Source organism: Ostrinia nubilalis, chromosome 10 (genome assembly GCF_963855985.1).
Source record: "Ostrinia nubilalis chromosome 10, ilOstNubi1.1, whole genome shotgun sequence".
In the NCBI taxonomy this organism is placed as follows: Eukaryota; Metazoa; Arthropoda; class Insecta; order Lepidoptera; family Crambidae; genus Ostrinia; species Ostrinia nubilalis.
Window position 1 is genome coordinate 15,587,901 of NC_087097.1, and position 144,179 is coordinate 15,732,079.

Here is a 144,179-nt window from a genome sequence, read left to right on the forward strand (position 1 = left end):
GAAATATATAGGGTGAATTTGCAATCAGTGTCCAAATTCTTAGAAGCGACTCAAAATCAGTAACTCAATCGATTTACGTAAAAACATTATTTTTTCATATTTAAGGCCGATAAGGTAAAAGTGCTTTCTTGCAATAAAATGAGTTTTGAGTTTTATGATGTTCGCATATTTGTTCAATCGCCTTTTAGGACAATGAAAAATCATTAATACTCGTCTTTCAGAAAAATTATTCAGGAGAGTATAGACTAGAGCATTTCTATGACATGTAACGTTCTTATGAATGGTATAATACGACGTCTGCTTCGTGAAAGGGTGAAAACTAGAACATCATAGATCGGCTCGTTGTTTTGTTACTAGTAAATGCTCTTTATTTTCTTCTTCAAGAAAATAAATGAATTTGTATACCCACCAGCCGCGGGGGCAGCTAGTGGGTTATGTGGGGTTCTCCCTGCCAGAAGGGCAGGGCCTACCCACTTAAAAACCTGACGTTGAGTCGGGAATGCGGGACATCACTATCGGCATTTTGCCTCAAGCTTTCGTCCACGTTACAAGTAAACGCTCTAGTTCAGGGTTTCCCAATTTTTTTTTTGCCAAGGAACCCTAATTGATTATACTTTTCCTAGCGGAACCCCCGTACTGATTCGCCCGCACGCCCTGCCCCTCCCTTGTGCGTAAACAAGTCGGTGCGAGCGTACAACGTCGGTCACGAAACGTGGGATAATATTTTTTACGGAACCCTTGCGGCCTTTCCACTATTCGGGAACTGCTGCTCTAGTTAATACTCACCTTTAGATTACATTCTTGGAACAAAGGTGAAGGTCCAATACAGCTATCATCACGCACATGCGAGTCAGTGCGAACCGGTTTCAATTAGGGACCCTGCTCATCGCACCCATTGCATCTTGGAGCGAGCGAGCGCGCGCCGGAACCGAGTGGATCGTGTCTTTTACGATGACAGGATAATGTAGATCGATAGCACGTACGATCGTTAAAATGTTAATTTGTATTGACTAGCTGTGCCCGCGACTTCGTACGCGTATAAACCCGTTTTCGCGACATTTTTCATTTTTGCTCTGCACCTATTACTCGTAGCGTGATGGTATACGAGTATAGCCTAGCCTTCCTCAATAAATGGGTTATCTAACACTGAAATAATTTTTCGAATCGGACCGGTTCCTGAGATTAGCGCATTTCAGTAAACAAACCAACAGAGAAACAAACTCTTCAGCTTTATAATATTAGTATAGATACACAATATTTCTACACAAATGATTACGATTGACCATTCTAGTTAGTTTTAGTTTGGTTTTAATTTTTTGATGTTGTTTTGTGTCGTTGAATAAAATCCTTGTTCTGAGGCGCTAGGACAAGTCTGTCCTGGGTTGTCGAAAGATTTGTCTAGGGTGCTCTAATTCCTTGGCCACCGTGGACCGCCAGGGGGCTAGTGGGTGAACCATTCTTATTATTTGGCAGTGCTAAGGCCTGTTTTATGACATAGTCTTCGTGTCTGCAATTCATAAATAACATAACAAAATTATGACATTTAATAATTTTGTATTGTAAATTACACACACACACGGAAACGCAAGCACACACATACACACACACGGAAACGCAAGCACACACACACACACCAAACGCAACCTAAAATATATGGTGATTTTGTTACTTTTTGGTTATGATAAAAAAAAAATGTTAATGTTAATTTGTTAAGGGAGAGCGACTCCTTCTGGCACAGGTGCCATTGCACTTACAAGAAAGAGTCCACCTCAAATCCTATTTATTGTTGTTGTTAACGAAATAAACATTTTTCATTTTCATTTTCAATTACAATAAGGCTGAGTTGCACCACCTAACTTTGACCGTAACTTTGACGAAACCGGCGTTTACCCGTGGTCCCCCCAACATGTCCACCTGGTGGGTCCACGGGTAATTTTTTTACCCGTTGTCCCACCGTTCTGAACAGTGTTTGCCAGTGGGTCTACGGGTAATTTATTTTAACTATGGTCCCACCGCACTAAGTGGCAAACATTGCATGTCACCTATGTCTGGCATGGAATATCAAACGCCGAGAAGGATATGAGTGACTTTAACCAGGCCTGTTCATCTCCGCGAGTTTACATCGAAAACAAAACACGCACGATGGCCCACCTACAGGATACTATTCGACAAGGCCTCACATACGAGCGAACATTGACTCACGCACGCGTATTCTTGTGTAGTTATGATGGAAGAAAATAAAGAAAATGGTAGTACACCATTTTCAAATACTGTGTATTTAACTGCCTAAATAATAATAAAAACACAGAATGTACTTTTTTAAGTTGCCTCAAGACACTGAGAGGTAAATGAGTAGTTAATATTATTCATGATAATTCATGCTAAATCATGTATTTCCTCCACCATTTTCCGCAGTTTGGCACCTCACGTCACATCATTTTACCGAAGTCAGCCCTATAGCTTCGGCGCAGTGCCGATCACTGACGTTTGTCAACAAAATGGTGCTTGACTCTTGAGACAGGCTAAATTACACCATATTGTTAATGACATTGAGCATACATTTTTATAAATACCTTCGCGAAGTAAAACTTCTGTACGTAGTACTTATTATTATTCTGTGCTTTAACCCACATGTGTGATGTGAAGATAGTATAAAGATATTATAGTGCCGTACCTACCTATAATTATTTTCTATATTAATTATAGATTTTTTTATAATATTATAGATACCTAGGCTAGGTGACAAGCAATGTTTGCCACTTAGTGCGGTGGGACCATGGTTAAAATAAATTACCCGTAGACCCACTGGCAAACACTGTTCAGAACGGTGGGACAACGGGTAAAAAAAATTACCCGTGGACCCACCAGGGGGACATGTTGGGGGGACCACGGGTAAACGCCGGACGAGCTTTTGTATGGAGTTCGAGAGATTTTTGACGTTTGTCAAAGTTAAAGTAAGGTGCAACCCAGCCTAAGTATAGTGTTATCTTTGTTGAAAAACCAAATAAATAAAAATAGATTTTTGCGGTAATCGGGTAAAAGTCACACCCTGAAACACTCTGAAGCTCTGTGAAAGGCCTTCCAACTATGGGCCCGTATTCTTTGTTTTCGGTCCAGGCCCAACTTGTTAGTTTCAGTTTGTGAGGGCCCGGAGGGCTGCAATCCTGAATAATAGAGAGGGTCGCGAGTTAGTATTGACGTTTTACGCCGCGGTTTGTAACGGGCTATTATTTACCCAAATAGTTCCCACCAAGGAGCTGACAGATGTGGGGTTGCCAGGATTATAGTTGTTTAGTTTAACAGGCCAAAATCTATTTTGATTTTTCTTTAACAACTTCATTGTTTAATTTTTTATTCCCCGGTCGATGAAGCACCTGATGTCATGCCGTGAGTGCCCAAGCAACTGCACTCAGGAGGATTTGATGAGTGCTACTGACAACGCCACTCTTGTGGCGGAGTTTTGGGCTGACACTGTGTAGGTTTGTTGTCGACACGAAAAGAAGAAGAATTTTTTATTTGGAAAGGTACACCAACAGTACATGTACGAGTATACTTACATTATTTAAAAATACAGTTCTATTATTATCTTTATACGTTCTGATTTTTTATATTTTTGACTGGATTAACTCAACTGGACTCAGAAGTGACAATAGCCGAACAGTGAAGGTGTCGGATTGCCCAACTTGTGATCCGAGGAACGCGGGTTCGAATCCCGCTGCCACTGGATTATTGTGGTGAACCCACCGATAATACAAGCATATTTAGCTTACCATGAAGAAGTAACGGGTAACCTTAATTATAACGAGGGTAATGTGTAACAAGTCTTAAATTAATTAAAAAATATATATAAAAGAAGATTTACAATCTGCAGACAATACGTTCGTATGGAAGAGGCCTTATAGTTAATAGTTAGAAACTTACAAAATGTTCTATTAATTAAGAATTTCTTGAAACGTCAACTGAGCAATAGATTTTCATTGCCATGGCAACCTTGACCTTCGTTCACATTTTCAATGTTAAAAAACATTCTGATCATAAAGTTATAACGATGCGTCTGTCGAGATTCGATGCCTCTGTGGGTCACGCAAAATTCATCTAAGTAAGTACGTAGCATAAACTTTACACGAAACTATGTCGTCTAAATAATAAGAAAACTCTATTATTAATAATTGATTAATCTCTACTAAATAGGCTCTAAACTTTGAACTCATAGAAAAGATACGAATTATAACTTCCTGGTGACTAGCGCTAGTGAACATCTTATCAAAATATATCTTTTAAAATTCGAACGTGCCTAGAAAATAAATTGACTGGATTATATGCACTTACTTTCAAATACATAGTTGTCTCCTTCTAATTAACGTGGTCTCTATCGCTGTCTCGCTCTAGTTTTCCAGTTCACGCGTGCGCAAAGAGGTTTTTCCCGAAAGATGTGAGCCGGTCGAAGCTGCATAAGCTGCGAAATATTAGTGGATTCTCTGTGGTTTCAAAAGTGACTTGTATCTAAATAATTAAAGTTAAAATAATACTAAGATCTTAATTGTTTTGTTTTGTTTTGGTTCCATTAATAATGTGCTTTTTTTAACATCTAATTATTTCTCATATTTAATCACAGCGTAAAGTAGAATTATCGTATTTAGTTACCGTAACTCACACAAACTAGCATTAAAACGGTTTGCAATTTTAGTTGGTATATTATGAAAATTTTAAATTGTGTAAGAATAAAACAGCGATAAAAAAACCTATTCTAATTTATAACAATAGTTACGCAAGAGGGGAATGTCAGTCTACGCAGCTTCGAGTGTCGGACGGGCCAGAGTCAGCCTCCGGAACCCGAGGGATCTCCCGGGCCGCGGGACGACGTTCCTTCACATATAAAATCTCGGATCTGTATCGAAAATTCACTAAATACTGACAAAAAAGCCGGAAAATAATTATAGCCAACAATGCCCGTGTCGATAAAAATATTTGCCGCGCATTTTTCGAGCTGTCAATTTTAAATTTGGATTTATAACCTCGTTAAGTGAGAATGGCCAGTGCATGAATGAAGTCGTTTTCCAGCCAGTGTGGTTTTGATTCAGCCTCCTTGATCAGATTATAAATATTTGGTGACGTTTCGTGTTAAATCGGACATTGAGTGATCTGTGGCTGTGGACCTGGGAAATTATGCGAGCTGACGTGAGTTGAATGATCAATTATTTTAACTTTGTGTTAATTTTAAGTTGTTTGTTGCACGATTGGAGCTGTATTAAATTTTTTAAGGTGTTACGTATTAAATAAAATTTTATTTATTTGTCTCTACGCACAAGTTACAAAAAATAAACTCTACAAAAACTCTTACCAACTGATTGATGCTCGTTAATGAAACTTTTTTATCTAAACAAAATTAGGCAAATCTGCTAAAGGAAACAATATTGATGATTTTGTGCGAAATTGGTCAAAAACATTCTAAAAGTTACTTTTTAAATTCTAATGAAATAGAAATGATATACTTGGGTATAATAACATTATATTGTTATTATTGGGTATGAATTAAAAAAATATTGTAGAAAAATGTATTTTTTTCTTAAAATGAAACAATCAAAAATCATATAAACAGACAGATTTCACTTGAAATCTATGCTAACTAGACAGTTGGTATTAACCATTTAAAATGTAGATTAGTACTAACGAGTACGAGTGTAATCAGGTACAGAAAATAAATTAAAAAAGTTGTCATTGCCAGTATACGAACCTACCTAAACGACCGGGATATGGCAGGGTTATTGCGTGGGGCAATCGGGTTTATCGCCAATAAACATTTGGGAAGACACTGCTTTATACGATTTCAGTGATCATCGAAACCAGCAAGTCGAATTATATCAAATTAACCACCCTATATTGGTAGAACAGACCTCCCATAGAGAAGGTGGTAGCCATTTACTATAAAGTATTTCTTTTAATTTGACAGCGACTTGGTTTTGAGAGCCAGGATTTGGAAACAAGTTTGACAAAATTACGGGGTTAAAAAATTTAGTTATTTTTAACTATTTTTTAGACAACGTGACATTCGATATTGATTCGATATCTTATTGATTGTGATTACATAAATGCTGAAGTGTGGTAGAATAGATATATGCGATTTTATCTATTCAAAATCCTTTAGAGATAGTAATAATGTAGGTAAGTATGCGAAGAATACGAGCCCTCCTGGTTGGATGGTGACAGATTCAATATCGAAAACGCGTCACAGAGCGAAGTTATTTCGAACTGTAAACTGTCTACTAATGCTCGTTTTTACCATCAATCCCTAATTTTTAAGTAGCCCATATGAAAACAAAATGCCTGTTATGTGTTACCATAAGGGTCACTTAAAAATTAGGGATTGATGGTGAAAACGGGTATAAGTAGTCACTTTGTTTAGGAAGCCCGAAAAGTAAAGCCGACCAGACACGAGTACTTAATATCAATATTACTGTCATTCTTTACTTCTTAGTAGTAGTACTTTCTCGTACAATAAAGAGTAGGCGCACACCGTTGATTTTTAGTTGGCCGATAGTTGTGCCCGATTTTAATTTGTATGAAGAATCGGCCAAATCGAATCGGCGTAGTGTGCGCACTCCCATACATACCCATACTGATCAACTGCCCGACAGGCCCGACTAAACTATCGGCCGACGAAAAATCAACGGTGTGCGCCTACTCTAAAGGGTAGCGAAACGATTACGAAATGAATGTAGCCGTATTAGTTTGTCAAGAGTCTGGAATGTTTATTGGGATCTAAGAGTTGCCTACCTGGAAAATGGGTTTTCGTAAAATTCCCTGTTAAGTATAACTAAACTTGGTAAAAACACTAAACTGAGTTCACTAAAAAGATTTCAAATTTTTTTTTTGTTAACAAGTTTATGCCCAATCAAGTTAGTATCATCATCATCATCTTAAATCTTAATTTCCTCATCTTCTTCATTTTGGCCAGGTCTGGGGTAACGGTCCACAGAGTAACCTCCCCTCTGAACCCTGCTAAAGTCACGTTTATCTATGAAAATAAAACCCAAAACAACTCAGCTACTTCCATATCATCCCACACGGCATACATTCAAGAAAACATTTCATTTGAAATATTAACAAAGTTCTGAAAAGCGGTGGCTAAAAATAGGCTGGCTCATCACGTGGCACAAAGCGGGACGACTGCCATTTATCCCCGTCCCCGGGGTCGGGGTTAGTGGGTAACGGGGCTTATTGTGCCCGCTCTAGCTGATAAATATGCACTTCGAGATGGACAATCTTGTAAAATAAACATCATCCCTTTGTTTCCAAGTTTGTCAAGATTAATAAGGCGATTATGACTTGTATGTCCTCCTTTGTTCTTCTGATTAATTTCGTTGCGAACTTTCTCCGGGAACAAACTTGACCTTCACTGGTTAGGTTTTTATTGGCGGTCAAACTGTAGATCCTGGCTGTTAAAAGACGATGGAGTGGACTGTATATTATAGATAGGCCTGCCGGTGATGATATTATGCAAGAAGCAAGGAAACACTCCAAAATAGGCCCAAAACAGTATATTGCTCAAGACATTTTTACTAGAACACCAGAGAGTAGAAAAAGCAACTTCAAAATCTAAAACAATATTTAAAAAAGGTAAAAAAACCATAAACAATTATCAAAAGAGGATTGCTGGCCAAACTGCCAGCAACACTGGCTTCACAGGAGTTGCAGCGGTGGGAACGAGAGGCGTAGTTCGAGTCGCTTAATAGGTTTTGGTCAGTCACTGAAATTATCGCCCATCCGACGACCCCAAAAAAACTTTGTATCCTAAAAATCTAATGGATTTACCACACTAATTTTCAACCCTCAAGGTTTTTTGCGACAGAAAGTAAGTTATGTCATTCTACTTGATCCTACGATTTTCTAACGTAGTTTTGCTGTAACAACTGATACCTATTTCTCATATTATACGAACCATCATAAAAATGGCGTCATTTCGATCTCAAAAATAAGAAATTTCCAACAACTTGACAAGGCAGAACGGAAACTAATTCGGACAGACAGACAAAATATAATTGCGGCCAACCCTTTGACACAAACAGGTCTGCTGGCCGGTAGGAGCTCTGTCGAGCCGTTAACGTTAAACGGAGCTGAAGTAAGTGCTGCCACTGATTCTCAATCTTTGGGGTTGCAGCCTACTTCGTATTGTAAAGGGAGGACCCCTGTTTTACTCGTACTTTCAATAACGCGAGGATTTACACCCGTATTCACAAACGACGCTTGCTTAAGTGAAGCAGCAAATCGAACGCACAGCGTTGAATAGAGCTCTGTGATTGGTTCGTGTGTGACCCTGTGCGTCCACGCGCTGTGAGACCTCATAGTAATGTTTGTGAATACGGGCGTTAGAAACCGCTATACATATTTAAGTCAGCGCTTATGTGTAGGGGGTTCGTTAGATAATTTTCCACCACATAGGAATATCCCAATGTTGTTTCTATAGCAAAACTTAATTTATCATTCCATAAAAAACTCATTAAAACTCTCATTAAAACTCATTTATTTCTGTAAATAGGCTTAAAAAAAGCACTTTTACACGTCCCAGTATTAACCCTACCACTGCTTCAGGACAATAAATGGGCCAGTGCTGAGAAGAAGCAGCGCAAGAAACTCAGTCACTATTGTCAGCCTCTTTTTCAAAGGTTCATAAATTCTATTTGCCACATTGCCCTAGCTACTTTATGAGATGCCTTAGTGAAATCTATTTCATACTATCGGAACACTTGAAACCTTTATTTAATAGCCTCACTTGAAAAGATCTAGATTTGATATAATATTTTTGATATAAAGACTAACTACTTGTCTCATGCCCGTTTTCACCATCAATCCCTAATTTTTAAGTGACTCTTTGACGTGATATCTTTGGGGTCTCTAACATTGGGGTCCCCTCCACCCTTTGGGAAGCTGTGGTGTACACCGCTTATTGTGTTTAGGGAAGACGCCGTCCCACACGCGGGGACATCAAAGGAGTCACCGAGGGACACTCATTGGTCCTTCAGGGGCCCTTTGATTTCCAATTGTTGGCTGATGTCATAACGTTTTGGGAGAAATTGACTTAAATTGACAAATTGATTTAAGGGGGTAGCTTTTTTAGCCCCAAATTTTTTTCTCCCAGAAATCTTATTTTTCCTCAGAAGGTTTTCAAGTAAACGCGTATATTTTTGGGTTAATAATTTATTAAATTAATTGGGGCAAATTACCGGTCATTAATTCGAAATTATTTTCCTTGACTATGTATTATTTAGTAATAAGCCTATTGGAAAATTCGAAATAGGCACAAAACAGTATAAGACAAAAGAAAAAAACTTTTCTTTTACCACATTTCAACAATGGACCTGAAACTAAATTGAGCTTGATCCACACAGTGAAAGAAAAACTAGTGAATGAGGTTGAAGCACAAAGCTTTCGGCCGTATACGAGACGGAACTTTTAAGCATCCCTCCATTTTTCCCGCCTCCCACTTTTCCCTACTTTTCTTTCGGTTTGCAACTCCGGACATCTAAAGTCAACACACAAGTGAAACTTATTCTTTGTGTTTGATCTTTACTTATTAATTTTCTATAGTCAAGAAGGAGATGAAAAGGTGTTATGTGATTTAACAAGGTTTTTTTAATCCTCATTTAATACTCAAATTCATTGAACTCTATAGAGTGGCTGGCTTTTAGTTCTAAGTCTAAAAACTTGTTATGTCTTGTATGTCGGCCGTTTGGTGTAGTGGTTCAGAACGGACTACTATGCCGAGAGGTCCCGGGTTCGATTCCCGGCCGGGCAGAAATTGAAATGATGAATTTTAATTTCTGTGACGGGTCTGGGTGTTACTATGTATAATATGTATGTATTTAAAAAAAAAAGTATATAAGTAGTATATCCGTTAATCTAGCACCCATAACACAAGCATATTAATTGCTTACTTTGGGGCTAGATGGCGCTGTGTGAGATTGTCCAAAGATATTTATTTATATTTGTTATCAAATTAATAAAAGTACATGTATCAGATGGAAATTAGGGATGTTATGGATATGTTGTTTCGGTTATGGATACGGTTACGGATATTTTTTTATTTCGGATATCCGAAACTTTCAGTTACGGTTACGGATATTCATAACATTCCTGATGGAAATAGCTTGTGGACCATGACAAATATTTGCTTTTATTTATAGAATAGGTACCTACGAGTATTCGGCAATATCTAAAAAGTAGAAGAGTAATGAAATATTATTTAAAAATGACCAAATCAGTGGCAGAAAATATAAAAATGTGCTCTACATAGCATTACAGAAAAGTAATACAACATTAATAAATAAATACAATAAATTAAATTTGCCAGTAACGCTAATTATTATCTTTGCAGGCGTTGTAAATGTTGAAACACGATTAACTTGAGTTAACCTAATGAAACGGATGTAGGTCACTTGTTGAAATATTGCGGCTGAAACAGCTTTCAAAAAGCTCTTCATTTACTGCCGAGCATTCACGGCGGGAAGGGATGTGACACTCTTTTAAAACCATCATGTACACAAAAAGCATGGATTAAAACCACTGTGCTTGTAAACAATGTGAAATACTAGGGTTGTTCAAAAAGTAATGAGAATGGGATATTTCTAGCCATCACTAAAATCTGAAAAAAATAATGGGTAGGTAGCTTGATTCTTTACTAGAAACTAGTAAAAAACTCATTTAAGTTCACCATTGCGTTTAAGAATTACATTAATAGCTCTTTTTCCGATTTAAAAAGTAGTTCGGGGACTTGATATTTGAGGAAATTGTCGAGGCGGTGTCCTTTTTGTTCAGGTGAATTTCTTAAACGCAACGGTGAACTTAAAATGGCTGCTAGAAGTAATGAAGTGATCAAATGACATGATATGGTAGAGACAACACTTGCATTTCCTTACATTATCTCCAACAATAAATTAATCTTCATACAAGCTATTTAGTAGGTACATTTGATTATTTATTTAAATCAAAGTAACAAATAAAATTTGGAATATATCGCTGTAAAGCCATTAAATGAATACGATTAATTAAAAACTATTAATCCATTAAATTTATTTCCATCCCTGAATTGTACGCATTCGCCGGCGCCACTCATCCGCGGCAATTATCGCCAGGGCTGCCACTCGCCGGACATTATTATAATTACATTAAATATACCCTAATGACTGTCATTCTGTGACACCGTTTCGGAATGTTAATCTGTGGACATTTGGCTATTCTTGTTTCTCCTGTTGTATTATGATGATGATGATACACATCACCATCAGAGCATAATAACAATTGTAATCTCCCTGTGTTGTCTGAAAAAAATGTTTGCTAGGGTTAACATTGTGCCGTTAACTTGTTCTTCCTCATTACAAAAAGTTAAACTCGCGTTGATCACTAGTTTAAAAATTGACATTTATTAAGAAAAAGTTATATGTATAAACCGCCGTTTATCAAGCGTTTAACTTTTTTGTAATAATAATAATGGGGTTAATTTAGATTTTTGGTCTAATCTATTGCCGTATATGATATAGAAATGTAACGTCTATTTATGTCATCAAAATTCTTCTAATTCAAAGTTAAAAAAAATCTTTTCCCGAAAAATTTTATTCACTCGCCGCCTAAACCCAAAACCTTGTCTCAAAATATGTTTAAATGACCGCCAAAATGGACAAAGTAAGCTGAATATGCAAATGACGGTTCTCAAAGGACTCGCGGTCTCCCGGCCATTGTCAGCTATCCCACGGGACGCTCGCAACAAGGAAGCGTGTGAAATATTGCTAGTTGAACGGGAATATGTCTATGGAAAATGTTTTATGGCTTTCGCCTGAAACGAATTTTAGGAAAAAACCTTACGTAACGACATTAACGAAAGTTACGATAAAATAGATAAAGATTCACAGAGAATGGAGCCACAATATAACTCGAACATACTCGTATGTAGAAAATACAAAATAAACTAAAAATACTACACTTATTTACTCATACTTATGACAGTAACACTTGGCCCCACTGGGATTCAAAATTTTGACCACTTAGCAAAGCAGTCCGGTACACGTCAGATTAGACACATACCTGCCATTCATATATGCGAAAAACATTCCCGAAACATTGGACGAAAATACAAAGCTATTTCCAAGAGTCAGAAAAATTCAAATGCCATCAAAAATACACTTTGACATTTGCATCTTTGTCGAACACATTTCGATCTAAAATTCTCGAAAATATTGCTACTGAAAAATTCGCGCGCATTTTCGGCGTTCGACAGCCCTGGACGTGCAGTCGATTTAGCGCGTTAAAATATTTCATATTATGCTTTTGCGATATGTGTTTTTTAAAGCTATAGGATCCGCTTTAGACTAGAATTTGTTTCAAAAACGAATTTTCGGATAGTGAACGAATTTGCATGCTGTATTTAAATTAGGCTTGGCCCGCGGCTCCATTTGTGTTGATTCGGTTTATGATATCCCCCACTGCCCACCCCCTTTTCGCTCTGGGGGTATTTATTTGAATTTCGTTGTTGATCTATTTTTCCTGCAGTGGCTTTGATGTTATCAAATCGGAATATATTTAGGTATCATTCATTGAACTAGCAAATGGTCGAAACACTACTTAAAAAATGCTTTTACATAATTCAAACAAGACCAGTCTTATGCATAACAAACAAACTGTTTGTAATGGGTACATTTTGCAGGAAAACGCGTTTCTGAACGAACCAAAAAATTCACTCGCATGAATTTTGGTCTAGGTATCACAGAAAGACATTGTCCCGGGCGCCCTTTTAAAAACCGAAATAAAATATTATCCTTTATTTTTCTCTATCATTCGTTCGTTTCAGCCAAATGACGTCCACTGGACAAAGACAGACCCGGTCCTGCTCTGCCCGCATCCAGGGTTTTCTCTGTACCAAATTTTATCTACATCGACTCAGTGGTTTAAAGTTTTAGTGGCATGAAAAGGTAACAAACAAAGCTACTTTCTCATTTATAATATTAGCATGAATTTCTCTCTACATCCACTAAATCCTTTCGGCTCCAATTCTCTTTAAAATAGTCATTAAACGAATGTGGGCCAACGGGCGGCTACAGAGTACACATTACTGCCTACATAAAGCACACTCGGCGTCGTAAATAACTAACAGGGCGGTTACACCCGCCCAGTCTTTCACAATACCCGTGTCTGGAATACTCACCGAAGACTCCAAGAGACTGGTTGAAACTATCATGAAATTATGAGATTACGAATTGTTAAAATTGACTCATAAAATATTTTGATACTTCCTGGATTGTCTGGAAAAGATCGCTTCCTGAAGATACTGTCTGCTTAAACGATGGCCGTTCCAATCTTTGTATTTTAAATTATGTTTTTTTACTGATTCGGGATTCTAAGCTGTATCGAAAAAGTAGAAAAGTTAATAACACCTAAGTAATAAAAATACTGAGAATCAGTTGATTGATTTTTTTAAAGAAGAAAATGTAATTATTTTCATTTAAATACCTATATGTATATTTTGTGTTTAGTTTGAAGTGCTGCTGACTGTAAATTCGTTACTTTTGTATTTAGTACTCAATTAGTACTACTTTTCAGTCTCGGTCTCTCGCCAAGTCTCGGCGAGTGTATACATACAGGGTCCCTAACGCCCGGATTTGGCACCGCTCATCGAGCGCGCTGGCTGCCGAAACGTGGGGCTATATGGCCGTAGACAATGAGCTACGGGGGCCATGAACTACATATAATTCGTTACTTTTTTATTTAGTACTCAATTAGTACTACTTTATAGTCTCGGTCTCTCGCCAAGTCTGCATGTGTAGGGTCCCTAACGCCTGGCTTTGGCACCGCTAATCGAGCGCGGGCGCTGCCGAAACGTGGGGTTATATTATTATGGTCATAGACAATGAGTTACGGGGGCCATGAACTACATTTAATTCGTTACTTTTTTATTTGGTACTCAATTTCTACTAATTTTCAGTCTCGGTCTCTCGCCAAGTCAACATGTGTACAGGGTCCCTAACGCCCGGCTTTGACACCGCTAATCGAGCGCGGGGCGCTGCCGAAACGTGGGGTTATATTATTATGGCCGTAGACAATGAGTTACGGGAGCCATGAACTACATATAATTCGTTACTTTTTTATTTAGTACTCAATTAGTACTAATTTTCAGTCTCGGTCTCTTGCCAAGACTGCATGTGTAGGGTCCCTAACGCCTGGCTTTGGCACCGCTAATCGAGCGCGGGGCGCTGCCGAATCGTGGGGTTATATTTTTATGGCCGTAGACAATGAGTTACGGGGGCCATGAACTTGAAATACGCCATCCTGAAACATAATCGGTTCATATTTCACTTCTTTTAATGTGGACATGTTGCGTTCCACAAAAAGGCCCCTTTTCAGCAATGTTACATTATACATATTATAATAATTGCCTGTGGATCAAAAAAATTTTCATTAATTTACTACTAAAGTACTAAATGCATTTTTATTTCCTATAATTTGCTCTTTAAATGCGTCAGGTATAAATGCTGACATAATTATTACTAAATAGTTGTCGATTATCTAGAACTGATTGCTAATATACGCGATCACGAATCGCGAGCTAACTCAGCTAATGAGACCTATCGTTTTTATACTTAAAAGTTGGCACCCCTGGCGATTGACAGGACCTTACTCTACAGTGGCGCCATCTTGATGAGTGCAAATGCGATAGTCCTCCTACCACTTTCGCGCTCACCAGTTGGTGCCACTGTCTTCGCTACTAGCAAGTGACAGGACCTTACTCTACAGTGGCGCTAACTGGTGAGCGGTAAAACGATAGCCCTCATTGCAGGCAGATAGTGACATAGATTAGTTAGACAATCCCGATGGGCCTACTAATTCATTCAATTTTGATTGGCAATTGCGAAACCGAGATACGTGAGCACTGCTAACTGTATGTCAATTTAGTATAGGTAACCTAATATAACAAGTTTCATGAGGAAAGAAACCTCATGCCCATTGATATAAAATTGCAACATCATTAGCTGCCAACAGCTTCAAAGTTGTATTTACTATGGTTGTGATTACTATTCATATGCAGCGAGGTCCATGATGGTTGTAGTTGACAATATAACACTCATATTATAGTGATTCATCATCGCCGTCATTTTAGGATAGCACTGCTGAACATCAATGATTCCCATACTGACCGGTTTGTAGCGGCCTGTATCCAGCGCCTTCCTGCTACCTTTATTAGGTCACTTTAATACATAATAGTGATTCATGATACAACGTATTCGTTGGTCCACGTTTATCGAGTAAGGGACATTCCTATCAACTAATATGTTTGTCACTAGATGTATAATGAACTTATTCAGAAGAAATAACTCATTAATAAACGTCGCGTTAAGACCCGTGTCTTACTATTTTAGTTGAAAATAGGAGGATTGGAAAATCAAGACAGATTTTAAGAATTGGCATGAAATCTAAAATGTTCGCAGCAAAACAAGCTCGTAAAAACTTAGCTAGCACGACTTAACAACTTAAACCCGGATTTAAGTTGGCCGCCTTAAAGATTGCCTTTTTGCCAAACTTCAGAACTTGTAAACTATCTTGCTGACAAAGATCTTGAGATGGCGTTATCTGTTTTATTTAAAAGGATAGTGAAATATACGAGTAGGCCTGTTTGTTTAAATTTCTTACCAGTAAATTATAAACAGTTCTGCAATAAGAACATTTTTACATCAACAAGATTGCTGTCAAAGAAAATAGGGCTCAAATGGGCTCCAGCAGAGCTGACTGAGCAGCGTCATAGAACAGGCTGGAACCCACTATGGCGGACCGGGGGTCCAGCAGCACCAGGATCACGAGGAGAAAATCTCTACGGGACTATTCCCACCTCTCGTTCCCACCACTGTAACTCCTGTGTAGCCAGGATCTACAGCTTGACCTTGTGAAAACCTCTGTAGCGGTAAGCAAAACTCTTTGCGCGCCATATGAAGAGGAGAAGACCACGGACTGCTTGAAGGACGTGCTGTCCCGCAGGCAACCATGTCATCAAACTCTCTTTTTGCCTCTAACAGCTTCTCCGGAGCTAGACGACGTGGGCGACTCGAAACCGGAGGGCCTTCAGTTGTGAAAATGTGGTGAACTGTAGAGTGTTTTTTTTTTTTAATTTATATTACGATATTTACGTACCCTTTAACCTCTATGAAAACAATATTGGTTAGAGACCCCTCAAAGCCGGAGAGGCTCGCTGAAGAGCGAGACTTTAGCCTGAAACAGAGCTGCAGACGAATGTCCAAGTTAGGACAATCACTCGCGGCTCCATTTCATTGGGCTCTGGTGGACACCGTCGGGTTTTAGTGGGTAGGCCCCGCCTTTAGTGAGCGTGGAGGCGGAGAGATTCCCACATAACATAACCAACTGGCCGTCCTTTCCCGACCTTAAAAAAATGAAGGCCGCAAACCGCAGCCAGTGTGTCAAATCCTTAAGAACAATGTCATAAATGTATGACGTCAAAGAAAATCATAAATGAATTACAGATAATATTGGCACCAGCGATCTCCAATGAAACGTATTTCCACCGGTACGATTCAATATTCATAAGGCGGGAGGAAAACCGGATCAGTGCGGATCAAACGGCCTGTCAGAAGTGGACGCGTAATAATCTAATAGAAAATATTGGATTATTTGCTCGTTATTAATTACTTCAGATTCCAAGGAAGTGACCTTAATAAAACTGAGGATTTATAGCTACTTAATTACATAAAGATCTCTCTCGCCTTTGGAATTTGGATTTTGGTTGCGTTGAGTTTTAGTCTGCCAGCGCAGTCTAAAGTGCAGTAAGTATAAATAATTTTTTTTAAACAAAAAAAATGAGTAAACATACAGAAACCTGTATAAACATAAAGGTGGTTAAGGCTCTATAAGTTAGATTTCTAATAATTCTAATATTTTTTGAGTTAAAAAAACTGATATATGTAAATAAATATTCGTTCGACTCTTCTTACTATACGTATAGTACAACCTAATATCTAAAGATCTATATTCCTGTCTTAATTTACCTTTAAAAAAGTTTTTTCTTTTTTTACCTTAAAATATTGTTAGAAAATTAGTTCGAATGATATCCAAAGTTAACTCTCGAAAATCCATTGGGGAACGCCATTATATTTTGTATTTGCGAAGCGTATTTTGTTTTCCTCTTCAGGGCTGGGCTAATCTCCCCCGGCAGAACCGGGGAATCCTTTTTGCGCCCCGGCTTACCCTGCCCAGGGTTGGCAGTTCCGGGCGGGAAAAAGTACATTGATTTGGGGAAATATTTTTTACCAGTAATATTCTAAGTGCATGAAGTGTTTTTTGGGACTTATATCATCAGAAGAATACGTAGAGTTTTTGACATAAAGGTTGTTCGAGGTTGCATATTTTGGTGATACAACATAATGGGCAAGAGTATTTGTCAGTAGCCATACGCATTAAGAATAAGAACTCCAATTAATAGTGATTGTGTTTCTTGCGCTGCTTCTTCTCAGCACTGGGCCATTTATTGTCCTGAAACAGTGGTAGGGTTAATACTGGGACGTGTAAAAGTGCCTTTTAAAAGCGTACTTACAAAAATAGGTAGGCTGGTAGGGCCCAAAAGATAAGGAGACATGTAAAGTGCCCCATAAGGGCTACCTTTTTCTTTTTTTATTATTTTCTATTGACGTTCATAAGTGCCACTTGTGGTCTAAACTGAATAAATATTTTTGATTTTGATTTTGATTTTGATTTTAATAAAATTAGTTTTATGAGTTTTTATTAGTATGATCAGACTTTTAAAGTAAATGTCCTAAAAAACCTAGGTACATGCCTATATAAGTCAACTTTTGATTTAATTTCAAACGTTATGATATCATTAATTAGAAAAGAACCCGATGGTTTATTTAAAAACTAGCGGCCGCCCGCGACTTCGTACGCGTGGATCCCGTTTTACCCCCTTCATCTATCTTACGCGGTTTAGATTTTTTCATACAAATGTTTTTTTCCGCTAACTCCCGTTCCCGTGGGAATTTTGCAATATCCTGTTGTAACTAAGCTTCAAGTTTACTAAGGTACCTGCATGCCAAATTTCAAGCGTCTAACTTAAGCGGTTTAGATTTTTCATACAAATGTTTTTTCCCGCTAACTCCCGTTCCCGTGGGAATTTTGCAATATCATGTTGTAACTAAGCTTTAAGTTTACTAAGGTACCTGCATGCCGAATTTCAAGCGTCTAACTTAAGCGGTTCAGATTTTTCATACAAAACGATTTTCCCGCTAATTCCCATTCCCGTGGGAATTCCTAAGTATCCTATAACCTGCCCAGGAGTATGAAGAATAATTGTGCCAAGTTTCGTTAAAATCCGTCGAGTAGTTTTTGTTTCTATAAGGAACATACAGACAGACAGACAGACAGACAGACAGACAAACAAAAATTTTACTGATTGCATTTTTGGCATCAGTATCGATCACTAATCACCCCCTGATAGTTATTTTGAAAATATATTTAATATACAGAATTGACCTCTCTACAGATTTATTATAAGTATAGAAATGCTCTATGATTCTTTGAGAAAACATCTGAATTCAATAATATTCGAATTTCACCACCAAAAATTCCATTCACCGTCGACACGTAAAATATCCTAAGTGGCTAAAAGAATATCCGTCGGTAACCCTACCTATCAATAAGTTCGGCTTCAAGGTAAACGGGATAAAAAGAGATCTGATACTTACGCTTGTTTACCGCCCAGCCCCCGCCTTTGAGGGCTTGCGACTCCAACTACAAAGTAAATAATTATTACTGAGGCATGCTCGGTAAATAAACGAAATCATACAATAATAAAAGCTTTCACAATAGTTATGAAAGAAATGAAGGATATGATATGGGTTAATGGTGTACGAACTCGTAAAGGTTGAATCGCACTTCCTTACTTTAACCGTCACTATAACCCTAATCGGTGTTTTTATATGGAGTTTGATAGACTTTTGACATTGGTTAAAGTCAAAGTTCGATGGTGTAACAATACACTTTTAGTTGCCGCTTGTACGTAAAGTAGCCTGCAAAATTGGGTGCTGCTGTAGTAAAGAAAATCAGTAGGCTACCGAAATAAAAAAAATATTGAGTTCTCTACCTCTTTTTATATTCTTTGTCTATTTCATAAAAATAACCTTATTCTATTATGCCCTGATGCATTCCAAGCCATGCCTTGTTTAATTAATCAGTCAGCTACAATGCACCCTGTCCCATGTGTTTGTTGTTTTTTTTTGGCAAATAAACTTTTTCCATTCTTTTCTATTTCTAGTCAACTTGTGGCCTCGGAGCAGTAACCTGCAGCTCTGGGGAAATCGCCGTCAAATGAGCCACTGTTTGGAATTTGTAATTCGCCAGCCACTGTGAACTGTGAACTGAGTCACTGAGTCCAATAATTTTCCAAAGTCTTCTCAGGAGAGGATTCTCGTTAGAATGATTTAATTTATTTATATACTAGCTTTTGTACACACGGCCACACTGGTAACTATCCATTTACGTTTTTGCTCTCGCTCTAAACAAATGGTGATTCTTTGCGATAGAACGAGATGACATGACCGGCAATGGGTAGTTAACACTGTTGCCGATAGTACTTGTTGTTGTTGTCTCTAGTTTAGTTTGTGATAGAAAGAATTTATAAGCACGCGTTCCCCGTTTAAAACCGGGATAAAAATTGTTTATCGTTTTTTCCTTGACATGTTATAATTATGCTAACAAACCCTCCTCGTGAATTACTCTATCTATTGGAGAAAACTAATAACCGCACGAAAACCCGTCCAGTAATTTTTTTTTCGTGGACAGACTGACAAATAGACGCGTCCGAGGACTTTATTTTATAATATTGAGTAGTCATTTAACACATAGCAAAGTATCGATGTTTACGTCTTTTGGTAAAACTAAATAATTTATGCAAAGGCTCCTTGAGAAAATGGATTCCAAATTAGTTTTGCCAGCAAAAGCGGGGAAGCAAGATATTTCAGTAAGTAAAGAGGAAAATTGTGGAACAATAGGTATCTATAACCCTCTAAAAATATACTCAGACAGGCAAAAACAGATCCTAAGGCAAAAATACATAATGTATATCAAAATTATATAAAAAAATAAGCTAGTGATCAGGGATGTTATGGATATGAAGTTTCGGTTTCGGTTACGGTTACGGATGTGAAATCATTTCTGACTATCCGAAAGTTTTTCGGATAATTTCGGTTACTATTAGAATTTTAAAAAGGTAAAATTCAAATCGATGGCTCCTACGTATAAGGGCGAAACTGCCGCTTACGCCTTTTTCCAATTATTTAAGCAATGATTTCCCTTTGCTCTAATCTATAACATCAGCAAGAAAAAAAAAAATTTTCCCATTAGATACAAAATAAAATTTTAGGCAAATAGGCGTATGTGCAAAACTACGCCACGTATAAAGCCCAATCATTCGATTCTCCCATCTATTCGAGTAGTTGCTTACATAAATATATATTTTTTATAATACAAATCTTAAATAAAGCCATGAAAATATTTAGCAAATTGTTTTATTCATAAATTATGACACATTATATAGTTATTTAATTTTTAGCGTTAAGAGTCGCATCTCAAACTTATTTGAAAATTATTAATAACTTGAAAAAATCGAACTGCCTAAGGCATCGTGGGTTCAATTCCCGCCTTAGGCAGTTCGATTTTTTCAAGTTATTTGTAATTTTTAAAAATATGTCACATTATGTTAAAAGACCTAACTAAATCTCGAGCACAGTATATGGGCGTATTTGCGTTAAAACGTAAAAATGATACATTAAACAACTTTTTCTAACTGATTTATTATTGAAATAGCACATGATAACAATTTAAGTAATTACATGCATAAATAAAGAGAGTAATCGCTTAAAATATTTTATTTACGTTGTCATTTAAGTCTCTTTACGTTGAACAATATACATGAAATTATAGAAATATGACGACGTAAAAGGGCAATGCGTAAAATCTCAAAATATATAAGAAAAATATAAAAATTGATAACAGCAGTAGCAAAAGCATTACATGTTAAGGCTAAATGTGAAATTTCATTAAATTCGTTTCAGTAGGTCAGAAGATATGACCCAAAAATATGGGTCTGGCCACTTAAATGGCTCTCCTGTAAAATCTATTTTTTTCACTTACGCCAGTATACGTAGGAGCCATCGAAATAGCAAGATTCTGCGCGACCCACATAGCCACTTTATGTACTATGACGACACCTATGATAAAGGTAAAACAGGTGAGGATATTAGATGGTGCCAGAGAATGCCAGACAAGTAACAAATATTTAAAAAATATTAAGATTTAGACTCTGCCTTTATCCGAAACTTTTGAATCGGTTTCGGTAACGGATATTTTTTTTATTTCGGATATCCGATAGTTTCGGTTATGGTTACGGATATCCATAACATCCCTGCAAGTGATCAATCATTTTGGTATTAGATATCTTAGGGATTAGGATACAAAGATTCATCAAGATAATATCTTTATTCAGACTGAAATACTTATGTTTTGCCAGCCTAATGACTTGTAAATTACTTTTTCCCCCGAATAATCTTCCCTTTCATTCGTTGCCGAGTAATTTATGGCTCTACCTTTATTGTAACTTATGTAACAGTTAATCATCTCTAAGACAAAAGAATAGGAGATATAATACATATGTACCTACCTATAGTTAGGTATTTGGGACTGGGCATATTGTTTCATAGTAAATAGAACACTCCCGACCTTGTAGGTGCTATTAATTTGTGTATATTCTCTTCGATATAATTATAGTCAACAATATAATCAGACAAGTTTTTGTTGCAAATTAGGACCAAAAACTACGTCAAAAGAAACGAGTACAGGTCAGTTTGTTATGTGATGGATGAGGCCTCCGTCCGACCGATTCCAACCATGGATTGGCAACCACTTCAACTCGGTTCATTTTGGCGCGCTCTGATGATTCCTGATGATGGTTAATGCAGCTGATTCTGTGAACCACTACGTAATAATGAGAGAACGTGAGCATGGCACGGTTTTGGTAGATCACCTTAGTGGGCTTTGCGACACAACTACCCAGTTCGGTATCGACTAATGGAGTCGTAGATATTTATTTTATTAATCAAAAAAGCAAAAATATTTGTCTAATAAATTAGTTAGAAGTCTTTGGAAATAACTATTTTAGTTTTTACCAAACCTCTCTTACATCATGTTTGTTACTTATACTTATACATACATATACTCGTCTGCAATTAGGTACATAGTTTCCCAGCCCACGGTTCCCAGGGGCGCCTCGGGCAGCTTGATAGTGTTATAACGGTGAATACGTACGCTTTGTATCCCCCTAAGGGATTCTAATAGTAGTACAATCGACATCACATGAGAATATACATTTTTGGTTGGAAAATCGTACATACATCGCAATGGCAATCGTAATGGGTACAATCAAACCAAATTAGTATTTTACGTTGCTGGTTCGTTCGTTCATTTCAGTCAAACGGCGTCCACTACTGAAAAATCCTCCCACAACAATCGTCGGTCCACCGAGTCTGTCTGAGGAAGGCGTGCCCACACACACACACTTCCAATCTGTGGTTGCCATTCTAAGCATTGTTCCAAAAATTAACTAAATATTGGTCTTCTTCTTGTCGTGTCGACAACAAACCTACATAGGGTCAGCCCAAAACTCCGCTACAAGACGCTACAAGACTGGCGTTTGCATTGTCAGTAGCCTTCATTAAATCTTCCTGTGTTCAATTGTTTGGGCACTCAGGGCACGACATCAAGTGCTTCGTCGACTGGGGAACAAAATCACACTTGCAGTGTTCAAGTTTGGGCCATCCAAGAAACCTTAAAGAAAGTTGGAAAGTTTTTGAAAAGCATCCCGCAATGTATGTACCAGTACAAAGACTGCAATAAATTTCTCCAGCGCTGCGTAATGTAATTCACGTCGATTCCAATGGAAACTCTTTTATCTCAATACCAATAGACATTCCCAGATAAAACATCTGCCATATCTAGAGGGAGACAACTATACAGGCAATATGGTACATTAAAATAGAAGGCTTATATTTTTACAAGCGTTTTAAAAAATCAAATACAGCCATATAACGGCGTCTCAGAAGCTTTTCTTCAAAATATTTTGATCATTAGCACAAACTAGACCTTTTTTATGCAGAAATTTGCAGTATTTGACCGCAATCGCACTGTTGTTAAGTGACATGCAGTCTAGGATGTTACATACATTGGTCTTTAAGTGCCTATTCACTCTCGCCTTCAAGAGGCCCAGATTATACAGGGTGTCCCAAAAAGTAGTGTCAAACCGAAGCACAGAGGTAGAGCATAACTAGGGCTATCCAAATCACCCCCATGTATGTTCCGAGATTTTTGATAGTTTTCGAGTTATGTTTTAAATTAAGCTTAGGCACTTTTTTTGTCATTGTGGCGCGAATAGTCAAGTTATATGCCTGTTTTTTTATTATTATTAGATGAATACTAGGCCTAGTTGATTCAGAAGTATTTAAATCCGTAACACGAATGTAAACTAAAATCATCTATGTTGTAAAAAAAATCATAACTCGAAAGCTATCAAAACTCGCGGTGATTTGGGCTTCGGCTTGACACTACTTTTTGGGACACCCTGTATAGTATTCAGGAAAGACTTTTTACTGCGGCTTACGAGGTTTATTGTATCACGTTAATGCCAAATCGTAGTTACGTAAATACAAGTCTGCGAGTGCTAAATTGAAGCGTTTAGTATGTTCGTTCGTTCGTTAGTTCGTTTCAGCCGAAAGACGTCCACTGCTGGACAATGGTCTCCCCCAAGGATTTCCACAAAGACCGGTCCTGCGCTGCTCGCATCCAGGCACCTTCCGTTAGTATGTATACAATCCGTATTTACTATAGTGAGCAGACAGGAGCGATCTCCTGCAACAATCAAATAGATAACTGGGCACTTGTATCAAGTGGCTATCACTCAACTCTTGGGAAAATTCCAGAAGTCTAAGTGCTTTAGTCTAGTCTAGAATCTAGATGATAAGACGTAGATAGGATTTCTAGACAGACTGTAACCAAGACACAAGGTTTTTTACTTGTTCATTTGATTGATTTATTACCTTGCATAACATTAAAGCTGAGTTGCACGGCACCACCGAACTTTAACCATAATTATAACGATAACCGGTGCTTTTTGTATGGAGTTTGACAGATTTTTGACGTTTGTCAAAGTTAAATAAGCTGATGCAACCCAGCCTAAGAAATGCAATAGGCGCAATTTTATTCATCACTCAAGTTTTTTTGACTCCAGATCCAGAGTAGTATTATTATGTTTATTTTTATTGAGATCATTGAAGTTTTCGCAAGATAATTTACTCTCCTTGCGGAGGTAGCCATAATAATCTGATTGTCTCCGCTAAGCAGAAAAAAAACTAAAATATTGCAGCAGAATATTTTGAAAATAGAACTATACAAGCAAAAATGGCATATTAAATTAAATACCTTTGGTACAGAGCGTATGTTTTATTCAGAGGGGATAACTACATAACCGGTTTTCGCGCGCTCGGGGCGATGACCGGGCAAAAAGTGCTCGAATTTATCTAACATTTTGGTATAATACAGGGTTCAACTTTAACAATGGAAATAGTCGAACAATTCTAGTAAAATTCAGTTCAAAATCTATAAGCAATTGAAGGGGTGAGTGGACAAAGGTGTTATCTGACAAAACTGAAGAATCGACTTTTTTGCATGAACAAAGGTTTTAAGTGATGATAAAATCGACTAATGAGCTCAAAACACGCAATTTTGTTACGTGCCAACCTTAACAAATGTGTTATCTGACAAGCATTCATACATTTCAGGATTCAAATGTGGTAAGAGCAGATTTACATTTTCAAACACTCATAACTCATTTTGTTAGTAAGACCTTTGTCCACTCACCCCTTCAATTATTAAGTTAGATGACAAAATTGTGGTAGTATTATCACAGAATAATAATAAGTACTACGTATTATACTCAAACACACTGTAGAACTTAGTGTTAGCACTTAAGTGAATTATTGCAGTTCACAGCACATTAGTTGCTTGATATGCTGTCATCTGTAACATTGAATTAGCATATTGACTTAGTTAAGATCGGAGCTTGACAGTGGCGGATTTACCAGCAGGCTGAGTAGGCTGAAGCCTAGGGCGGCAAATTTTGAAGGGCGGCAGATTTAGTTCATAAAGTTTTTATTTCGATTTATAAATAAAAAGGCCTATACGTATTACTTAGCGCAGAAATTAATTTCGGTTTAGTATAAATTGAGCACATAAAAAAAAACCATTAGCATTGTATTGGATTTCCATTAGAAAAGCGATCACGCGAACAAAGTGATTCAATCCTTGCTTTTATTTGATAAATGCTACTTGTTTATTTTGCCCCTCAGCCGAACGCAAAACAAACGTTCTGCACTTACGTGTTTTGTTCCGGAGCCCCCGGGGCCCTCGCCGATGTAGAGCTAACCGCCGGAATATGGAATAACCACTAAGCCTTGGGGAAACTATGTAGTTTTTACACGTAGAATTTATAGAATATATGATTGTTAAACTTTAATCCTTTGAATACGTGGGAGAAATGAAAAATGTACATGTATTCGTTGAAAGAAAGAAAGAGAGATACATTTATTACAATGGACAACACATAAATACAGGCAATTACATAGACATGAAAGTGGCACATAATAAAGGAAGAAAAAATAAAAACAAGAGTAAACTGAGCAGTGCCACCCATTCACCAACAAGATGCCCACTGCAACGGGACCCCACTCAGCATATGCCGTGGCTAGGGATTGCAATCCGGTCCGGCGGATCCGGTAATCCGGCGGATCCGGTGTGTTTTTGGACCTACCGGATCCGGTGAGTCGGCGCCGGATCCGGTGGCGGATCCGGTAAAGCAAAAAATACGCGAACGTGAACTGGGAAAGTCGAGCGCGCGCGCATTTGCCAGATCGCTAGACGTGTCGCAACACTAGGTCCTACATTGCATTTTCCTTTGCAAAAAATTGATGCTTCTAGTTTTATTGTTTCTTAGGAGTCAGATTGTTTCTTAAAAAGAACTGAAGTTGAATTTATAAGTACAAATTTAATAGACTGTTTTGTTGATTTAAGTCTGTGTAGATTTTATTAATAAGAGTTTAATAGTATTATTACTTAAGTACTTTCAGATACTTTACATTTTACTTTACATACAGCAATAAGTGAGAGTCAGACTGATTACTAACTTTATTATTTAGAATTTTCATAATTTTATTAGTACTTGAATGGTACTTAACAAAAATTACAATTAATACCGAAAAATAGAAATAAAAGTGACATAAATACGTATTTTATTTTTATTTTTATGTACTATTATCAAAACTAAAAATCACTAAATACTAGACCAAGTAACTTTCCAATCCGGCCGGATCCGGACGGATCCGGCCGGATTAGCGTCAATCCGGTGAAATCCGGCCGGATTGAAAATGATACCGGATTGCAATCCCTAGCCGTGGCCCACGGTGACGAAGGCCACGGCGCTGGTTTTCAGTGTGCCCCATGCCGAGTGAGGATCACGGACCATTGGTAAAATAAATAAAATAGTAAGCTTCATAAAATTGTCTAGATAAACATACATAAATAGTAATATTAGTGCACACATGAATAGGTACAAAAAGGCGGGAAATCGGTAAGGATGATAAGACTACGTCTATTTAGAATACTAATAAAATGATAAAACTGTTTGTATAGGTTGGTGATTCGCCTGAATAATATATAGTTATCAAATACGATTCCAATAATGCAAGGATCTTATATTTTATTCCATAATGTTGCAATTTTTAATTATAGTTCATGGTCCACCATAATCAAATGCAGAAGTTAAGTCAAGGAATAAGCCGGCCACCTTTCTCCTCTCGTTCAGGCTTTTGATAACATCTTCTGTCAAAGTTTCAATAGCATCATTGGTTCCAACGTTAGTTTGATATCCAAATTGTTATTTGAATAATAGAACTCTTAGACTAGGCGCAGACCACCGATTTTTAGCTGGCCGATAGTTGTGCCCGATTTTAAATTGTATTAAGAATCGGCCAAATCAAATCGGTGTAATGTGCGCACTTCCATACATGCCCATACTGATCAACTACCGTTAGTGTGCGCCTAGGCTTACACTAATAACAATACTTATCTAAACTGAAACAACTGAAGAAATATGTAGTTTTAAATGCAACCTTTAATAATTACACAGTTGCACGTTTGCTACCTGTAAATCTGGAGAGTTCAAGGACTCTACATATTCGTACTACCTATTAGCTTACTGTAAGTAGCGGTAAGTAGAACTGACGGGGATGACCTATGAATTTTTTTGGGAGTGCACATCACAATCAGTGGCAAACCAACTATTTTTTCTATTTTATTGTTTTGTACAAAAGCCTTTTGTACCTTTGGCGTAAAGTTTTTGCCAGATAACAGCATCAAATCAGAAATCATATTCGTACATGACACGACACACTCAAAGCGACTACATCGTGCATATCAGACCTTTCCTTTCGTCTAATTGATTAATCTGCAATGCTGACCTTGTCCTGACTCGCCGTTCTATATTTAGTACACAATGGCGGCAATTGGCGCATCCTTCAAAACACGAGGAGAGGATAGATTTCCCTGGAGTGCAAATTGGTGGGGGAACACTTTAGAGGCACCGTAACACTGATGATCAAAGTTCAATTTGTTCTTTAGAGAGAACATTGTTTATTTATTAAAGTTAAAGGCATAGGGAAGCGTAGAGTGGGGTACGATGGATGGGCTGTTGATTTTCTACCGTTTGTGAACAAATTTAAGCTGAAATAATTCAAGTTGATAATATAATCGACGTTAGAGTACCTATAACTAGAGGCACTCGTTTATACATTTATGAATACCGGACATAGTTTAGAATATAATTATGCGCTATTTTGATCTTATTCTAGCTACTACACCTAACATTTGTGAAGTTTTATTTCATCAAGATGCATTTAAACTGCTTTCTTTGTCTTTGGCATTTTTACGATTTTGGTTTTATTAAAAACGTGCTCGCAGTTTGTTGAATAAAAATATTAAATAAAACTACAACGAGCTTATTTTTTTATAGTCAGGTACCTACAAACAATAACAAAATACCTACCTGTTCAGAAAATTTTACGTCGCTTGAAAACCATTGAAATTAAAAACTTCGGATAAAGCTCACATTTCCCGGTTATTGTCGGATCTCACCGACAAAATTAACTTTACGCGATGTTCTCCGTAAAGTCCGCTGTTAAAGTGGAAACTGAAAATGTTTTTCGATTCTCTTTACGAGTAGTTGGTCTTCAGATTTTGTGCTGTCTTCGATATTCTTTTCAAAATGTGAGTGGATGAGCGCTTTATTTTAGAGCTAGATCCTTAAAATATCGAACAATCTTTTGGTTTCAAGTATTTTCTCAAGTCGCAGAGGGGAATATTGTCTTTGCCTAAAATGTAATCTTTTAGAAACAGCTGCTTTTCCTTTTTTATCGTGTAAGGTTTTAACATCGGAGGCGATGTCAAACTTTATTAGACTGAGGCGTCTACGTGGCCCAATTGGTGCTGACGGCTGACGTGCCCTCTGGTAAATCTTTTATCAATATTATTTTTGCCAATGTCGAGTATAAAGCTCATAGCAGACTTATCAACTCGGAAAGGGATCAGCACCGTATCGCCTTTCGCAAGCTGTCAATCGCAACGCAAGGCGTTTACGTTACAGTTCGGATAAGTGCGCGTTGCAGTATGGAGTTTCATACAAAGAAGACTGACCGCCTCGAGATGATACGGTTAAGATCCCTTTTCAGGTTGATAAATGTGCGATGTCCTTAAATGGTCCATGACTGTAATAGCACGTAAGTGTCTAGTTGTATTGATTTTTTGTAGATTTCATGAAGACAATTTAAGTCCTCAATTAGGTATAACAATTTCGAGATTCTGAAGTCCAAGCGACAGTCATTTGACGGTCGACTCACGTTTTGTCTTATACTATAGGGCTGGGTTACACCATCTTACTTTAACTAAAACAAACGTCAAAAGTCTGTCAAACTCCGTACAAAAAACACCGGTTATGGTTCTAGTTACGATTAAAGTGGTGCAACTCAGCATCAACCTCAAAATATTAAACAAACATCACACTGTCACACATATAGACCATGCCTACCTTTCAGAGTCGTTTGTCAAAAAGCGATATTAAGGCTTGATAGCCCGTTGGCATCACTCCGCGCATCTCCAACGTGGAGATGTGTCTAATCTTCCATCTCTGTCCCGCATTCGAGCGATATAAGCGATCGGACGTTAAGAATCGCTTACGGGTCGTTAGGGCGTATCAATATCTGACATCGCGGCGAACGGGTTAAGATGTGTTCTTTGAGAAGTGATTGCGTAGCGTATAAGGGTTAAAATGTTATTGAAAATGTTAATTGTGCACGTTTTGCTGACTTTGAGGGTACTTTGCCTTCTTGAGAGGACTGATGAATGTGTAATTTGAATATTTTGTACAGTGAAATGATTTCGGTGGTAGAAAATGTAATAAAAAATATCTTCAATTATATTGCCGAATTGCTAAAGATCTTTTCGTTAATATCTTGATGATACGATGTGTGAAAGTATCATACAAATGAAAGTAAGATTGTTTCTGAAAAAAAAAAAAAAGGTTGGGGCTATTAGTTCTACAAGATGTCGACACGTACACGTACACATACACGTACTAACATGTTTATAGCATATTAGTCTATCTATTTTTGTAGCAAAATCGTAACTATTGCAAGTAAAAAAAAACTCAACCCTCCTTCTGGCCAAGTTGGGTAATAGGATGCGTCAGCTGGATACACCATCGTCAGTATCATCTCATGATCTCAGCCATAGTACGTCCATAGGCCTACTGAACATATAGGCCTCCCCCAATGCTTTCCATGTTGCTCGGTTGGCATCTTCCGTATAAACCCATTTAAATGAAGTTTAAGACAGGTTACACACTCTTCTGCACTCAGTGCCAATTTGTTTTAAGCGATAAAACCCACACATCTTTATTGCCTGGTTTCCAGATTCCTGGTGAAATATGCCGCCATTATATGCACCCGGCCTTACAACCTCTTCGGGGAGCCCATAAATACTGAGCTGCGACAAATCATGTTGTCTTTGTGTAGAGTGATAAAACGTAGAATACATCCTCTACCATTTTAGGAAAATGCCTGAATTCTGGCAACACTTTTAAATATTTAAGGCCTTATTTTTTACCCTGGTTGTTTGGCCGTTGTATAGATTGAGTGATAAAGCGCCGTATACAGCGGCTCTACCATTTCAGCAACATGCCAGAATTCTGGCAACACTTTTAGATATTTAAAGCTTCTTTTTTTATTTCTGTTGGTAATATACTCAGTAGGCGACAAAAGTATGTTGATTGAACCATTACTCTACCTGAGTGATAAAGCGTCGAATACATCCTTTACCACTTCAGATAAGAATTCTTTTAAATATTTTAGTTTTTTATGAGTTTTTTTATCGTGGTTGGTAATATACTTAGCAGGCGACAAATCATGTTGAATCATTGTTAAGAATTCAACGGCTCTACCATTTCAGCAACAAGCCAGAATTCTGGCAACACTTAATATTTAAATCCTTTTCTTTTTTCCCTGGTTGGTTGTCTGGTTTGCAATCTACTGTCAGATGCGGCTGTTGGCATCCCACTGAACAAATGTTAGTACCTATGTATTTGTGTTTGTGTTTAGAGTAAACTTTGTTTTGCTACTGTGCAGTTAGTTGTTCTTTTCTCATAAGAGATGACTTAATTTTTAGTTCTTTCGTAATTAATTGTTTGAAACAACAAAGAAATTAGCCTTTTGTAACTGTTAATAAATATGTATCATTATAACGCATTTATTTAATGAATACTTTGTCACTATTGTCAAATATGAAATCCCTGTGAACAAAGGGACAAAGTGTTTAGATAAAACTTAACCTTTATAAATGAAGTAGGTGTTGTTAAGAACAAATTAAAAAAGCTTTTATTAACAACTTAGAGCGTGCAAAAAAGATGAATATGTCCCAGTAATTATTTCCTGCCTAAAAAGTACTTACTTCCTAACCCCTTTGCCCCTTTTCGCTTAAACTAAATTAAATGCTTCAGTTATCTAAATGGGAATCCCCAAGTAGTTGAAGGTTAAACTGGTAAATGTGAGATTAGCCTTCAGTAGATGGCGGCCATTTGCAAAACAAAGTAACGACGCTGTAAAAGCTCCTTAGGTGAAATTTATTCGAGTTATTCAGGATAGATGATCTACTTACATCATAATTTCATACCGTTCATGGATGATTTATATGAGCATTATTATAATAACCCTTTTATTCAGGGTTATCTTTGAAGATCCTTCCATTTACTTAAAGGCACTCGTCTACTCGTACTTGTATGATGCCTGCACCTTCATCTTGTTCATTTTGGTCTGTTACAGAAATACTTTATCGTTTTTTGCGATAAAACAAACTTTATTTGTCCCCTTTTTTAACATATTAGCCAAAGAAATAATGAGTGGCCTAATTTATCCTTAATTCCAGTTGTTTTTGCGATACTGGTGAAAGGCTTATGTCTTTCTATCTAATAGGTTTCCTCAGTCTTTGCCAAAATCATCATAATTTGTTCAACACTTTAGGCGTGCAAATATTAGAAGCAAAAATTAAAAAAATAACAAAGTTGAGTTTATTAATTACATACGAGTGAAATTAAATGTTTTCTTCCAATCTAACTTTTCAATTTAATTGTAACTGGTGCTATCATCTCTATTGTTGGGTATCTTGACTTTATTTCAAAAGCGCGATTAAAACTTGATTAATTAAAAGCTACCTTTGTTCTCAGGGCGGGCGGCGGAGCTCAATGGAATGTCGCGACCCACTCACAATGAACTGAACCTAACATGAAGGCTTAGACAAAGGAACAATGACTAACGTGAAGTTGAAGCTGATGTTCTTTCTGCTGAACTCACTCCTGGCCGCAGACATAGTGCAGGCGCGGCCATACCCTGATGGAAACAACACAGACATCATCATAAAATTCTCCAACAACAATAACACTTTTAACATCCCTGTAGATCCAGATTCAGATACGTTAGTAGTAGCAACAGATGACGAGAACGCAGAAGCTGAGCACGCAGCTAATAAGGAAGCAGCTGATAACATGGAAACCCTTGTCAACGGGGAGCAAGATAGAGACGAAACCATGTCAGAAATGAAATACAAAGCAGCCGTAGAAAAAGATTCCGCAGCAGTAGAGAAGCGTCGAAACATATCAAACCCGAGTCTGCACGAGATGATAAATTCCGAGACTAATCGCGAAGATTCAATTACCGATCTGATGTTCAGGCCAGAGTCGGAGTTTGTTGAGGATCTGCCTCGTTTCGAGTTCTTAATCGCTGCGAAGATTAACGAGAGTGACGTGAACCGGACCGCTCATGTGAAGGATGAGAGGAACAGCAGTGATGTGTTGAGGAAGGTGGACTATGTCGAGCTGGTGGAGGTGGGCAGGCCGATGGGAGGGGAGAACAAGAGCGCGTATTTGGCCAACATCACTGGACACGAGGTGGACAACGACCTGGCTCCTGATACAAGTGAGTATGAACATGGTACTAATCAACCTTAGCTTATTTCGAGTACATGTGTCATAGATGATAATGAATATTTTAGTTTCGTTGAACAGATAGTCGTGCAAAATAGGTGGAAAAAGTTCTACATACCTGATTGATTGTTTCGTAAAGCTTGATATTATTAGGCATATCAATTATGGCGTCAAGGTCCTTGAGAGCTATTATACGGTCCACCAAATGTCACAGTTGAACTACAGGACTGTCCCAGCCAGCAAGCGCGAAGTGAACTAGTCAAAACTGTATGAATAACTTGCTTGGAAAAATGAGAAGCGCCGCTCTGTTCAGTCTAAGATACTTAGAATAAAGCATATAATTATGTGGCTTACCGTCCTACGCTATCAATTGATTAAGGTGGTTGTATCTCCCTTATAACACATACAACAAAACATCCTTCCCCAACACGAATTGTCTCCAATGCCCACCGCAAACATTTGCGACAAACTCGATTAATTCCGCATTACCCGCTATATGTCGTGGGTCTGTACCCAAATCACAACGACACGACTAGGGATGTCCGAATCTATGATGTCGACACCGAAGAAATACTGTATAACACGTAAATAGTAGTCATAGAGTAAAACATAACCACGTAGTTAAAACTCTTTACTATTTATAAATTCTTACTCATGCCCACAAAATCCTATAAAAATGATACGTTAATCAGACTGTATACGATTACTGATTTGTTATACATATATTATAGTGCTTTAGTCGTAGTTCATGTGCATAATGTATTCGTTAAAAACCCATCATACTTAAGTCTTTGACTCAGAAAATTCTAATATGTGATCTTTGATTCTTTTTCGACCTGAAATATGTGAATAAAACATAAATATCCTTTGGCGCAGTCGGGTAAAAAGATGCTTACTTGACATGATTCCATTATTTTTTTCGATATTTTACTAAAATATCAATATAAAAATACTACATCCCTACATAAGCCCTCCTTAACACGTCATACTTTGTTCTCAAAAAGGTTTTTGAGAACAAAGTATGACGAGTATGATTAGCGGGTCCTACTCTGGAATTTATGCGCTAGGGTCGCCATTCGTATTCAACCTCCACGAGTTCCATGGTAGGGGTCCAAATCAAAAGATGATAGCGGCTTGTCCGGATCAGTGTGCTTACCATGAGTTTATGTTAGGTTAAGTAGGATAGCTAGCAAGCTATCTTAATTTAACTTTAACAAACGTCAGAAATCTGTCAAACTGCATACAACAACACCGGTTATTGTTATAGTTACGATTAAAGTAAAATGGTGCAACTCAGTTACTTTGGATGAACTTTGGTTTAGAACGACATTTCCATACTAAACAATTTAAGCCAGAGTTCAACTAGGGTGTAACTTTGATACCTTTTTACCCTTGTATGACAGATTGTACAGCGCCTCTAGCGGCTACTCTCAAGAACTAAAATCTTCATACATTTATTTGACACACTCGCTAGCGAGCACACCTAACGTAAACTCATGGTAAGCACACTGCTTAGTAAGGTGGTTTGAGATTACCTTTCTGAGAGACGGGACATTCGTGCCGGGACTTGAGTTGTCGGTGACGCCTTTTTAGGGTTCAATTTATTTGGAGAAACTTTATTGTAAACTAGGCAAAATGCTGCTTGGAAATGAAAACTTGTTTTCTTCATTTTCAATACATACGAGTATGATATACTCAGGTAATATTTACACTTACAAAATAATCTTAGGTCAATAATAATTTTTTTATGCTAAATAGTAATTTCCTTATGGAACAAGGAGGTAGTACTTAAGATTTTGTATTTCTTAAAAGGTATGATTTCTTATTTATTACTAGCTTTCCGGCTGCGGCTTAGCCCGCGTGGAATTTTGTCTGTCACAGAAAAACTTTCTCGCGCACGTCCTTGTTTCAAATACCGGGATAAAAACTATCCTTTCCCGGGACTCAAACTATCTCTATGCCAAATTTCATCAAAATCGGTTCATTGGTCTAGGCGTGAAAGCAAGACAGACAGACAGACAGAGTTACTTTCGCATTTTTAATATTAGTATAAGTATAACTATACGTATATTGAAGAACATTATGTGAACACTGCCTACATGGTACGGCCTAGAGGCAGGCTGTTACACTAACAATAATTACAACTTTTTCTATGGTCCTAGAGATTACTGTAACTATTTTATTTCAAGTTAATTAAGGTTGAATTCACTGAGGCGGTTCACTATCCCAGTTGGGTGTTACATATCTTTTAAAAATACTTTTTGTCAATCAATTATTTTGTTTACTAGAACATCGATATTTTATAACCTTTCGTTCATAAAATGCGCCAAACCAATTGTTCTAATTGGCCGGCTTATGTGATCAAGATCGCCATTAAATATTTATCAAACGCTGTTTGTTGGCCTAACTCATTCAGGATAATTATGTTTGCTTTGCCCGCGCCTCACTCCTACTGAGAATTATAATTTTGGCTGATAAAGGAATTTATTTTGACCTCGCATACGTTAATGAGGAGAGCCTTTCCTTTCATTCATATTGAATTTCATTTGGGAGGGCCATATCCAATTTACACTGTAAACGAGATAAAGTGAATAAAATAGGTCTGTCTGAGAGTCTGTAGTCATAGGCTGGGATGCACCATCTTACTTTAACTTTGACAAACGTCAAAAATCTGTCAAAATCCATACAAAAACACCGGTTATCGTTAAATTTACAGTCAAAGTTAGGTGGTGCAACTCAGCCATAGAGTTCTAAATTCGAGTCTCAAAGGACGCAATTAGTGTAACACCACTTGTATTACATATTTACTAACTAACCCGGCGGGTTTTGTACCGCTATGTTCATCAAAAATAACGTAGGATTCTGATGGTGAATATTTTCGGGTTGTTTTATCAATGCTAGTTGTGGCAACCCTACAACTACCCTCGGGGCTTTTCTAGAATAAAAAGATCGGTTTCTGCAAAAGGAATTTTATAGTAAGCGAGTTTCATGCAGCCGTCTGTTCGTCTTAAAATTCAGTATCTTCTAGCGAATATTGTTTTGAAAATATCTTATAAATTCCAGCTCGCATTTTTAAACAAGTGAAATAGGAGTATGGAGCTTGTTTTTGAAAGTTATACAAGAAGCGAGTTTAGAATAAAGTAAAATACAAAACAGCACTAGAAGATTATGGCAAATTAATTACAATATCTAAGCTAAGACACCAGACAATACCTACTTCTATTGTATTTCTTGTTAAATATATTATACTAAACAAAAATATTTTTTAAGATAGTAACTTACCACTAGCCGGTACCGGATAATATCTGAAACAAAATTTCATAATGTGATATTTTTTTAAACAAACAATATTCTTGTATTTGAGATTGTATGGGTTCCATTTCATAAACCGCTACAAAAGAGGTATATTTGTTATTGTAAAAGCTCGAACTACGGTTAATCTTAAGATTTAAGTGTAAGTCTTAGGATTCACCGACATGAGCTGGTAAATGTAAGTATTTCTGAAAATACGACGATTTTTACGAGCTTTTACCATTCGAATTCAGTATATGCTAGGTTTTACCTCTGTCAGCTGGTAGATGTTGGTTTTAGGAATAAAACAATGAGTGAGTAATTCTTAATGGGAAATTATAAAACGATCGACTAAAAAATAACTTAGCGACTGATGATGACATACTGTTTTAATAACTTGAGCGGTATGAATTTGAAGCGAAAAATTAACTTAACTAACGACGTATATTTAATAATCAAATGCAGAACGAGCTGTGGGTTATGTTTAATGCATTTTAGATATTAAAATTCTGTCCGTGCGACTACATTACTAAGTGAGCGACTAGAAATACAAAGAGGGCAACTTCAATATTTCTTTTTCTTTCTTCTTTGATAGCCACAATAGCCCAGCGGTGAAGTGGTCGGACTGGCCGTCTCGAGATTCTAGGAACGCGGGTTCGAATCCCACCGCCGCTCGACTATTGTGGTGAGCCCACTCGTAACACAAGCTTATTTAGCTTAACACGAGAGGCTAACGGGACTATTAGTAATTTGTGCAATACAAATTGCTAATAATCTTAAAAAAAAAAAAAAAAAAAAAAAAATATTAAGATAGATTCGATTTTTTCCAATTGAAGTAATTTATGATGATGATGATGAGGATGAGATGCCCTGAGCACGTTATGACATGTTTTGTTTTTCAACATTTACCGTGCCATTACTATAAATCCTAAGATTTACCAACGAAATGGTGGTAAGAGTTCGAATCGCAAACCTTTTGGGACATTTACCATTAGGAATTGATAGATCTTAGGTTTTACTGGAATATCTTAGGATTTACTGCAATTCGAGCTTTTACAGTAACATATTTATTACAGCTTTAAAAATCATTAACTAATACAAAAAGTCAAGCTGCTAGTTTTAGTAAACTCGAAATGTCAAAGTTTACCAACTTAGCAATCGTAAGTGAGCTGCCGTCTCGCCTACAAAGGGGGTAAATTAGGTTACAACCTTTGAGTTATAAGGGTTAAACCTATTTATTACTTCAAACCCGTTATCTAACGCTTAAGGTTCGGCCAAACCAACGCGTGCAGCCGGCGAGCACGATGGCTATAGCAATCAGCTTTAAATGCATTGATCGCCATCGCCATCGCGCACGCAGGCTGATAGTAGTTTTTGAATAATATTGTAATAAAATAGCCTTAAACTTTTTTTTTTATTCAAAATACATTGAAATAAAGCAGCTTTGCTTTTAAGGTGTGATAATGTCAATTGACATCAATAACGTGGCGCCCAACGTGGTACAAGATAAAAAAATTCTAACAGCAATGTGAATTGGAAGTATCAAACACGTGTTTAGAATTTCCAACGAAAAATGTGTATTCACACAATATGCATAGATAATAGAAAATTTCGTAATTGGCGCCCAACATGGTGCGAATTGTGGGGGATTAGGACAGCCTATTCAAATTATTCATTCGTCAAAAATGGTTGTTTCAGGCTGTTAAATATATACGAATACTTGGCAAAGCTATTGTTTAGATACTGGATATTATGTTAGGGTCCCATCACCCGATTAAGTCCGCTCGAACGCCCCACTACAAGGGCTTTCTTCCTCCGTTGATTGAGGGTATCTGTTATGGAAATTGATTAAGTTTAAACGCTCGAAGGACCTTGAGACCGTATAATATAAGTTCAGGATACAATAATTAACTAAGTAGATAATTGTTTTTGTTCACGATCTTTTGAATGATCGGGAAATTATGTATAGATAGCGTAACAACAAGTCATAACCATATTTGCCAAACCAAGATGTAACATGTGCGATTGGTAACAAAAGTACATAAAGTTTGTACATTGGACAGTACAAGACTACCTAGATACATGTATGACTATTAAATATCTTAGCTAGATAAATGCCACAGTGTTTAGCTTGATATAACATCATCATCATCATCAGCACATTTAGTGTCGACTACAGAAGTTCAACCCTTTTTATTACCAGACTTATACCATATTAAGATGATTAGTACCAGTCAATAGAGAATTTGGTACACCAAATTCCCATGCGCTGGCCAGATGAGTTGGAATTGGGGTTGGATATTCTCTAGATCAGGGGTCTGCAAACTTTGAAGCCCTAAGGCCATAACATTTTTTTCGGTATGTTGCAAGGGCCATAACAATTTTAATTTTTCTGTCCACCTATGCAAACATAGGCTTCGTCTTAAGCTGTAGCAGGCCGGATTGATGGTAGTGGCGGGCCGGATATGGCCCGCAGGCCGTAGTTTGGAGACCCCTGCTTTAGATTGTGGGTGGTTTCCTTATGATGTCCATGATTATGTATTAACTAGCTTTCCGCCCGCGGCTTCGCCCGCGTGGAATTTTGTCTGTCACAGAAAAACTTTATCGCGCGCGTCCCTGTTTCAAAAACCGGGATAAAAACTATCCTATGTTCTTTCCCGGGACTCAAACTATCTCTATGCCAAATTTCATCAAAATCGGTTGCGAGGTTTAAGCGGGAAAGCGTAACAGACAGACAGACAGACAGAGTTACTTTCGCATTTATAATATTAGTTGGGATTACTACAGGTCATATTTATTGTACATTGTAAGGCGTCATATGCTGGTGTGTGTTGGCATGTAACCTGGCGCAGTCTTGTCCGTGTTCTCAGGGTTCACGGACGTGCAGACTCTGTTCCTGGCCTGCTTCGGGACGCTGCTGCCGCTGCTGGCGGTGCTCTTCGCTACGCTTCTCATCAGGTCAGTTCAAATGACATAATAACATCAAACGGTCTTGATACTAGGCGAACTAAAATGATTTTTTATACATTCCTGGGGGATATAAAAACTTACATGATAATAATAGTAATTCTGTACGTATTATCGGCCATAGTTCCAGCTACCCATTTCCGATCATGTGAGTGAGAAAAAAAACAATGTACAATGTCATAGGAAGAACTAATTTTATGTTCGAAAATGCAGCTATGATTTAAAATCAATGTACAGGTTCAAAGCCAGGAAATACTGCCATTTCCCGTTCGTATTTTTATTCCATAAAATAACAGTCGCGCAATCCCATTTCAAATCGCTTAATCCAACCCGCGTGTTTCGTTAAACAGAAATAACAAAGATAAATAGCGCTCCGTTTCATTTTTCGTCCAATCTCATACAAATGTTGTCACAACCCGTCCAGTATTCAAACGTCCTGAGATTTGTCACAGAATCAATTTGAAAGCGCCTTACAAAATGTCTTTAGCAATACGCGGATCTGTGAAATATGTCGAACTTTACTGTAAGGCGTTATGGGATCTGCAATCTAATTTTCACTTTATCTGAATGGATATAGGGTTCATAAGGTGTTGAGGTGAGATGTGGTGTTAATCCAAGATTCTTTAACGTTCTCACACGAGCGAGGTGACTCTGGCGGATATTGGATTTGTTATGTAAGAAATCGACTTCATTTTGTGCTCCATGAATTGAATTCCTGAATTCCAATACCAATGAACAGCATTTTATTCAAAGTGTGTTCTGCCGACGAATTACGTAGTGATTAAATTGTTGTCATAACCATGCTAAGAATATGAAAGATGAGGATGAGAATTACCTTTAACGAAAATACATTATTTATGGGATTATGTTGTAACAGACGAAGGCAGACTGACACTCATGTGCTTAGCGCTAACGATTGTACGAGTATTTATGGAATACAAAACAAATCTACCTATCTACGAGTAAAGGTCACTGACTCACTCACTCATCATGAAATCTCAGAAACTACAAGTGCTAGGAGTCTCAAATTTTGCATGGTGGTTCCTTTTCCTCACTAAGACGGGATTTTGAAAAATTCAACCCCTAAAGGAATAAAAAGGTGACACGCAAGTCGCGGGCGACCGCTAGTGAATTTATTTAATGAATAAAATTTGAATTCATCAAGTTTCTGCCAGTCTGACCTTCACTTGTACTCGTATCTAAAGTTCAACAAACATTATGCAGTAGCGAAAGTTTCTCAGGCTACTCCTCCATCAGTTAGCTAGATGACGTCAGAAGATGTTGACAGGCTGCCATCAGCACCGGTGTCCGACACACGCGGCGGAAACGAGCGAGTAATTTGGTAGTAGCTAACGACGTAAAGATATTTCGGTAACTTAATATCGCTCACAAATTATCCAAGTGGATACTTACTTCTTTTGGCGATATGGTTTTTTTATCGTAGATTACTGTTATTGAAGAAACTTTAAATATTGACATTTACACTTTGTCACCCATAGTGCAAGCATTGCTTACTTTGAGATTAAATGGTGGGGATTCTCAGATGGTTCAAACTTGGAGTGCAAGTGTATGAAGCACATGATGTAGTGCCCTGCGTGCCCAAACCACTGCACGCAAGAAGATTTGATGAATGCTACTGACAACGCCACTCTTGTAGCAGAGTTTTGGGCTTCTTCTATGTTGAAATGTCTTCATCCGTAAGGATACTCCGAAGCCGTTAAACCTGTTAGAAAAAGAAAGAGTTTGGGCTGACACTGTGTAGGTTTGTTGTTGATACAACAAGAAGAATGGCGGAGTGCAAAAGTATTTTAAACAATTTCCATTTTAGACCACGTTAGTAGATTTCTAATTGCGCATTATATCATGGGCCTTAGAGCTCCAAATTGCTGTCTTAGCTCTAAACTGCAAGTGCCTATACTCCTGAGTGTGCTCGAACCTTGTTTGACTGCAAACTACTAGCGGCGGCGGCTTCTTTGACGGTGTTTGATATTGGGCGGCGCTGTTTGGGCGGGCGGCCGTGTGTGTATCGTCGGCGTTTGAGAACTGTGTCGTGCGATATAAGATAGGGAGGTATGGTGGTTATAGCTGAGTGAATATTAGGGTTTTAGGATAGCTAGGAGCGTATGACTTTTCAATACATTAGTAGAAAATTCTTCACTTCAGGGACAAGTTAGTAGCTAGTAGAATTAATTGATTTAGTGGATTATATCTGAGTAGTGGTAATTGTTCAATAGAAGAACAGTAACTATTACAACTTACAATTACAAACACTCATTATAAAAGATGGAACAATTCAAAAACAGTGGAGCTAAATGTGTCGTGCCCAAATTAAAAACCTCTCAGCATAGGCGGTGACTGCGACCTTTAGCCTGCATTTCCACTAAAGCTGAGTCATTGTGAATTGTACAAAGAAAATACCAAGATTAGTAAGTTTTTCCACGACAACAATTAGGCTTAAAGCGGACAATAGCATAATTGGGATTACTTACCCAGTGACTTTTCAATTTTTATGACTCATCAGAATCTCTGGATACAGAGAATCCATCTAAGTATCTCCGTAAACCTATCTAAGTAAAATAAGTTTCAGTAGTTCTTTATTACAACTTATTTAGAAAATTAGTATTGCCTTGCTAACTTAGGTGGAAACGCAACCTTATTCACTACAAATAGGTGACCCTTGCCCTATTTTAGCATAATACTGTATCGGAATAGGTCAGAATAGGTCGGATGTAAGGCACCGTATGGTGCGCCGTAATAATTCTGCACAATGGGGCCTATAAACATGTGCTAATAACAATGCCACCCGGTTTGGGTTTTCCTGATAGGAGTTACGGAAATATTTAATTGAAAATACTTTTTGATTTTTACGGAAGACGTAGCGTGGGCAGGCCTCCCACTAGGTGGACCGCCGATCTGATGAGGGTCGCGGGAGGTGCCTGGATGCGAGCGGCGCAGGACCGGTCTTTGTGGAAATCCTTGGGGGAGGCCTTTGTCTAGCAGTGGACATCTTTCGGCTCAAACGAACGAACGAATTTTTTGATAGAGCTAGAGTTGATATAATATGGCGTGGCGAATAGCTTCTAATATGGTGGGATGAGTTTATGGTTTGGAAACTATAAAGGTGAAATGAAAATCATTAACTTGGCTTACCATATTGGGGACACAATTGGTTATTGGCTCTTGAAGTCAGTGAAACCAAAAAAAACGTAAAAATACAGAAACGATGCAGTCACAGGGGCAACAGGATTTCGAAATCCAACGGGGGGCACAACAGGATTGCACCAAGTTACGAATGCAAAACTTAACTTAGCCATATCACAGGCCCAGAGTCTGAAAGACGTTGGTTGAGAACAAGAAGACATCTCCATGGCAGTAAAGTTCACTATCACACTAGAATACTAGACTATACAATTTGTTGCAAAATAAAAACTATTTCAATTACATAAAAAATACAGTGTTTTGATGTGCCATTGCTTGTATAAACAACTGGAACTGAAAGGATAACACCCACTCAAATGTCTGACGCACGAGGGGAAGAAGGAATATTATCTTTTGTGAATGGACTATAGCTGAAAATCTTAATATTGTAGTAGTGCTTACGAGCATGTCAAGATAAAAATGCTGAGCCTCTTGGCGCAGAGGCTCAGTAATTGTTTTTAGTCTTGTTGTGTTGTTTTTAAATTGTTTTCGTTTAATGTGGGTATTGTGTCAATAAAGTCTTATTCTATTTTGTTCTATTCTATAGTCTGTTTGCAACGTTGAATGAAAATACAGCGCTCTACACTGTAAAACAACATAATATGCTGTGTAACCAAACAAAATGTAAGGTTTATTTGCAAGCAGTTCCGAAGCACCTGGCAACACAGCTATATTTGCTTAGGATTGGTTATTTTGGCACTTGCTTTCAAGCGCTGTTTACTTCACTCTTGCCTGAGAATAGGTAAAGAAGTCCCAATTTATTGAGGACCATTAGGTACAAGCGCTAGGACATCAGACTATAGTTACATTTTGTAGTACAATAATATCTATGCCAACAACATAATTTATGCTTACCCCCGGTTTCTGAATTGATATTCTTGAGCTCAGGGACTCAGGGTGCTCATCTTCTACTTAAGTATGAACTTTTAAGCTCTAGAATAGACTTATTTAGAAAACGAGTACGCTCAAATTTCAATTCAGAATCATCATCATCATCTTCATTTCAGCCATAGGACGTCCACTGCTGAACATAGGCCTCCCCCAATGATTTCCACAATAACCATTCAATTATAAATGATTCAGAATAACCGGGGTTTATATTTGACTTGATGTATCTTCTTATTATAGACGATATTTTGTAAGAGCTCCTGGATTTAATGAATTTAACGGGCAGTTTTTTCCGCTAGTTGCCGTCGATTTTACAGCAGGCTTCTGGTTATCTCTATAATTTTCGCGTTAGGCCCGGTCGAGCGAGTTGGCATGGCTACTACAATACAGTACGACTTAAAACTACTATTTTTCTAGATTGGGATGGCACAGAGCCCAGTTGAACAGATTCTTTCAGATTCTAGATATTTTACAGAATGGTGACCACAAATTAAGTTTTATGTTAGGTAGGTGTCAGTGTTCATAAATAAATCAATCTTTATCAGGCATACCTAGTATACAGGGTGGAATTTTGTAATGCCACCTGGAAGGAAAGTACTCTTATTACTGTAGATAGAAAATTTTACTGAAAGAAAACATTCCTTTATTTTTGAAAAGAAAGAGAACTGCATTCAAAAAATTTCGAAAATTCACTACCATAACATACAATTTTCTGTACATAACTAAAATAATTTAAGATTTTATGGATTTCCTTTCATTTGATTTATCAAGTTTGTTTGAGAGATTTCATTCTTATACTTGACTCTAACGATCGATGCAATAAAAATACAGGGTGTAGTTTTTAACAGATTTTAGTTGATTGGATTCCCGGGTATGGCAAGCTAATTTTTGGAAATCTTTGAATGCAGTTCTATTTCTTTTCAAATATAAAGGAAAGGTTTCTTTGAAAAAAAATTTCTATCTACAATATTAAGAGTACTTTCCCTCCAGGTGGCATTACAAAATTCCACCCTGTATATTTCATTTAGAACTTGAAAAGGGACTGTAATAAAGCATTATCATTTTTCTGTCTTAATTTGAACATTTAATCTTGTCACGATACAAGAATATGTATATTAAATAAACCACCTAATTAGTTGTTCATTAAGTAAATTAAATGAAACAATAAAGATATTAAGATTATGATTATATCATTTTATAATTCAAGAATACTAAAGAACATTTCTCTCCCATTCAAATCTCATGAAACCTACAGAGCTTAAGCTAAGCTTTGTATAATTGAGTTCGTAACTTCATGCACTCCATTTTCCGAGTAAAAAATGGCGAAGGCAAATTAAGTAGTTTACAATACACTCGGCGGAAAGTTGCGCGAAATAGAATCACTTATTCCAAACAGGGTTGGATTCTGGGGGCTTTCGACCGTATTCACAAATATTACTATGAGGTCTCACAGTGCGCGTGGACGCACAGGGTGACACACGAACCAATCACAGATTTGCTGCTTCACTTAAGCAAGCATCGTTTGTGAATACGGGCGTTAGTGTGAGTTTACATCAAAAGTATTCGATTTCGAGTGCGTAAAAAATGACATTAAATGTATGACGGATTGTATACCGTCCCTAGTGGATACTTTCAAGGACTAAAATCTTCATAGACTTTATTGACACTAGTCTCACACTAAGCCCCCTGTTTTTGTCTGTCACAGAACAGTTAATTTAGGGATAAAAACTATCCTATGTCCTTTCTCGGGACCTCAAACTATCTCTATACGAAATTTCATCAAAATCGGTTTAGTGGTTTAGGCGTGAAAGCGTGACAGACAGAGTACTTTCGTATTTATAATATTAGTAGGGATAACACTGATTTCATAAGGATATCATAATGTTCAGGCTTAATATTTAATGCACAGATGATGGCACATCAAGCTGAACATTGATGCCGTTGTAATACTTAGGTGAGATTCTGAGTGCTGACGTCTGTACCTAAGTAATATAAAGTAACAGCCAATAATATGTTGATAATCTATGCAAAATATGATGATTTGCAGTTGAGTACATAAACTAGAATGTACACCAAAACTCATAAAACTATGTATAGTATCACACTATTGCAATAGTGCTAGTGACCATAACTACTATGAGTATTGGTTTAATTACGTCATAATTTCGTTTGTAGTCGCAAGAATAATCCGAGTCCGCCCCTGTCTGCCGGACTGGCCAACTGGCCGGGAGCCAACGACTTTATTCAATCCAGTCGTTCACGTTTAAAGTTCGCCTCTGTATTGCTGCGAAACAAGCCCGATAATTGACCCTAATTAATTAGACATTAGGTCTAATTTGCATTACAACTGGATTTGAATTTCAAATACAAATGCAGGTGTTTGAATTAAGCTAATTTTGAAGCTAAGCATGAGTAGGTATTTAGTAGGGTTTTGACATCACCAGCCAATTTATGTAGTTTTATGAGCTTTTAAAACGCGACTATCTCATAGAATAGGTAAGTATAGCTAAAGGAGTCTAACTATGACTTATTTTTAATTGATTTCATATCTACCGGTTTTCCGGCCGGCCGTCAGTTGCGAACGTACAATGTGTCCTGCCCATTGCCACTTGAGCTTGCTAATCCATCGGGCTATGGCAGCGACTTTAGTTCGTTTAAGGATATCCTCATAATTATTATAAGTTCTAAATAATACTATTATAGAAGGCAATAGGCTTAGGTAGTATAATAGATCCACAATAAGTACCTAAGTAAGAATTGTCAAGTGCGGTTTTATCTTAAACTACGAACACATGTTGTTTTGAAAATATTCAAATTCGATTGAAGTCTGAACTAAAATACGTATAATGACACCACTTGCGCTCGCTGACACCTGACGGTACATTATGCAAGCATTTAAATATTTAACTTGTAATGCTCCACACAGTATGGAAATGAGAGGGATGACAATAATTAATGGTACGCGGTATTCACAACATGTTCCGTAGGCGGGGCTAGAGGTGATGCTGAAGACTTGAGGATAGAACGGCTCTTAAGACAAATAACTATTTGTTAACTATTGAATAGAAAGCATCTGCAGCTGTACAATGTACATGTCACAGTTAGAAACTAACTTAAAAAGAAAATATTATTGTTATCTTATTGTTGTCTTAAGTAACATTTCCTTCAAGCCTAAAGTTAAAGTTTTCGGAGATAGGACTTGGGAGAGAATGATAGGCTATCTTTTGACGCGAAACTAAATCTTGATTTTTTTTTAATTAGAGTTTGCGATTGATCTAAATCTATCTTAAATTATGGTGATCTTTAAATGAAGAAAGCTTGTTCAGGAAAATCACATTAACTTGAATCTTAGCTTAGAAAATGTAGAGCGGGAAAACAGATAAGCAGTCTGCATAACGAACAAAGTTTAGGTAGTAGGGTAAAAGTTGAAATGTCCTATTTCTTTTTACAGATAGAATTGACTTTTAAAAGGTTTTATCTTAAGTCTTCCTCAACCAATGACTGTATCATTTAATATAGTGATGGTTTGTCCCCCAGGTGCCTATGCCGCCGGTACTGCCCCTCGTTCTGCAAGAAGCCGCCCAGCTCCTCGGTCTCCGACAGCAGCGAGAAGCAGGATGCCAACCAGGTCAGTGTAACTTCATTATATTAAAGAAAAACAACGGTTAACCCCTCCAGCTGAGCTAAATGTACGCGTGTAGAGTGGGTTCACCACGTTTGCGCTTGATCGAACTAGTGTTGACAGCCTAATGCTGTTAGATTAGTGTCGCCAATACTTCTTCTTCGTAAAAAGATATAATAGGCTATGCCTCTTTTTGGTAACCGTCTGGTGTGTTGTGTAGGTACACTATTATCCGCTTTGCAATGGAGGGAAGTCGAACCTTAACTTCAAACTCCTCCTATTTTCTTCTGATTAATTTCGGTGCGGATCTAATGACAGTTTAACTTTCCCCAGGACAAACTTAACCTTCAATGGTTAGGTTTTTATTGGCGGTCAAGCTGTAGATCCTGGCTATACAGGAGTTGAAGCGGTGGGAACGAGAGGTGGGAATAGTTCCATTACTATCATCGCAGGTTCAATCCCGTACAATACAAATATATTTGTACAGGAACTGTTAATATTATCTGTTTGTGGGGGTTTACCACATACCTATTGTAAAATATATGTCTATGAAAACGCAGATGAGAAATATTGTGTTAGCAGACCAACAGGTTTTCAATTTTCGTATTGTAAAATCGATCCAGCCGTTTTCAAGCGACGCGCTCAGCATCAATTAATATTTATACTATAGATAAGTATTCCTTACAAGTCAAGTTTTTATGGCAAATTGGAGTTTAATGCCAAAATTGCATAAGGTAATTATAACATAATTGGTATTAGCAACACAAAAGCAATATTTCGGTTTTAACAATTGCAATATAAAATAAATGTCAGTGGTGATGCACGTCGATTTAATTACAATCAATTCATTACAGCATCAAATTTAAATGATAAATGAAGCTCGTAACACCATTTATTTTAAATTTATCAGCACGTTTCTGGTTATTGCAACTTTGAAATGCACTCGAAATCAAAAGTTTCATGGGTTTGGTGCTTCATCTAAGTAGTCTAATGGTTAGAGTTAGGTTGAATTTCGATGTCCAACAGGGACGCACATAGCTTAAAATATTGGTTTATTGGTGGTTTAATGATTGGTTAGGAAATTACAAGCTGTTGTTAAATTAACCAACAAAATAAATATGATTTTGTTTAGGAAAGCCTCTTAAGGCAGTTTATGCTATATCAGATGCCAATAGTGTCTCATAAAGTCTGATATCAGGGCTGTGTTGTGACCATATGTTACAACTCACACGATACAAGAAGATACGTCCTGTCATTTAATCAAAAAGGAAGCGAGTAAAGTTTTTTTAAAATCAATTTACATACATTTTCGGTATCAAAAAAAAGCCGCATCTGCTCAATATTTCGTATAATTTTCTCATAAAGATCTTAGGGACTATAAGCTGAAAAGGCACAACTTACTTAGATATTCATATAACCAAAACATTTTTGGTTGCTCAAACTCAATTATTAAGTTAGGAAGTAAGCATTAAAAAGATAACTCGAAATATCAAATGGACTAAAATGAAATTCGAAAAAGCTTTTCAAAAGGCCTGTCATAGTATTTCCATAAAGTTCATGCCCCTGTTTAACTTACAATTTCATCCCAAAAGTCATCTACTTATTTTGCCACGATTCATCTTCTTATTTTTAATTAGCTTTGTAGCTATTTTGCGAAACTCTTAACTGTGTTTAGGAACTTTTCTTGCAAAATCTTGGGAAGAGCTTTTACAGTTATTATGTCAGCGTTCATACTTATATGAAGCCTTATAATATCTGCATAAAAAGCCTTTGTGAGGAAGTATTTTGTCCTGGGAGAGGGTTGCGGCGATCTAAATAATAAGGACCTTTATATACTTACGTTATCTAGGTCTATATACTATGACAACTATGGCCGAAATAAAATGTTATGAATACAGAAATGTTGGGAGAGATGAGAAAGTGTATATTTATGTATAAATTCAACTAGGTAGGCAGAGTTAGTTATCAAGTGGTATTAAGTAGATAGGTACTCGTAGATGTAGAGTCTTGGAATCAAAGAAATATAATTAATATACATACCTACATAGGATAAATTAACGAATTTGTTTTTAGTGCTAGCTTTCAGATAAGATAATTGTATTTTATTTTCACAAATAATGTGTCCGTTTATGATATAAACAGGTAACTATAATTCCCGTTCATTTTATTCGCACGAAACAAACATATTATCTTCATAAGAGATTTTACTAGATCATTTCTTTTGATCTCATCTCACACGAAATAATATTTATCAAAGGGAGCGTAATACATTTCTTGGAATACAAATAAATGTAATAAACAACGGGTTACTCATGAGCCCGAGGGTAGAGACATAGTAAAATATGAATAGTAGCACACCTTTGTTAACACCGTAATATGTATTCATACTCGTACATAAACGGAAGTTAATGTCACAACCTTTTAAGTGTGGTTAAATCATGTTTTAAAGAGTATTTTCCTAAAAAAAGTAAAGTTAAGCCTCCCGTGCCTTATGCCGCCTGGCTGTGTTAGGCAATCCGATATATGGATGATGATGATGGGCACTCAAGGCTGCTTAGTGCGCGGGTTCCCATACATCGTCAAATGTTCGACTGGCTGACGCAGCCAGGCTGCTTAGTGCGCGGGGTCACTTAGGCCCAGAACAGACGGTGAAACGCAACTGCAACGAAACTGCAACTTTCTGATGATTCTGATGAATGAACTGAAAGTTTCAAACTGGTTGCGTCATGTGTGGTCTCTCAACGGACGCTATGGCAGAAACTTAGATGCAACTCAAAAGTAACTAGCAGTTGCAGTTTCGTTGCTGTTGCGTTTCACCATCTGTTCGGGGCCTTAGTTTAAAATAACTCGAATTGTTCAGCGATAAATTTTAAGTGTCAGAGAAAGATAGAGGAATAAAATATCTTTGTCAAGCTGGCTCCTGATGTTAAGTTGAAAACAGTCCTGATGTTTTTCTGTAGCGAAAATGCTGCTCATGTAAAATGTTTGCCTTTTAGTTGCCAAGCTTGCTCCTAATAGCAAGGTTATGACTCTACATTGGCTTTGTAACAGCCCTAATGGTTCGCCGTAGCAAAGATAAAGTACTCAGTTCGTACTACTCCTTGTTTTACTGTTGTAGCGTCGAAAGCAATCGATACAACGATCATGGGGCCCAGGGGACGAAAGCTCGAAACTCTTTATAGACAGCTTTACGGCGCTGTCTGCGAAAGCTGACTATCTATATAAAGTTCTAAGCAAATATAGCAGCTAGTAGAGACGTGCCCGCGCGTTTGAAAATAGTTTCAAATTCAAATGCTTTATTGCTATTCCAAACGTTAAATAGGATGTAATTACTGATAGTTTCAATAATTATTCCCATTTTTTTCAACACATTTCATTGATGCTCCCCGCCTATTGGTCGTAGCGTGATGTGTTGTGTAGTGAAGTGTAGTGTAGTGTATGTAGCTTTTAGTCTTCCTCGATAAATGGATTATCCAACACAACATTTATAATTATTTCGTACCAGCAGGCTTACTCAAATGTTTTCTATTCTACTTGTCATTCTAGCTATTCAAAAGCCGATTATAAGTAAGCTGTGTTTAATAAAGTGTACTATATTGTCTATGAAGCAAGATATGGTGGCCAGTAGTTCCTGAGATGAGCGCGTTCAAACAAGCAAACTCTTCAGCTTTATAATATTAGTATAGAAGTATAGATAGGTAATGTTGACCCTCTGCTAGGCATATGAGAGGATGGCTGTATATTGCGCCCGTTTCGGACCCAGAAAGTTAACTGCCGCCCGGGGTGTAATGTTCGTAACGTCTGCTATTGTTGTTATATACTTGTGAACCATTGTGCTACGCACTACGAATTAGTCGCGGGTTCGAATTCTGAAAGGAGCAAAGGTTTGTGTGATAAGTATGTGCACTTGAGTATTAGATGCTGTATAAACTTATACACGATCACTCTATCTCTTAGTGTAGTTTAATTAATGCACATACGAGAGAGTTTTAGTATTACCTATCCGCGTGTCGCGTTAAAACCTGTATGAATTAATTATAATTTACCCTAGTTTTAAGTTAAATTTTACAAGGGTAGGGTTTTTAAAGTGTCTGCGAATACTTTTACATTAAATAAAAGGCCCTATTAACCAACATTTTCCTTGCGATGTAACTTTAATAGTGTATGAGATGATTATTTCGAGACGATGAGAGTTTTTCATTTGTCATAAAGAAAATTTGAAACGAGCTAACTCCGCGATACAAGACATGTTGCTCTAGCCATTCAGCAGGCGTTCGCGTTTTTGTAATCATTTGTTTTCTCAAAGTAAAATAGTTGTACACACGTCCAACAATTTTCATTAGGAGTTGCGGAGCTGAAACAGTGGAGCGAAGAGTTACGAGCGTAGTGCCCCCCGGGGGCCATCGCTGTTCCATCGATTGTAGTTTGTTGTTGAAATTCGAAAGAATTCGATTTAGATTACTGTTTTGTCGGGCTGCTGTATAAATAAAAACATGTACCTAAGCTGTATTTTGACAATAATTATCTTAGATGTCGTCTGCGATTAGATTTACTTACATTTGATGTGATCATCTAAAACTACTATTTAAGTCTAGAAAGAAATCTTGTTTCTAAAATGTTTTCTTCGTCTTCTTTTTGACATCTTGATAGGTCATGAACTTTTGCATTAATTTAGTTACTAAGGTCAAACTAATTTTCAAGCAAAGCTAAGCGAATTAATTAGGAGTAGTTACGCCATTTTGAAATAACTAGTGAAAAGATGAGCAATATTTTGCAATGAAGCTCTCGCTACATTATCCAATTAAACCACGTACATCGGAGTTCGTAAATGCTTAGTCTAGCTTAATACAACTGAGGCTAAATCTACAACAATATTCCCGCCAGAAGTTAAGTGTGCAAATTGCTTGTTATCTCGGAAGCTACATACGTGCCTTACGAATTCGGGGGTAATGAATAGGCGTTTGCCTCCATCGAGTTGATTATAAGGCTGATATTATAATTAATAGTAAAGACACGCGCGCGAAATATGAGTACAACCGCCAACGCCTGTGAGATTGTGTCATGCAATATGTTTCATGTCGTGAACTTTGCTCGAGGTTTAATTTTCAGAAGTTTTCCAATGTTTGATTAGGTTTCGGTTTCTCCAATGTATTAAAACAGAGCTATACTTATAATACTGATAAGTTATGTCGATATTCTTCGAAGGTCTATGTTCCAGGTGAGTAAGAAATATGCCAGTCAAATTATTAAGTTACAAGACTCATGCTTGTTGTTAAGAGTAGTTATATGTAGTTACTCTATAATTTAAGACCTCTGTGTGAAGAACATGAAGCATTTTAGATATGACTGAACTTTATTCCTCAACTTCAATGCATAATATTCATATTTTTCGATACACATGTTGTGTTAATGCAACCGGGCGAGCTGTCTAGTTAAAAATGTATCCCCCAAAGTCTGGTGCGACGTGCAAGGCACTAAATAAAGGGGGAGAAAATAATACGAAAGTTAATTCCGTGCAGACACGTCCTTCATCATCATCATCATCATTTCAGCCATAGGACGTCCACTGCTGAACATAGGCCTACCCTAATGCGCAATGCTTTCCACGTTGATCGATTGGTACTTTTTACTTATTTTCTAAGTAAATATGACCCCGATACGTGTACATACGAGTAGATAATTAACAATATTAGCGATCTTTTCCTATGTATTTGAAACTACATTTTACTTATGAACTGTAAAACTGTTTTTCATCCTGGCTTTCAAAACGATTACGTGTCAAATATGTAAACTGCTACAACCAGTCAAATTGGATTGGTTTGTTGCAATGGGAATGAGATTTACTTAATCCTTCAAGCTCCGCGAATCTAGACTCAATAGATATCAATTGTTATGACATTAATTAATGCCGTCTGGGACTCAATCGGTTAAAAAAGATGTTGGATTAGTTGATAATTAGGCCATGTGAAACCGCCCATCTTTTTTGCGTGCCGCGGCGTGTTCGCCTCAATTCCCAGGCCGTATGTTTCCATCTGCTTACTTATTCAAATATGACACCTAAGACGCGCATTTGCATGTCTACGGACGGGCTTGTGCGTATGATTTAATGCCACGAATTCATGCTTCGTGAGATCCAAGCATCAAAAATGTAGGGACGTGTCTTTGAACTCTGCTGGAAGGTGTTATGGTCCTTTTTTGAAGTTTATTCGAGAATCATTAGCATTGTATGAAGGTATAATATATTAACAAATTACTTATAGACGTTGTATTTAGGTAGAGAAGGTAGGATTAGAAACAGCATTTCTGTTTACGTCTTTAAGGTTTAAGTTTGTGGTTACATCTTTTTTCTCTAATATGGTGTAAGATGGTGAATATGGTGATAGGTTGGAAACTTTTCTATGTTCTGAAAAGGAAGATTTTCAAAGCAACATTTGGATTCGATAAAGTCGCATACTTCTACTGCTGGGATTTGTATGACTCTACAATGTTATTACTTCTATATATTATTTACTCAATTCGGAAACGTAGCGAACCGATAAATACATATGCTCTGTATTATATTACTGCTAATTGTCTTCAGGTATTGTACTGAAACAACTATGCGTTACATAGTGTGGCTGTAAGATCTAAACTTCAACTTGTGCTGGTTGGAACTTACAGTTTAACTGTAATTTAATCGTCAAAAGGACCGTTAACGTTCAAAATTAAAACATTGTTATCAACATCGTGCTGAATCATGTTTTTCTTCAATTCAAAATCATTTAATTCGATCTAATTACAGGTCGACTTAAAATTCAGAGAATTAAGCTGCTCGGCTTGCTCAGAGTAAGTCCTTAACCAATTTCGGCAAACGAAACCACAAGGCAGAACTAGGTTACTGCAAGCAAAAAGTTCAATACCGACGGAGTGCGGTCGCGCTGCATTTTTGGTGCAAGCCTCTAGGGCGGGGCTGTCTCTTTCTAACGTATAAGTGCGAGCGAGACGGCCGGATGCGCTTGACCTATGCGCCTGCGCCGATTTTGGCAGTTTGGCGGTTACTCTGCTAATATGTATTGCTATACTAAGTATAGTTTATATGTTCGGCTTATGTAGTCCCTCCCTCGTTCTAAGGATCGTGACCTCATTGATTGCACACATAATGAGCTCACGGCGTCAGTTAAGGTTAATGCTCACGAAATCTCAGGCTTAGGTATTTTATAGAAAGGTCGTTAAGACGTAATAATTGTAGTATTTGTTTTTTATTTGTGTAATTTTTTGGTTATGAGTACCTAACGCCCGAATTCACAAACAATGCTTGCTAAGTGACGTAGCAAAACGAACGCACAGCGTTGAATAGAGCTGTGTGATTGGTTCATGTGTCTCCCTGTGCATCCACGCGCATTGTGAGACCTCATAGTATTTTTTGTGAATACAGGCGTAAGTTATTTAAACATATATGTATTTCTATACCTACTTTTGCCAAGGGTTAGAGAGTAAGTAAGAGTCCCTAAAACTTTACTCCCATTTTCTTTCGTTTCCAAACGTAAATTCAGAGTGAATATTCGTCATCTATAGATTTAAGTGTTGTGGCTATAAGTCCGAGAATTTTATTATTAAATAAAGCATCAATTAGCCAAGAATTGAATACCAAAAGTACTAATGCAATTCAGTCTTTTTCTAACCACCCTAACTTCAGATTCCATAATAAATTCACTTAGCTTCAGTCAAAATCTTTTTCAGCGAGTTTTCAATACCTTATCATTTATGTAATCTGTTCATTAAATGAGCCATTGTGTAATATTAGCCGTGGCTAACTAAATCAGTGTCCATCTTGGATGCTTAATTAATTTCATCAGGGTAATTAACGCTCCTACTCCGAAAAAATGTAATCTTGACTTTTATTTTATGGAGTTACTGTCATGTTTAAAATCGAGCTTACATTGTATACTACAGGTTTTTAACTTTAGCGTTTCATTACAATTACAATAGAGGCACTTATGTAATACGAGTATACAAAATTACTCCATAAGACTGTCGCGATGAGACCTTTTCAATAAAACTCATTGTTAATTACTGTTCTGTATTTTGTTTCTTAACAACAAGTGAGATGAAAATGTCCCAATTATTTGCTGTCATAAATATAGATACTGGCGAACTGATATCGCCGATTGCGTTTGCGAACTCATACAAAGAAATTTAAAAAGAAAATAATAGGTCATATTTACAAAATGCACACTATTTCTAAATGGTACCATCTAAATTATAACTTTTTATATAAATGACGTTTCGTAATATGACGTCATCAAACAACCTCTAGAAAGGTTCTACTGAATCGCGCAAAAGATGGAGACGGACAGTCTACTACGGCGATCAAATGAGCCTCAGTAATTTGGAATCGACTGAATATTATCAAGAATCAAGATGCTTGATCAATGCTCTTTAAAATTATTTATTAATAAAGTTGCTTCTTATGAATGCTTTATTCAAATTCCAATGTAGTTGTAGGCCCTTTCAGCCCCCCACCACTTTGGTACATATCGGCTGATGCTGAGATGAAGTAGCGGAAGAAACTTAATATTTCAAAGTTAAAAAAGCGAACTTTCTTTAATCTATCCCAAATTCACCTAGCGCCCCAAATATACTCGTAGCTTGCTCTACCATCACTTTGGGACAACATGTCGGCTGGTGCTGACTGAGAAGAAATGTCCGAAGAAACTCAGTACTTCAACGCTAAGTTCAAAAGCGAACTTTCTCTAAATCTCTCAAATTCACCCAGCATTTGTGTAGCACCCGACCAAATAGCGACTTGAAATTACATTCGGAAACTGGTCCGAGCCGCTCCCAACCGGCTTCGCCCAAATCTATAATACCTACATACTCTTCCTATCCTCTAGTACTCACGAATAATCGCCTGCACACAGGCGCACTCACGCGCACAAGTGAGGACACAATTATGCGGTAATGCACATACGGTGTGTTAGGGAGAGAAAAATGAAACAAATGCCAAAATTGCAGCAGCTGTTGTGTTAGTCTTAGAATGAGACCAAGGTTAAGATTATCATGAGTTACTTCAGCAGAGTCCTAATAGCATAGATTTTTAATAGATTAGGAAGACTTTATGTATGGAAATAGGTTTCCTTCCACCATGTTTCTCAGTCAATACGTTATTGTCAAAAAAACCAAAAGAAATATACGGTGATGTGATGTGTAAGTTGCCTATCCGAAATCGATCAAATAATTTTCTTTTCATCGTGACTTCATATTCATACCCACTGGTTCTTCTACCATAATTATGGAAGTTATTAATTGTACGTTCCAAGTGTTATTATTTAAATCAATGATAGCGCCCTGTTATTTCAGCACATGTTAAACTCTCAAACCGTCGCACTCTCACCGATCGTGCTGCGTGCAGTCCACAAATTATTGCCAAAATTTCCCTTTGCCCTTATCGCGCATGTGTGCGATGCGCAAGAGTGGTTCCACACACCACCATGCCTTGCCCATGTGTGCGGCACACAGGGATGCGAAGCCGGTTCCACTGCAGCACACTTAGGGTGCTTATATCGTCAATAGTTATAGTTATATGACCAAAATGTTCGACTACCACCACATTTTGTGGCCCGCAAAGTTCAACCGCAAGCAACATTTGGTATTTGGTAAGTGTACTTTTGATGTTTTAGTTTAGGGTTTTGTAAAGCCGTTGGTAGAGTTGTGGAGATAGTATGTCGAGGATTTAAGTGTGGGTGGAAAATTTAGGAAAATTGCATGTTTGGGAATAACCGCGTTGCTTTAAGAATTCTCATTGTAAAATCACATAATTTAACCACTACTCGAACATGGAATAGGGGATGATCTTTGCAAGTGAAGGTATTTAAGCATAGCGTCCTGAAAAAGGGCCTACATTTTTATACAAAGTTTGAATTTGAACTTAGAAATGAGATTTTATTAGGTCTATATTTTTGGAATTTTATTCCAGAACTTAAATTTTTAGTTCTTTTCACCCAGAATTTTTACTTATTTGATATTGATGTCAATAAAGTTGTTCTTTCTTTATTTATGAAGCTTATTTCAGCAGAAAAGTCCTTTCCAACAGTAACCTATTCAAGGCAGACTTTTGTGCGACAACAAAGGATGTTTATTCTAACGCCTACACAGTAAGGGCAGGTGAGAAAAAGTGTATTTCTCATATTCCTGAATGCTGGCACTTTCGCAGGAAACGAAGGATTACTTACGCGCTCGGCGAAACTACGGTTGAGCGATGAAACATTCTTTTGCTTAAATAAATATCTCTCATGTTCAAACCATGGTACAACGAGCTATATTTTGTGGCATTATGTGGCCGCCACTAACCGGTCGTGGAATTATTGTGGGAGGCCTATGTTCAGCAGTGGACGTCCGATGGCTGAAATGATGATGATGATTAATGTAGTTGTTAGTAATATGTTATTGTGAAATAAAATGGTATATCGCTTGATGTGCTTGCGGCTGTACCTCACATGTGACACCTTTCTAACGCCCGTATTTCACAAACATTACTATGAGGTCCAACAGTGCGCGTGGACGCACAGGGTGACGCACGAACCAATCACAGATCTCTGTTCAACGCTGTGCGTTAGATTTGCTGCTTCACTTAAGCAAGCATCGTTTGTGAATACGGCCGAAAGCCTTTTTAGTTCATTTCATACGCAGTGGGGGTTACTGAAATTTTACTGACGAAATGACGTTTTTAAATATTACAAAGAATTTCGTGGACGCCTTATTAAATTGAAGGTATTCCTAATGTCGACTTCTATATAAATCTATTAAATAAATCATGTTGATAATCATCGAACAATTAAATACTCAAAGTGAGTTCGTCGAAAAAACATCACCCTCTTTCGCTATTCAGCAAGTCGCAAAATGACATTGTTCCGGGTTAATTATCGCTTTGTTAATTAATTTAATTTGCAATCATTATGTCATTCTCACGGATTGCGCCTTCTGCAGCGGGCACAATGAAATATACTCGATCAGCAAGATAATGATGGTAATGGGAAATAAATTATTTGGCTTTTTATTAAAGAATGCGCCCATAAATCAGAGATTTTTAAGCTGTACTATTGCAATAAAATAGATGAATGAATTGTTTAGTTTTAGAACAATACATTTACGAGTATTTTTGTCCTTTTAAAATGATAATAAACATGTATTTCTTCTGATCTTTAGTATGGTATTTTACTGATCGTTTGACGATATACACAGGTCTGTATGAGACACATAGAAAAAGACTCATAGTAGAGGACACATTAAGAGCTAGGAATATGCAAGTATAATCTTGTAATAATATGAATCTTGATAAATTGTCCAAAGAAAAGTATCAGTTAAGCTGGCACAATCTTGTTAAACCAAAATCAGCTTGTCCTAAGTTTTAATTAAGAGAATATCAGTTTACAGCGTTTCATCGGTGTTAAGAATAACGATAACAATGTAACCAACTAACGGAAAAGTTTTAAGATGGAATTCTACGGCCACAAAGAGGTGTTTGGTTGCTTCTTTAATGATATTCCGTTTAGCAAAAGTTTCTTGAGTTTCGAAAACTACAATCCATACTTTGAATAAGTATTATCAAAATATACAAACTAATATCGTAAATACGAAAGAAACTTTGTTACGATTTCAAGCTTGAATGGCTACACAAATATTTAAGAATATAAAAGCTAGTTTAAGAATATAAATGTTCTCATGTTGACGATGAGACACCTCGTTAATTGTTTAGATGATAAATAAAATGTTTGCGATAAAGGCATCCTGTAACCAACTGAAATCTGTTAGCAAATTACTGAGTCTTTGTAGGAATGTAGGATCTATGCTACTTAATATTATAAATGCGAAAGTAACTCTGTCTGTCTGTCTTGCTTTCACGACTAAACCACTGAACCGATTTTGATGATGAAAGGACATTGTCAGAAACCGCCTTAGATTCCTGGGCACAGCAGTAAAGTATCAAAATTAATCTCTTACTTTTTGAATACTTAAATATTAATTAGATTGTAACGGACACATGAGGATTAAAAAATGAAATAATAAAAGTATTTTATATGTATTCCATAATACTATGACGACATCCGGACATTTTAGGGCGTGGCCTGCTCCATATCCTATGAAGTTCCATAATTTGTGTCGATAAAATCTATGTAAAATCGGCACAAGGCAATGCCGTACTTCATTGTTAGGAATCCATGTAATAGTGATGTTGACTGCGGTCATCATAGACAATAAGATACCGATCTTGTAAATAAAATAAATCGTCCAAATTGCTACAGTATGACTAGATTTTAATTAAAAGTTAAAAATATATTGCACGATACTACAAGAAGCTATCTAAAATAAAAAGAATTGTGATCATAACACTGATATAGACAATGACAACAATATGGGATCATCTTTAATATATCTGTTACAGTTTCAAAATTCGATGAAAAATCCAATGCCGCTTAAAGTGAGAGAAATGTCTAAAGTTCTAATAGAATTGAAAGTTTTATTCGCTCAAAATGCTTATAACAATAATTGGTAATACATTTCAAATATTAAGTACCTTTATAATGTATCGATAGAACCAAAATGATATCCTCTCAGCTTGGAAAGGGAAAACCCAGGATTGGGGGAGCGCTCCAGGCAATTTTTAGAACATTTCATAGGTGGTAGTAAATAATATTTATTTTATTATTAAAATTGTATATTTTGATATTGATAAAATTGAATATATCTTTCGATTCAAATACCGAATATTTTTCAATCGATAATAATTATCGAGAATTGTTAATAATATTCAATTAAAAGTTGTTCAATCCCTAGTCATGCATAGACTAAGACGGTAACCATGGAGATAGTTAGTTTGGTAAGTCACGTGTTAAATGTCAAGAGTGGAAAGTAAACATAGGATTCATGTTATTTATTTACGTGCAAAATGTAAGTAAGTAAATCATAAAAGTGGAACGCCGAGCTATTTCCAAAACCCGTCCAATATTATAATACAATTTGGCTGCGACAACTACAATACAGAACATCTCCCAAATCGATGTGCATAAAATAATATAATACAATACTAGTAAGTAAGAGGTTATGATAACAATATTGCTATCAATAAGTTTATAGAATTGGTCCGCCAGGAATAATTGTTCTTACATAAAGATTTGTGTCATTTAGAACCTAGAAAGTATTATTTCGGCACTGTTGATCTAACGGCGAACAATGTATGGAGAACGAACATTGTCCTTTGGCATAGAGATAGTTTGAATCCCGGGAAAGGACATACAAAGTTTTTATCCCGGGGTTTGAAACAGGGACACGCGCGATAAAGCTTTTCCGTGACAGACAAAATTCCACGCGGGCGTAGCCGCGGGCGGAAAGCTAGTTTACAATAAGTTCTAAAGTAAAATGAAACATTAATTCAAAAAAGATATTTTTTATTGTTCTTTGAACAGATAAAGAACAGGCTGCAAACAGACATTTCCATGTTTTTCTACACGAAAAATCGTTTCGACAGATCGCTAAAGCATGCCATTCGATTGGTCCTGTCAACATGCATGCTAATCGTTAACGCCAAAGCCAACACGACTGCTGCTTAATATATTCGAATTATCTATGCTGAACACTTCGGGAATATTGCAAAAGTCGTTGCGTCAAACAATATCTGACCACGTCATGACTATTCATGCGTATTACCGACAACACACCATTATGCAGTGTCAATTTATTCAATACATTTTCAATTTCTGCATTTCGGCAGGGTTTATAATCGTTTATCATAATATAGCTGGCTTTGCCTTGTTCGGAATAAATGAGATTAAGAATCACCATTCGCCAAAAATGTGGTGACAAAATCGTTTAATAAACGTTTTTATACGGGTTTAAGAGGATAGTGTTTATTGTATATTTAAATAAACGAATTGTTTCAACATCTGTTCTTAAAGTGACAAATAATTCCAGCCCTCGTTTCTACCACTGTGACACTTTATTTGTCAATGAAACGTACCAGTTTCTGTGAGTGAGTGTAGTTGAGAAGCCATGATGGATGGGTCACAGTCTTAGATATTTTACTACAGAGGGAAAGCCTTGGCCAGCATCCCACGTGGCCAGAAGGGATGATTAACCCGAATTCTTATGAAATTACCCTAGAACTCTATTAACCACTATTAGCACATTTTACTTTAAGGCCTTTTGTACACGGTAAGCTGTTTAACCGTACGGCGCCGTGGCATTTGCCACCATTTATGTCTACAAGCTCACACATTGATCCATACTACACTGGCAACCTACATACGGCGAATTAACCGTAGATTTTTACGACGAAAAACGATTGTGTACAAGAGGCCTAAGCCATTATATATCTTCCAGCCCGTACTTATAGAGAAGATTAATTAAAAATCATGTCAATTAAATTAAAATAATATTTTTCATGCGATGAATATCATTAAAGTTTTATAATTAAATGTCAATTTAATAACTATCAATGAATACGTTTACACTACACACTATAAGACAAATTACCCCCTAAGCTATTGAGTCAGTGCTGCGGTGACCTTAACTTAATGCCTTTAAATAGTTAGGTAACACGTTAAGTACTTAAATACACGGTGCAGAGTGAATCGCTTATAACACCGGTCAACAAAAAAAAATATTTTTTTTGCGCATGGATTTTACTTATTAGATTCTGATTATATAAGCAAATTTATATAAAAAAGTGCGATTACAAATCGAAAATATTTGCTTTTTAAAGAGTTATAGCGATTTGAATTTTCCATCTTCATAGTAGAATGTCTCTAAAGATGCACGTCACATTCTCATTGGGATATATTTATAGATAATTATGGGGGCTTATTCGCAAGAACAAGGGGCATGCTTTCATCAAAATATAGTGGGATTTGAGAGACGAAGTTACCAAGGCCAGTAAACTGAAAGCATGATAGGGTTAGATTTTTATGAGAAAAATCTTCTATGGAACATGACAGCAAATTAGAATTTTCATTTTTAATCAATATTTGGACTCTATTTAAAATTTTCTCTTGTGAGAATGAATCTTAAATGGATTTTTGGTATGTTTTAATAATTAGAAAGAATGAAAGAAAGAAAGAAAAAAATATATTTGGCAACAAATGAAATCATCTCTATGTTCATGTTTCATACATTCATTGATATGTTTTTTTCTATTTTTTACACAAAAGCAAATTCAGAACATTTTTTTGTTGTTATTCTTATTTCTAGGTATTAAAGCAATAAAAATAAGCTATGCATAACCCGTGCGCAAAAATGCTGTAGACAGTTGTAATACGACGAGGTTTTGGCTAGAGAAAGTCCTTGAGCTTTTACGCCCGTATTCACAAACGATGCTTGCTTAAGTGAAGCAGCAAATCGAACGCACAGCGTTGAATAGAACTCTGTGATTGGTTCGTGTGTCTACGCGCACTGTGAGACCTCTTAGTAATGTTTGTGAATACGGGCATTAGAAACCGAGGGTTTCATGGTGCATGGAATAAACATTTAAGCTTGCAAAATCAGGTTGATAAGTATAGAAATTCTGGACAAAATTAAGTTCAGGAATTTCTGGACAAAAAATTTGCATGTTAATGTATTTTAGCAGAATAGAGCACTTTGTATTTACAATACTATCTGTATCAACCTATTCTTTGCAAATAAATGTCTTTGTCTAGAATTTTGTATCAAACTGGCGACAAATCAGCCATTTTTCCTTATGTAGGTAGGACTCGTTTATTCATAATAGACGTTATGTTATAAAAAAAAAAAGAACCGACATAAATATTCGTGCTCATTCGCTCATTCACAAACACATAATATACAGGGTGGTAGGTATCAGTGGGCTGAGTGTGAGTTTACATCAAATGTATACGGGAAACTTTGAAAAACTAAAATTTTCATATTTTAGTTTTTCAAAGTTTCCCGCTAGGGGCGCTGTACAATCCGTCATACATTTAATGTAATTTTTTGACGCGCTCACTAGTGAGTGCGTTTGAAAAAAACTCACACTAGGCCCTCTGTATATTTTCACGCATGTACCTACTTGTCATCTTTATATTAGGTTATTCCTCGTGTGAATTAGGTTTATCCTAATTATTCGTACTTAAAATATTTATTCTGTGAATGTTCTCAAAGGCTGGACCTTATAATTTATCCAACACTTAGTACGCCTGTGTAAACTTTAGGACTTTACTTAGGTCTTGTTATTTCTATTATTGTAATCACATTGTAAGGAAATAATTTTTTATTCGACTCCAAAATTAATGGTCTGTTCTTATTTGAAGATTTAAGTAGTAAAGTATTATTTTTAGAATTAGTTTTGCCTATTAAGTATACAGCTTTTCCATTATAATCACCATAAACAAAACCAGATCATAATAATTTATCCATCATTTAAATCGTCTTAAAGTTTCAAGTAAACAAACGCTGCTTCCTTAAGTGAAGCAGCAAATTGAACGCACAGCGTTAAATAGGTCTGTGATTGGTTCGTGTGTCACCCTGTGCGTCCACGCGCACTGTGAGACCTCACAGTAATGTTTGTGGATACGGGCGAAAAACTATAATAATATGATAAAACTTTAATAAAACAAATAAGAAAACCATATTTATTCATCGTTTGAATCTTATGCTATACAATATATCGTACTTCGTTTTATGAGTAAATAATGAAATAACGTGACAACAAGTTAGTTCTAAAGTTTGTTACTGCCTTGTATTAGGATGTTTCGTCGATGACTACGATCGCAGTTCACTGCATCGTAACCAATCGTAACAAAGACGGACCTCGTTCTGCATAGCTTTCCAAACCTGAAGTACCGTTAGTACTGCAAACGACCGGTACAAAAGATGCTGTGGTTTCTCACACTGCTGTAAACACCAACAAATTTACCACTCACTCTTAAGATAAAGACTTAGGGTTGATTTTGCAAGAGAATTGAGTTGTGCAACTGTAAACGATGTGGTAAATTTTATTCGGGTTGCAAAATGTATGGTGTGAAACAATGGCAATGATCTTTTTGTGATTGACTCATAAAGTCTGTAGAGACAATGTTTGGAATTATTTGTAGCCTTAAAGGCCTGGGTTTATTAAAATAAAACACTGGATACTTAACTTGCTCATTTTAAATACAATTAAAAGCGCGCGCTTAGCATAAAAGCGCGCGGAGACTTCCACGCGCGTGTCTCTAATTTGACGTTTCTAGGGTGACATTGACATTGCTTACGTCAATGTCACGCTGACAGCAGCTCATTGACTGTAACGATACCGATATTTTAACGTTTAGATTTTTCACAATTAACAGGGGAATGTGTTATTGAGGAAAATACTTAACTGTCTGACAAAGGTACTTAACCAAAGGAGCTTAGTTACAAGTATGCCTTGTGTATGCTTCAAGGCTGGTTGTGGTTAGAGAATTGAAAATTTGACTCTCTCTCAGAGGTTTTAGTGTCGACTCTACGTGGAAACACTTACCTAGTGTAAAATGGTTTGTTTCGCAGTTAGGTTAGGATATCGCAGGCTTGAATAAAATTATTTGTATGACAAATACTTGTAGTATTTGAGCTATTCTACAAACGGGAAATATTATTCAAACTGTTTTCATGCGTACGAAGTTTCTGGCACAGCTTATACCTACAAATATGGCAATAGAAACCTGAAGTTTAACTAATTCAATCATAGACACAGTTACTGTTGCTCCCACCTGTCCAGCGCTGAATATTCACGGCTGACAAGTCAATCGAGTGTTTTATGATGAGCAGCCGCGCATCTGTCGCAATTAGCAGGTGTGAACACGCCTTAATACGGTCTCGACGTGTCGCGGCCGCGAATGAATTTTAATGATTTACTTACTTTTATAGTTAATGTCCAATTGGTTGACATTAACGAAATACAACAAAAAATTGTAATTAAATTCTCGCGTGGAGGGTTTCTTTGGAGAACTAGCTTTCTCCATTGAAGTTTGGCTTTTACAAAATATAGATACTTCTTCAAGAACCGTTATGACCAGAGGTATTGTAAAGCGTCAGATTTCCAATGTATAAAAAGGGTATTTGTCACCTCAATATCATTTTGAAGACCTATCCATAGATACCCCACAATTGGCATGGGTTTGAAGAAAAAAAAATTTTGAGTTTCAGTTCTAAGTATGGGGGACCCCAAAACGTATTGAATTTTTTCTATTTTTAGTTTAGGAAAAAATTGGCTGTGACATACGGACGGAGGGACGGACAGTCAGACATGACGAATCCATAAGGGGTCCGGTATTTATCATTTGGTTACGGAACCCTAAAAACATGTATAGTTTGTGCTGTCTGTACAAAAGCTAGCGTATCGCCCAACCATTTGTGCTAACAAACTAAACCAAATAGCAGACGGATTTCCTCCCATCCGCCAACTGAAACTTCAGTTCACTAATTAGCCCTGAGTGAGCGTACTAACGAACTCTAGTTGCTGTGCTAACCGCCGTTACTTCGAAGTATCCTTGAGAAATGAAAGAGTAAAAGTTTAGTTTAACTCTAAAAGTATTACTTACACAAACAAGGATTAGAAAGTCTAGGCTGGGTTGCACCATATTACTTTAACTTTAACAAACGTCAAAAATCTGTCAAACTCCACATAAAAAACACCGACTATCGTTAAAGTTACGGACAAAATTAGGTGGTGCAACTCAGCCTAAGTTAATTTTTCATTGTATGAAGTTGGAAGAGGCTGTTATTTATTAAATTGCGATTGATGCCAAAATTTTGTCGTGAACGAAATAATGATGTTTTTTGTCTACCCATATTTATTTATTTATTAAGGTAACAGATTGCAAATCATGGCTTAAAAATAAAGTACATTGAACACAGATAACAATTAATTTGCACTCCGATTGTAGCTGAACACAACATTCGTCATTTAAATGTTTGTATTGAAATAGACTTCGAAACTACTGGACCGATTTGAAAAATCCTTCACTATTAAAATCCTATTTTTTTCTAATGAACATAGGCGGTTCGAAGTCCGCCAGGTCAGCTAGTCTGTAAAATCGTTTGCACAGTATTGAAATGTAATAAAAGACTAGCATTTTTTTATTATTAATATTAAACGATAAAAAGTAAGGAGAATGGAGGCGGCCAAAGACGTAAATTTCAATATTAGGGGCTTTCTAAGCCTGAAATACTTTGCGTAATAAGTTCTTTGAGAGCTTTTGTTTCGATAATGCCGGCAATATTGGCGACAGTCAATTTTGACGAAATCATAAATGAAAATATTTGAAAGCAGGCGCCAATTTGCTGATGATTTTGAGTAAAATTGTAACTGGTCAGTTCAGTCTGCACATATTTGATGTACTCCAATTTGGTTATTCTTAGCGTTAGATATTTCCCGGCAATTAGTGGTGACTGAGTTTGTTCCGGCGTTTCTTCTCAGCACTTGCCATATGTTTGTCTCGAAGCGCTGGTAGGGCCCAAAAGATAAGGAGACATGTAAAGTGCCCCATAAGGGCTAACTTTTCTTTTTTATTATTTTCTATAATAATTTTGACGTTCATAAATGCCACTTGTGGTCTAAACTGAATAAATACTTTTGATTTTGATTTTTGATTTTGAGACCGCGATTGTGGTAGGTATAGTTTGTGATGTAAAAAAAATATCGGTAGATAGTTTTTAAAAAGAAAATCCCTAACTGGCAAATACAAGCATCTTTACTAAATACTAGTACTTAGTCGTTTATTTATTTATTTTATTGTTAGGAAAACAAACAGCATTCTATAACACACATAGAGTTACCAATTAAACTTCACAGGAAATGAACTTTATAGGAAAACAGGATAAATAAAGCCTTGAGCACTAAACTAAGTATCGATTCAAAACGTCCGGTAGAGGTTCTTCTCTTCACAAGTAAAGAAAAGTCTACCCCAGTTGTAATAAAGAAGCAAAATATTGGTCTTGCTACATACTTACATCATGCCAATGTTGCTCACCCAAAAAGTTGTAAGTCATATAAGCACCCTTATTCTACCCCTATATGACAATGCATTTGTTGGACCATTTTGTCGCTGGAAGTTGCATTATATCTACATTTATAACTTGGACAGTTCTTGAAACTTTTCCCAATCATTTCAGAAGTTTGTAAAGTATTTTCTATATGTATTTCAAGTATCAAATCTGGTTTCTTCGACATCCGAGTGGAAATTTCTTTCGCAAGAAAAATATCCTGTAATGGAATATATTCGCATAAAATCGTCAGCCATGTTTTTCGCTTCACTGATTTTTTCCATCTAATATAGGGAATGTTCTGTCGAAAAATGTCAACAGCAGAAATTGCGTAACTCGACTGCAGTTAGAAGAGTAATGTGTTGCGAAACATCTTTCTTTTTTTTTCTCCTGGCGTTCCTGACGTGAGTGCATGTGACCTGACCCTTCCTACCAATGGCTTTCGTGATCCTGAATGCTAGGGAGAAGTCAGTTTTACATGAATTTAAAAAGGCAAAGAGTCCTCATCTATTAAAATATTATGGACTGTGCTAGATTTGTGCACCAGGCAGTCTGCCATCAGAGAAAGATGGCAGGAGATCGTGCGGAGAGCTGTATTTGCCTCTACAACCGATATGTGAACAACGCGTAACGCCTCAACGTGACCACGACTATTCTGCCAAGAGTGAAACGAATAAAAAGAGAGAGATTTGTGCAGGGTACTCGTATATTTTATGAAAAATCAAAGCCTGGATCCTTGCGTTTAAATGTTTCTAAGGCTGACTGTACCGTTTCAAATAGGTACTTTATGTATTGACTACTTATATACGACTGTTATTTACTTCTCTACTGTCCCGGAAAATTAATACAAACGATTGGATTTAATATTGAGCTCCAGGAAATTAATATTTTTCGTGTTTTTCATTAAAATACTTGACTATAAAGATGTTCAATCCATAATATCGATAGACATCGTAGCGAAATCGAATATCGCTTTTCCTACATATTTGTTAGACTTTACGAAAACGATTGTTGGGTACTTATGTATGCTATATTTGGGACGTGTTTATGTGCCCTGGAAAATGCCTATGTACTGAATAAACTATTTATCTTTATCTTTACGTACTCGTATTTTATAAAGTAAGTATTAGTATAAAAAGAGCTAACAGTGAATAGTCCAAGGAAAATTTTGAGAACCCAAAGGACTTCACTATCTAGGCTACCAATCTTATAGTTCGATTGATTCTAGACAGCCATGTTTTAACCAAAATAAGTACTATTTCAAAAGATTCAGCCAAATGTTCGTCACAACCAGAATCAAACACAAAAACCCCAGGACTAAACACCAAATCTACTACCAAGGTAAAATAGCAGTACCTACCTGTATTGTTTCCACCCGTTATAAATGTTGTTTATTTGCGCCCTACAACTAGGTCAGTCGTGGACTCGTGGTCACAATAGGGCCCTCGTATATGTTTCATGCCGCATGCGCTCGACACCCTTAGCCGGGTAGGGTTGTCACAGTCAAGTTATGGGGGTCGGCACTTGATAAACACTGAGGTTTATCTTATGAAGAAGACGCGTTTTAACAAAAAAAAAAACTGATGTGCCGTTGAATGTAACTCTCAAACTATTTATAATACTAGAATGTAAGGGAGTTATTTCTGTTCAGCTTCATTCTGCAAGCTTGGAGCCCTAATCGGAGAGGAGTTGAACCTCGTGAGGGGAAGGCGCGATCTCTGACATTAGAATAGCAAGGATACGTAGACATTTTCGTAAAAAAACTATGTAAAATAGAGGATTAAAGGAACTTATAAAAAAACATTTTTAGTCTAATAGACATTATTACGATTTACTATGTCAATAAATCTATGATAGAAAAAATCTCTAGCAAATTCATGTAAACGCTTAAGATTTCTTCTATGATCAGAAGAACTATGTAACCTTCACTACTGAAATAATAGAAAACTGATATCACCTCAGCAGTAGCCATTATTTGATTTCGTTTATTATTTCGGTCGGACGCGGTGAGGAAGAAGGTGGGCGGGAGTTTGCATCGTGCGGTCCACACAGCTTATGACCGCAGTCTGTGGAGGAACACTATCTGTGGTCGCGATCCTCATCAGTGAGGGACCGAGGAAGAAGAAGAATTATTTCATTGGACAGCTTGTGCCAGCCCTGTGTAGAGCCAATAAATACTACCTCGGTTGCTGAATACACTCGCGCGCACTAATGAGAGAAAGGCATTCTTGGAACGCCGCGCCTCACTCGACCGATTTTAGGGCCGAATATTTGAAGATGGGAACTGTTAGGTAATACGGTTGATACGTTTATTTGAGAAATAGTGTAAAGGTGCTCTTTGTAAGACAATTTAATGAAAATTAATTTACTTTTATTGGAATTAAAGATGCGGGAAGTTGTTGGATGCAAATAGCCTAAAGTTATGGCAGTTTGAGAGAGTACTATGTGCAGCAAGACTTTTTCTTCTGCGAACTTCTAATTGATTATTATTATTTTTAAGCTGCCTACAGCTTTGTTTCCAATTATTTTTGAATAAAAAAATCTCCTTTTTACGGCTTTAAAAGCTTTTCCAGTGAAAATCTCAAGTATGATACTATATAAATCATATTTTTATCAGCAATGTTTGTTAATTCTACCCCAAATGCAGTGTTACATAAATTACTATGTGTCTAGCTAGTTAGCTATAGGACAGTACATCATTTAGTACAGAAATAACTCGTATTGAAACTGCATAAGATGTGCTATCGTCGTATCGTGTATAGTTTGACGTGTTGTCTCACGCTTTTCACTGGAGTGAAGTCGAACCTTTGAACTTCTATGTTCTTCTGATTAATTTCGTTGCGGGTCCAATGACTGTTTAACTTTCACCCGGGACTACCTGACCTTCACTGGTTGGGTTTTTATTGTGCAGCTGTAGATCCTGGCTACACAGAGTTGCAGCGGTGGGAACGAGAGGTGGGAATAGTCTCGTGCTGTCGTCACAATGCATTTGTTGTGTTCATTACGAGTGGGTTTTCTAATTAAGCGTGCGCAACTGGACGTTATTTGCGGGCGTACGCTCTGATGTACTCGTTCGATTTCCAGGGGGTTGTAGGTTTGAAAAGAAGGATTGTAGGTTTGACAACAAGTATTTTATTTATTTAAACTTTATAGCCAAAATAAATTTGCACATAAGGCGAACTTAATGCACTAAAGCATTCTCGACCAGTTTACCTTTGTTTGTGGTTAGATCTTTTGTAAAATTCAACTTAGTAGTTAGTAAATCGCAATAAAATACTGCTTGTTACTTGAGATCCCGAGTTAAGCAAATCATTGTCAGGTCATTTAGTTTCCACTGCAGGACACTCTCTAATTTACCAGAGGCAAATGAAGGATTTGGCTTTCACTCCCCACGATGACCAGACGTTCTTGGAGAGGCCTGATGTTCTCATATTTGTCTCTTAATCGCTTCAATTAAGAATTCCAGAAGAAATCTTATTGCAATCTGCCGGAACCACACGCCATCGTAACCAATACGATTACGTCACCTTTTTACAGAACACCAAATGACCACCATAAGCAGTCTGCACTTTTTACAAAATTCTTAGCGACCGCCATAATCAGTTACATTCTCGACGGAAAATTACCAAAAACGAATGGCAATGAGAGGTTTCCGGCGACTGGGACCGCAATTAAAAACTAGGACCGCGGTCCCAATCGCCGGATCCGTAAAAATTAAATAATTTTCTTCCGGCGACTGGGACCACTCATAAATTTTCCTACTGTACCAATTTTGGCTTAAATAATATATTTTTTTAAGTTATCTATGAGTGGTCCTAGTCTTTGGAAGAAACATATTATTTTTTTATGGATCCTGCGACTGGGACCGCGGTCCCAGTTAATTGCGGTCCCAGTAGCCGGAACCTCGGCAATGAAACCATCCACGTTAACACGCCTGCGTCGGCGAGTTGCGCGTGCGCTCAATGAGCGCCGGTGATCTATGGCCGCCGATTAGTTCGCGTAAAGACGGTCTCTTGGCGTATAAGTACAGTCAGGCGCGAGAGAATCCGTTATGGCGCATCCACACATGCCGGGCGGCACGGCCGGCGGCCGTGGCCAGGTCGTGCATCTTTTACTGGCAAGGTAGACTGAAAGCCGGCGGCAAACCCGGCGGCATAAGCCGGCGGCAAACCCGGCGGCATAAGCCGGCGGCATGTGGGGATGCACCATTATGGTACCGTTTTAGCCTTCGACGCAAAAGAGGGGTGATATAAGTTTGATGTGTTTGTCTGATTTTAATGCGTTTTTGTTACATAGATTTATTGGCACTATTTTTACATCGATCTGTGAAATGTAGGAACCTGTAAAAAACAATGAGGGCAATAGTTTTTATACTTAACAGTTGGCACCACTGACGATTGACATGACCCTTCTCTATATGTAGTAGCGCCATCCTAGTGAGTGAAAATGCGATAGTCCTCATACCGCTTCAGCGGTCACCGTTGGCGCCACTAGCAAGTGACAGTGACCTTACTCTACAGTGGCGCCAACTGATAAGCGCTAATGATAGCTTATTGCGTTGGATGAAAATAACGTCTAGGACGGAACAATGAAAGTAGACTTTAGTCGATACTACGCTTCCACGCAATCTATGCACATGTCGTGGCAGCTTTTAATTAAGGCTACACTATAAACACGTATTGTTTTCAATGTTTTTTTCCAGTTAATTGTGTATGTCTTGTTAGCTGTCCTTAAATAAATAAATAAGTAGTTTTCGTAAATAACTACCGATCTTACTCTATCGAGGGAACCGATCAAAGAGGCACATTTTTCCACGGCTGACTGTAGATAACTTATACCCAGCTTCGTGCCCCTCTTGATACAAATGATGATGGCATTAAGGCTCATTTGTGGGCCCTTTGGCGGACTCAGACAAACTGGAGAAAGTTGTGTACGAAATCGTAGGTTAATAATGATCGAGTCAGCAAAGAAAGAAAAAAGTACACGCAAACATTATAAACACATTGTGAAACAAGCATTATGTACAAAAAGCTACCTATTCAAAGTCAAAATTTCTTGATTTGTATAGATAGACTAATAAATATTACTTACAAATCGTCAAATATTTTGCTCTTAAGGAGCCTCTACAATTCTACATGTCTCATAATCTTTTTAGCCTATTAATTAATACGCGATATAATATTTCCTCCGTGGTTGAGGATTCCGGGTGAAGCTCGCTTGAACCTTCGGCCTGATCGTCACTTACCATCAGGTGAGATACAGGCCAAGAGCTTCCACGTTGCATATAAAAAAAAAACTTTTTGTCATTAATGCATTTCATCATACACTTACACCCATATTCACAAACATTAATATGAGGTCTCACAGAGCGCGTGGACCGCAGATCACAGAAACTAGCGTGGACGCACAGGGTGACACACGAACCATCACAGAGCTCTATTCAACACTGTGCGTTCGATTTGCTACTTCACTTAAGCAAGCATCTTTTGTGAATCAATACGGGTGTAATCTACCTAGTTTTATTGTTCCACTAGCGGCCGCCCGTGACTTTGTACGCGTGGACCCCGTTTTACCCCATTAGGAGTTGAATTTTGAAAAATCTCGTCTTAGTGAGCACTTACGTTCTAAAAGGAACCCCTATGCACAATTTGAGACTCCTAGCACATGTAGTTTCTGAGATTTCATGATAAGTGAGTCAGTCAGTCAGTCAGTGACCTTTCGCTTTAGATTTGCTTCAAACTTTTCATCAATAGTAGGTATGTACCTACCACATCAAAAGTGTTGCTGATATAATTTAACAAGGAAAATTTATAAAAATATTTTAACGAAGTTTGCAGTGCTTGCGCAATTTTTCGAGCAAGAGAGATTTATTTCTAAGAGTTTTGCGGTTCCCGTTCATTACCGCATTGTGTAACATTTCTTAGCAGCTTTCCTTGATCGTAACGGTCCTTTTACACTAACCAACTAACGGGAAATATGTTTGTATGTAACTTATAATGTAGTGACTGAGTTTCTTGCGCCGCTTCTTCTCAGGACTGGCCCATTTATTGTCCCGGAGCAGTGGTAGGGTTAATACTGGGACGTGTAAAAGTGCTTTTTAAAAGCCTATTTGAAAAAATAAATGAGTTTTATGAGCTTTTATTGGCTTTTGATCGCGCCGTGATCGCGCCGGCGATGGCGATCTGCAGGCGTTGGTGTGATTGAAGCAATAATAACATAATTATGTTACTTCTTTAGCATGTACAGCTATCAAGTTTGTACATTTACTATATTAATTAATAGCTTATAATAATAAGGTTGACGAAGAAATTAATGAATATACTCGTAGAGACTGAAGTTAATTTTACCGTTGATTATTCGAGCCGTTCGCGTCTACGCCGTAGCTAGTTCAAGCTAGAGCGTCGTAGCTACGCCCACGACTACGATTCGAGTGTCTACGAACTCTAGTAGCAACTACGCTACGATAGTTGATAGCTACAAAGCATCGCTGTGTTAAATGAACGTAAATTTTCAGCAAGAAATCGCAATTTTATGTGAACGTAGATCATTTTAGGCACTAAGGGTGGGTTGCACCATCTTACTTTAACTTTGACAAACGTCAAAAATCTGTGAAAATCCATACAAAAAGCAACGGTTATCGTCATAGTTACGGTCAAAGTTAGGTAAACACTGCCTAACTTTAACCGTAACTTTGACTTATGCAATAGCTAAAGTAAGAAGATGCAACCTAGCCTCATTCTTTACGAGAGAGTTCATTAAAATAAATAAATGACTGTTAAATATAACATCATAAGTCCATGAAATACAATAACCATACGGCACGTTTGTCTTTTGTACTTTTTATGTGCAATAAAGTTGAAAATTAACGTCTAAATTTCCACAGTTTATATGTAAAATCAGTTCTAATGAGCCGCATTAGTCACTCGGCCTACTTATCGATGAGTGAACGCATTCAGTATAGCTCTCTCCCCACAAGGCTGTCCCACATTAGCCGCTAGCTCGCGTGTGATCGCTTCCGAGAATGCGCGCGCGCAACTGACGTTTGGCACCAACGATGTTAAATATTCTAGATAGTTCGCTCGTTCGTTTCAACCGAAAGACGTCCACTGCTGGACAAAGGCCTCCCCCAAGGATTTCCACAATGAACGGTCCTGCGCTACCCGCATCCAGGCTCTTACCGCGACCTTCACCAGATCGTCGGTCCATCTAGTGGGAGGCCTGCCCACGCTACGTCTTCCAGCCCGCCACTCGACAACTTTCCTGCCCCAACGGCCATCGTTTCTACGAGCTATGTGCCCCGCCCACTGCCACTTGATTTTAGCAATTCTGCGAGCTAGGTCGGTTACTTCTAACTTCGGCTGTTCTAGGATATTTAATATCTTTGTTTGGCACATTTGTGCACATTGCGCCGATGCACAAGAGATTGCGAGATTCCACCTCGCAAGGTCGGTCAGGAAGCTGTTGATAACAAAGTTAATCTTATTTTGTCTTTACGTGAATGCAGAAAGATTACCCGAGTATGTTTCATCGTGACTCGTACACGTAACCCTGGTAGCGTGAGTAGTTTGATAATATTTTCTTTCACTTTCTTAATAAGATTAATACATAACTATATTTCCAAACCATTGTGTTTACTTATTTTGTATAGGAGTGTAGGTACAAATTATTGACAGTATCTTAAACAAGCTAGAAAACCTTCATTTAATTTCAAAATTATCTTAAAAAATTTCAAAGACCGGTCGACAAATTGGTTATTTTGTGGTAGGATACTGTTGTTGTGTACAAAAAATTATAAGTACTCGTATAGCTGTCACAAATGCCTGTAATTAACAGCATCCATTGTTTTATTAGTTTTGGATACCTTCGCGACTTTATCATATGATTTCAACCATCTTTTTCAACAAGCGCTCAGAATTAACACCATGTCATTCAATCATGGTTCTGTTCCACGTAAATTGAGTCAATGACCAATCATATAAAAATGATCATTGTTTCTTACTTAAACCAACTTTTTCTCGCTCAGGGGCGTTCATTCTTGTTCCTGATATAGCAATACATCATTCATGATCCGAAATAAAGAGCTTACGTGTACACGTACAGGGATCACCCAGATGATAATATTTATATTTCACACAAAGAAACTTCGCGGAATGAGTTTACTGTTATCGGGAGGTAGGTAGATTGCTGTATTTTTGTAACAATGGGTGGGTGACACCATTTAACAATACCTTCAAGGAAATGTCTAAAAGAATTGGTACTTCATTCTAACCCGGAAAATCGTGCCCCTTTTCAATTATGTAAAATTAGAGTATTGCAAGTAAGTGACATCATAGGCTTTTAAATATTTAAAAATAGTAATATCACAGATTATAATATGTATTTTTTTAACCATAACGAGGAAGCTCTTGGCCTGTATCTCACCTGATGGTAAGTGATGATCAGGCCGAAGGTGGAAGCGAACTGCACCCGGAATCCTCAACCACGGAGGAACTAACTATCACACGAGGCTATCTTACCTCTAACTGCCGAAACACAATAATGCTGATAACATTGTTGTAATGGCGATAGACTTAGGTAAGATGGTGGTAGCTAGCCAAGCGGACTTAGAACAAGCCCTACCACCAACCAGACCGAACAGAAAAATCTGCCCCCACTGGGAATCGAACCCGGGACCTTACCACTAGACCACAGAGGCGTATGGTGGTATTCTGTTATTAAGACAATAACTTTTTTTATTATGGCAAGGTACTTACTAGCCTGATATAATACGCACTATTCTAGCTGTCATTAATCTATTGCAATCAAAACTTAAACAAAAAGATGAAAATATAAATTTTTGAAGAAATTATGTGTCCACAAGACAGTGGTGGCGACTATATTTGTAGCAACGCTTGTCAGTGCTCGTCTTCTCGTAGAGCTAAAAGATTATGGAAGACCTCTCGTGTCATTGGCATCAAACTGACCCCGACTCAACAAAATTGCATCTAACTGCATCCATCACGTCTCTGCATACCCTCAAAAGTAGTTTTACTGTCGTCTAAACGGGTTTCTTTGGTTTACGAGGGCCGACAGTTTACGACGGACACCATAGATAGCATCGCTCATAAAAAACACATTTAGCTGTTGAGCATGAAGTTTGTATGTCGGATGAGACCCTAAACCTAATTTTGGAAAAATATTGAATTTCTCGAAGGATCGCTTAACTTTGATATAAAAAATTATATTTGGAAAGTTTATGTGTTATGGTGCACTTAGTTCAACTTCTTAGACAGGATGACGTTACTCACATTCCATAAATTTTGTTTTTATTTGAGTTAATAAAGACATACAAAGGTACCAACCTTCAGGGCATAGCGAGGTGATTACGACCTCTAGTCGAATTCTGATGTGGACGCTATAATTTAGACAATTACAATTAGTTATATTGCCTTTCCCTATCCAGTTTTGAAATATTATACATTCTTGTAGAACTGCCCTAACAGTCCAGTATCTAAGGTAAAAACATCTAATTGTATGTGCCTTGCTTTGGGAGAATATTAAAGTGTTGAAATGCCATTGTCGAAAGCTCTGTACTACCATAATATTAAAAATAATACGGGGACTAAATCGCACAAAATCGCCAATCAAGTAAAGAAAATTCACTCAAAATTAATTTCAAAGAGGCGTTAAAGATTCTTATTATTAAAAACTCTGATCACAAATAAATAAGGTTCGTTTTCGCAAATTAAATTAAGCCGCTACTTTTATTACTGGCAGCACAGTGAGTTAATCGTAATTCTGTAAAGACACAAACGAGCTGACTGCGTCTCAAAAGGGAATAATTACTAAAGGAAGTGATTACGCGTCTTATGGCCGTTAACGCGGGTTATTCCGAAAAACGTTAGTCGAAGTTTCGAATGCTTCCATCCCTCTCACGCGAAGCGAGATGCCAGCATAAGCGACGGTGACAGATAGACTTAAAACTACGTCGACAGCGTTTTGGAGTAGACCCGCCGGTCCGCGTGTAGAATTGGCGGGAATCGATGCGCGGGAGTGCTTTCGCCGAGCGCCGTGTTAAGGCGCTTACTTAGGCTAAAATATAAGATTTTCCTAGCATACGTTTGTTTTTCAGAATCAAGATTAACCTTTGATAACATACATTTTTATGTTTCATCAGACATAGAGCAGTTTTGTAAGGTTTTTTGAACTCCCAAAAAGTTTTTTTTCAAATCAATTACTTAATCAAAAATTTTAATAACATAAATAGATTAAAAACAGATTTTTTGTCTCTTACGAGTATTTTCACAATATTACAAAATGCTATGCTCTCTTGTAAGAGCTGGATCTTTGTAGTGGCAGCACTTGAGCGCCGAATACTGATATGCGCCTTAACTTCATGCCTTACTGGCCGGGCGGGGCACGACGATCTATACGATAATCTTACGGAATGTACGGACAGCATAAATGATAAGCAAAATACATCCTACTAATATTATAAATGCGAAAGTTTGTGTGGATGTCTGGATGTTTGTTACTCTTTCACGCAAAAACTACTGAACGGATTTTGATGAAACTTTACAGTATTATCCTACTAGTCCTCCTACTAATATTATAAATGCGAAAGTTTGTGTGGATGTCTGGATGTTTGTTACTCTTTCACGCAAAAACCTACTGAACGGATTTTGATGAAACTTTACAGTATTATTGTTTATAATCCAGAATAACATATAGGCTATAATTTATGACGATCTGTGACAAACTAAATTTCACGCGGGTGAAGCCGCGGGCAAAAGCTAGTTGTTTATAACCCAGAATAACATATAGGCTATAAATTGTGACGATCTGTGACAAACGAAATTTCACGCGGGTGAAGCCACGGGCAAAAGCTAGTATAAAAATAAATAGTGCATTTAGTAATCTTAAAGTATTTCTAGTGCTAGAAGTTCAGGAAGATTTTAATTTCATTTAAAACTAGACAAGTGCGAGTTGGATACTAATTACAACGACAGATTACTAATAAGTTACTTGTTACAACTTTATACATCCAATGGTACTTGATAGACACAAGGAAAACTGAATGATTTATCATCATCATCATCTCAGCCATAGGACGTCCACTGCTGAACATAGGCCTCCCCCAATGCTTTCCATGTTACCCGGTTGGTAGCGGCCTGCGTCCAGCGCTTTCCTGCTACCTTTATGATGTCGGTCCACCTTGTGGGTGGACGTCCCAGTGAATGATACTTTTAGGGTAACTTTTCCTTCACATATAATTTTGTGTTAAAATTGCTTAGTTCTCTCCTTCTCGTCCCTACAATGAAAATTTAACAATGCTGTATCAGTCACTTCTTTTATATTGGCTGTATCATTCACCCTGCATAAACATACACAAAAAAATCTACCGTTAGTGTAAACAAAAAAAATGGATCGAACAGTACCTCTATATTTATTCGCCATAAGCGCCATGTTGGTCAGATAAGCGTTCCCGCAAAAATGAGGGTACACGGACATAACAAATGTTGCCGCGGCTGCGTCACGGGACACCACGCTTGATTGATGTCTGATACTTTGGTGGGAATTAATTGGCGGGGGCGGGAAATCCGGGAAAAGGGAGTAATTATTACATCCCTATGTAGGGACATATCACTTGGAGGGGATAACGATGATCGGGAAAGTTTTATTTCGTATTTTGGTCACAATCTCATCCAAATGGTCTGAAAAGGATGCAGAAGGAGAACGACTATTTATTTGTCTCTTAATCTTTTGTCAGATTGGATTAATATACTCGTAGTTTCCTTCTGTTCATAATTATTAATAGTTCGTTCGTAATATTACTGTTTCATTTATACTCGTATGTGATGAAGATGACAAAGAAGTTATAAAATCAAACCACTAATCAGCGCAAGACAGAATATGATACAAACTTGATAGCTATACATGCTAAAGAAGTAACTTTATTATGTTCTTATTGCTTCAATCACACCAACGCGTGCAGATCGCCATCGCCGGCGCGATCAAAAGCCAATAAAAACTCATAAAACTCATTTATTTATGCAAGTAGGCTTTCAAAAAGCACTATAAACCCTACAACTGCTTCAGGACCATAAATGGGCCAGTGCTGAGAAGAAGCAGCGCAAGAAACTCTGTCAACTCAACGACAGTTCACGCGACCTGTCATTGGCCTTTGATCGCGCCGCCATTATCGTATAGATCGTCATTAATTTGATAAACTTACTACTATCATTTTGTCTAGTTCTTGTTGTTTACTAGATTTTACCCACGTTTTCTCTCTCATCTCCAGAATAGCAAGATGAATGATAAAAAATATTCAAATAGTAAGTTCCCAAAGGAACTACAACCGTACTAATTCTCCCTAAACCACATTTCCCGCTACATTCCACGGGTAACACTCTCCCACATCAAACGCACTCGGATTTACACCTGGTTATATTTGGCCGGCTAAATCCGGATTATGCAACGCATTTAGACTGCGGTTTCAGTGTAGGTGGTGAATAATATGGGAATTAGCGCTGCTTTTTGCAAACGTTTGTCATGTTGGGTTGGATGTGACAAATGTTGGTGCCGTTTTCACAACTTTCACAAAATTAAGTTACTCTGTTAGAGGACTAATGGTGGAAAATAATGGCCCAAACTTTCCTGCTGCACAAATGAGCAGGAAAGTTTTTTGACAAAAAAAGGTTTTTAGTTTCAATGTTGTTGTAATTAAAATATGTACATAAGTTTATACTGTATTACACATACACCAGTCACCACCCATGGAAGACAGGAGTCGGGGTGTTTGGCACCTCGATACATTCTGAGTATGTGCTCTTTCAGTGATACTCACTTTTATGATGAAGTAAATTTTATTTTATTTTTCAATTAATAAACTTTTTTTCTTTATTTTTTCTTACACTTTGTATGCTGACGGTACCCACATAACCCCACGGGCCACGGTCCGATCGGGGCGAGTTCCATAATTCACCGATTTCTCGAACCGCTCTTGAAGTTCGCGCTGAAAACCTTTTCCTTGGGAACTCCAGAAATGCGAACTCTGTGGTAGAGAGTTTTGCTACGTCGCGTTATTGTGGTTATAGTTGCCATGATATTTATTAATATGATTGTTTTTTTTGTTGTAATTTAAAGTAGGTAAAACACCCCACAACAATATTCATGATAAAAATTTACCTACTGTTGTCAGTACATATTTTTAGTTAAAAGATAGTTTTCACTATACATACTGAAGCTACGAGGAACTTTGTGAGCACTTGTGAATGAAGTATTTCCGAAAATCAAATTGAACATTATTTTTTTAGTATTATTTTAATACATTTATGTATTAATTTACTAACATGAAAACACGTGTGGGAGTTGAAGTGGTATTACTAGTGAAGCAATCAAAACAACATCTTTAAATCTCTTTAGCAGTTTAATAACTTGATTGAATTCTTTTTCTTAGTTGATTAATCCATGCTTTGGGCCCGATAATCTGACAGATTCCATCCAAAACAAGATCAATGTCAGCCGTCAGTTTGGCAATAATTATTGATGGTTCGAATGCTCGGGGTTTCGTGAGGCGTATTATTCAGAAAGTCATTTAAAGAGTAATTGTTTCGTTGAATGAACATTGAACAATGTAGGTTTTTTTGGGGTTCAATTCCCAATTGGAGTGAAAATACAAAGTCCTGTTTAATTAAATCCTGCACAAAACGCAGCCCCATGGAGATTTAAAATAAAATCATATTTCACGAACGTGTGAGCTTTTAAACTATTTATTTTTATCAGAATTAAGGACTACAGAATAATCTTCACTGATTGAAAACTTTTGCTCTAGCTTTTTAACTTTTTCTTATCTATTGACAAAAACATTTTTAGTTACTTTTCAAAATGTGAGTCAACAAATTCATACATCTTGATCATTGTTTTTGAAGTTATTGATTTTCACGGAACTAAAATTCTTTTCAGTATCGCAACGTGCTTTGCTTTTAAAAACGTTGGACCTCTATCAAAGAACTTGTTTTTCCATCGCATCCAAGCTAACTTTGCTCGCTTTGCCGCAGCACAGAACGAGCGCTGTCAATTTTCTTTTTCAAAATGTCAATTTTACGTTAGTTTAGAACGCGGTAAGTTCTCTGCGTCGATCCATCACTTGTTGATAGCTCTTACAAGTATCTCAAGGTAGCTCAATAGTCAAAGTCAAAATTTCTTTATTTGTATAGACTAAGTGCTTACAAATCTTCAAATATTTTGCTCTTAAGGAGCCTAGCATGTCTCATAATCTTTTTACCCTACCAACGCTTCGAGACCAACATTTGGCAAGTGCTGAGAAGAAGTGCCGCAACAAGCTCAGTCACCACTGTCTGCCGGTTAATATAAAATGTATAGCTGATGCGAGGTTCACTAACCTTCACATAATAAGTATGTAATGTCGCGTCAATGTTTAATTTTCACCTGGGAAGATTCAGACCGTAAAGTATGTTTTACGATTTATTAATATTATTTATTTCTGTAAAAATAGGCTTAACCTTGGAAATAAATAAATAAAATAAAATTTTGTGATATTTTTCGTAACTTAAAGTGTAGTGTCGCATGTAGGTATTGGCAAGACTATTTTTGAAATGTCGTAGATCGTGAACGTTATACTCGTAATAAGTAAGTGCCATTTTAAGGAATATCCGGATGAGGTATGTCTATTTAGTAACACTTTGAAAAAGAAAAAGAAAACGGTAAAATTCGTAGGAATTTTTACGTTACGTTTATCATTTTTTTGACCCTGAGATTCACAAACAGGAGCAGTTGGTAGCGTCACATAAACGACTTAGATATTATCAAACATTCCTTACTGTAATATTTTTCGTAAACAGCCAAAAGAGTAAGGTTTAGGTATTTTATAAGAGATGACAATTTTCTTCTTTTCAGCATTTTCTTACAGTTATTTCCTAATCTTAATTTTCTTGCGTTTCGTTTTGTAGGTTCTATAATTTCAAAGTCAAATGAACGATTTATTATTGAGTTCAAATCAAATTCAAATCTAAGCAAAGAAATGAAAATGAAATAGCTTTTAAAAGTTCTTTCTTTAATTGTTATTTTAGGGATTATAGAAGAGCTAAAAACATTTAAAACGTATTTCTATGAATTAATCAAGGAATCACACTAACTAGTTTCTTTCTTTACGACTTATTTTGGGATTATAGAAGAGCCAAAAACATTTAAAGCGTATTTTCATGAGTTAATCAAGGAATATTGTCATAAGGGTTAAATCCCCTGCCAAAATTCAGTGTCATCATCAATGACATAGCAAGATCATGGCGTCGCCCGCCCGCTAAGTCATCAAAGCCTCGCGAGGGGCGAGGGGCGCGGAGGGGCGGGTTGCCAAAAATCTAGTCAAACTGGCTCGCTATAGTGCAACGCACTGCGCCGATGAATGCGTGTGCGCACAGAAAAGGAGTGGAGTAGCTTTGCAATTTTTAATTTTTGGAATTTAGTCATTAGTGTTCTTTTTAAGGAGGATTTATGGAATGAAAATCATCAGGCTGAAATAATTATGGCACTGTGAATTGTTTTTTTGCTGTGTTTATATTTAACTACTACTATAGGTACTTGACTTTACTGTGAGCAGCCCACTTTATGTACCGGTAACAGCAGAGTAACGTACGATAAATAAGTAAATAAATAACGTGGTAAATGTATTCGAGAAAAAAAAACTAAATATCTTACTTTTTAGTTTCAATGGGCCCGGATCCATTAAAATAACTATGTTTATTCCTACCTGAAACAAACAAAAGAAACATTTAAAATGTCTGTTCTACAAATTATTATTTTTAACACACAATGTCGTCCATACGCAAGCGACCGCATATAAATATTCTAAATATGGATTCATGAAAAAATATTAAGAATTTAGAATATTTTGTGTGGTCATCTTGCGCCTGAGTGACATTGTATAACAGTTGTAAATGGATAAAAATTGCTACGTTACATTTAATTTACAAGAAATAAATAATAAAGTAATAAGTACCAAATAGTACCTACACAATTTAGTCCCCTTCAAGAAACCTTTTATGAAAAGCGTCATTATTGTCCTAAAAAAAACACCACGCGCCTCTCCACACCACTCCCTGTGCCACTGTTAGATAGTCATATAACAAGAGTAGGTGCATCTAAAAAGTGCAGCAGTGCAGGAGGCTGCGCTCGCGCCGAAAGCGGGCGACGACCGGCCGACGACCCCGCCGCCTAGCCTGGCTTTGGGAGTTAGCATTTGGCCGAAAATAATTTTTGTTCTTTTTTTGGTTTGAAGTGCCAGTGCCTAGGGTGAATTTTGGGAGTTAGCAGTCGGCCGAAAATAATTTTTGTTCTTTTTTTTGTTTGAAGTGCCAGTAACTAGGATGAATTTTAGGAGTTAGCATTTGGCCGAAAATTATATTTTTTCTTTTTTTGTTTGAAACTGCCAGTGCCTAGGGTGAATTTTGGGAGTTAGCATTTGGCCGAAAATAATTTTATTCTTTTCTTTTTCAGTTTTAAGTTGCCCGTACGTAGGGGAATTTAGTTGGATTTTTGAATCTTCGTTTTCTAATTTAGAATGAGATCCGACATTTATTAGGTTTGGCATTAGAGGGTTAAAATGTTGTTAGTCTTTACATAGGTGTATTTTAAGTAAATTCAATGATTTGATATGGTAACCTCAGTTATCAATATTTACTTTGTTATCGTAGATGATTCTTTACAGCTGAAAAGTTATTTCAACGTTCTGAAAGAAAAAGATAGCTTCCTAGCAATGCACCCTCTGAATTGTACTGTTTCACCTCGTAATAATTTCTGCGATCGCTTATTTTGCGTGGTACACAATAACGAAGTACTTTTTAAAAACTAAAGATGTCCCTTAGAAAATTTAACCTGGTTTTCTTGTCACACAAAGGAAGGTATCAATAGAAACCTTAAAACTGTATCATCAATCGTTACCAAAAATAAACCGCAACAACCTTAATTATTATTCCCAAGCAGGCTGGTTGTTCACACCTGGACACGCTTCATTAGCTGTCAAAAAGTCGAAATACCTAACGTTTTTTGATCGTTTTTCCAACCTACACAAAAACTAATCTTCGACAACCAAAATCCAGCTCTACCACCCTAAAAATACAGTTGAAACTCCCAAAAAGTTACACAGTTGCTGTCATAATCAAAAAGGTATATTAAGAAAGAATTCCTATGGTCATACGCATGCTGTGACCAGCATAAGTTGACCCCCGACTCTCGCGGTTGGTCCACATATCGGGTTACGGGGACGGGTTTAGATGAAAGTTTAGGGATCTCGGTTATGTGGTTAGGATTTTCGCGGGTATTTTAAGGAGAGAGCGAGGAGCGGATAAGTAAAATTGGAGGTGCTAGAATAAAATCACGGTTCTTGAGGTTATGAAATGTTTGGTGCGACTGAATGAAAAACTAAACTCATTGAAATCAGAGAGATAAAGAAAATAAGTTTATTTTATTAAGCTGTAAGTATTTGTCTGTGCACCAAGCGTGTAAAAATAAGGGCATCATAATTAATTTCATTGCATCATGTAGTACATTAACTTAGAGATAAACATGAGCCTTGCTAGGACATTGCAAAGTCAAAAGTATAGTCATCACATCAGATAGTAAGTTAAAATAAGTGATAGTCCAATGAGAAATGGAGAGTATAAGGTACTGAAGTTGTAGCCTTTTTACCTTAAAGACCGACCTACTCATAGTAAAATAGTTGAAGTACCTATGATCTTATTATATTTTGCGTGGTCTCCGCGCAGAAGATGATACCATAGTTCATTTCTAACCATTGATTCTTCTTTTGTACTTCTACCTTTCCACATTCCTTATCATCCACGAAAATTCTATCCATTGGATGAAGTATGTTCCTGGATGAAAGTGCCCGACGATGAGGAAAAGATGGATGTGCCGGCCCCAGAAAACCTATCGTTGTCCATTATTATTATCGTGTATGGGTGTGCTACTTTTGGGACACTTTTTAACCGAGATTTTTATACGTATAATTGTATCTAGGGCAGCGTTCCTTATCCTTTTTTGTCCACGGACCTCTTAGGAATTCAAGCACAATTTTAAGGCTTAATATAAAAAAGGCTTAACATACCCGCTTAATAAAAAAGCAGCAATTCGATTAAGAGACTTTTGGTGGCATAATGGTGGCCATACACGTTAGGGTTTGCATGATGGTTACGACCGTACATGCTTAACCGACAGGTATAACCGAGTTATCTATAGCACATACACGTTAGGGTTTGCATGTACAATCTAAATTTATTTATTTAGCAGTAACATTAAGATTTCTTGCAACAGGGAGAACACATGAGTGTCTTCAATATTCACCACCATTCACTGCCACAGACTATAGGAGACTGAGAGAAAACTGTGCATGCAAGCATGAGCGGGCGACCACACGCTTGGTTATGCATGTGCGCAAACATAACCGAGCGGCAAAAATATATTTTTTGATATTCGTTAGGTTGCATGTACACGCACCAATAACTGTACAGTTTTATAACATACACGCTAGGGTTTGCATGTCGGTTAAGCATGTACGGTCAAAACCATCATGCAAACCCTAACGTGTATGGCCACCATATAATATGACTGTGGTATGGTCAGGTTTTTTAAGAAACACTTTGATCTAGGGTATTCAATGTCCTTGTCGCTACCTCCTCTCACGTGCGCCTTCTCACGTGGGCGAGGGTGAACGATTCGTCAATGCGCCAGTCATTAGCCCAAACTCGGTAAATAGAGCCTTTGTCGCGGCCATGTAGAGCCATGTGCCACTATGTAGTCAGTCACTTATCCTTGAATTTGAGCGCGAAGTAAATAGAGATATGACCGGGTGACTAAAGTTTTATAGTTGTGGATGAAAACGTGGATTGTAGTACGTTTTGGGAACTTTTTGTTGGCTGATTTGTTTTTTTTATTTGTCGTGGGTAATGGAGGTGTGAGAGAGTGACTTTACAAGAACGACAATTATTCTTAGCAATTTACAGTAGAATCTCGATTATCCGGACTTCGATTATCCGGACATCCGATTATCCGGACTCATTGTAGTGGCGCGGTGGAGTGCAATCTGCCGTAGGCAGCCGCAATTCCGCGCACACCTCCCGCGATTCGGCCAGTATAACCGCAAGGTTGGTATGGCCATGGGTGGTGGTGGGTTGTCCCTATCCGGACTCATTCTTCACGGCTCTAATTACCGAATTAGGGCCTCTGGACCCATCAAAACGACTCGGCACCGCCACCGTAACACGTAACGACGTCATCTTAGTGCATTTTTAAAAGAAATGGATTCACCCAGTGGTCTAAATGATGTATGTAAAGCCCTTTCTAGAGTAAAAAGTTAATTATTGTTTAATTTGACTTTGAAATCGATTGTCCGGATTTTCGATTATCCGGAATACCCCTGGTTTTGATTGATCCGGATAATCGGGATTCTACTGTATAGTTGAAAATGAGTATCTTTTTATATTTCATATGTCTTGCTAAAGGCAAGATATCTTGTAGGAATATTAATTGGTTTAAAAAGTCATAAGTAGTTTGGCAATGTTAGGGGCTTTAACCCCAGTCGCTAAGCGCGATGATGCATTTACTAAGTAACGTATAGATTATTAAATTTTGGTAAGAGCACCTGCGCGCTTAGCAGGAGACCGGGTCTTAAGTCTGTAATGGGTGGATTGGATCTTAACTCCATACTTAATTCAAAATCAAAATCAAAATCAAAAATATTTATTCAGTTTAGACCACAAGTGGCACTTATGAACGTCAATAGAAAATAATAAAAAAAGAAAAGGTAGCCCTTATGGGGCACTTTACATGTCTCCTTATCTTTTGGGCCCTACCAGCGCTTCGAGACAAACATATGGCAAGTGCTGAGAAGAAACGCCGGAACAAACTCAGTCACCACTTATTGCCAGTTGTATAAAAATAAATAAATAGTTTATTGATGTAATTGTCATTTAGTCTCTCCACTGTTCAAGATTACTCCCTACGCTGGCCAGATTATTGTCTAATCATTGACTTTTGACCTATTGAACTGTTATTCTCTACTTCGAATACAGTAGGGGAGACCGAGGAGAGTTGTAACAGAGGTGGGTTGTAACAAAGTCAATTTCTCTGAACCTAAGACTGTTTATCGAGCTAGCAACTTCGTGATCTCGTTGCTCCTTTAAAATTCCACAGTTGTGAAATTGTCAACTCGCTAAGTGTTATATAGGCGCCGAGAAATCGGCTTTGTGACAACTCTGTTCGGTCTCCCCCAAAGCCATGTGATGATATAATATCCCAAATGGGACTACATCTTGTGAAAAGTTTTCCTGCATTACATAATTATCATTATTAAAAGCCTTTTCTCTCTTTCCAGCTGAAATCCCCTACCGAGGAGAGCCAGGGCGACGGAGAGGCTCCACCGGCCAACGGCTCCATCTTCACCATGACCCTCAAGAACAACCACCTCATCGTCGAGACGGAGGAGAGGAATGTGGGTATCGGTTTTTTTTATTAACTTAGGCTGGGTGCACCATCTTACTTTAACTTTAACAAACATCAAAAATCTATCAAATTCTATACAAAAAACTCCGATTATTGTTATTATGGTTAAAGTAAGTTGGTGCAACTCAGCTTAAGTGTACTTTTTTGGCTCTAATATTGATAAATGTTACTGACAGATAAAATGGTAAAACTATGTAGATTGAACGAGAAATATTAAAATTCTTACATTACTATTAAAGTAAGTAAGTAAGTAAGTAAGTAAGCATTTATTTGCTGCACACAAAGTCACATACATAGTTCAACAAAATAACATAATACAATATTTAACATGCACATTCAAAAAAATAAATAAATAAAATAAATAACAACGAGAAATGTTATGAAATGTGAGCAGAGTTGCGGCAGCAAAAGGTCTCCGTCTCAGCATGTGTCACAAGCTAATGCCTGGACGCTGATTTTCAGACGGCGGCCGACGAAAGTGGAGAGCGGCGGTAATCGCCGCAGCAATTCGCAAGGGCATTAAAACACAAATGATAAATGATAAAGAAAAATTAAATAAATAAAAAGTGAAAATTAGTTTAATGTCAAAATGATATATTAAATTATGTAAATTAGATGTCAGGAATAGGATTAGCAGGTCAGTATTATAAATAATGTCAAATTAGAGGGGTCGACTATACCTGGCCATTAGAGATTTTTTGGAATGCCAGTATGTGCTTTTTAAGTTAACTTTTAAAAGTAAACTTGGTTATAGCTTGCCTAATGGGTGGTGGAAGGTTATTCCAGCACTTCGTAGCCAGGTACCTAAAACTTCCTTTAAAAGCAGCAGTTTTGTGCTGTGGTATGGAGAGCCTCCAAGATCTACCACGAGTGTTATAAACTGAGTCCGAGTGTTTCCAATTAAGCTTCCCAACAGTGGCGTAGCGTGGCTTTTCGCCGCCCGGGGCCGTCCGGAAATCCGCCGCCCTTTATTTTATTTATAAATATTTTAAAGTTTAAATATTATATTGAATGGACTTCAGGTACACTATTCACCTTATTTGTTGAAAGTCAAAATAAACTACCACGCACTGCTTCAGAAGGAAAATACATTAAAGAGAAGCAATTGCTTGAAACCCACAGGAAGTTTGATTTTCTTAAATAGCTCAGCTTTATTATGTAACACTAGGTGTATAACAATAAACAATAATAACAAGTATTAAAGTATTTATTTGTCAATTGAGAGTAAATATTATCTTAAATTATATACAGTGTGAGTCACGTTAAAGTGTACATATGAAAATAGATTAAACTAAACCTATTTTTATCGACAAAAAGAGGTCAAAATTTTTTTGAGATTTTTTTTAAATTTTTTATTAGAATTTTTTTTCTTCCAATTATTACTTATTTTAAGAAAACGTAATAACTTTTAAACTAAGCGGTATATCCTGATAAAATAAAAACAGTAATAATGCTAAATAATAGGCGATACTAAAAAAATGCATAAAATACACAAAAAATGCCAACAAATAATAAAAAATGATACTTTAAAAAAAAAAATCTGCTTTTAAATTCGTGTTTTTTTGGTTATTTGATAAATTTCTCCAAAAAATGCCCCTATAACAGGTGGTTTTTATTACTTTGTATTATTTTCTATCGTATTATCTTTGTAAAACCAAAAATCGCATGTCTCTATCCCTATCACAACATTTGCTATGATCGTTTGAACAAAGGCCTGCCACAACATTATTCTCCGCTACAGATAGAGACAATTTTAATTTTAACTAAAATGTTTATTTTACTTCGAAATCTTTTGCTTTTATTTGAAATCTAACTTGTCTTTATCAAAATTACAAATCTAGAGCCATTTTCAGTTTCGTTGTTAACGAAGCGTTGAATGGCGCGCCCGGAGAGGCTTAGTTCAAACGATCATTGCAAACGTTGTAATAGGGATAGAGACATGCGATTTTTGGTTTTACGAAGGTAATACGATAGAGAATAATACAAAGTAATAAGAACCATCGGTTATAGGGGCATTTTTTGGAGAAAAGACAATGCCGGAAATTGGCGTCTTTTTTTTTTCGCGCGGCCATCGACCAAACCTTGTTTTTTGATTACAAAATAGTGTAATAAACCAAACTTAGTATGACATGTATACCTCTAAACTCAGTCTGAACTGAGTTACGAGCATCAGAAGTTTGATGATTTTCATACTAGATTTGCTGTTTGGGCGCAAGTTTTGTAAGAAATTGCAACAAAATAATGACATTGTATGTGTAAACAAACAATACCATCCATTAAAGGCTCCAGACATCAGTATGCAGCAGAATCAGCGCAATAAAAAAATAGCGCAATATTTTGTTGCAATTTCTTACAAAACTTGCGCGCAAAAAGCAAATCTAGTATGAAAATAATTAAACTTCTAATGCTCGTAACTCAGTTCAGACTGAGTTTTGAGGTATACATGCCATAGTGACTGAGTTTGTTCCGGCGTTTCTTCTCAGCACTTGCCATATGTTTGTCTCGAAGCGCTGGTAGGGCCCAAAAGATAAGGAGACATGTAAAGTGCCCCATAAGGGCTACCTTTTCTTTTTTTATTATTTTCTATTGACGTTCATAAGTGCCACTTGTGGTCTAAACTGAATAAATATTTTTTGATTTTGATTTTTGATTTTGATAGTCGTCGTCGTCGTTTCAGCCAAATGACGTCCACTGCTGGACAAAGGCCTCCCCCAAGGTTTTCCACAATGAATACACATGCCATAGTAAGTTTGGTTTATTACACTATTTTGTAATCAAAAAACAAAGTTTGGTCGATGGCCGCGCGAAAAAAAAAAGACGCCACCTTCCATACAAAATCTGGCATTGCCATTTATCAAATAACCAAAAAAACACGAATTTAAAAGCAGATTTTTTTCAAAAAGTAGTTCATTTCATCAGGATATACCGCTTAGTTTAAAAGTTGTTACGTTTTCTTTACAATAAGTAATTGGAAGAAAAAAAATTCTATAAAAAATTAAAAAAAATCTCAAAATTTTTTTGACCTCTTTTTTGTCGATAAAAATAGGTCCAGTTTCATCTATTTTCATATGTACACTTTAACGTGACTCACACTGTATAGTGCTCATTGAACTTAGAAGGAATAACATAATTATGTGCTTAATATTATTAAGGGTTGTACCCTAGCTAACCAGCGCCACCATATTTTTTCTTGATTACTTTTGTTAAAGACCGAAATTAAAAAAGTGGTTTGAAAAATGTATTATATGTATCGAAGCTATTTTTTTAAATAATTTGTTTGAATTCATTAGATATTTGCAGCAAGTTACAGATTTAATTACTGCTAAAAGTTACCATTTTAGCTAATTTTGAATTTCGAACTTGCAGAATATAATAAATACACGGTTTTAAAAGTAGCTTAGATATGGCTTTAACTATTTACAAACCACTTTTTTATTTCGGTTTGTAACAAGAGAAATCACGAAAGATTATCTGTGGCGCAAGTTTTAGAGGGGTAAGTAAGCTCCTTAAATATTTTTGTTACTATTACTTAAAAAAATAGATTAAAAATGTACTCTTCGTGCTTTTTTCAAAGCAAAATCTTTTACACAATCGTCGATATCAAATTGTATCTCATTTTCAATTGCCAGTATAGCTAGATTTGTTAGTCTCAACGTAGACATAGTCGACCTAAGGTAACTAATTTTTTATCAGCTTTAGTTTAGAAAAGCTTCTCTCACAACTGGCATTGCTGACAGCAGTCGTTAAAAAAATTCTCAACATAATTACAATGTTTGGCAAGCCATCTTCAAGTTTGGAGTCAATAATATATGTATTTTTATAATCCCAGAGAGCCGGACTTCATAAGCTCTTTTTTACAGTCTGGATTTGTTGCAGCTACGAACGCTCGTAGACGTGCGCGCTCATGTTGGAACTCATCTGTATTTATGTCTCGAGGAGGTTGATCTAGATTAAGTTTTTCTGAGCCCAGCATTACTGCCGGCATTCAAAAGGAATACTTTTGCGCTAGATTTTGCAGCTGTTGGAATCGATCACGAATTTCAGCAGTTACTCTGTCTATTGAATTGAACATTGTTCGCCTGAGTTCATTCTCGTACGATAACCCAACGTCTAAAGATCCATGCTTTCTCTTGATTTGTCTTGGGGGTTCTACTGAAATTCCAAGCTCTTCACATAAACTTTTAGCATATTGTAGAGCTCGTCGCGCGCCGACCAAGCGATTATCGTCCTCTCTTGCGCACACTTGTTTCGTTTCGCTTTATCGGTACGTAACATATTACGACGCGATTTGGAATAACTTTTTTTTTCTTGTTCATGCAATGTTTTTTTTTCTTATCCGCCGCCCCCTTTCATATGCCGCCCGGGGCCATGGCCCCCCCTGCCCCCCCCAAGCTACGCCACTGCTTCCCAAAAAGATATTCAGGAGCCCCGCTGTTCACAACTCCAAAAAGCAAACAGGCAAAGTGCAGGTCGCGTCGGGATTTCATATTGAGCAAGTTGGCTTGGTTGATGAACGGTGTAACATGCGTCCTAGGCGGGACATGCATGGAAAACCTTATGCATGCGTTTTGGACACGCTGCAAAACTCGATTAGAGCGCTCCAACAAACATGGCCCAAAGACTGGAAGGCAATAGTTCAACTTGGAGAGAACAAGCGATTCGGTGAGTTTTAATCTAAGATCCTGACTGAGCTCATCACGAATCCTGTACAGAGTCTTCAGCTTATATAAGCAATTCCTAGCCAATGCATTGACATGATCCTCAAAGCGAAGACCAGCGTCAAAAGTAACACCCAGGTTTCTTGCTGTCCAGACCCTCTCAATCGGCTGCGCGTTGATTTTTAAAAGGGGGTTAAGGCCTTCCACAGTTTACACAGTTTATTTAGTAACTCTGTGTGTTTGTTTGTTCATGCCTGAAACGGTTTTTTAACTAATATATTAGTTTTGCTTTGTTACAAAGAAAAAGATATAAGCTACATTGAAAAAAACTTGAAGATCTAGGCAAAGATCAAAGTTTGCATTGGGAATACATTATTTTTCACGAGAGGCATGAAAATTCAAAATGCTTTTAGTAAGAAATAGTTTTTGATTGTAATAACTCTCAGTGATTGACTGAAATCCGCGAAAATGTGTAAAATAACACTTACCAGTGAAGAAAACGTATAAAAATATAATGATGTCAGCTTACTGCTATCTTTACCCCGCCTCTCTTTCGGTAAAATATTTTAAAAATATTCCATTCAAATACACATCAAAGCCTAATTGTCGGCCTCCTACAAATATTTACCTAATTGAGAGGCTCCGAGCCGCCATCCCTCCATGATTGATCCGTTTTTCGCGGAGTTTCTTTGATTCAGAATTAAATTTGGACCAATAAACTTCGAAGGGTGTTTTATTGCCCGATTTGGAAACGTTTAATGTAACAAAAGACGTTGGGTATTGATGCATACTGTTGTTTAGTATTTATTTGAATTTGTCACCCTTTTCATTTAAAACAGTTATACAATATTTTGCTTAATGTTGTCATGATTTTGCTTTGCAATTTCATATTAATGTCAGTCGACCTACGAGTAGTTGCAAACAAATGCAAGTTATCAAAAATTAACAGTCGCAAACTAAATTAAATTCAGCCATTTTCTAGGTGGTCCTATAACCTCTCGAACTGCTAATTTACCGCTTGTTTTTGTTGCCACTTCGATTTTAAAATTATGTGCTGATTTTAACTTCAATTTTCTATTCATTTCAGGACATAGCGAAAAATGGACGTGAAACGAAGATGAAGTATTCACCAGACAACGACGGCATTTTCGTCGTGGAAGTCCAGCAGTCGACAGCCTACCGCCCCACCAACAAGAACCTTCAGAATTCGCCGCCTCATGATCCTCAAATCTCAACCAACCAAGCACTCATCCACAGAGTTCCCGAGGAACTAGATAAGAAAAACATAGAAGAAGACAGCGAAAGAAGCAGCGGGAAATTTGAAAACCCCAAAGCGTTAGCGCTGTCCAGCACAGGTCTCTCCATATCAGACCTCAGCATGTCCTCCATTGGGTCCCATAACGTAAGTTACTCTTACGGGAGCCAAATGGGATATGAACAAGGACCTTTCGGGTATCCTGTGTATGCTGGGTACGATACCAAGGAAGACGCTGTTGATGGTGGGATAGTATGCGACAACTCCCAGGAACCGTTGATTAGCAAAACCCCAACTGACCCTGACAAACCAGTTGTAACTGCTGCGATATTCAAGCAAGATTCTATCATTGGCAACGATGCGCTGCAAGGTCCTGGCTACTGCCTCGAAGGCTCCACAGACGGTCCTTTGCTGTCAGACGTACAAGCCAGGGAATACAGCCTCCAACATTTACACGATCAGAAAGAGAAGAAACTGGAAAATGGGGTGGCTGTTTTAATATCAGGAAAGATTGACAGCCCCAAAAAGGTTTTGAATCGAGCTGATAGTTTACCAGTACGGTTAGAAGAAGATAACATTCCTGACCCTATCATTGAGAAAAATAGTGGTATGGAGACGATAAAAGAAGATGATTTTCCCAGAGAGATGAGTAAAGGAAAAAGAGCATCGCTCCCATTAATCAGGACAGATGTATATGAAACGGTGAAAGATGCTATTCTACCTTCTGGTTCCCCTAAGTTTGAGAAGCTGATGAATGAAACGTCTCCTAGAGAAAGTTCTTTCGAAGCACCCCCAATGATTACGATCACCGAAGAGAACGAGTCTGGGAAATCAGACTCGACTAGTTAATTTTTAGACAGGTCGATGTTATCGAGTGTCAAATGTACATAGATAAGATGAAATGTGATGTGGACATGGGTATTTTTGATGGAATGGTGAGATCAGGTTCCAATGTGAGTGAAAAAATATCACATTAATCCGACTTGTTCATAGTTGTGCAAACTTTTGTATTGATGGTGGTGTATTTGTTATATCTTGAATGAATTTATTAAACCATGTTTTTCGTGAAGGTTGTGGAAATTGTTTAGCTGTCTCACATTGGATACCTAGCTAGGTTCAGTGCTAGAGGTAATTTTGTAAAGTTTCCTAGAGCTAGTTAATTAAATGTAAGCTTCTATCAGGGCTGTTCCGTTGTCTCCATTGCGTTCGAGTTTCACGTTGCTGTTGTTCAGGTTTCTAGTGTCTATAGACGTGGACCACTCAGCCTCAGATCAAAGTGTACATTTTTGATAATTAAACTACAAGTCGGTCCTCCTAGTGGGGGTCTGTCCACACTACGTCTTCCAGCCCGTGGTCGCCACTCGAGAACTTTTCTGTCCCAGCAGCTATCAGCTCTAAGAGCTATGTGCCCCGCCCACTGCCCCTTGATTTACTGGTGGTGGTTTGAAGTACGTAGTATATGGGCAGTGCAGGACTGATCGTTATGGAAATCCTTGGGGGAGGCCTTTGTCTAGCAGTGGACGTTATTAGGCTGAAACGAATGTAGTAAAAGTAACTTCGAATCCCAAATCTTTCAAAAATTACAGGCTGTGTGGTCCAAGTTCATCGTTGATCGTGTCATCATTGTTTGTCGCTCAGTAGTGGTATCTTTAACGTACTTATAGATTAGGGTCTTCAAACTGACGGTTATGATATTACGAACGAAAACTTTATGGTCTTATGAAATAATTTATTTAATCAAAAATGTACGGAATTATATTTTGTTACTTTAGCTAGCTATCTATAAAATATCTTATTAATTTTAGTAAACGGATGCTACAATTATTAAAAAGTAATTATTGTGTAATTTAGATAGTAAATCGTTTATTATTTCAGTATTGTACCAGTGTTTATTATTATTTATTCTAAATATTTACACCCTGTATAGTTAAGTAACACTTACTAAGTACAGGGTGTACAAGATTGTAAATAGAGGAATCATCAGCTGGTGGGCGAAATAACATGTAGCTTAAGTAAGTACAATCACTAAGGCGATGATCACACTGCACCGCGCTCCGCCGCGGTACGCGAGACGACGGATTTAATCATTATATGCAAGTACCTCAGTTTGTATAGAAAACACGCGCGGCACAACACACTGAGAACGCGTTTGCGCGCGGGATTCGTTATATGTGGCCACGCGGACCGCGGCGGAGCGCGGTGCAGTGTGATAATCGCCTAAACACAGCTTGACAATTATACCTACAGAGAAAAAAGATATATTTGGTGACTCACTATGTCAAAATCTAAAGATCTCGTAGCCACTTCGAGAAAGCTACGGTCATGGCAGCTATGACATGGTAGGCCAGAGTCCGTAAATATCAGCCACTAATATTTTATTTGGATCAATACATACTTTTTATGCAAAAGACAGGGTATTTGGCATGTTTTGATATCAAACAACGAAACATAAGATGCATCTACAAAACCTAAAAAATAATATCAGATAACGCTAAGGGACCGTAAGGTCCAGAACAGACGGTGAAACGCAACTGCAACGAAACTGCAACTTTCTGATGAATGATACTGAAACTGAAAGTTTCAAACTGGTTGCGTCCTGTGTGGTCTCTCAACGGACGCTATGGCAGAAACTTAGATGCAACTCAAAAGTAACTAGCAGTTGCAGTTTCGTTGCAGTTGCGTTTCACCGTCTGTTCTGGGCCTAAGGAATCTAGATTAAATTCTCCATTTTCCTCTGGTAAATGCGTCGTGCTCTTGACCAAATGACCCGATGATGAAGGTACATTTTCCAGTATAATTGTCAAGTGTGTAGTGAAGCAACAAACACACCAATTTTCGCTTATAGCATAAGATAGTTGATTCAGAGTCAAGTTATTAACATAGAAAACGGAATTGATATCATATTTAGAGATAGTAACTGCCCGCGGCGTTGCTCGGTGGAATGATGGTGGTCACGGGGTTTTCAGTCATGTATCGTCAAAACAAAATTATTTTGTAACTGAAAAATTTAAAGATACTGCAAGAATTTTTGTTAACAAGCGTTTTGTAAAACATGTTTTCAATTTATGTCCGTTTCAATAAAAAAAGTAAAGGCATTGCCTGATTTTTTACCGGTTTTTCCCCGTTCTTTATGCTTTACATTATTTGCTTGAAAGTTAAGGAGTCTATACAAAATACAATAAGTTGCTATGACTTTCAAGTCAAGTCAAAGACCACAAAATGATGACAAATTAAACAAAATGTGGTTTTGAGAAAAATTCCTTTTTAACTGGGTCATTGAAATCTTGAACTGTTAAAAACATTATTGCGATTTTTTTATACGTTTTCGCAATTTTTTTTTATTAAAGTTATGAAAAAATGAAGATTCTATTTAAAAATATATATTAAAAACCCAATTTGTTGTGCTTTAGCATTAGTGCCGTCCGTGTGTAACAAACGAAAAATTTGCGTGCCAAGCGAATCGGAACTTTTATTGTTTGGCGATAGAATTCGTATTATTTAAAGTTGGTGTATTTTATGTCTAAAAAATTTATTGAACCGTCAGTATTTTTAGAATTAAGCTACCTTATTTTGACTTGTCTTTTTTTGAAATTTTTAGATCTTTTATGATTATTTGATAGTTCTGATGAAATCTATTACAGCATTAACTAGCATAAGTAAAACATTTTAGGTTAACTTATTTTCAAAGTTGTCTTTTGTAAAAATATTGAAAATTGTATTTACGTCTTTTTTTATTATTGAAGGTGGGTCGAGAAGGGAGGAAGAACATAAATAGTTACTATTATAAAATAATAATGAATAGTTAGTAGTAATTGTTTATCGATTTTATGTTTCGCATTAATGATTTAATATTTTATTAATACGGTTACTTTTATAAATACATTTTAAGTAATTTGCAAAATTTATCTGTGTTTTTTCTTTAATTATGAACCCTTGACATATTATTATTCCAGTATGAATAAGTTTAATTTCTCATCAAATTCGTGAAATCTAATTACAGCAATATGAACCATGATGCATGATTTTACACGAGTGCAGGAGATATCATAATAATCATCAATATTTGTGTTAAACAATACAATAAATGTCAATGTATTTAAATTCCCGTGTAAATTGATTGCGAAATTGGTTATATTTTTCAACAAAACCCCTTGATCGCGTAAAACATTCGTCATTTCGTACAAAGATAAACAAAAGAAAAGGAGAAAAAATTTAATTTCTTGCAATATCTTTTTCAGCACTGCTGACACAGATTTTCTGTTTTCCGAAACATTAACTGAAAATACCAACGCAAAAGTTATTGTTTTCATAGTTTGACTCAAATTCGACGACAGCTGTAGGTAGGTCCTTCTGGTAGAACCTACGTCACATATGAACCGTCTAAAATGTATTGCAAGAAAATTCCGGTAGAGGGCAGCATTTGTAAAAACGCCATCTGTAGGGGGGTGCTGGAAACTGATTTTCGTGATAGGGCGGTTCGTCCTGGTTGGGGTAAGTTTTCCTTGGGAATATTCCTAATAGATTAAGTTTCGTGATATAGAGACAGATGGCAGGATTTGGGAAATACAGGGTGGAATTTTGTAATGCCACCTGAAGGGAAAGTAAATTCTTAATATTGTAGATAGAAAAAAATTCTCAAAGAAAACATTCCTTTATTTTTAAAAGAAATAGTACTGCATTTAAAGATATCCAAAAATATGCTTGCCACACCCGGGAATGGAACCAACTAAAATCTGTTAAAAATTACACCCTGTATTTTTATTACATCAATCGTTAGGGTTAAGTATAAGGATGAAATCTCTCTAACAAACTTGATAAATCAAATGAAAGGAAAACCATGAAATCTTAAATTATTTTAATTATGTTACAGAAAATTGTATGGTATGGTAGAGAATTTTCAAATTTTTTTCGAAAATCTTTGAATGCAGTTCTCTTTCTTTTAAAAAATAAAGAAATGTTTTCTTACAGTAAACTTTTCTATCTACAGTATTAAGAGTACTTTCCCTCCAGGTGGCATTACAAAATTCCAACCTGTATAAAAACTATGGGTAGTTAAGTTATTCAGTTTAAATGTAGATGTGGTTTAGGTTAACTGTGGTAAGTAAACTATCTTTAACGCATGTTAACTAACCCTGGGTTGAAATTCAGACATAATACAGTCAACATACAAATCATCACTTTTAACTTGGATGTTTATTTACTTTAATAACGTAGTGTAAGTAATTATGTAACTTTGTCGTATTGTAACTCATTTAATTTGAAATTACCTGATATGAGTACACAAATTCTACAGGATTAATTTGGTAATTAGTCTCACAAATTATGACGCAAAATGAATGAATAGGTTTGATTAAACTTAAATAAGGTTCATCAAGAAACGAAATTATTCATTTGGAATTTATACGTAGGTACACCAATCATTGTACAACCGAATATTAACATTCATAATCGTCTTTATCCGGAAAACTCATTCCCGGAAGTAGGTCACCGCGCAATATTGCAAACGGAAGCGAGACAGAGAGCGAGAGAGAGAAAAATTAAAACCTACAAAAAGACGGCATCACGTCACAAACATCACAACTACCCTCATCCTGCTATTGATTCACTGCGGATAATTGAGTACACGCGTGTCCCCCCGGGGGGGCAGAAGGCCCCCACATACGCACCTCATTTGATTACAACGAAAAGCAACGAAAAATCGGGCAGACGCGGTGCAGTAATCGGTCCGTCGCCATGGCAACCCATATTCACTCCCTCACATAAATACTCATAGCACACACACCCCACCCCGCCTCATTTTTGTACAGTGTTAAAAAGGCCTGTTTAAACAGGCCCCCATGCAGATTAGCTAAAACTACGCATTTTTCACCCCCCTCCGCGGAGGGTCTTTTTTCTCCTTTTTGCCTCCTCTAACTACCGAAATGTGGGTGGGGTGGGGGCAAAGTTTGTATTTTAAATATGTCCAAAGGTACGCATTAAAACGGTTTGCGAAATCCGAATCATTAGGATACCCTTTTGCGCAGGCTGGCGGATGCGTGGCGTTGTTTCGGATGGAACTGTTATGATTTTTATGGCGCTCGGTGTCGTTAATGAGGGAACACGCCGTGTCATAGGGCAGGCCTTTATGGCCAGGTATCCACTTACAAGAATATGAACCTCCCAATTTTGTAGGATACCTCAGCGGACATGTTGTAGAGTGCCTAATTACTACAAAAACAGCTTACCGTTAAGGTTAGGTGTGACTTTTTGAAGACAAAACTCAAATATTAAGTTGCATTAGTAGCTGCATGTCTAACAAAAGCTGTTTTTATTCTCATTTTACTTCATTGTGTCATCTAGGTCAAACTTTAAGGAAAACTCTAAAATGTGGGCGTATTATCGTTTCTTTCCTAGCCCTTTAAATCGTACTCCACCATAACGCTTAGCACACAGATTACGCAACGCGTCATATAACAGTTCCACCCATTGTCAAAATTTTCCCTTACAAAATCTTTAGAATGTACAGCAACTTTTCTAAGATGGCAGCAACCAGGAAAGTTACAAGTGTGGCTTCTGTAACACTTTCTTTTAACACTGCTTTGCTTTGTTTCTTAATACTACAATATTAAAACACTCAAGTTTGTAACACTTGACTTGTGGTGTGAAAAGGACCCTTTTATTCGTGTGTCATGGCGGTTTTGATACAAAAGTTTCTTGTACTTTGTATTGTTTGAATTGTATGGGACAGCTCTAACAATCTTAACAAAAAAGTGTTGATATTACTTACTTGCCCAGATCCTCATATGAAGCCTTTTTCACTTGACTCAATTCAATACCACAAACCTGTCAAATAGTGATGTTTTAACAAAGTTGATTTTTAACGAAAATAGACAAATCAAAGATTTATTCGCATTAAAGAAAGAAAGAAAGAAAGAAGAAGAAAGAAGTCAAAGAAACTAAACGAATTTTACAGTTACTTGGAAACTAAAATTTGAGTTTTCAGGACTATTTATGTCTTAGCAAAGTTGTCCCTTTGATTGCTTAAAGGTTTCGAATTAAATTAAAATGTTTAGCTATGACTCTAGAGTGTAATTCAAGCATGAAAAGGTTTTTACTACTGCAAGATGATATTTACCAGAGTTAGTACGTTAAACGTGCATGCAGAACTCCGCGATCTGTTGCTAACATTTTTTATTAAATCGTGTTAGCTTTTTGTATTTTTCAGACATTTTTTTTAATTGAAAGTTATACGAGTCACGAACAGTTGCAGATTGCAGAATTTTGTTTTTGAAGAATAATTTTCTGGACGTTGCAATCAAATCTATCGTCTCTTACCTCAAAGATTACTTCAAGAAAATAACAATTGCTGTGTTGTCCGACATGTTTGTGTGCTTCAACGATGCGTGTTAATGTAATATCAACTTTCGCCTGCTAATTTGAGCTCATCCCACTGAAAGCTGTTATTAATCCTTGTTGGTGTTAATTACCAGCGCCGGATAATCCATGCGCAGATAGTTTGGTGACCAAATAAACAGGAATTACAATGACCTTCGTACTGGAATCCTTATTATTTAATTTAATTAGCAGTTGATAGAATATAGCTAATAACTAAAATTATTACAGGCCTATTTTGCAATAATAATATGATAAATTTAATTATGAATTAACCATGCATTTAGCTGTTCATATCGTTGAACAGTTTGAACACTGGTTAAACGATAATCTGGCAGAGCCATAACATCATCTGTATATGGGGCAACAGGTATATTCCTCTCACCATGAAGTCATTAATCAATTCTAAGACTGGCTATGTGGTCGTAGCCAGTCACTTTAGTTCAAGCAGATAGGGATTTCAAATAAGAACATTGTCATTTTCAAACAAATAAAGCCGATCGAAATTGACTTATTAAATGTCCATAGTGATAATATTCGAATGAACTTAGCTTTTGATAGAATTTTGAGATCAGTGAGACCCTTCAATCCCTACTTCTAGTGCAAATTGAATTGTTTTTTATCTACATAATTCAATTAATGAAGTGTATTAATATGGACTTACAAATGTTTTTGTAACGTATATCGCAGGCTTTGTTATCATCATCATTAAGTTTCCACTATGACGACAGCCGTCTCTAATTTTCCAGAGGCAAAGAAACTTAGTCCGTATACACTCAATTATGATTTAAAAACCTAATTAAAGCTTTTACACACACGATTACCAAAATTTCGACTCCGATAATACCATAACAAATTCTAACCCATTTATATTATCAGAAACGCGTTCAGGCACTACTGGCCGGCCGTAACCATTCGTAGGGCCGAAAAAAGGGCCGGAGGCCGAATATTATTCCCCAATTTATTAGTTGGGATCGGCCGCTAATTCCTACAGGAGCTTTCTATGCGTGTTTTATTTTCAAAACGATTTTAGATAGGGTCGAGCCAGATAACGGTGTTCCAGGGCGCGGGAGAGAGCGGGGTTGGAGAAATTTCATATGGGATAGTTTTTTTTTTTGGACATTTGACGGCATATACTCGTTCAATTTAAAGGCAAAACTTCGTAAAAGGACTCTTTATCCTAGGGCTAAAAGATTATTAGATTTGCATCCACAGAAAATGTGGATTTTTAGGTGTCTTTGTAATATTTAATGGTCAATTGAATTGGAGAAATAGTGACGTGTTATGCATACAAAATACATGGTTAGTTAGCCCATCAAAAGTATGTCAATTGGTTTGTGGTGTCAAAGAACTGCCGTTTTGAGTTAGGTGAATTAAATCTTTGCGATAATCGGTCAGTGACCCGCTGCTTCTGGCTGTCAATATAAGAATAAGTACAGTTGATCCTGAGTCGTACTTCTTCTAAAAATAATAATCATTGAAAAGTGTTTACTACGGACATAATAATACAAACTGCTTATGCGAATATTAAAATCTTTTACACCTTTTTTAATTGTCTTCGTTGTCAATTTAAGCCTAACATAAGGCTGAGTTGCCCCATCTTACTTTAACTTTAACAAACGTCAACTATCTGTCAAACTCCATACAAAAAACACCGGTAGTCGTTATAGTTACGGTTAAAGTTAGGTGGTGCAACTCAGCCTGACACCCGTATTCACAAACAATGCTTGCTTAAGTGAAGCATCAAATCGAACGCACAACGTTGAATAGAGGTTTGTGATTGGTTCGTGTGTTACCATGTGCGTCCACGCGCACTGTGAGACCCCATAGTAATGTTTGTGAATACGGGCGTAAGTGTAATTTGTCAGAATATTTATTTTTTGTGAAGATATGGCATGTAAACAATGATTAAAGTGGGCGTTTGTTCTTCCGGTATAATTTGTTTAGGGTATTATTTATTTATAAAATTTTACATAATCTGCCAGATTAAAACGCGGAAATACGTCATAAACGAAAATGAGGAAAAGCTCGTATTTCTTAAAGCTTAAGCACGAGGAGTTCAAATCTGGAGCTTAAATTGTTTCCTATGTAATTATTAAGGGTTTATTTATTAGAAATTGTGAATCAACTTAAGCGATCTTAACTAAGCTACGCAGTAGCTATGTTTTAATGTAACTAATTTAAACTAACATATTTAAATTACGTAATTAGATAGCGATATAAGAAGAAGGTTTGTGATATTACAACAACGTTGTTGATTGGACGATATTGTTGAGAAAGTTTTAAAAAATCTAGCTATCATTGATAACGCTGCTAGTAAGAATCAAAACAGTCTATTGTGGGAAGAATAGCTTACTGTTTCCATTCAATGTTTATAAAGACGTTTATTTCAGGCGCTAGGTCGCTTGTGATCTGATGATTAAGTCGAAGAAGATTTACCAAGGATCCTGTTAGAGCCTCATCGTCATCATCATTTCAGCGCATAAACATAGGCCTATTATTAAACTAGGTGGACCGACGATCTGGTGAAGGTCACGGGAAGAGCCTAAATGCGGGCAGCACAGGACCGGTCGTTATGGAAATCCTTGGGGGAGGCCTTTATACACCAGATCGTCGGTCCACTTAGTTTAATAATAGGCTTATGTTTAATGCGCTGAAATGATGATGATGATCAGGCTCTAACAAGATCCTTGGTAAATCTTCTTCGACTTCATCATCAGATCGCCAGTTGCGTAGCGGACTGCATCTAGCTTTCAACAATCTATGTTATCAATGAGCACTTTTCACCTGAATGGAGCTGATCTTATGACATGCACACATTGCACACGCCTAACCCAAACCATTATACAGGATGGAATTTTGTAATGCCACCTGGAGGGAAAGTACTCTTAATACTGTAGATAGAAAATTTTACTCAAACAAAACATTCCTTTATTTTTGAAAAGAAAGAGAACTGCATTCAAAGATTTCCCAAAGTATAAAGATGAAATCTCTCTGACAAACTTGATAAATCAAATCAAAAGAAAACCACGAAATCTTAAATTATTATAATTATTTACAGAAAATTGTATGGTAAGGCGGTGAATTTTCGAAAAAAAATTCTATAATCTTTGAATGCAGTTCTCTTTCATTTCAAAAATAATGGAATGTTTTCTTTGAGTAAAATTTTCTATCTACAGTATTAAGAGTACTTTACCTCCAGGTGGCATTACAAAATTCCACCCTGTATATCGATACTCGATTCGCTGTATCCTAACGTCTTGTATCACACGATGCCCGAGTGTGGGTCGATCGATGTCACCCCGAGGCGTCGTTGGGCCGCCAATAATGTTTTTTGTACCGGATTCTTTTATATACGAGTGCCTGGAAGTGAATTATAAGTCGCCGGAGATGAATGATGGCTGAAGGGACTGGGTTGAGGTTTCTTAAAAGCTTTGTCTGAGGGTTTGGTGCTAGGGTTTCAATGTCGATTGGTATTTGTGAGTTTTTTATGATTATGTAATTCTAATGCGCTACGTAAGTAATAGGTAGCACCAAAATAGTTTCAGTGGAATAATCTGGCGCACCTTATGATTTTGAATGGTTAAATAAGTCGTTACATATTATTTTGCTTTGTTCAACTGAGAAAATACTGGAAAGCCATTTTAACCACTAAGTAATTGTGCAATTGAAATTTTAGCTCGGTACTAATTATACTTTTTTGTGCATGAAGTTAAAACTCTGCCCCTTATTAATAAAACTTGAAAAGATGGGAATGAGACTGTATTTTGACCAGGTTAAGACTAGATGACTCCCACAGCTTTTTATGAAGTCGAATTAGAAGGATGCAAAACATTTTCAAGCCAAAGCAGTCCTCTACTAAGCTTTGGTGAATAAATGTAGAGATAGTTGGAAACTCGTCAAAGGGCAAGGGCAAACTATTATCCCAAAAATATTCTTACAGGGGATAAAATGAAGGATGAAAATCTGTATGGGAGCCAATTCATGCTCAACGGAGGGATCTAAAATTAATATTACGCTTTCAAGAAATGTTTATCTAATTAAAAGCGCTTAAGGTTGAAAACCACCCACGGGAAGCTATTTTAAAACATTTTATGAATATTTATTTTTAAAATCAATGAATACTTACCCTGAGTTGATCCATTTTACTTTTTACTTCAACTATAACAAACATCAATAGTCTGTAAACTCCATACAAAACACCGGTTTAGTTATAGTTACGGTTAAAGTTAAGTTGTTGCAACTCAGCCTTAGTTGTGACTGTCTATTCTCATGATTTCCTACATAAATCGGATGCCCAACAGTGTCACATACATTTTATAACGCATGTGAACACATAATTCGAATTTCAATTTAATTAATCCCGGTTAAAAACAATAGCCAGTGCTGTGGATAAATAGAGCGCGATATACTCGCATAAAGAGGGTTCGCGCGGTTTTCTAACTTTTCACTCTAAAGGGTTTTTTCGATGGAAGGGGGACAGGGGGCCCCCGGGGTGGGTCAGTGGTCGCCTGAACAAATACGTGAAAGTACCCCGGGTCGCTAATTCGATTCCTATACATCTATATTAGCTATGTCATAGCTATGTTAATGCTGTGGGGTAATTTGTATGTATTCAGGTTGTTTTGCAGGATATGAGCGGAAACTCTTTGCTTTTTGGGAGGATGTTATTCGCATTTACTTTATGTTTCAGTTTTTATAATTGTATTAAAAGATATAGGGTGTTTGTGGTACTTTCGCGACGCGAAATTGTAAATACTTTTACCATACAAACTTCAACCTATGGTATAACAAGTTAAAAATATTGTAGTAAGTAAGTTCTTTAATGTGTATGGAAACAAGGTCACAGAAAGATCATAAATTAAATATAAAGTATCACTTGATGCTACCCTTTCAGGCATACCTATACACATTTATATTTCTTATAAACATATTTATTTAGACTGTAAGTTTAAGTGTTTCAATTCTTTTTGCAGTTTTAACAATCTATGTCACAGTGGTTTTGCTAATAATAGTAAAATAGCTTTTTAAAAGCCTACTTGCAAAATAAATTAATTCGAATTTGACTTAAAATAAGTGTTTGTGAGAAACGATGTTTTAATAACACGGTAGAACGAAGAAATTTGATCTTTACTGAGTTCACTATTTTGTGAGTGTTTAACCCTCCCATAGAGGAGGGTGGAATTCCCTCAACCTGCGCACTTCCTAGGCGCTATCACTCACTCCTACCTACAACTGACTGGGTACTACTAACTACTATACTAGTGAATGAAACACTGTCTTGAGGTCAACTGAATTCAATGCTTTATTGCGTCCCGGTTATATTTAAAGGCCGGGCAAAAAATCTGGACACCGCGGGCTAATATTTTGCACATAAAATACAAGTGTCATCTATTGGTAAAACTATGTAAACTTAAACACAAACATAGCATGTGGTGCCATCTAGTGATAGGACAATGAACGAACTTTACACTAACTCTAACATAATCGCCCACCAAGGACGAGCTAAGCTTCGTCCTTCACTACATCGCCCACCATGACAATCGCTCATTATGAACACTTAAAACTCAAGAAAGAAGGCATAATAATTTTGAAAGATAACCCTGACATTTTAAACATTTTATATTACTTCAATCAGTCTGCCTTCTAACCTTACTACTATCCTTATATCTAACCTTAGCCCTAAAATTTCTGTTTGTTGACTTTGTACAATTTCCCGATAAAATCCACCCAAACAATGTCTCTTGTGCAACAGGGGTACAGCTTGGACCTTTCCTAACTCCCTCTAGCAAGACTTGACTAACCACATCTACTCCCAATAACAAATCGATACGATTTGGCGTGTGATAGCCAGGATCTGCCAACGGCAAATTCATACTTTCAGCCCCTTGCACAGATTTTATTTTATGGGATGGTAATAGAGAAGTTATTGACTTTAAAACATAAGCTCTCACCCCTAAATTCTCCCCTGGATGAATCTTTGAACTAATATTCAAGTCAACAACAGCCTCGGATACTAAACTATCCCCACCTACTCCTGACAAGCGCTCTTTAATTGGAGTCTTTTTCAACCCAAGTCTTCGTACTGTTTCTTCAGTTACGAAAGACGACTCCGAAGCCTGATCAAGTAATGCTCTAATCTCTATACTCTCCTTCTTGGTCGACATAGCTTTGACTACCGCAGTTGGCAGTAAAACTTGATTATTATTCCCTGTCGACAAACAAGACCCAGAACTTTTACTTGAATTTCTATTTCCTACACCTCTATGGACATTACCTCGAGGGTGCAAAAGATAATGATGTCTGCGTTTGCAGATTCGGCATTTAGTTACATATTTACAGAATTTGGCAGAATGATTGAGTCCTAAACAATTAAAACAAACATTGCTATTTAAAACAAATTCCCGACGAGACTCCACCGCCTCCCTTGCAAATTCTTTGCAATACCTAAGTTTATGCCCTCCTTCCGTACAAAACGGACATTGCACATTTTTTACAATATGCATAGACTTAGTAGTTCTATTATGTACATTATTTACATTTACCGAAGTGGATTTTGAATCTAGAAACTCCAATGCCCTGTAACGATTCGTTAAAAACTCTTTAAACAGATCATAAGTAGGCAGTTCATCCGATGTATGAGTTTCTGCAATCATGAATTCCCACTGACGTCTAGACTCAGTATCCAACTTCGATGTCAAAATATGAACAAGAACTATATCCCAACTATCTACATTTATACCAAGATTCATCAAAGTAGCCAAACAATCATTAGTCGTGTCCATTAATTCCTTCAGCGCATGTGCTGATTCCTTTACAATATTCTTCTGACTAAAGAACCGATTTAATGTTTGCTGGCAAATGAATTTCTTATTGTTATAACGTTCCTCTAACAATTGCCAACACCTATCATAATTACATTCAGCTATAGATATATGCTTCACAAGTTGTTCTGCTTCTCCTGTAAGGTAGCTCTTTAGATAATGGAACTTCTGTACCTTTGTCAAATGCTCATTGAAATGCACCAAAGAACTATATAAATCGCAAAATGTGGGCCATTCCGAATATTTCCCCGAAAATGATGGAATAATAATTTTGGGCAATTCAAGTTGACTACGTTTCCCCTGAACAACTTGCGGAGTACTATCTGAATCGATGTTGGAAGTCAACTTCAACAAACAGGTTTTGAGATCACATTTGAACCAAGAGTACAATTCCTCCACTTGATCATATAAGTCCTCTTTAACATACAAGGAATCCGCTAGTTCCTCAGGACATGCACTACGCATCAATTCTTTGTGTCCTGAAGAAAACTCTACCCACAGCTGTTCCAACAGTTCCAATTTACCTTCTACATAATGTTTAGTTATTTGACTTTCCGAAAGTTTGTTGAAATTAACTTTAAGTTTGTTCAAACGTCTAAAAATATCATACTGAAATCTCATAATATTTTCCATTTCAATTTTACATTCTTTACGTTTCGCCATTTTATGAATTTGACAAAACAGAATAAACAAAATACAAAACCTGTCACCGAAAAATCAAAAATTTAAAAGTCTTCTAAAAAGTAAATCGACTGTCACTAATTCAAACCCGCACTGACACTTGTGACACACTGACAGTCAATCAAAAAAAGAAATTACTCACAGTGACATTTCCGAACTCTTACGAAACTTGCCGAAGTTTGAAGCTTCGCGTCTGCCGATCCTCCTGCCACCTCTGGTAGGAGGGCTGCTCCGCGGACGTCACTCCGTCCTTAACCTGACGTGCGCCGACCAAGCCAAGCGCCGTCGAGATCCTCCTCAGGACCTCTTAGGTGAAGTAGACCTTCACCTCCTGCAGCCTCTGAGGACTGCCCTTGGACCCTCCTCTGTCCTCAAATGGCACCGGTTCCTGACGTACACGCCGGCTAAGCCCAGCGCCGTCTGAGGCCCTCCTCTGGACCTCTGAGGTGCCCCACAGCAGCAGTCCACTGCTCGCGTGGAGGAGGAATCCACTCCTTAGGATGCTAGTACCTCCTCACAGCATCCGGCTCGAAGGACCATGTTTAACCCTCCCATAGAGGAGGGTGGAATTCCCTCAACCTGCGCACTTCCTAGGCGCTATCACTCACTCCTACCTACCACTGACTGGGTACTACTAACTACTATACTAGTGAATGAAACACTGTCTTGAGGTCAACTGAATTCAATGCTTTATTGCGTCCCGGTTATATTTAAAGGCCGGGCAAAAAATCTGGACACCGCGGGCTAATATTTTGCACATAAAATACAAGTGTCATCTATTGGTAAAACTATGTAAACTTAAACACAAACATAGCATGTGGTGCCATCTAGTGATAGGACAATGAACGAACTTTACACTAACTCTAACAGTGAGCATTTCCTGTTTGTTATTTGTATAAAAACAAAACATAATTCAGTAACAAAAATCCCATCAAATAATAACCGTGTCAGCGACACGTCCTCGTGTAACTCACGTCCAAATTAACTAGGTTTTTGCGAGATTATTTATGCGTAGAACATTAATCTCAGTGCAAGACCGCCATTTGTCACCGTTTTAATCGCTTGTGTTAGAGCTAGTTTGTTTTTATGAACCTTCACGCCATGCCACCGTTTATTGACAGTTTTTATTTCAAAACAGTGTTAAAAGTTAAAACACCGCGGCACCGTTTAGTTAATTCATGTTTTGTCACTTTCTATTCATTGCACTAAAAGACTTTTATTATTTATTTTTATAATACCTACCTACCTACAATTTTAACAATCTCAGGTTGAGTTGCACCATTTTATTTTTACCGTGGCTATAACCATAACCGGTGTTTTTATATGGTGTTTGACAGACTTTTGACGTTTGTTAAAGTTAAATTAAGATGATACAACCAAGCCTCACGCCAGTATTCACAAACGATGCTTGCTTAAGTGAAGCACAAAATTGAACGCACAGTGTTGAATAAAACTCTATGATTGGTTCGAATGTCACCCTGTGCGTTCACACGCACTGTGTAACCTCATAGTAATGATTATGAATACGGGCGTCAGTGTCGTGAAACTTAGTTACAATCACGCTATTCGTAGTAAAATAAGTACAAATAAATTCGTAATTGTAGTACTATCTACCGCTACTATTACAGGAAGTAAAAGTTAGCTTTTTTTACTAAATACTGTTTACGCTAGAATTATCTAAAATCCTTCTGTTAATAAACAAAGATTACCGTTCGCTGTTGGTATTAGTTATTTAGGCCGAGTTGCGCCACCTAACTTTGGCCGTAACTGTAACGATAACCGGTGTTTTTTGAATGGAGATTTGACAGATTTTTGACGTATGTCAAAGTTATAGTAAGATGGTGTAACTCAGCCTTGTGCGTAAAGCTTTACTGAAACGGATTTGTACGAAGAGATTATCCTTTCAGCTTCGTATAGGCACTTATTATGTGTTTTTACAAGTTTCAGTCGTGGGCGGCTTGGAGTGAAATAAATTAGTTTTAATGAGTTTAATGAAGATCGTCATTACGGAGAAACATCGGATTTCTACTAGAAATAATGAAGTGGAAAAGTTTAGCTGGGTGTCCAATATCATTTGCATGTGACTCATCAAATATGAAGCAAAATTATTCTATTCCTCAAATCACAGGCAGTATTTTGAAAAATACCTCAATAAATGTATGAATTGAAAAAGACAGTAGAATACCTATCAAAGTCAAATTCTAATTCTTTATTAATACTTATGTAATACTTAAGCAGACCTTTTCACGGCACGCAAATAAAGCTTACTATACTCGTACCACCACTTCGGGACAACATAGCCGCTGCTGTGAAGAAGTGGTTGAAGTCATGAAGTCATCATACTTGTAAGTTCCAATCTAGCTCTGAATATACAGGGTGGAAACGATAAGTGATCTCACTCGATTATTTCGAAACTATACAAGATATCCAAAAACTGGTTACTGATCCTGAAAGTGCTTCACGAGCTCTATCCAACGGTACCAATAATAAGTTACAAAATAAACTGGATCTATCCGAAAATTCAATGTTGCCTGCTTCCATACATTTAGTACTACAACAGTCATGGCACTCATGTCTTGATAATATTATAGCAAGTAAAGCCTAAAACCAATGTTTTCCATGAATAATTTTAAATAAGAATGCAATTTACGAGTTCATATTAAGTGTTTATTATTTATTAAAAAAAATTAACAGTTCTAATATTGTGTGGCTGGCATACATTTAGTATGGAGGCTGAAAACATTGAATTTTCGGATAAATCCAGTTAATTCTGTAACCTATTACTTAAACCGTTGGAAAGAGCTCGTGAAGCTCTTTCAGGATCAGTAACCAGTTTTTCGATATCTTGTATAGTTTAGAAATAATCGCGTGAGATCACTTATCGTTTCCACCCTGTAGATTCTTACACTCTTATTCACAAACGATGCTGGCTTAAGTAAAGCAGCAAATCGAACGCACAACGTTGAATAGAGCTCTGTGATTGCGTCCACGTGCACGTGAGACCTCATAGTAGGTAATGTTTGTGAATACGAGCGTTTAAGTATCACCCATATAAAAACGAACTATAGTGTTACATCGCAAGATGTACCAACACCAGACCCCCAAAACTACCGAATTGTAATTAGTTTCAAACGCATCCGGCCGCGCGGCGCAAACCGGCCTAGCGATGTGCGCGCACACACGCAGCGTGCGCACGCGCTTGTGTGCGTGCGCGCCGCGTTCTAAGGAGTAGACTGCCAGGGGTGCTGCACCCTTGGAATGGAGTGCTAGACAGCTGCACTGGTTCAATATTTAAAATTGGAAAAAAAAAATCATTTTTAATGCACAAAAAGCAATAGTATTTTATTAAGTATTTGACCGCAATCGCACTGGTGTTAAGTGAGTTGCAGTCTAGGATGGTACATACGAGTATTATTATTATCTGCTTTGTAAGTGCCTATTCACTCTCGCCCTAAAAAGGCCCGGATTATAGTGTTCGGGAAAATAATTATGTCCTTTTTTCCATCTGGTTTCTTCTTATTTGTGTAATTAACAACGGAAATCAGTTAAAACAATGCAAAAATATTTCACCGTGTTAGAGTTAGTTAAAGTGTCCTCTGAAACGCGGAATGATAATTATTATCTTTTCGGTTATTTGAATTGGCTCAATATTGTAATGGGAATAAAGATACATAGTTTTAAAGCGTGCTTCTCTTGGAAATAGAACCTATTACAACGGGACAGTCTGTAAGTATATTGTCCCACTTTAAATCATGTTTTGATTGCTTTTAATGTAATCGGATTTATATTTAAATCATTTGGAGTTTAATTACAGATATACTGACGTTATTATTCCAAAAATAAATTAAGATATGAAACCTTTCTAAGAAACAGAATTAATTACTGCTTAAATATCGGTATTAAATTCATTCAGATATTCGGCATATCGAAATATTTGGAATTTTCCACAAACTTCGGTTTTTTCCCTAATTACTGAGTCTAAAACCGTAAGCCGTACTCTGTGAAGGAAGCCTGCTAACATCATTTGCCAAAAAAACGGGGGCAAACTTGCGAAATAAAAAGGCAATGTTCTGTACCCCTGGCATAGAGTAATGTTACATGGTAACTGGTCTCTCGGCGGCCATTTTGAAAAAGTTTTTTAGTGCTTTCGAATTTCGGGGACCTAGGCCGATGACCCCGCGTAGGGTTGATAGGGCTCGCTTTCGGGACGCGGCGCTCTTATCGTTGCAAGACTTTGAGGAGGGCTTTCTTAGGTAGTTTTAGATGGAATTTTAATGAGATTCCTTGATCGCTTATTTCGTACGCCAAATTAGGTATGAGATGCACATTTTTGGGTTGCTTTACATTACAAGTTTTTGATGCTGCAAAACATAGAGCTATCAAAATAATATGCATAAAATATATGGAAATGAATAAAACGTGGTAATAATCAGTATTTTTACGTGAAACAGTATTGGAACAACCGGTTAAATGCCATTTTTGTGGCTTCACTTTAGTCGGCGAAGATAATGCTGTATTTAAATACTCCTTTTAATACGAAATTGACCTGTCAGGCAAAACAAGAAAACTGAATGATAAGCGTGAGATACCTACGATAATGTCGTCAATTGATTTTTTATGAAATCCATAAACAGTATAATTAAATTAATACAAGGTTTTGATTGAAATTCTCGTTTTTAGTTTATTGTTGATAGAATTTTATAGTAATGACATAATTAGTTTCTGTATAGCGGCCACTTGGGATACAGGCTGATTTGCACGTATTAAGTAGTTAAGTAGGTTACTAAATTTTTGACAGCTAAATTTTAACTTGCCACTTGCTAAAAAAGTTAACTTGTTTGCTAACTTAAAATTTAGTTACCTACTTATCTACACGGGCTGGAAGACGTAGCGTGGGCAGGCCTCCTACTAGGTGGACCGACGATCTGGTAAAGGTCGCGGGAAGAGCCTGGATGCGGGCAGCGCAGGACCGTTCATTGTGGAAAACCTTGGGGGAGGCCTTTGTCCAGCAGTAGATAAGTTAGTTCGTTCGAACGAACGAACGAACGAACTTATCTACTTAACATGTGTAAATCAGCCTTAAGTTACAAGATGGCAAAGCAAACTGGAGATTCAAATCCAGCAGGGAGTACCTACTTAGATGAAAGATCTGCAGTTTTGGACATTAATAAAATACATATTATTATTGTATTTATTTTAGAGTTACCTAAATAAACCTTAGGTACCTATTATTAAGATTTCCTAATTAGTATTTTTATTTTTAAGTAGTTTTTTTTTAACTGACACTATTGTTTAAGCAGTTATTGAACTATTACAATGTCGACAAGGTTGCAACACCATAGAAAAAACCTTACTTATGTATCTTTATGTCACACATGTTTTACCAAACTAAAAACGTCATACCTACGTCATTTATTTTTGCAATTAGGCTTTAAAAAAGCTTTTAAAAAATTATTCTCGTCTCCTCAAATGCCACTCAATGACACCCGAAAAAACACTATTCCGTCACACCAAACTAATGTCATGCATTCACAAGTTAGAGAACAATTTTAGGGTTCCGTACCCAAATGGTAAAAACCCTATTAACTCTAAAACTTGCTGTCTATCTGTCACTGAGCTGTATCTCATGAACTGTGATAGTTAGACGGTTGAAATTTTCAAGGATAATGTATTTCTGTTACCAGTAAAACCACAAATAAATAACAAAAAATAGAATAAAGTAAATATCGTTAAGGCTGGTTGGTTGATCTATTCTTTAATAATAAAAAATAAAACACTGGATACTTAACTTTAACATTATATTGCCTCATTTTAAATACAATTCACCACTTAGTAGCATAGCGCGAAGACGTCCACGCGCGTTCCTCTATTCTGACGTTTCTAGACTGTCATTGACATTACTTACGTCAATGTTAGTCTGACAGCAACTTATTGGCTATATAACGATACCGATGTTTTAATTTTTTTTCACAATTAACAATATTAAACGGGGGCTCCCATACAAAAACAAAATTGTCGTACAGAACCCTTCGTGTGCGGGTCTGACTCGCACTTAGCCGGTTTTTTTTACCGCCAGCTAAAACCCTGTAATGAACTTTCATGTAGTTAGTTGACTAATAGAGGCTCATAACGGCGAGTGCAGAACTGTGTTTCGCAACATGCGCCAGATATCATTAGAGCTTTAAATTCGCCGCGGACATGTTTACAACATTAGACAGGCGGAATGCGGTGTTGAAATAACTATAATAATAATGCTAACTGTTGGATTGAGTTTGTTTTAACTACGAAATACAGGTTTATTTCTATGGATAAGCACGCTTTGTAAATGTCACATCTCGGTCAAAATTCAATGAAGACCTCCTATTTAGTTGTTTTAAGTGTTTTTGTTACAAAAGATAGCTTATGTGAGCATAGAAGGTAAGAATAGGTTGAAATGGATGAAATTATGTGAAAATTCATTTTCAAATTTGAATGTTTGATACTAATATTGATATAAAATATAAAACCTACCTTAACTAACCTTAAAGGAGTCTTATTACATCTTTCCTTATCATGGTCTTATCGGTAAGACAAACATAATTAAAATTAAACTTAAATAAACATTAAAGACGGCGCCCGGAACAAACTCAAAATACCACAAAAAAATGGACAGCAAAGTATTTATTTCTATTACATTATTAATTAGGATTACTTACTCTCTCTATATAACTTTAAAAAAGCCATCAAGATATCAAGTTTGTTGTAGTACGTTGCTGTCTACGACTACGATATTCCTAGCCAAGGCTACGGCGTAGAAAACGTAGAGGCTACGCCGTAGTCTAGCCTAGGAAATCGTAGCTACGACTACGAGACCATCGCCGTAGTTCAATCATTCAAACTAAAGTTTTAGTTTTTAGTTTTACCGTAATCTTTACGTTATGTTCCCACTACAAAGTTTAAGAAACGGATTCTCTTTTATGGTATCATCGTAATCAGACTTTAAATAAAAAGCAATGTAGGTATACGAGTTACAAAACCAAATTTATGCATTCTAAAAGCAGCGAAACGCATTTATTATCTCGAATATGAAAGTGCACTTAAAACGCATAACGCAGTTGTCAAATTATTAGGACAAGATATTAGCAGGTGAAACTCAAGGCGGCTGCAGATTTTACGATGGCGCATCACGCGAGCGTCCGTTTGACCAAAATAATTTAAGCGGTAGAAAGCTGAGCCCAGCCGAAAAACTCCCCCCGGGGCCTGGAAAATTAACACCAACACATCCATAAACAGATAGCTGATAGTTAATATAATACATAATTATTGTCCGCCATTTTTCTACGCACTTTCATACTGGCACACACGCGCGCCGTGTCCTGACGTAACCGCACGCACACATGGCCACCGCCAATAAATAGATTGAACTAAACGGTGAAATTTAAAAAAGGAACAAAACGAACGAATCGCAAACGCACACATGCACAGTTAATGCAACCCAATCATTAACTGCCGTTTCACGAAAACCTGCTCTAAAAGTGCGCAGTTACAGTTGAATATGGAGCGCGAGAGGCCTGCTTGTAGAACTAGCATGTTAACATACATGCGTGAGGATGACGCTACCAACACAAGGAAAAATTTTTGATTGTAGAAACACCGAATTTTTTCTCTGGTGTGCGTTCCGGCCAGTGTGTAAGTGCATCATTGCATTCTTTCTGCGCATGTATTCCGTCCACTTTTTAAATGTGTCTCGTCTCTCGCGTCGCTGTGTGCGCAATTTTGTTGTTCACATGATGGATTCGCGTGTTTGTATTAGTGCCTTTTTCGTTTTTTTGCGCCGCGAACACACAGTGGGCCGGGTAAGCAGTGAAAAAATAATTTTAACTGGCACACTGCAAAGCGTGTTTAATTTTCGAGCTCTCTGTCCTGCGCGAAATGGAACGTCATTACGTTTTAAATTACGAACGTCGGTTGTTTTTCTTTTTATTTTATTCAGTTTTTAATCCCCATTGTTTGCTGATTGGGACGGCGCTATCGGACGCATCGGCCGGCTTACTCTAACGAAATTAGTCGTAAACATAGATTGTATCGTTTGTATCGTTGTTAGGGTCGAGGTTAGAATTGAAATATTCGGTGGATTTATCAAAATTGCTTTGTATGATGTATTAACCGAATGGTTAGCAGGTTTTTATATCGATCTTGAGATTGTAATTAGACTTATTTGATTAACTCTACTCTCTCTCACTCTTTTCATTAACATTAATCAAGACTTTACAACAACTAAATCTTGGTATGGATTATCCTTCATAACTTACGTAGGTAAACTACATAGAGGAGACAAAAGTTAATTTGGTAGTTTTAAAATAAATCTATATTAATATAATAAAGCTGAAGAGTTTGTTTGTTTACTTGAACGCGCTAATCTCAGGAACTACTAGTATTATCATAATTGGCTTCACATTTTACATAAATCTGCAATATTGTGAACAAACTGTTTTTATAAGTGAAATCGTCCGTCCATCGCGTAGGTCAGTAGTCTAGAACGTAATCGATGCGCATACGTCGGCCACCGCTCATCTCACACACTCCTTGTGATTGATGTGATTTGAATGTTAATAGCGTTCCAGAACACCGGAGCAGACAGATTATTCGCCTTCTGGGTTAGGATGCGTGCCGTGATAAAATCTTATCGATGAGGCGACAAATGTATGGGCTTATCGCGAAAAATCGATATAATTTTGACTATTATTATAAAGCTTAAGTGTTTGTTTGCTTGAACGCGCTATCCTCAGGAACTTACTGGTCCGATTTAAAAAATATATTTTTGTGTTTAATAGCTCATTTATCTAGGAAGGCTTAAAGCTATTTAAAATCACCCTACAGCCAATAGGGACGAAACAGTAAAGAAAAATGTTGCAAAAATGGGAAGTGTTATTCAAACTATTTTCACGCGTACGAAGTCGAGGGCACAGCTAGTGATTCAATGCAAGTTTATCGCGACGGTCTACTGGTTTCTAAATTGACATTTCCAACTTGAATGTGCTCATCTTCTCTACCTACTCAAGGTTGAATTTTGTATGAAAAAATCATACTTGATTAGAAGCACGCTCAAACCTAAAATCTCAATTTAGAAACCGGTTCTAAGTAGGTATTAGTTTTTTTTGTAAAACACGGTTTTCTGTATACATCCGCGTGGACTTTACACCAAAGTTTTTGTCTCTAGTAAATAGAATAAATCCTACCTTTTTGCCTTCTTGCTGTGATATGGAAGCATCAAGTTTTGCAGTTTTGTTTTATTTTCTAAAGTTTGTGTTTAGATGAATATTTTTGTACAATGATAGTAAAGAATTAACCATTATGTATTCGTGAACGTGCATGAGTGGTATTGAAACAAAACAGTGCAACATCACTTCAATTTCATTAAAAAATACAAGAGAGACAGTGATATCTTAGGCTGGGTTGCACCATCTTAAATTAGCTTTGACAAACGTCAAAAATGTGTTAAACTCCATACAAAAAGCACCGGTTACCGTTATAGTCATGGTTAAAATAAGGTGCTGCAACTCAGCCTTACTACTTAGTAAACTGATACTTATTTTAAAATAAAGGTTAGACTGAACCTTAACTCAACAGAAGCAGGGGATATTACTTTTTTGCTGCTATTCTTGTGTAGCCAGGATCTAGTTCTTAAAACCCATCCAAAGGTCATATAGTTTCTGTTTGCAACATACATTTGTCTTATTAACTATCGTGCTAGCTAAGTAGTTTAGGGGTAGGTAATTTTCGCGATTATTATTGCTCTAAAGTACAAAATCAGAAATGAAGAGATCCGTAAACGAGCTAAAGTCGCTGACATAGCCCGAAGGATTAGCAAGCTGAAGTGGCAATGGGCAGGGCACGTAGTACGCAGAACTGACGGCCGATGGGGCAGCAAGGTTCTGGAGTGGTCAGTGGACTATTAGCTGAGATGATGATGAAAGTACAAAGTAAGTACAGCAGACACAGTAATGAGTACGTGAAATCATATATTGCCATGTCATTTCACTTGAAATTTACTGGACAGGGCATATTTTTAGTAACATTGAAAATAATTTACACAGAAAGGTCATTATTTGATTTTAATTCCTGCTGGAGAGCCACGTCAGTCAGAATTATATGGTAATAGCAAAATATCATAATTCTATTTGTGTTACGTCAATGACAATTTTGATGATTTGTATAAGTGAAATGGGAAGTTTGAATAAAAACGTTTAATTTGACTCGATATGTTTTGAAGAGTCTTAGTAACATTTTTCATGTTATATTTAACTTCTGCATATTATTATGCTTGTAGCAAAGTGTAAAGAAGTCGGAACCACTGAATATTGCTTGTTTAGGTCCAACAAATCCTACTAATATTAAGGCGAAAGTTTGTATGGATGTCTGGATACTCTTTCACGCAAAAGCTACTGAACGGATTTTGTTGAAACTTTACTGTATTAGTGTTTATAACCCAGATTAACATAGGTACCTACAGTTAGGCTATAAGTTATGCCGATTTGTGACACTAAATTTCACGCCGGTGAAGCCGCGGGCAAAAACTAGTTCTATCATACGATTTCAAATTTCAAATGCCTTGTGGAAGAGGGAAACAGGGGGAGAGGCGAGAGGACCATTACGAAAGGGTTGCTATTTTTCGTTGTTTTATGGCCTCGTGCGATGTGCACATTATTAGCCAGTGTAAAGTAAATTAATTATTGAGATTCTTCTGCCACTTCTCAGAATCAGCTTATATTATGTTGTCTTGAAGTGATGGTAAAAAAAATTGGGGACGTGTTTAATGTCAATAAAAAGTCTTACACACCTACTGGTAAAATTCAATCCCAAATTCTTTATTAAACAGTAAGTGGTAGCCTTTATTGCCCTACCTACCATTTGGGACAACATGTCGGCTGGTGCTGAAAAGTGGCGGAAGACACTCAGTCACCTTTGTCAGCCTTTTATTTAGCCTTTAATTGCCATTTGTTATTGTATTTATTTACAGATGTAATTTATTTTCCAAGAGTACGCGTCTAACCCTAAACGCCGTGACCTTGTCGCGGTCATTCATCGCTAGCCTGCGTCGGCACACCTCGTTTGCCATTCAGAGCAGCATTAGATTATACTTTTAAAAAACGGGAACATAGTGCATTCATTCATTCAGCTCAACTTGAAACTTGGTTAAAAATTCATGGAAAGTTTCATGGTAAATGATAGATGTACATAACCTTCAAATACAACATCTGTTCTTATGTTTCATCAATTTCACGTTGAGCTCAGAAAATGCCTTAGATTAGCATGAAACTCAACTACTAGGTAAGTAGACGTGAGTAACAAAATGACACACCTCAGTAAGTACTACCTACCAATTATATTGTCTAAAAACAAAACAATTATATACCTACAAGATTAGTATCATTTTTTGTAATGGGTTGGTATTACCATAATATACAAATTATGTCTCGAAAAAAAATATTAGTGAAGGTCAGTGTAATAAATACCTGCAAGCATCACCTTCTAGTTTTCTGGATCCTAGTCACGCATAATTTAGACATAGTTTTTCATTATCACACCACAATTGTAACAATTAGGCAACACATAATGTAAATTTTACCATATAACTACAGTTTTACACTTATGGATTTATTAAATTGCTATATATGTCAAAAAGGTTATTTTATTATTCCGCTGTTGAAAAGCGGTCCCCAACGCGCGACGCCATGACACTGAAGAAAGCAACGGCGCTGTCAAACAACGTTTTTAATAATCGAATCTACCCTGCATTGGTTTTAATGAGAGTAGTACAGCAAAGGTAATCTTGCTTATACTGCTAAATGTGGTTTTAAGATTATTACTAAGTTTATGTAAGTGAAATTGTAATTTATAATGCAAATGAAAATTATTTTTTGTTAATAAATAATTAATAAAACAACAGTGTTGTAAATTTACTTAATTAAGAAATTGACAAAATTGAATACTTTGTGATATAATAGGTTTATATTTTATAGAAAGATTTGACACAGATTTTTTTGTAACTTAACGATGTATAGGTATTTACATTTTGTAAGCAGAATGTGAGTTTTCTTCTCAGTGTTAAATGTTAAATTGTGCTGTTTGGCAAACTTATGAGACTTAAATGTAAATTAATAATACGAGTAAGATTACTTAAGATAATAATATCATGAGCAAATAAAATTATATCTAATAGAATACTTGTCTTATTTAGGTCATATCATTAGATTTTACTTAGTTTGGAACTTTTTTACACGTGTGCACATATCTGAACAAAAGCTCAAAATGTAACTACTTTCTAGCTAGACGACCTTATTTCATAGCAAAAAATATTCAAGAAAGAACAAACTGCAAACTATTCATCGTCTACCCCATAAATCCTGCCCGTCCAACCAAGCAAAGACGTATGGAACGTATGCCTTCGCCGGGGGAAAGTGGCTAAGAAAAAATCAATTTCCCGCTCGCACTGCACACATGCACACACGCGCGGCTAGTGGCCATTGTAGTTGTGTGTACTAACTGCAGAAAAGGCGAAGGAATTAGTTAAGAATTTATTTAACTTTTAACCCTTTAGTTACATAAAAAATACTTTGCTGAATGGTGGAAATAGAATGATATGGAAATGTTTTAAAATAGAATCGGCTTTTTAAAAGAGGTTTATTCAAATTGAGTCTTCTAAACGCGTTCTGACATTTGAACCGTCTTTTTATTGACAGTTTGGATGGCATTCAACCCTAACCGGTTGTTGCAAGAAGTTGATAAGAAGTTGTTACTACACATTAATAATGTTTTTTCGTTGTAAGCCAGCAAAATAAAAGTTATAATAATCAAAATCTGGATTATTAATAAGCAGGAAAGGATTTTAATGTTTGAGTTCCATCTTCTATTTATCTTGATCGCACCAGTATTTCCTACCGTACCTACCTACCTACGTACTTATTTCTATACAATCACCTAACGATGTTTTACACTTGAAGGGAATAATAAATAATAAATAAATAATAGCTTTATTTCTATTAAGTAGTGCAGACTTAACATTTTCAGCGGCTTCTGCACTAAGCTCACGCTTGTATCGCAGCTGCCAAATAATAACACAACTCTAAAAGTAAATTACAGTAGCAGTCGGACAAACAGTTTTACTTTTAAGCTAGTGGCAAAATGATATGTAAGGTAATATTAAACAGTCAATTAAATACTATTTTGATAACAATTACATTATAGGAAATTTAGAATTTTTTATATTTTTAAACAAAATTGGAATGTACGGTTTTAATTAAAAATCTTAATTAAAATTTGTAATAGGAAGGTGTGTGCGTGCGTGTGTGTGTGTGTGTGTGTGTGTGTATGTGTGTGTGTGTGTGTGTGTGTGTGTGTGTGCGCGCGCGTGTGTGTGCCTGTACGTGTGCGTGTGTGGTGTGTATGTGTGTGATACCGTAAATGATACCGTAAACAACCAAAGAAGGAACGAAATAGGAATTAAGTTTCCTATAATAATCTTATGAGCTAGATCTTAGTGGATTTTGTTATAAGAACACTAAGTTATGAAAACAATATAACTTTTTGCTATTACTAAAATTAATAGTCGGAATGCGTTGTCATCACTTTCAAATATTTATTTGTCGTATTTCAATTGAATCACGTCGATTATTCGTGAAAAGCAATCATTTTATGAAATGGAACTCTTCCCGTATGTAGGGGATTATAGAATTTTATTATTACGTTGGTATTCTTTACACTCTTCAAAGTTCTGCAAATTAATTGCATTTCAGATGAAAAGGATTGTTTGGAATTAAAATAGATTTCGGATGAGACTCTTTGGGTAATTAAAGTGGTAAAAGATAATAAGTACCTGTTTCAGTACAAAGTAAATAAGGTAAACTTGACTTAATTTTTTTACAGTACGTACAGTAAAGTAACTGTCTTGATTGAAGATTACTTTTGTATAGTTTCCTCAGTATTTTTCTTATAATGGTGCGTATATGGGTATGAGACAATGTATTTTAAAGATACCCTTGTCTTCTTACCAAGTGCAGTTTGGATGACCATCATAGTAACCACTATTAACAGCAATAAAGATATTATGATTATGATTATGATTATCCATGTTGTGACTGGTTTTTTTGGCGAAGTTTAATTAAATCGAGGATTTTGTGTATTTAAGCAAAGAAACTTGTGTTCGTTCTGCTAGTAAATTTAATATTCAAACTAAGTATCAGTAAGGTTTATCAATGTGCAACGACTAAAGAAAACTATCGCATAAAAAAATAACCATACCATCTTTTTCTGCTGTCGATACTAAACTTACTAGTGTGAGTACTAGACGCCGACTAGACGCACTGACCCAGTGTCGGACGACCTTGCGTTTCTTATGTTGTCGCTGCGTCTCGCTCGCACGCGTGCCTCTCCCTCGTGCGTGCCTATTCATAGTTAAGACGTCGTTCAAGGCTGCGACGTCGGACAGGTCACCGCACGGACAGGGTTGAAGGGGATGGGGTGTTGCAACATGTTTGGGGTCGGCAAATCAAGGGAACATGTTTGGGGTAGACGGATACACATGGGTGTAAGATCAAACTTACTTAACTATAAGTAACATCAAAAACGTATATGGTTTGCTTTAAATCTTAGCTTAAATTCCAGTTTCCGACATGCGGATAGGTTAAGGAATTTCCTAAACTAACTTCTCCCACTTTTTAGTTTCAAAATCCTACTTCCTACTAATCCTACTAATATTATAAATGCGAAAGTTTGGAGGTCTGGATGTTTGTTACTCTTTCATGCAAAAACCACTGAACGGATTTTGATGAAACTTTATATTAATAATGTTTATAAGCCAGAATAACATTTAGGTTATAATGTATGACGATCTGTGACAAATTAAATTTCACGCGGGTGAAGCCGCGGACAAAAGCTACTACAGAGTATATTTTACCTTCACAAAAGTACCTACCTACATACTGAATCTATTAAGGTACACATGCTCAATACTAGTATGAAAGCTTGCCACTATTGAGCATTTCTACTTAGTAGCATGTGTGCCAAAGAATTGCTAATAAATAAGCATGCTCATTTTGAGTTGTTCGAGCACGCTTGTTTTTTACATGCTAATAAGCATGAGCATGTGTAACTGTAGGTACTGTACCTTTACTTTATGGAAAGTATTACTTACTTAATAAATAGTTTAAACATGTCCGTCTTATAAAGACCGATGTCATTATTTTTAAGGTAATTGTTCGTATTGGCCGCTGCGATACAAGCTTTCCAGCTTAGTGCAGAGACCGCCAGAATAATTTGTACAATGTGACATCTTTTAGTAATAAATACTTTTTTACTTTTTTTTTTAGTTCTATTATTTTTCTATTCAGAGAGCACTTCAAACAGTTCATTTAATTGAGCTATGTCAGACGCAATATAAGGAACGTACCACTTGAAATCTGACACCATAGGGTTGTGCATGACAAGTAGAATATTAAAACAATCAGTAAAACTGCTTCTACTATTCAATGAGGGTTTTCGCGAATGAAAAAACCGCCAGATAGCAATACGTAGACGCGAGGTCCAAATGCTGCATGAGGTTATTTTTGACATGACTTTGACAGATATGTCAAAATCCACCAATCACGCAGCAGTCAGACCCCACATCCACGTCCCGGCATCTAGCGGATCTTTCATTCGCGAAAACCCTCATTGCTGAAGTCTACATGGTAGTCACAAGTTATCTTGAGCTGTATTTCACTATGAAATAACTATCTTTATTCAATTTTGACCAAGATTTGGGTTATTCCTAAAGGTCCACGATTCAATTGTTCATCTTTTCCCACCTAAGGCATTCATGATTGTAAAGGCTAACAAGTTTTCATTAAAATTATTTTATTTATCAGTATCTTTCCTTTTCAAATCACTTAGGTTTCATCCTAAATATAGATTTTCTACCACCACTTCGGCAGAGACGGAAGAAACTTAGTATATTTTGCTCAAGATTCTTCTCAGTCCTTGTCATAGTTGGTCTCGAAGCGCTAGTAGGGCAAAAAGATTTTGAGACATGTAAAGGCTCCCAAGGGTAAAATTGTAAGTTTTTTATAAAAAAACTTTTATTCTTTTTTTTTTCTCTAAATATTTGATGATTTAGGCTGAGTTGCACCACCAAACTTTGATCGTAACTATAAAGATAAGCGGTGATTTTTGTATGGAGTTTGACAGAATTTTGACGTTTGTTACAGTCAAAGTAAGATGGTGCAACCCAGCCTTAAAGTTGACTTAATCTTTGACTTTAAAATATCTGTGTATAAAATATTGCTAGTTTCTCGTGTGCCAACCCTATTCTCCCCTCGTAACATATTGCGGTGCGGCCCTTAGGGATAGTGCGGCCGATAATGTATATTGTTGTTTTAGTAGGTTTTCCTAGTTTGTCTCGGTAGAGGGGTATTGTTTGCATTGGAAACTTTACGTTAACGTTATTTTAGGGCTTTAAATAATAAAACGCTTTGTTTTATTATTTAAAGCCCTAAAATAAAGTTGTAATAAAACTTTACACGTCAAGTACGTTTTATATGGAAATGAAATGAAACACGTGTGTAAATTAGTTAGTAATGAAATTAGTGTATAAACTTTTATAAAATTATGTTAACCTATCCCTACATAAAATTTCCATCCATATTTCTATTTTTTTCTACGTATTTACTTACTTTTTTTTTTGAAGAAATGAATATTAGCAATTAGTGTAAATGGTCCCGTTAACCCATCGTGGTAAGCTAAATATGGTTGTGTTACGAGTTTAGATATACATTAAAATTAAATAAACAACTGTCCCCCAATGGCTATTTTCTTTAAATAATTTCTTACAATAAAAAACGTGCTCTATCTTCGTTCCTTCCTTACCTTCTTTTCTATTTCTTAGTTTCTTTCCTTGACAAGGGTGGATATGTCTAGACGTGCCTAGGGTGAAGGTCGCGGGGTCTACTCACCCCGGGTCACAAGGGACGAACCGGTTCTTATTTGATCGCTTTAAGAAGACATCCGGGTGGTATTGCTACCATTTTATGACTTGCAATTTATTGCGCAAGTTGGGTGTTGCAAAAACGTCACTGGTAAAAGCAGGTATTAATAATGTCTTTATTGCTATTTTATTCGTAAGAATATTTAAAGACAAATACATTGGTTTCAAATGAGGCACATAAACATAGTTATGATTTCAGAAACCTAGATTACTTCTGTAATGGAATCAAGAAATAGTTTTCACTGGATTTCTTAACTTGTGCTTTAAAAATATTTTTTAGATAGCAACAATATCTTAGAGAAAATATAGCCGTTTTGTAAATGCAGATTATCATTATTAGACTAGGTAGAGATTTATAGATATTGTGAAATAGAAAAATAGCTATTTAGACAAAATATTCTTTCTATGTAAGATCTGCTTTGTAAAACGAGCATGAGATTATGTATTCTAGCAAATAAATTATTGAATTTGAATTTGAATTTAGGTATTAGATAATCGATCGCTCGCAACGTGGGTAGGTATATGCCCTATAGGTACTCGGTTTTGTTTAAGTTCTTTTCGTTCATACTATCGGTAATAAAATATAATTTCTTTACATCCTATAAACATACCAAAAATTATTACATTATCACTTATTTCTAATTTTCCTTTTGCCCTCAAGGATACAAACTTAATAAACATGTATTAAATCGTTTCCCCAAGGATCCCATTCATCCCTTACGAAATAGTTTTACTCCGCCAAGGGTTCGCTACGAGGTCAAAGGTCGCCGGCGGTCAACTAGCGTCTCTAGGTCAAGGGACCAGTCCCTTGGTTTGATGGCTACATTATATGGGCTTATGGGTTCACTAATTGAACGAGCCTCGTAATCTCGGATTCGGTTAAAGTTAAGGTTAATTTTGCGGGTAGTTAGCGATTTAGTTAATTGTTATACGAGGTGTAACATACGGGCGGTTTAGTTAATTCATAGGGGCTCGGTTAAATGCTGTGAAAACTTTATGGTTGTTGTTAAGGATTTAAGTAAGTGCGATTTTCACGCATTATTAATGTTACTTACATACATTTAAGTAAATTATAGTGTACGTAAGTATTTTGACATAAAACAGTTACTTATTAATATTAAATAGGTTAGCAATTTATAGTGAAGATATCGCTGGAGCTGCAAATTGTTATTTAATTGTGATAAGTATGAAGATGAGTATAAGATCTAATAGTTACACTCTAAAGATAAGATAAGAAAGAATAGATAACTCTAAAGACACAGTACAGTAGAGGAAGGAAGGGAGGAATTTATTAGGGCCTTGTTAACACCCTTATGTCAAAGGATGCACGTATTCACAAAAATTACTATGAGGTCTCACAGTGCGCGTGGACGCACGGGGTGACACACGAACCAATGACAGTGCTCTATTCAACGCTGTGCGTTCGATTTGCTGCTTCACTTAAGCAAGCATCATCATCATCTCAGCCATAGGACGTCCACTGCTGAACATAGGCCTCCCACAATGCTTTCCATGTTACCCGGTTGGTAGCGGCCTGCGTCCAGCGCCTTCCTGCTAAGTACCTTTATGATGATGACGTTAAGTTAAACCTTTTTTAATCAAACCTCTGTCCTATTTGCGATAGCTACATAACTTTAACTGCATTAGTATTACAGACAGCATTTCAGGTTACGTTTTTTTTTGCAATACCGCCCTTAATACCACTGCATAAGATTGCAGCGTATTTGGAAACCTTCCAATAAGCAGTTATTTTTGCAATTCTGCATTTTTCTGATCAAATACCGCACCGCAATAATATTCTACACGCACATTTATCACTTTTATTGTGTTCATTGTTATTTATATTACCAATACCTTTTATAGTGCTCTTTTAATCCTCATATTGTACGAGTAAATAGCAAAAAGGATTGTTTTTAGGTTAAATTACTAGTTTTTTCGTGATTGTAAGTAAAACCTCTTTGAAAATTGCAATGGGAATGTGAATTATCTGTGAACTAATTCCTCGGTCCCGTAAAATACTTTTATTTTCTAGAGTGCTGCAGGATAAAATCTCTAAACGTTCGGCCAAAGCAACGCGTGCAGCTTGCGTGCGCGATGGCGATCAGTAGAAATCAGTAGGAAGGAAGGATCGCCATCGCGCACGCAGGCTGGACGCGTTGGTTTGGCCGAACCTTAAAGGTGAGTGAGTATAGACTAGAGCATTTACTTGTAACAGAACAACGAGCTGCTCTATGATAAAATTTCCCTTTAACGAAACATACGTAAAGCGCGCTCGCCGTTCTATAACAACCTAATTGTACTCGTACAAGCCAACGAGCGTATTGGTGTAACATTTCGTCCAGCCTTTGGACGAGCACGGGCGATGCACATTTCAGTAATGAGTGAAAGAAAGGTAAAACGAAGTGTATAGACTGACGATCTCAAGAAAACCACACCACATCCAACAATGGTCTGTAATTGTTTGAAGAGAATCTCCGTCAAAAATGCATTGTTGGCTACATTTAATACTAGCAGCTGCCCGCGACTTCGTATGCGTGGACCCCGTTTTACCCTTAGGGGTGGAGTTTCGTAGAATCCGTTCTTAGCGGATGTCTACACCCATGAAACCTACCTGCCAACAAGTTTGTAGGTGTTATAGTTTCTAAGATATCGTGATTAATCAGTGACAGGTATTTCGCTTTTCGATTTATTTAACTAAACAATTCCTAACTTATTCACTTTCCAAAACAAAGCCCACCTCCCCGAAACATCTTAAAAATAGTTCGCCCTATTTCCGAACTGAAACTTGAAACATGCGCCAGCCGTAAAAACGAACTTATTTTCGCTGATGAGAAATCTCAAAAATACGGCCTATGTAGACCGCACGCGCACACGCTCGCGTATATACAGGGTGTTGACCACTTTTGGGAACCATCAGTCAGTCTAAGCAAGTATGATTATCATATTAAATTTTGTTTGTAACGACTACAATTTGTTAAAATCATGGAATTTTATGAAACAAAAATATATTTTATTATATTTTCAGTCGAATTTAGGGTCGATCGCTGATTTTTACCCTTGATTACTAGCTCAACCTGTTGAAGGAAGATGGTATTCAACATTTTTAGCAGGAATCTTTTAATCTGCGTTAATTAGGTCCCCAATTCTGTAATTTCCGAAATTGTATCAGTTACAACATCTTAACATATTGAATGTATGTATGTACAATCATAATATGGTTTGGTTAGTTTAGTATGAACTTTAAAGATGCTGTAAGCGGCTCAAGTTTGAGAATTAAACGAAGCTTTATTTCCTTACATCAACAATCCTACAATTTGATACCTAACCACTCGGGTATTGACCCTCGGTGTCACGCCATCCGTCACGCGACGACATCTCGTCCCGAATTCGGGTCAGTGTTTTCATTGGCACCCTGTATGCCGCACACATGCGCGTGCGCCGATCTAACCACCCGTCCGGCCGATAATGGCGCCGGGTCAACGCCCGGAGTTACATATTTAGAAAAAAATATTTGGCAAACTGTGCAGTGCGATGCACTTTGCAATGCATGGCAGGGAAACTGGGTCCGTGTTGATTTAATAGGATTTGGTTGATGTACCCTTTAGTGAAGTCTTTTTAGCTGTAAAATAGGTCTTCTTATTCAATTACAGAATTTAAACTAGGTACATAAATAAAATATAAAATACATAATAAAATTGTATAAACTTTACCTCAACCAATTAATTAAGAATGAAGACAAAAAGGTTGAAATAAACTTAATCACCACCTACTTGCACCACCTAACTTTGACCATGACTATAACGTTATCCGGTGCTTTTTGTATGGAGTTTAACAGATTTTTGACGTTTATCAAAGTTAAAATGAGATGGTGCACAACCCAGCCCTAGGCACAAACTTTGTTAGTGAGTTGGTTTTGAACACGTGGACAAAGTGGCAGCTTAAATTGCTAAAAGGATAATGATTATTGTGTCTGGAAAGACATATCAGACATTGTAGATTGGGAAATCTACATCGACTCAAGTAACACAAAAAACTGTGTCCTATTTCCCTGATCGCCAGTGCATCACGAGTTTGCGAGCTTCCTGGAGATGAGGAACAGTCACCGACATGCAAACACACAAACATTGCAATTAGGCCGCTTTTTATACACAAATCGTTCTGGGTAACGCGGAGCTAATGTTCGCAGTTCAATTGCTCCTTCGTGATTGTACTCGCCGTTTTGATGATTGCAAATGATATGTTGCGAGGATTCATATTTTGAGATGAAAACCCTGCAGAGACCAATGACTTCATTGTAAAATTTTCGATAGTTGTACCTACCCACCCTTATCTGTATGTATAAAAGCGAAAGGTCGAAATCTAGGAAACTACAAGTGCTAAGAGTCTAAAATTTTGCATTTCTTTTAGAACGTAGTTGCTCAGCTAAGACGGGATGTTACGAAACTCTACCTCTAAGGGGGTAAAATGGGATCCACGCGTATGAATTCGTGGGCGACCGCAAGTGGGAAATATGGTAGATCGAACAAAAATTTATAATATTTGAGGAAGGTGTTCTTCATGCTAATCCAGTTCAAGCTTCTTTAGCATGAGCTCTAGATTATAATTTTTAACATGAAACAAGTAAGATTAATCTATTACAAGTCCTAGTAGAGTATCAGTTAAAGTTTTATTATAGGTGAACAGATGTCATACCAGTGCGCAAGTAACGACTCTTATGAATAGTTGCTTCCGCAAATTCAGGTGCAAGAAAATGTCTCGGATTTTGATTTCCGCAATGCTGGGATTGGAAACCACATCAAAAATTCAAATTCAAAATTCTTTTATTTATAGATTAGTAGTAATTTGTTTTGGACAAATTACTCCCGTTAGCCCTTCGTGGTAAGCTAAATATACTTGTGTTACGAGTGAGCTCATTGTTATTAAATTAAAATTAAAAATAGTGCTTACAAATCATCAAATATCAAAATAAAAAATATTAAAAATGTTTTGCCTCAAGGCTTCTGAATAGATATAATAAACGATGCGAAAATATTTTCGTTCAATAAATACCTAAAGGATTTTGTCAATATTTAATTATTTTAAAATAAACACGAAAACCGGTTTAAAAATAAACAGAGCGAACTAACTTGTTAGAGCATTATCATATTTTCTACTGCGTCAACTGACCTTGGCAGGTACTACTTAATAAATCCAATATGGCGTACACTTCTTATTTATGGACTTTGTCAATAGATTTTGTGTCGTAGGAGTCAATAATTCGAATTTTTAGGTGCAAAGTAGAGCCTGTTGTGTCATGTTTTTTCTGTGTTCTAGGCATATCAGCGAGGCGTAAGACAGGGAGATGTTATATCTCCGAAACTCTTCACCGCGGCATTGGAAGACGCTTTCAAACTCCTGGAATGGAAAGGATACGGCATAAACGTTAACGGCGAGTACATCACTCACCTTCGGTTTGCCGACGATATCGTGGTCATGGCAGAATCGCTGGAGGACCTCGGCACCATGCTCGAAGACCTTAATCGAGTTTCCCAACAGGTAGGCCTTCGGATGAACATGGACAAAACGAAGCTTATGTCGAACGTACATGTTGCGCCCTACCCGGTGTCGGTTGGGAGCTCGATTCTTGAGATTGTTGACAAGTATGTCTACCTCGGACAAACGATCCAGCTAGGTAGGTCCAATTTCGAGAAGGAGGTCAATCGTCGAATCCAACTCGGCTGGGCAGCGTTCGGGAAACTACGCAACATCTTTTCGTCCAAAATACCCCAGTGCCTGAAGACGAAAGTCTACAACCAATGTGTGTTACCTGTGATGACTTATGGCTCGGAAACGTGGCCCCTCACTATAGGCCTTATACAGAAGCTCAAAGTTGCACAGCGTGCTATGGAGAGGGCTATGCTCGGTGTTTCTTTACGAGATCGAATCAGAAATGAGGAGATCCGTAAACGAACTAAAGTCGCTGACATAGCCCGACGGATCAGCAAGCTGAAGTGGCAGTGGGCTGGGCACATAGTACGCAGAACTGACGGCCGATGGGGCAGCAAGGTTCTGGAATGGAGGCCACGTACCGGAAAACGCAGCGTGGGACGTCCACCCACAAGGTGGACCGATGACCTGATAAAGGTAGCGGGAAGGCGCTGGATGCAGGCCGCTACCAACCGTGCGATGTGGAAGTCATTGGGGGAGGCCTATGTTCAGCAGTGGACGTCCTGTGGCTGAAATGATGAATGATGAGGCATATCAGTGGTCGTGGGTTCGATTCCCGCGCAATACAAAAATATGTTTTCAGCAACTATTTCCAAAAAAAAAACAAAACAGTGTCCACATCCGTTGTCTGATACTTATAGAACGAGCTAAGCTTAATTTGGGACGATGCATGTCGTAGTGCAAAAATATCTAGTGGTATTATTTATTTCGTGCAGTTACGTGTACCTAGGTATAAGTGCCCTGTAGGGATGTTATGGCTATGTAGTTTCGGTTATGGATACGGTTACGGATATAGGAATAATATTATACCGGTTTCAGTTACGGTTACGGTAACGGATATCTGTGCTTTAGAATGCAATTTGCAATAGTTGTCCATCACGGTTCATTCATGGCCGCACACTACATCGAATAAAAATAATAAAAAAATAAAAATTGGTACTAGATGGCATTATAAAGGTAAATGAGGCTGTTATGCCTTTACATTTTACATATAATGCTACACAAAAACAATTTAAGCTGCCTACATCCGAAATTATCCGAAACTTTTGAATCGGTTACGGTTACGAATATTTTTTTATTTCGGATATCCGAAAGTTTCGGTTACGGTTACGGATATCCATAACATCCCTGGTGCCCTGGAAAGGGTTTACAAAATAGGAGAGAGTTTGAATTTGAAGTATGTTTAACAGATTAGATTTTTTGTTAGGATCATAAATTTTATTAATAATATCACATTGTAAACTGTACATCATTGACAGGCCTTATTAATAACGCCCGATGCCACAGTCTGCCGCTCACAGTGTCTGAAATCTGCTTATTGTCTGGTAGCTTGCTTTGTGCGCGCAAGGTCCGGGGTTCACGGCCGGGCAGAGTTCTAAGACCGATCTGTAGTGGACGGACAGACAAGGAAAACGATCCTTTTTGATTTAGTTTCGAATGATTTAAGAATCACTTATTCATTGTTGAAAAATAAAAAACTGTATTTAGGATTTACTTAAAGGACTTTTGTTTTATAATGAAATATTCAATTATTGATAAAATAACCATCATAAAGGTTAACGTTAATTTAAAATGCATGCAAGAAAGTAGATACGTAACTATAGCGCGACAAGGCTATTTTTTGTCATTAGTCAAGGAAGAAATGACAGTAATATTGATGTAATTATTAACTATAGTAACTTTAACTGTAATCTTTATTGTATAATTAGTCTTAAAACGGCTGTGTGGTTAAATAATAACGCTCAAGTTTACGCTATACCCCGGAACCGGAAGTGCTTTTGTGATCGCTGGAATATTCTGGTCTATACTGAAAACTCCTTTTAAGTATAAAACCTGTGTTAGGCCCCGCTCTTTCTTAAAGTTACAAAGATACTTGTTTGTGTTAACCAAACCAACGTTAGTACTCATCTGTTTGGTTACATTAGTTTTTACACAACTACTGTAATTAATCGTCGAAGTGAGATCTATGACAGTCCGTAGCCCCTCACAATTTCGCCAAGAAATCGCTGGACAAATCGTTAGGGCAATGCAATGCTCTAAGTATAGACTTGGTGAGTGACGTAGTTCCTAGTATTTATCATGACGTAGGCGAATAGCGAATGAATCACGCTAGATTCCTGACCTGCCTCAGCATCCGGCGCCGCTCGCTGGCCTTCAAAGCTCCGGTCGTTGACACCGATACCTATTGCTAAGCTCGGAAGCTTTGCTTTGATTGGCATTTAATTATAGGAGAGCTTCGTAAGATGAAATGATTTCAGGATATCAGAATTTACTTTGACTATAATTTTTTATTCATAAAATTACACCCATTACCACTAAGATGTTAATACCTTGTACCTAATACATGTTATAAATGCTAAACAAAGCTAGAACTTGCAAAAAAAATACAAAGAGATCCTACTAAATTAGAATTCAATATCCATTAAGATATTAGTTTCTCTCTAGCTCTATTTAATTTTAAGTTAAGTAAATTGAGACGAAAATATATGACGGAAATGTTTGATTACAAGCTGTTTGACGGACAATGGTGGTGGTGAATGCAGGCCGCCACCAACCGGCCATTGTGGAAATCATTGGGGGAGGCCTATGTTCAGCAGTGGACGTCCTATAGCTGAAATAATGATGATAATGAATAGTGACAAGGAAATGTACTACTTACTACGTCTACGTCTCCGTGGGAACAACACCTTAGATGGCATCGGTGGTTTTGCAACAAAATCTGAGCTGACGACGATACGGACGACGGCACTTCAAGCTTTACACAGGGGTGTCTTAACTCGTAGTAATACGGGTTACTTTGCAACAGAAATACTTAGTCTGATGTGCTCTCGATTTTACATTTAATTTCGGTCTATTTAATTGTGGCCATCAAAGTTAAAAATATCTAGAATGAATGACTAATTAGAAGATTTTCCTTGTGCCTTGAAGTTGTTAGAATTGCAAATGAGTCAGACTAGATGCCTGACCTACCCCAATCCGGCGAAGCTGTTCTAGGTATTTTATAGGTCATTGACACACACTAGAAGACGTAAATATGTATTGATAATTTTTCAAAACTGTATTAGTAATTTAATTTTGTTAAATTATGTATTTATGTAATTATGCTTGTTTTAGGAGTGGGTTCACCACAATCCTATTTCAATGGACGGGGATCGAAGTACCGACCTTGGAATCGAACCCGGCATTGATATCATTGGGCTATTGTAGCCGTAACGCAGATTTTTATCCAACTGCGCCACAAGGAGGTTATGTTTTTTAACTAAGCTTACACTGTCGTAAGATTAGGCTTCCTTTTGTCAACATTTTCCAAAAATTTCTTAGTAAACCATCTGTCAATGGTCAACGCTCAGTATCTACACCTTCACTAGTTTCCACCTGTTGCTAGCCGTTGGGTGCGGTTTTGTGACCAATTCAGCCAATAGTAGTTCACTTCTGGATGTAAGCTTCTTCACCAAGGAACGCCACAAGTGACAATCGCCCACTTATATCCAGCAACTGATTTATCTATGAGGAGATCCGCAAGAAAACCAAAGTGACCGACATAGCCCGCAGAATTGCTAAAATTAAGTGGCAGTGGGCGGAGCACATAGCTCGTAGAGCTGATGGCCGCTGGGGCATAAAAGTTTTTGAGTGGCGACCACGGGCCGGAAGACGTACACCCCACTAGGTCAACCGACGATCTGGTGAAAGTCACGGGAAGTACCTGGATGCGGGCAGCGCTCAGGATTGAGAAAATACTTGGGGGAGGCCTTTGTCCAGCAGTGGACGTCATTTGGCTGAAACGAACAAACGAACTGATGACCAGCACCTTGGCATTGCATCCAGAGTGAAACACTCATTCTTGTGTCCCTCTTCACCCGAGGAAACTTTACTTTTCTTCTTTTGTTTTCCTCTTAAAAATACATAGTTACGTACCTACTTACTCGTATTTGTTACAACAAATGGCGTCGCAGAAAGAACTAACAATATAAATACAAAAAATATGACTAAATACTAGCTACAAAAACATCCAGGCAATTGAGAAGCGTAGTCATTAGTATAGATAATAGATTTGTTTACCATGCCAGTGCGCACTTATAATACCTACGTACCTACGAGTCACCTTAGCTAAATTTAAATGACACGTAAATTTTCCATAACTCTCAATGCTGTTAGGATTTAAATATCAATAATGCCTGACCTACCATAATATCTGACGTGAATACTAGTGGCCTTCATATCATTAGGTTGCCATTATGTTATTTAAATTACTTTAATATTATGTATTAACTAGCGGCCGCCCGTGACTTCGTACGCGTGGATCCCGTTTTAATCCCTTAGGAGTTGAATTTTGCAAAATCCCGTCTTCTTCCCGTACGTTCTAAAAGGAACCCCAATGCAAAATTTGAGACTCCTAGCACTTGTAGTTTCTGAGATTACGTGATGAGTGAGTCAGTCAATCAGTGACCTTTCGCTTTTATAGATATCGATAGGTCCCAGTCCCACCGATCTGGCGAGGGTAGGGAGTGTAGGCCAAAACGTTTAATGTATTATTCGTTTCAGCCAAATGACGTCCACTGCTGGACAAAGGCCTCCCCCAAGGATTTCCACAATGACCGTTCTTGCGCTGCTTGCATCCAGGTGCTTCCCGCGACCTTCACCAGATCGTCGGTCCACCTAATGACTATCCTCCATTTGCCTCTGGTAAATCAGAGGGTTGCCTTCCTGCAGTGGAGACTAAGCTCCTGATGATGATGATGATAGGTAATTGCTGAGCTCTCCCATGGCATCATCCTCCAGTAGATAATAATTTAAGTATACAGTCAAGCAAATGTACATTTTACATGCTAGACTTACTTCTTAGTCTTAAACAATTTTTTATTTTATATATTTATTTAAAGTAGCGCCTATTTTCAACTGCTTAGATGTCTCAGTATTTAGATTGATGTGAAGTCGACTGTACAACACGTGATTATAAAAAAAAAACGATCATTATGCATTATGCATGGTTTAGTTTAAAATTCATTCGGCCAGCATCATCATCAAGTTTTAGTTCGGTCAAACGTTCTAGTTCTTTCGAGACGATGAAAAATATTTTAATACAAACTAGGTATTTACTTGAAAATAATAACAAAAGACTTCTTTAAAACTTAATATAACATGATGCATGATGAGTTCTAAGATTGACCTTACTTCCTTGACTTTTAAAAGCACTCAGATTATAGCAGAGCAGAAAGACGACTACAAAATCCATTATCTTAGGCCTATAAGAAGTAAATTAATAGAGACATCTTGTATGGAAGAAGATAATATTATTTAGGGTATCAGATAAATGGCAATACCGGCCTCCAAAAGCATCAGTCAAATAAGTGGGTATACGAGTATGATACGTGTTACTAGGAATCGGCTAAAGAAACGACAACATTATTCTTACTACGTCACAACGTTATACTCGTATAGACTGTGTTTTAAATATCTAGGTAGCTTCAAACTTGTCTAGTAATAATAAGGAAATCCAAAGCGCAAAAACTTAAAACTCGTTTTCGAATAGATATGTTTTTGCACGAGCGAATGACCATTCCAAGGCTATCAGAAGTAAACACCTACGTGAATCAATCTAGGAAAATTACAAACGCTTGTTAATATATTGGAAAAATAAAGTGTTATTTCAATAAGTTGTGTTTATCTTCATTTTGGCAAAAGGTTAGGTATAAGTGTTTGGAGATGATAAATTATTATAAGGGCCTCTTTCACGATCGCTGACTAAAGTAAAGTAGTTCCTACCTGACTAACGCCCGTATTCACAAACACTACTATGAGGTCTCACAGTGCGTGTACGCACAGGGTGACACACGAACCAATCACAGAGCTCTATTCAACGCTGTGCGTTCGATTTTCTGCTTCACTTTTGCAAGCATCGTTTGTGAATACGGACGTAACACTCCATTGTCATTATTTCAGCCACAGGACGTCCACTGTTAAACATAGGCCTCCAATGATTTCCATATCGCGTGGTTGGTAGCTGCTTGCATCCAGCACATTCAGCTACTTTTATGAGGTCGTCGGTCCACCTTGTGAGTGGACGTCCCACGCAGCGTTTTCCGGTGCGTTCGACTAAAAGTAAGAAGTATTTTACCGTCAAAGTCTTATGGTTTCATTGCTACTCGTGACTTTAAGCAACGAGTAGCCTACTTGACACTTTACTCAGAGATGGTCAACGAGGCCCTATGAGAATTGTTGAAAATATTGTTTTAGGCTGAGTTGCACCACCTAACTTTGACCGTAATTTTGATAATAACCGGTGCTTTTGTATAGGTAGATTTTGACAGATTTTTGACCTTTGTCAAAGTTAAAGTAAGATGGTGAAACCCAGCCTTAATGTAAGTAGGTAAGATTACAAAAAAAAAACTGAGAATAATATTAGGTAGCAAATTACGCAGTTTCTTAACCATGTTGTCAACTAAGAAGCAAGTCTCCAAGTCAACGTCTTTAGTCATTTTTAGGTTAAAAGTACACATGTTAGTTATTTAAGCAATTTAGGCTGTTGACTGAGTTACCTAAGAAAACCCACGGGGTATTTTCCACTGTATTCTCAGTTACATCATATTTAAAGTATTTCTATAATATGTTTGTTTACTATTGAAGGTGTTTTAACAAAACAATTCCCTATATAATTCCTTTGCAAGGTTATGACAGTGTTAAATACATAGATAGATAGAACGCACTTTATTGTAGGTACACCACACAAGACAAGAAAAAAAGAAAAATTATACAAATAATTACGTCACAATTTAGGCAGTCTTGTCGCTATAAAGTAAAGATGAATGGCTTGATGTTTGGTCGAACTATGTAATTGAATCCAAGTACGTCTTGGATTATATGAAATTAAAAAAAATATGGCTTCGCTATTGTAGATGACAATATTTTTTGTACTAGTATCTTACGGAGTGAACTATATTAAACTGGATGAGAATATCGGAGCTCATAGAAACTGTTTCTTATTAGACAATACGAGTATTTCACAATTGTAAAGTGGCCATCGCCCATCCAAACACGAGGTTTCAAAATTTTGTCTCAAAATGTGATCATAAAGAAATTGCTAATATATTTTCTAAAAAAAAAACTTGACGGTAGCCGTTCTGCTGGCTACATTCCAACAGTGAGTATAAACAAGTAAAACTCAGATAACTGAATTATTTACTATCATTAGAAGCATGCGCCGGCGCACGTGACAGCGCCACGCTTTCAGGTTGCCCGTATCATATCGTAATAGTAGTAATATACATATATTTACCATATTTAGATACGGGTTACATTGCCATTTTACTCTGTAGTCAAATGATAAAAAAATGTTAAAAATATACGATACTAGCGGCTGCCCGTGACATCGCACACGTGAGCCCTGTTTTACCCATTAGACTCCACCCAGTTTCGTAAAATTCGTTCTTTGCAGATGTCTACACACTCAATAAGGAACATACCTGCCAAATTCCAAGTTTGTTGGTGTTATAGTTTCTGAGATTTCGTGATTAATCCGTGAGTGGTAGTTCACTAGTCATAGTGCTTATTTAATTGATGAACTAATTTACGTAATTAAATATGTTTCTATTAAATACAGGGACATAAAACAGCAATAAAACCAAAGCTGATAGCCGCGGTGGACCGACGACCTGATAAAGGTAGCAGGAAGGCGCTGGATGCAGGCCGCTACCGTGCGATGTGGAAGTCTTTGGGGGAGGCCTATGTTCAGCAGTGGACGTCCTGTGGCTGAAATGATAGCCGCGAAGAAGCCTATAAGCAAAGTTAGCAAAATCTTCTTCCGAGCATTTACGTTTTTCTAAAGCAATCGAATTCATAATGACTCAATTCCTACAGTTTTCAACTGATGCAGATATTAATGCGTGAATTGGAATTCTAACGGTCCCAAATACGTCGATCTAAACGCTGTGGCATCTCATGCATTTGTAACAAGTGCTATTTTGCAATAAGAATGTATATTCTGATGTGCCATTGCACTATGCAAAAGGATTTAAAATTCCAGCAAAGTAAGGTAAGAAAGACGAAATATAGCCGAATAGGTATAAATACTCGTAATGCGTATAACTTGTGGTATAACTATATACGAATATTGCGTATAACTAATATGTACCTATCGGATAATATTCTGCGTAGTGCCCTACAAGATGACCGTACCTACTTACAAACTCCATAACACAATTTATTTTATTTTTCCATTAGTTTCCATCAACATCCAAAAAGAGTTAAAAATATCCTGTTATTGTTTACATTCTAGAACCATCCGAAAAACTGAGAAAACAAACTAACCACAGATTACAAGAACGCTTATAGGGTTGCCATCCGTCCGGGTTTCCCCGGATTCGTCCTAGTTTAGAGGACGTCCGGGAAGAGTCCGGACGGAGTTTCGTATAAAAAAATAAGTTTAAAACCAATGCCGGTCGATGCGACTAAGTTTTACAAAAACCTGTTGACATATCCAGGTTCTGGGCTCCAAAATCCGGGGCTTTCACGCGTCTTGTCTTATTTGGCAAATTTCAGAGATGGCAACCCTAGCTTTGGATAATAAACAGAGTTACGCGCAGTTATACGTAACCTAGACCGCTGTTAGAAGTGACTCACCGTGTTTGCTAGCCACAGCATGAGGAAAACAGACAGAAATACACTCGATATTGGGCAAGGTCAGGACTTTCTAGAACACAAACAATTCACGTAGTTTGCTAAGAGTTGGGGAGCGCGGAATTTTTAACACTATTTTCGCAGCTGCATGTTTAGAATAAAACAATATGATTTAGTCGCATGTTCAGTTGCAAAGTACATACCTACAAGTTTCAAATGGAATTCTATTGAAAATAAAAATACGAATGTCTCCTAAGACATGTTTTGTAGAGTCGTCGCGAAGAAACGTTTGTCACCTTGCTCACTTATTCTAGAAGTAACTGGTCTAATAAATAATCTCTGGATGCGTGAAATATAATTCCAAATATTTTTGCAAAATATGACAAAACGTAAGTCTTGACAAATATTTATACGAACTAGAAATGCAGTCCATACAACGGAAAAAGTTTTAAGCACTCATTTAAACCAAGTTCAGTAGCTATAGACGTTATTTATTTCTTTGATTGATATACCTAATAACTTTATAATCACACCTCAACATACAAAGACCATAACACCAGAAATTGACTTAGAAAAATAAGAATAATAACAAAATAGGGACAAAAGCTTGATAGTATTCCGCGATTTCTGATTCGTATTTCGCACGTCCTGTGGCTTAATCGTGACAGATCTGCATTTTCATTGTCACAAACGAGCTGTCTGTTGTCTTCTGGCTACGTCCAGGTCATCGGCCCGACCGTGGCCATGATCTAAGCCAGCTCTATGCCTCACGTCAATCCGCATGTGACTATTCAAATGATTCGCCGAACGAATCCATGATTAAAATGTTATACAGGGTGTGATGGACAAGTTATTTGATTTAGGAAATTGTTTTATAGTTTAAACTAGGTGAGAGAACAATGTGGGCTAAATGAAAACCACTTGTGGATTCTCACAGGCAATAAATTACATCGAATATCAACTGGTTAATGAAAGTAAACTAAGCAATACAAATAGTAGCCTAGTTAGTATTAGTGCGTTAAGTTTTCTTCCTGAAAATTAAGAAATGTATTGCATATTCCAGGAACGCTGTAAAAATATCGACGTTGATATCTTTGACTATCATATTACAGTTTTTGAGAGCCGGTAAAAGGGTTGAAGTAAAAGGATGTTAGACAATGTTGCGGGCTGCGTTCACTTTGACCTGACCGCAGACCGCATCCAGCGCGGCAAATCAACAATATAGTAGTCATAGTACCTACAATTAATGGTGGATTTTCACGTGCAAGAAGTCAGAATCATTGCTTGTTTATTAGCACAATTTATCTAGGTACTTTACATAATTACGCACTCAACGCTACCATTGTTATACGTTATAAATTGACTCTTAACCTAACATAGCCCAATGAACAGCGTAGTGTGTGTCCTGGTAACCTTGAAACAGGGATGTTATGGATATCCGTAACCGTAACAGAAACTTTCGGATATCCGTAATAAAAAAATATCCGTAACCATAACCGATTCAAATGTTTCGGATAGTTTCGGATGTAGGCAGAGTCATGCAAGTCCCTACGCTGATTTAATGATTGCACTTTGAAGTACATGAGTTTTTTCTCATAAGATAAAAGCTTTTTTGTGGGATCAAAAGAATGTGACACATGCTAAAGAATTATCTTCTGTACTCATTCTATTCTTAAGGCATGAACTGTGTTGGACAACTATTGGAATCTACACTATTGCATTCTATACTTAGCACAGAATATCCGTAGCCGTACTAACCGAGACTTTCGGATATCCGAAATAAAAAAATATCCGTAACCGAAACCGATATAATATTATTCCAATATACGTAACCGTATCCATAACCGAAACTACATATCCATAACATCACTACCTTGAAACTAGCGGTGACTGGCCTGGGACATGGTCAAGTAGTATAATTGTTTGTCTAGTGTTTTGACATTGGTCAATTGTTGAATTGTTGTGCCACCGGTATTGTTTAGCATTTCAAATCTAACTGTATAGTCGATAAATATGTAGCAGTTACCTGCTAAGATATTTATAAGTATGTGACTTCATTCAGGGAGAGATTTTTTGTATTAATACCGTTTTCAGGTTTGGACTAAGATGTTTTGTTAGGGGCATGGTTTTGAGTTTATACGAGTACAGTTTTTGTAAGAACCTATTTAGATATTAAGATTTATTAATAATTTTAATATTATCATCACCAAGTCAGCCAAAAGTAGTCCATTGCTAGATTTAGCCCCTAAAATTAAGAACTTAATCTACGATTTCTAGTTTCATAGTTCCAGCAAATTTTGTCACTGGATCAGCTTAAGCAAACTTTATTTGTTAGACAGCATTATCCATCAGATAACTATCTGGAACTTTATCAGGGACCAGTGTGAACTGGCCTTTAGCTTGTAAACGGAACATTGAACAATGTCCCTAGTTGACAATGAGCGTGTACACATCAACGTGTGAGTTCAAGAACCGATTTTTAACCGAAATTAAATTAAGAAACCGGTCAAGCGTGAGTCATGCTATTTCTAAAGGTTCCTACATGTACTGAGCCTAAGAAAACATTCTAATATCTAAGAAAATCTAAAATAACATAGCAATATTTAATTTGAAGAGACTTGTAGACATAAAAAAAGAGAGAGAGAGAAAGTAAATAAATAAGATATAAAAATATACGTTACTTAAAAATCTATGCGATCCAGTAGACCGACAGAATCGATGTTATGAAGATAACTGGTTGGTAAAGTCACTTTTTTACCTAATTAGCAACAATAATTACTTTAAATTCTCATGAAATGAATGTGATATGTCCCTGTCAATATCTAGGCACATCAATGTCCCAAAAATCGTAACGGAATACTAAAATGGCCAGCGGAAATGATATGCAGAATATCAATTTACTATTGTACAAATGCATGCCTAATAAATAATATATTGCAGCTAAAGGTCGATTACAGCGCACTGGGCTTACTTACATAGGTAATTAAGGCCGGGTAGCAGAGAAAATGGCGAAAATGAGGTTTTCATTTTTCATTTTTGAGGCACTAAACAGTAAAATTAAAGGCTAAGATTTTTATTGGGCATAGTTGAGGATATTTTCTAGGGCTATTAACGGATGGAAACACGATTTGATGAAGTTGACTCGATAGAATATATTCCCAAAGTTACCTCTATTCGTTTTCTATTTATGGTTTTATTTTTAAAATAAGCGATTTGAGATTCTAAATCTTTTACTAAACTAAAGTTCAGAAATAACTTGAGGGCTTTTAACGGATGAAATTTTTATATTGCGTCTTATTTAGTTACTATGTTAAAAAATGTGGAAAAAATCGTCCATGACGGCTTGGACAATCTCAATCAGTCGCGCGGTGGCGCTTACGGAGGACGGACGCGTGCCAGTTTTTTGGCCGTGACAGTTCGCGATTTGTCAATATTTTTGACAATGATGACTTTGATGAGTCACAGTATAATAATATCAGTGTTACTGGAGAAAGCTTAAATTTTTGATAATTAAGAATTATCAATTTTGTCTACCTATTGAAATTTAAATCGTTCGCATCCTTTTAAACGAAGACTCTACTCATGATACATAGTACATTCCTCAAATATGAGACAAAACCAATGAGTTAAAATTACATTTTAATAGTACCTACATACAATCGTCTTACACTCTTTAGAAGAGCACACTGACACAAATAAATAATAAAAAATACTGTCTAAGGTCTGTAGCTAAAGGTCTAAGCTGTAAGATAGAAGAATCTTCTAGCCAAAAAGATGGCAGATGCAGCAGATGTTAACGGATTTAAAACTGGAGTTCATTATGACTCCTTGTAGACTTGAGTCTCTAGAGCGTCCCTTCCTCCACCATGCGTAAGAATGTTTCAAAAATACTGTCTAAGGTCTGTAGCTAAAGGTCTAAGCTGCAAGATGGAAGAATCTTCTACCCAAAAAGATGGCAGATGCAGCAGATGTCAACGGATTTAAAACTGGAGTTCATATGACTCCTTGTAGACTTGAGTGTCTAGAGCGTCCCTTCCTCCACCATGCGTAAGAATTTTCAAAAAAATACTGTCTAAGGTCTGTAGCTAAAGGTCTACGCTGCAAGATGGAAGAATCTTCTACCCAAAAAGATGGCAGATGCAGCAGATGTCAACGGATTTAAAACTGGAGTTGATGTGACTCCTTGTAGACTTGAGTGTCTAGAGCGTCCCTTCCTCCACCATGCGTAAGAATTTTCACAAAATTACTGTCTAAGGTCTGTAGCTAAAGGTCTAAGCCGTAAGATAGAAGAATCTTATAGCCAAAAATATGGCAGATGCAGCAGATATCAACGGATTTAAAACTGGAGTTCATGTGTATCCTTGTAGTTTTGAGTCTCTAGAGCAGTGGTTCTTAACCTTTAAGTCATGAGGGACCATTTTACCAAATTTCTGTCTTGTCAGGGACCACCTCATAATCGGTCAAAACCAGTTTGACTGCAAAAATCAGTTAAAAGTGGTTTTGACCAAGATGTGCAAGTGCAAATCGTGGACTACTTGGAATGCCTCCAGGGACCACCAGTGGTCCGCGGACCACCGGTTAAGAACCACTGCTAGAGCGTCCCTTCCTCCACCATGCGTAAGAATGTTTCAAAAATACTGTCTAAGGTCTGTAGCTAAAGGTCTAAGCTGCAAGATAAAAGAATCTTCTAGCCAATAACTTTAAAACTATAATTTGAACGAATTTTGCTATTAGTGGACAAATTTCTGCTCACGATAGACTAATTATCTGCTATACTCTCGACTCTCTAAAGCACAACATTTATAAAAAATTTGCTGCGGTAATGCACTCCAGGTAACAGTGTGTGATGCTCATTGCTCATAGTGATTTTCGATACAGAGCCCCGTACATACGTTATACATAAATTATGGAAAGAAAACACCCAGACCAATACAAACAAATATGTACGCAATTTTAGTATGATATTTTTGTTTATTA

The 144,179-nt window shown here is 37.1% G+C and overlaps 1 protein-coding gene across 2 annotated transcripts; it reads left to right on the plus strand.

Moving 5' to 3' along the window:
* The first annotated feature begins 4,698 nt into the window (after positions 1 to 4,698).
* Positions 4,699 to 95,419, plus strand: LOC135075331 (uncharacterized). Of its 2 annotated transcripts, none has more exons than XM_063969748.1 (6): positions 4,699 to 5,178; positions 31,910 to 32,657; positions 38,809 to 38,914; positions 46,547 to 46,637; positions 86,968 to 87,084; positions 92,841 to 95,419. In XM_063969748.1, the coding sequence occupies exons 2-6, from the start codon at positions 31,991 to 31,993 to the stop codon at positions 93,855 to 93,857; spliced, it is 1,998 nt and encodes a 665-aa protein (XP_063825818.1). In that variant the 5' UTR covers positions 4,699 to 5,178; positions 31,910 to 31,990; the 3' UTR covers positions 93,858 to 95,419. The 2 variants fall into 2 exon arrangements, with proteins under 2 accessions (XP_063825818.1, XP_063825819.1); XM_063969749.1 differs by having other exon boundaries at positions 38,827 to 38,914.
* The last annotated feature ends 48,760 nt before the right edge of the window (positions 95,420 to 144,179 follow it).

Excerpts from the sequence above, each read along its gene's own strand:
- LOC135075331 (XM_063969748.1), top strand. The coding sequence starts at position 31,991 with ATGACTAACGTGAAGTTGAAGCTGATGTTCTTTCTGCTGAACTCACTC. Across the intron at positions 32,658-38,808 it reads CGACCTGGCTCCTGATACAA|TCTTGTCCGTGTTCTCAGGG; the intron begins GTGAGTATGAAC and ends AACCTGGCGCAG. Across the intron at positions 38,915-46,546 it reads TTCGCTACGCTTCTCATCAG|GTGCCTATGCCGCCGGTACT; the intron begins GTCAGTTCAAAT and ends TTTGTCCCCCAG.